We start from the raw sequence: 144,179 nt of genomic DNA, 5'->3' as shown, positions 1-144,179 counted from the left end.
ACGCATCACTTAAGGTTTACTGTATCGGTCTGCCCTTCTTATTGACAATGAAACATAGAAATTGCATCGGAATTAAATACAAAAGGCACAATGCCGCCTTAAGTACAAGAAAACTGACTCTTCTTACTGTCTATGTTTTGAACCATTCCTGTGACACTAGTTATAGATTCCGATGCTTCACTTCAGGTTTACTGTATCCTTCTGACCTTCATATTGACGATGAAACACAGAGATTGCATCGGAATTAATACAAAAGGTACAATGGCGACTTAAGTACAAGAAAACTGACACTTCTTACTGTCTATATTTTGAACCATTCATGTGACACTCGTTATAGATTCCGATGCTTTACTTCAGGTTTACTGTTTCCCTCTGACCTTCTTATTGCCGATGAAACACAGAAATTGCTACGGAATTAAGTACAAAAGGCACAATGCCGACTTAAGTGCAAGATAACTGACTCTTCTTACTGTCTGTGGTTTAAACCATTGATGTTACACTTGTTATAGATTCCGATGCTTCACTTTAGGTTTACTGTATCCCTCTGACCTTCTTATTGACGATGAAACACAGAAATTGCATCGGAATTAAATATAAAATTCACAATGCCGACATAAGTACAAGAAAACTAACTCTTCTAACTGTCTATGTTTGAACCATTCCTGTTATACTAGTTAAAGATTCCGATGCTTCACTTCAGGTTCACTGTATCCCTCTGACCTTCTTATTGACGATGAAACACAGATATTGCATCGGAATTAAATACAAAAGGCACTATTCCGACTTAAGTACAAGAAAACAGACTCTTCTTACTGTCTATGATTTGAACCATTCCTGTGACACTAGTTATAGATTCCAATGCTTCACTTAAGGTTTACTGTATCCCTCTGACCTTCTAATTGACGATGAAACATAGAAATTGCATCGGAATTAAATAGAAAAGGCACAACGCCGACTTAAGTACAAGAAAACTAACTCTTCTAACTGTCTATGTTTGAACCATTCCAGTTATACTAGTTAATGATTCCGATGCTTCACTTCAGGTTTACTGTATCCCTCTAACCTTCTAATTGACGATGAAACATAGAAATTGCATCGGAATTAAATAGAAAAGGCGCAATGCCGACTTAAGTACAAGAAAACCAACTCTTCTAACTGTCTATGTTTGAACCATTCCTGTTACGCTAGTTATAGATTCCGATGCTTCTCTTCAGGTTTACTGTATCCCTCTGACCTTCTTATTGACGATGAAACACAGATATTGCATCGGAATTAAATACAAAAGGCACTATGCCGACTTAAGTACAAGAAAACTGACTCTTCTTACTGTCTATGTTTGAACCATTCCTGTGACACTAGTTATGGATTCCGATGCTTCACTTCAGGTTTACTGTATCCCTCTGACCTTATTGACGATGAAACACAGAAATTGCATCGGAATTAAATAGAAAAGGCACAATGCCGACTTAAGTACAAGAAAACTGACTCTCCTTACAGTCTATGTTTTGAACCATTCGTGTGACACTAGTTATAGATTCCGATGCTAAACTTCAGGTTTACTGTATCCCACTGACCTTCCTATTGACGATGAAACACAGATATTGTATCGGAATTAATTACAAAAGGCACAATGCCGACTTAAGTACAAGAAAAGTGACTCTTCTCACTGTCTATGTTTTGAACCATTCATGTGACACTAGTTATAGATTCCGATGCTTCACTTAAGGTTTACTGTATCCCTCTGACCTTCTTATTGACGATGAAACACAGATATTGCATCGGAATTAAATACAAAAGGCACAATGCTGACTTAAGTACAAGAAAACTGACTCATGTTACTGTCTATGTTTTGAACCATTCCTGTGACACTAGTTATAGATTCAGATGCTTCACTTCAGTTTTACTGTATCCTTCTGAAGATCTTATTGACGGTGAAACACAGAAATTGCATCGGAATTAAATACAAAAGGCACAATGCCGACTTAAGTACAAGAAAACTGACTCTTCTTACTGTATATGTTTTGAACCATTCCTGTGACACTAGTTATAGATTGTGATGCTTCACTTCAGGTTTACTGTATCCCTCTGACCTTCTTCTTGATGATGAAACACAGAAATTGAATCGGAGTTAAATACAAAGGCACAATGCCGACTTGAGTACAAGATAACTGACTCTTCTTACTGTCTGTGGTTTGAACCATTCCTATTACACTAGTTATAGATTCCGATGCTTCACTTCAGGTTTACTGTATCCCTCTGAGCTTCGTATTGACGATGAAACACAGAAATTGCATCGGAATTAAATATAAAAGACACAAGGCCAACTTAAGTACAAGGTAACTGATTCTTCTTACTGTCTATGCTTTTGATCCATTCCTGTGACACTAGTTATAGATTCCGATGCTTCACTTAAGGTTTACTGTATCCCTCTGACCTTCTTATTGACGATGAAACACAGATATTGCATCGGAATTAAATACAAAAGGCACAATGCCGACTTAAGTACAAGAAAACTGACACTTGTTACTGTCTATGTTTTGAACCATTCCTGTGACACTAGTTATAGATTCCGATTGTTCACTTCAGTTTTACTGTATAATTCTGAAGTTCGTATTGGCGATGAAACACAGAAATTGCATCGGAATTAAATACAAAAGGCACAATGCCGACTTAAGTACAAGAAAACTGACTCTTCTTACTGTATATGTTTTGATCCATTCCTGTGACACTAGTTATAGATTGTGATGCTTCACTTCAGGTTTACTGTATCCCTCTGACCTTCTTATTGACGATGAAACACAGAAATTGAATCGGAGTTAAATACAAAGGCACAATGCCGACTTAAGTACAAGAAAACTGACTCATCTTATTGTCAATGTTTTGAACCACTCCTGTGACACTAGTTATCGATTCCGACGCTTCACTTAAGGTTTACTGTATCCCTCTGGCCTTCTTATTGACGACGAAACACAGATATTGCATCGGAATTAAATACAAAATGCAAAATGCCGACTTAAGTAGAAGAAAACTGACTCTTGTTACTGTCTATGTTTTGAACCATTCCTGTGACACTAGTTATAGATACCGATGCTTCACTTCTGGTTTACTGTAACCCTCTGACCTTCTTATTGACGATGAAACACAGAAATTGCATCGGAATTAGTACAAAAGGTACAATGCCGACTTAAGTACAAGAAAACTGAATCTTCTTTCTGTCTATATTTTGAACCATTCATGTGACACTCGTTATAGATTCCGAAGCTTTACTTCAGGTTTACTGTATCACTCTGACCTTCTTATTCACGTAGAAACACAGAAATTGCTTCGGAATTAAGTACAAAAGGCACAATGCCGACTTAAGTAAAGGAAAACTAACTCTTCTAACTGTCTATGTTTGAACCATACCTGTTATACTAGTTAATGATTCCGATGCTTCACTTCAGGTTCACTGTATCCCTCTGACCTTCTTATTGACGATGAAACACAGAAATTGCAACGGAATTAAATATAAAAGGCACAATGCCGACTTAAGTACAAGAAAACTGACTCTTCTTACTGTCTATGTTTTGAACCATTCCTGTGACACTAGTTATTGATTCCGATGCTTCACTTCAGGTTTACTGTATCCTTCTGACCTTCTAATTGACGATGAAACATAGAAATTGCAACGGAATTAAATAGAAAAGGCACAATGCCGACTTAAGTACAAGAAAACCAACTCTTCTAACTGTCTATGTTTGAACCATTCCTGTTACGCTAGTTATAGATTCTGATGCTTCTCTTCAGGTTTACTGTATCCCTCTGACCTTCTTGTTGACGATGAAACACAGATATTGCATCGGAATTAAATACAAAAGGCACTATGCCGACTTAAGTACAAGAAAACTGACTCTTCTTACTGTCTATGTTTCAACCATTCCTGTGACACTAGTTATGGATTCCGATGCTTCACTTCAGGTTTACTGTATCCCTCTGACCTTATTGACGATGAAAACCAGAAATTGCACCGGAATTAAATACAAAAGGCACAATGCCGACTTAAGTACAAGAAAACTCACTCTTCTTACAGTCTATGTTTTGAACCATTCGTGTGACACTAGTTATAGATTCCGATGCTTCACTTCAGGTTTACTGTATCCCACTGACCTTCCTATTGACTATGAAACACAGATATTGTATCGGAATTAATTACAAAAGGCACAATGCTGACTTAAGTACAAGAAAAGTTACTCTTCTCACTGTCTATGTTTTGAACCATTCATGTGACACTAGTTATAGATTGTGATGCTTCACTTCAGTTTTACTGTATCCTTCTGAAGTTCTTATTGACGATGAAACACAGAAATTGCATCGGAATTAAATACAAAAGGCACAATGCCGACTTAAGTACAAGAAAACTGACTCTTCTTACTGTATATGTTTTGAACCATTCCTGTGACACTAGTTATAGATTGTGATGCTTCACTTCAGGTTTACTGTATCCCTCTGACCTTCTTATTGACGATGAAACACAGAAATTGAATCGGAGTTAAATACAAAGGCACAATGCCGACTTAAGTACATGATAACTGACTCTTCTTACTGTCTGTGGTTTGAACCATTCCTATTACACTAGTTATAGATTCCGATGCTTCACTTCAGGTTTACTGTATCCCTCTGAGCTTCTTATTGACGATGAAACACAGAAATTGCATCGGAATTAAATATAAAAGACACAATGCCGACTTAAGTACAAGGTAACTGACTCTTCTTACTGTCTATGCTTTGAACCATTCCTGTGACACTAGTTATAGATTCCGATGCTTCACTTTGGTTTACTGTAACCCTCTGACCTTTTTATTGACGATGAAACACAGAAATTGCATCGGAATTAGTACAAAAGGTACAATGCCGACTTAAGTACAAGATAACTGACTCTTCTTACTGTCTGTGGTTTGAACCATTCCTATTACACTAGTTATAGATTCCGATGCTTCACTTCAGGTTTACTGTATCCCTCTGAGCTTCTTATTGACGATGAAACACAGAAATTTCATCGGAATTAAATATAAAAGACACAATGCCGATTTAAGTACAAGGTAACTGACTCATCTTACTGTCTATGTTTTGAACCATTCCTCTGACACTAGTTATTGATTCCGATGCTTCACTTCAGGTTTACTGTATCCCTCTGACCTTCTAATTGACGATGAAACATAGAAATTGCATCGGAATTAAATAGAAAAGGCACAATGCCGACTTAAGTACAAGAAAACTAACTCTATAACTGTCAATGTTTGAACCATTCCTGTTATACTAGTTATAGATTTCGATGCTTCACTTAAGGTTAACTGTATCCCTCTGACCTTCTTATTGGCGATGAAACACAGATATTGCATCGGAATTAAATACAAAAGGCACTATGCCGACTTAAGTACAAGGAAACTGACTCTTCTTACTGTCTATGTTTTGAACCATTCCTGTGACACTAGTTATAGATTCCGATGCTTCACTTCAGTTTTACTGTATCCTTCTGAAGTTCTTATTGGCGATGCACACAGAAATTGCATCGGAATTAAATACAAAAGGCACAATGCCGACTTAAGTACAAGAAAACTGACTCTTCTTACTGTATATGTTTTGAACCATTCCTGTGACACTAGTTATAGATTGTGATGCTTCACTTCAGAATTACTGTATCCCTCTGACCTTCTTATTGACGATGAAACACAGAAATTGAATCGGAGTTAAATACAAAGGCACAATGCCGACTTAAGTACAAGAAAACTGACTCTTCTTACTGTCAATGTTTTGAACCACTCCTGTGACACTAGTTATAGATTCCGATGCTTCACTTAAGGTTTACTGTATCCCTCTGGCCTTCTTATTGACGGTGAAACACAGATATTGCATCGGAATTAAATACAAAAGGCACAATGCCGACTTAAGTACAAGATAACTGACCCTTCTTACTGTCTATGTTTTGAACCATTCCTGTGACAATAGTTATAGATACCGATGATTCACCTCACGTTTACTGCTTCCCTCTGACCTTCTTATTGACGATGAAACACAGAAATTGCATCGGAATTAATACAGAAGGTACAATGCTGACTTAAGTACAAGAAAACTGAATCTCCTTACCCTCTATATTTTGAACCATTCATGTGACACTCGTTATACATACCGATGCTTTACTTCAGGTTTACCGTATCACTCCGACCTTCTTATTGACGATGAAACACAGAAATTGCTTCGGAATTAAGTACAAAAGGCACAATTCCGACTTAAGTACAAGATAACTGACTCTTCTTACTGTCTGTGGTTTGAACCATTCCTATTAAACTAGTTATAGATTCCGATGCTTCACTTCAGGTTTACTGTATCCCTCTGGCCTTCTTATTGACGATGAAACACAGATATTGCATCGGAATTAAATACAAAAGGCACAATGCCGACTTATGTACAAGAAAACTGACTCTTGTTACTGTCTATGTTTTGAACCATTCCTGTGACACTAGTTATAGATTTCGATGCTTCACTTCAGTTTTACTGTATCCTTCTGAAGTTCTTACTGACGATGAAACACAGAAATTGCATCGGAATTATATACAAAAGGCACAATGCCGACTTATGTACAAGAAAACTGACTCTCCTTACTGTCTAAGTTTGAACCATTCCTGTGACACTAGTTATAGATTCCTATGCTTCCCTTCAGGTTTACTGTATCCCTCTGACCTTCTTATTGACGATGAAACACAGTAATTGCATCGGAATTAAATACAAAAGGCACAGTGCCGATTTAAGTACAAGAAAACCGACTCTTCTTACTGTCTATGTTTGAACCATTCCTGTGACACTAGTTATGGATTCCGAAGCTTCACTTCAGGTTTACTGTATCCCTCTGACCTTCTTATTGACGATGAAACACAGAAATTGCATCGGAATTAAATACAAAAGCACAATGCCGACTTAAGTACAAGAAAACTGACTCTTCCTACTGTCTATGTTTTGAACCATTCCTGTGACACTAGTTATAGATTTTGATGCTTTACTTCAGGTTTACTGTATCCCTCTGACCTTCTCATTGACGATGAAACACAGAAATTGAATCGGAGTTAAATACAAAGGCACAATGCAGACTTAAGTACAAGAAAACTGACTCTTCTTACTGTCAATGTTTTGAACCACTCCTGTGACTCTAGTTATCGATTCCGATGCTTCACTTCAGGTTTACTGTATCCCTCTGTCCTTCTTATTGACATGAAACACAGAAATTGCATCGGAATTAAATACAAAAGGCACAATGCCGACTTAAGTACAAGATAACTGACTCTTCTTACTGTCTATGTTTTGAACCATTCCTGTGACACTAGTTATAAATACCGATGCTTCACTTCAGGTTTACTGTATCCCTCTGACCTTCTTATTGACGATGCAACACAGAAATTGCATCGGAATTAAATACAAAAGTCACAATGCCGACTTAAGTACAAGAAAACTGACTCTTGTTACTGTCTATGTTTTGAACCAATCCTGTGACACTAGTTCTAGATTCCGATGCTTCAGTTCAGTTTTACTGTATCCTTCTGAAGTTCTTATTGACGACGAAACACAGAAATTGCATCGGAATTAAATACAAAAGGCACAATGCCGACTTAAGTACAAGAAAACTGACTCTTCTTACTGTCTATGTTTGAACCATTCCTGTGACACTAGTTATGGATTCCGATGCTTCACTTCAGGTTTACTGTATCCCTCTGACCATCTTATTGACGATGAAACACCGAAATTGAATCGGAGTTAAGTACAAAGGCACAATGCCGACTTAAGTACAAGAAAACTGACTCTTCTGACTGTCTATATTTTGAACCATTCGTGTGACACTCGTTATTGATTCCGATGCTTCTCTTCAGGTTTACTGTATCCCTCTGACCTTCTAATTGACGATGAATCATAGAAATTGCATCGGAATTAAATAGAAAAGGCACAATGCCGACTTAAGTACAAGAAAACTAACTCTTCTAACTGTCTATGTTTGAACCATTCCTGTTCCACTGGTTATAGATTCCGATGCTTCACTTAAGGTTTACTGTATCCCTCTGACCTTCTTATTGACGATGTAACACAGATATTGCATCGGAATTAAATACAAAATGCACTATGCCGACTTAAGTACAAGAAAACTGACTCTTCTTACAGTCTATGGTTTGAACCATTCCTGAGACACTACTTATAGATTCCGATGCTTCACGTCAGGTTATTGTATCCCTCTCACCTTCTTATCGACGATGAAACACAGATATTGCATCAGAATGAAATACAAAAGTCACAATGCCGACTTAAGGACAAGAAAACTGACTCATGTTACTGTCTATGTTTGAACCATTCCTGTGACACTAATTATAGATTCCGATGCTTCACTTCAGTTTTACTGTATCCTTCTGAAGTTCTTATTGACGATGAAACACAGAAATTGCATCGGAGTTAAATACAAAGGCACAATGCCGACTTAAGTACTAAAAACTGACACTTCTTACAGTCTATGTTTTGAACCATTCGTGTGACACTAGTTATAGATTCCGATGCTTCACTTCAGGTTTACTGTACACCTCTGACCTTCTTATTGACGATGAAACATAGAAATTGCATCGGAATTAAATACAAAAGGAACAATGCCGACTTAAGTACAAGAAAATTGACTCTTCTTACTGTCTATGATTTGAACCATTCCTGTGACACTAGTTATGGATTCCGACGTTTCACTTCAGGTTTACTGTATCCCTCTGACCTTCCTATTGACGATGAAGCACAGAAATTGCATCGGAATCAAATACAAAAGGCCCAATGCCGACTTATGTACTAGAAAACTGACTCTTCTTACTGTCTTCGTCTGAACCATTCATGTGAAACTAGTGATAGATTTCCGTTGCTTCACTTCAGGTTTACTGTATTCCTCTGACCTTCTTATTGACGATGAAACACAGAAATTGCATCGGAATTAAATACAAAAGTCACAATGCCGACTTAAGTACAAGAAAACTGACTCTTCTTACTGTCTATGATTGAACCATTCCTGTGACACTAGTTATAGATTCCGATGCTTCACTTCAGGTTTACTGTATCCCTCTGACCTTCTTATTGACGATGAAATACAGAAATTGCATCGGAATTAAATACAAAAGACACAATGCCGACTTAAGTACAAGAAAACTGACTCTTCTTACTGTCTATGTTTTGAACCATTCCTGTGACACTAGTTATAGATTCCGATGCTTCACTTCAGGTTTACTATATCCCTCTGACCTTCTTAAGGACGATGAAACACAGAAATTGCATCGGAATTAAATACAAAAGGCACAATGCCGAATTAAGTACAAGAAAACAGACTCTTCTTACTGTATATGTTTTGAACCATTCCTGTGACACTAGTTATAGATTGTGATGCTTCACTTCAGGTTTACTGTATCCCTCTGACCTTCTTCTTGATGATGAAACACAGAAATTGAATCGGAGTTAAATACAAAGGCACAATGCCGACTTGAGTACAAGATAACTGACTCTTCTTACTGTCTGTGGTTTGAACCATTCCTATTACACTAGTTATAGATTCCGATGCTTCACTTCAGGTTTACTGTATCCCTCTGAGCTTCTTATTGACGATGAAACACAGAAATTGCATCGGAATTAAATATAAAAGACACAAGGCCAACTTAAGTACAAGGTAACTGATTCTTCTTACTGTCTATGCTTTTGATCCATTCCTGTGCACTAGTTATAGATTCCGATGCTTCACTTAAGGTTTACTGTATCCCTCTGACCTTCTTATTGACGATGAAACACAGATATTGCATCGGAATTAAATACAAAAGGCACAATGCCGACTTAAGTACAAGAAAACTGACACTTGTTACTGTCTATGTTTTGAACCATTCCTGTGACACTAGTTATAGATTCCGATTGTTCACTTCAGTTTTACTGTATAATTCTGAAGTTCGTATTGGCGATGAAACACAGAAATTGCATCGGAATTAAATACAAAAGGCACAATGCCGACTTAAGTACAAGAAAACTGACTCTTCTTACTGTATATGTTTTGATCCATTCCTGTGACACTAGTTATAGATTGTGATGCTTCACTTCAGGTTTACTGTATCCCTCTGACCTTCTTATTGACGATGAAACACAGAAATTGAATCGGAGTTAAATACAAAGGCACAATGCCGACTTAAGTACAAGAAAACTGACTCATCTTATTGTCAATGTTTTGAACCACTCCTGTGACACTAGTTATCGATTCCGACGCTTCACTTAAGGTTTACTGTATCCCTCTGGCCTTCTTATTGACGACGAAACACAGATATTGCATCGGAATTAAATACAAAATGCAAAATGCCGACTTAAGTAGAAGAAAACTGACTCTTGTTACTGTCTATGTTTTGAACCATTCCTGTGACACTAGTTATAGATACCGATGCTTCACTTCTGGTTTACTGTAACCCTCTGACCTTCTTATTGACGATGAAACACAGAAATTGCATCGGAATTAGTACAAAAGGTACAATGCCGACTTAAGTACAAGAAAACTGAATCTTCTTTCTGTCTATATTTTGAACCATTCATGTGACACTCGTTATAGATTCCGAAGCTTTACTTCAGGTTTACTGTATCACTGTGACCTTCTTATTCACGTAGAAACACAGAAATTGCTTCGGAATTAAGTACAAAAGGCACAATGCCGACTTAAGTAAAGGAAAACTAACTCTTCTAACTGTCTATGTTTGAACCATACCTGTTATACTAGTTAATGATTCCGATGCTTCACTTCGGGTTCACTGTATCCCTCTGACCTTCTTATTGACGATGAAACACATAAATTGCAACGGAATTAAATATAAAAGGCACAATGCCGACTTAAGTACAAGAAAACTGACTCTTCTTACTGTCTATGTTTTGAACCATTCCTGTGACACTAGTTATTGATTCCGATGCTTCACTTCAGGTTTACTGTATCCTTCTGACCTTCTAATTGACGATGAAACATAGAAATTGCATCGGAATTAAATAGAAAAGGCACAATGCCGACTTAAGTACAAGAAAACCAACTCTTCTAACTGTCTATGTTTGAACCATTCCTGTTACGCTAGTTATAGATTCTGATGCTTCTCTTCAGGTTTACTGTATCCCTCTGACCTTCTTGTTGACGATGAAACACAGATATTGCATCGGAATTAAATACAAAAGGCACTATGCCGACTTAAGTACAAGAAAACTGACTCTTCTTACTGTCTATGTTTCAACCACTCCTGTGACACTAGTTATGGATTCCGATGCTTCACTTCAGGTTTACTGTATCCCTCTGACCTTATTGACGATGAAACACAGAAATTGCACCGGAATTAAATACAAAAGGCACAATGCCGACTTAAGTACAAGAAAACTCACTCTTCTTACAGTCTATGTTTTGAACCATTCGTGTGACACTAGTTATAGATTCCGATGCTTCACTTCAGGTTTACTGTATCCCACTGACCTTCCTATTGACTATGAAACACAGATATTGTATCGGAATTAATTACAAAAGGCACAATGCTGACTTAAGTACAAGAAAAGTTACTCTTCTCACTGTCTATGTTTTGAACCATTCATGTGACACTAGTTATAGATTGTGATGCTTCACTTCAGTTTTACTGTATCCTTCTGAAGTTCTTATTGACGATGAAACACAGAAATTGCATCGGAATTAAATACAAAAGGCACAATGCCGACTTAAGTACAAGAAAACTGACTCTTCTTACTGTATATGTTTTGAACCATTCCTGTGACACTAGTTATAGATTGTGATGCTTCACTTCAGGTTTACTGTATCCCTCTGACCTTCTTATTGACGATGAAACACAGAAATTGAATCGGAGTTAAATACAAAGGCACAATGCCGACTTAAGTACATGATAACTGACTCTTCTTACTGTCTGTGGTTTGAACCATTCCTATTACACTAGTTATAGATTCCGATGCTTCACTTCAGGTTTACTGTATCCCTCTGAGCTTCTTATTGACGATGAAACACAGAAATTGCATCGGAATTAAATATAAAAGACACAATGCCGACTTAAGTACAAGGTAACTGACTCTTCTTACTGTCTATGCTTTGAACCATTCCTGTGACACTAGTTATAGATTCCGATGCTTCACTTAAGGTTTACTGTAACCCTCTGACCTTTTTATTGACGATGAAACACAGAAATTGCATCGGAATTAGTACAAAAGGTACAATGCCGACTTAAGTACAAGATAACTGACTCTTCTTACTGTCTGTGGTTTGAACCATTCCTATTACACTAGTTATAGATTCCGATGCTTCACTTCAGGTTTACTGTATCCCTCTGAGCTTCTTATTGACGATGAAACACAGAAATTTCATCGGAATTAAATATAAAAGACACAATGCCGATTTAAGTACAAGGTAACTGACTCATCTTACTGTCTATGTTTTGAACCATTCCTCTGACACTAGTTATTGATTCCGATGCTTCACTTCGGTTTACTGTATCCCTCTGACCTTCTAATTGACGATGAAACATAGAAATTGCATCGGAATTAAATAGAAAAGGCACAATGCCGACTTAAGTACAAGAAAACTAACTCTATAACTGTCAATGTTTGAACCATTCCTGTTATACTAGTTATAGATTTCGATGCTTCACTTAAGGTTAACTGTATCCCTCTGACCTTCTTATTGGCGATGAAACACAGATATTGCATCGGAATTAAATACAAAAGGCACTATGCCGACTTAAGTACAAGGAAACTGACTCTTCTTACTGTCTATGTTTTGAACCATTCCTGTGACACTAGTTATAGATTCCGATGCTTCACTTCAGTTTTACTGTATCCTTCTGAAGTTCTTATTGGCGATGCACACAGAAATTGCATCGGAATTAAATACAAAAGGCACAATGCCGACTTAAGTACAAGAAAACTGACTCTTCTTACTGTATATGTTTTGAACCATTCCTGTGACACTAGTTATAGATTGTGATGCTTCACTTCAGAATTACTGTATCCCTCTGACCTTCTTATTGACGATGAAACACAGAAATTGAATCGGAGTTAAATACAAAGGCACAATGCCGACTTAAGTACAAGAAAACTGACTCTTCTTACTGTCAATGTTTTGAACCACTCCTGTGACACTAGTTATAGATTCCGATGCTTCACTTAAGGTTTACTGTATCCCTCTGGCCTTCTTATTGACGGTGAAACACAGATATTGCATCGGAATTAAATACAAAAGGCACAATGCCGACTTAAGTACAAGATAACTGACCCTTCTTACTGTCTATGTTTTGAACCATTCCTGTGACAATAGTTATAGATACCGATGATTCACCTCACGTTTACTGCTTCCCTCTGACCTTCTTATTGACGATGAAACACAGAAATTGCATCGGAATTAATACAGAAGGTACAATGCTGACTTAAGTACAAGAAAACTGAATCTCCTTACCCTCTATATTTTGAACCATTCATGTGACACTCGTTATACATACCGATGCTTTACTTCAGGTTTACCGTATCACTCCGACCTTCTTATTGACGATGAAACACAGAAATTGCTTCGGAATTAAGTACAAAAGGCACAATTCCGACTTAAGTACAAGATAACTGACTCTTCTTACTGTCTGTGGTTTGAACCATTCCTATTAAACTAGTTATAGATTCCGATGCTTCACTTCAGGTTTACTGTATCCCTCTGGCCTTCTTATTGACGATGAAACACAGATATTGCATCGGAATTAAATACAAAAGGCACAATGCCGACTTATGTACGAGAAAACTGACTCTTGTTACTGTCTATGTTTTGAACCATTCCTGTGACACTAGTTATAGATTTCGATGCTTCACTTCAGTTTTACTGTATCCTTCTGAAGTTCTTACTGACGATGAAACACAGAAATTGCATCGGAATTATGTACAAAAGGCACAATGCCGACTTATGTACAAGAAAACTGACTCTCCTTACTGTCTAAGTTTGAACCATTCCTGTGACACTAGTTATAGATTCCTATGCTTCCCTTCAGGTTTACTGTATCCCTCTGACCTTCTTATTGACGATGAAACACAGTAATTGCATCGGAATTAAATACAAAAGGCACAGTGCCGATTTAAGTACAAGAAAACCGACTCTTCTTACTGTCTATGTTTGAACCATTCCTGTGACACTAGTTATGGATTCCGAAGCTTCACTTCAGGTTTACTGTATCCCTCTGACCTTCTTATTGACGATGAAACACAGAAATTGCATCGGAATTAAATACAAAAGCACAATGCCGACTTAAGTACAAGAAAACTGACTCTTCCTACTGTCTATGTTTTGAACCATTCCTGTGACACTAGTTATAGATTTTGATGCTTTACTTCAGGTTTACTGTATCCCTCTGACCTTCTTATTGACGATGAAACACAGAAATTGAATCGGAGTTAAATACAAAGGCACAATGCAGACTTAAGTACAAGAAAACTGACTCTTCTTACTGTCAATGTTTTGAACCACTCCTGTGACTCTAGTTATCGATTCCGATGCTTCACTTCAGGTTTACTGTATCCCTCTGTCCTTCTTATTGACATGAAACACAGAAATTGCATCGGAATTAAATACAAAAGGCACAATGCCGACTTAAGTACAAGATAACTGACTCTTCTTACTGTCTATGTTTTGAACCATTCCTGTGACACTAGTTATAAATACCGATGCTTCACTTCAGGTTTACTGTATCCCTCTGACCTTCTTATTGACGATGCAACACAGAAATTGCATCGGAATTAAATACAAAAGTCACAATGCCGACTTAAGTACAAGAAAACTGACTCTTGTTACTGTCTATGTTTTGAACCAATCCTGTGACACTAGTTCTAGATTCCGATGCTTCAGTTCAGTTTTACTGTATCCTTCTGAAGTTCTTATTGACGACGAAACACAGAAATTGCATCGGAATTAAATACAAAAGGCACAATGCCGACTTAAGTACAAGAAAACTGACTCTTCTTACTGTCTATGTTTGAACCATTCCTGTGACACTAGTTATGGATTCCGATGCTTCACTTCAGGTTTACTGTATCCCTCTGACCATCTTATTTACGATGAAACACCGAAATTGAATCGGAGTTAAGTACAAAGGCACAATGCCGACTTAAGTACAAGAAAACTGACTCTTCTGACTGTCTATATTTTGAACCATTCGTGTGACACTCGTTATTGATTCCGATGCTTCTCTTCAGGTTTACTGTATCCCTCTGACCTTCTAATTGACGATGAATCATAGAAATTGCATCGGAATTAAATAGAAAAGGCACAATGCCGACTTAAGTACAAGAAAACTAACTCTTCTAACTGTCTATGTTTGAACCATTCCTGTTCCACTGGTTATAGATTCCGATGCTTCACTTAAGGTTTACTGTATCCCTCTGACCTTCTTATTGACGATGTAACACAGATATTGCATCGGAATTAAATACAAAATGCACTATGCCGACTTAAGTACAAGAAAACTGACTCTTCTTACAGTCTATGGTTTGAACCATTCCTGAGACACTACTTATAGATTCCGATGCTTCACGTCAGGTTATTGTATCCCTCTCACCTTCTTATCGACGATGAAACACAGATATTGCATCAGAATGAAATACAAAAGTCACAATGCCGACTTAAGGACAAGAAAACTGACTCATGTTACTGTCTATGTTTTGAACCATTCCTGTGACACTAATTATAGATTCCGATGCTTCACTTCAGTTTTACTGTATCCTTCTGAAGTTCTTATTGGCGATGAAACACAGAAATTGCATCGGAGTTAAATACAAAGGCACAATGCCGACTTAAGTACTAAAAACTGACACTTCTTACAGTCTATGTTTTGAACCATTCGTGTGACACTAGTTATAGATTCCGATGCTTCACTTCAGGTTTACTGTACACCTCTGACCTTCTTATTGACGATGAAACATAGAAATTGCATCGGAATTAAATACAAAAGGAACAATGCCGACTTAAGTACAAGAAAATTGACTCTTCTTACTGTCTATGATTTGAACCATTCCTGTGACACTAGTTATAGATTCCGACGTTTCACTTCAGGTTTACTGTATCCCTCTGACCTTCCTATTGACGATGGAGCACAGAAATTGCATCGGAATCAAATACAAAAGGCCCAATGCCGACTTATGTACTAGAAAACTGACTCTTCTTACTGTCTTCGTCTGAACCATTCATGTGAAACTAGTGATAGATTCCGTTGCTTCACTTCAGGTTTACTGTATTCCTCTGACCTTCTTATTGACGATGAAACACAGAAATTGCATCGGAATTAAATACAAAAGTCACAATGCCGACTTAAGTACAAGAAAACTGACTCTTCTTACTGTCTATGATTGAACCATTCCTGTGACACTAGTTATAGATTCCGATGCTTCACTTCAGGTTTACTGTATCCCTCTGACCTTCTTATTGACGATGAAATACAGAAATTGCATCGGAATTAAATACAAAAGACACAATGCCGACTTAAGTACAAGAAAACTGACTCTTCTTACTGTCTATGTTTTGAACCATTCCTGTGACACTAGTTATAGATTCCGATGCTTCACTTCAGGTTTACTATCTCCCTCTGACCTTCTTAAGGACGATGAAACACAGAAATTGCATCGGAATTAAATACAAAAGGCACAATGCCGAATTAAGTACAAGAAAACAGACTCTTCTTACTGTATATGTTTTGAACCATTCCTGTGACACTAGTTATAGATTGTGATGCTTCACTTCAGGTTTACTGTATCCCTCTGACCTTCTTCTTGATGATGAAACACAGAAATTGAATCGGAGTTAAATACAAAGGCACAATGCCGACTTGAGTACAAGATAACTGACTCTTCTTACTGTCTGTGGTTTGAACCATTCCTATTACACTAGTTATAGATTCCGATGCTTCACTTCAGGTTTACTGTATCCCTCTGAGCTTCTTATTGACGATGAAACACAGAAATTGCATCGGAATTAAATATAAAAGACACAAGGCCAACTTAAGTACAAGAAAACTGACTCTTCTTACTGTATATGTTTTGATCCATTCCTGTGACACTAGTTATAGATTGTGATGCTTCACTTCAGGTTTACTGTATCCCTCTGACCTTCTTATTGACGATGAAACACAGAAATTCAATCGGAGTTAAATACAAAGGCACAATGCCGACTTAAGTACAAGAAAACTGACTCATCTTATTGTCAATGTTTTGAACCACTCCTGTGACACTAGTTATCGATTCCGACGCTTCACTTACGGTTTACTGTATCCCTCTGGCCTTCTTATTGACGACGAAACACAGATATTGCATCGGAATTAAATACAAAATGCAAAATGCCGACTTAAGTAGAAGAAAACTGACTCTTGTTACTGTCTATGTTTTGAACCATTCCTGTGACACTAGTTATAGATACCGATGCTTCACTTCTGGTTTACTGTAACCCTCTGACCTTCTTATTGACGATGAAACACAGAAATTGCATCGGAATTAGTACAAAAGGTACAATGCCGACTTAAGTACAAGAAAACTGAATCTTCTTTCTGTCTATATTTTGAACCATTCATGTGACACTCGTTATAGATTCCGAAGCTTTACTTCAGGTTTACTGTATCACTCTGACCTTCTTATTCACGTAGAAACACAGAAATTGCTTCGGAATTAAGTACAAAAGGCACAATGCCGACTTAAGTAAAGGAAAACTAACTCTTCTAACTGTCTATGTTTGAACCATACCTGTTATACTAGTTAATGATTCCGATGCTTCACTTCAGGTTCACTGTATCCCTCTGACCTTCTTATTGACGATGAAACACAGAAATTGCAACGGAATTAAATATAAAAGGCACAATGCCGACTTAAGTACAAGAAAACTGACTCTTCTTACTGTCTATGTTTTGAACCATTCCTGTGACACTAGTTATTGATTCTGATGCTTCACTTCAGGTTTACTGTATCCTTCTGACCTTCTAATTGACGATGAAACATAGAAATTGCATCGGAATTAAATAGAAAAGGCACAATGCCGACTTAAGTACAAGAAAACCAACTCTTCTAACTGTCTATGTTTGAACCATTCCTGTTACGCTAGTTATAGATTCTGATGCTTCTCTTCAGGTTTACTGTATCCCTCTGACCTTCTTGTTGACGATGAAACACAGATATTGCATCGGAATTAAATACAAAAGGCACTATGCCGACTTAAGTACAAGAAAACTGACTCTTCTTACTGTCTATGTTTCAACCATTCCTGTGACACTAGTTATGGATTCCGATGCTTCACTTCAGGTTTACTGTATCCCTCTGACCTTATTGACGATGAAACACAGAAATTGCACCGGAATTAAATACAAAAGGCACAATGCCGACTTAAGTACAAGAAAACTCACTCTTCTTACAGTCTATGTTTTGAACCATTCGTGTGACACTAGTTATAGATTCCGATGCTTCACTTCAGGTTTACTGTATCCCACTGACCTTCCTATTGACTATGAAACACAGATATTGTATCGGAATTAATTACAAAAGGCACAATGCTGACTTAAGTACAAGAAAAGTTACTCTTCTCACTGTCTATGTTTTGAACCATTCATGTGACACTAGTTATAGATTGTGATGCTTCACTTCAGTTTTACTGTATCCTTCTGAAGTTCTTATTGACGATGAAACACAGAAATTGCATCGGAATTAAATACAAAAGGCACAATGCCGACTTAAGTACAAGAAAACTGACTCTTCTTACTGTATATGTTTTGAACCATTCCTGTGACACTAGTTATAGATTGTGATGCTTCACTTCAGGTTTACTGTATCCCTCTGACCTTCTTATTGACGATGAAACACAGAAATTGAATCGGAGTTAAATACAAAGGCACAATGCCGACTTAAGTACATGATAACTGACTCTTCTTACTGTCTGTGGTTTGAACCATTCCTATTACACTAGTTATAGATTCCGATGCTTCACTTCAGGTTTACTGTATCCCTCTGAGCTTCTTATTGACGATGAAACACAGAAATTGCATCGGAATTAAATATAAAAGACACAATGCCGACTTAAGTACAAGGTAACTGACTCTTCTTACTGTCTATGCTTTGAACCATTCCTGTGACACTAGTTATAGATTCCGATGCTTCACTTAAGGTTTACTGTAACCCTCTGACCTTTTTATTGACGATGAAACACAGAAATTGCATCGGAATTAGTACAAAAGGTACAATGCCGACTTAAGTACAAGATAACTGACTCTTCTTACTGTCTGTGGTTTGAACCATTCCTATTACACTAGTTATAGATTCCGATGCTTCACTTCAGGTTTACTGTATCCCTCTGAGCTTCTTATTGACGATGAAACACAGAAATTTCATCGGAATTAAATATAAAAGACACAATGCCGATTTAAGTACAAGGTAACTGACTCATCTTACTGTCTATGTTTTGAACCATTCCTCTGACACTAGTTATTGATTCCGATGCTTCACTTCAGGTTTACTGTATCCCTCTGACCTTCTAATTGACGATGAAACATAGAAATTGCATCGGAATTAAATAGAAAAGGCACAATGCCGACTTAAGTACAAGAAAACTAACTCTATAACTGTCAATGTTTGAACCATTCCTGTTATACTAGTTATAGATTTCGATGCTTCACTTAAGGTTAACTGTATCCCTCTGACCTTCTTATTGGCGATGAAACACAGATATTGCATCGGAATTAAATACAAAAGGCACTATGCCGACTTAAGTACAAGGAAACTGACTCTTCTTACTGTCTATGTTTTGAACCATTCCTGTGACACTAGTTATAGATTCCGATGCTTCACTTCAGTTTTACTGTATCCTTCTGAAGTTCTTATTGGCGATGCACACAGAAATTGCATCGGAATTAAATACAAAAGGCACAATGCCGATTTAAGTACAAGGTAACTGACTCATCTTACTGTCAATGTTTTGAACCACTCCTGTGACACTAGTTATAGATTCCGATGCTTCACTTAAGGTTTACTGTATCCCTCTGGCCTTCTTATTGACGGTGAAACACAGATATTGCATCGGAATTAAATACAAAAGGCACAATGCCGACTTAAGTACAAGATAACTGACCCTTCTTACTGTCTATGTTTTGAACCATTCCTGTGACAATAGTTATAGATACCGATGATTCACCTCACGTTTACTGCTTCCCTCTGACCTTCTTATTGACGATGAAACACAGAAATTGCATCGGAATTAATACAGAAGGTACAATGCTGACTTAAGTACAAGAAAACTGAATCTCCTTACCCTCTATATTTTGAACCATTCATGTGACACTCGTTATACATACCGATGCTTTACTTCAGGTTTACCGTATCACTCCGACCTTCTTATTGACGATGAAACACAGAAATTGCTTCGGAATTAAGTACAAAAGGCACAATTCCGACTTAAGTACAAGATAACTGACTCTTCTTACTGTCTGTGGTTTGAACCATTCCTATTAAACTAGTTATAGATTCCGATGCTTCACTTCAGGTTTACTGTATCCCTCTGGCCTTCTTATTGACGATGAAACACAGATATTGCATCGGAATTAAATACAAAAGGCACAATGCCGACTTATGTACAAGAAAACTGACTCTTGTTACTGTCTATGTTTTGAACCATTCCTGTGACACTAGTTATAGATTTCGATGCTTCACTTCAGTTTTACTGTATCCTTCTGAAGTTCTTACTGACGATGAAACACAGAAATTGCATCGGAATTATATACAAAAGGCACAATGCCGACTTATGTACAAGAAAACTGACTCTCCTTACTGTCTAAGTTTGAACCATTCCTGTGACACTAGTTATAGATTCCTATGCTTCCCTTCAGGTTTACTGTATCCCTCTGACCTTCTTATTGACGATGAAACACAGTAATTGCATCGGAATTAAATACAAAAGGCACAGTGCCGATTTAAGTACAAGAAAACCGACTCTTCTTACTGTCTACGTTTGAACCATTCCTGTGACACTAGTTATGGATTCCGAAGCTTCACTTCAGGTTTACTGTATCCCTCTGACCTTCTTATTGACGATGAAACACAGAAATTGCATCGGAATTAAATACAAAAGCACAATGCCGACTTAAGTACAAGAAAACTGACTCTTCCTACTGTCTATGTTTTGAACCATTCCTGTGACACTAGTTATAGATTTTGATGCTTTACTTCAGGTTTACTGTATCCCTCTGACCTTCTTATTGACGATGAAACACAGAAATTGAATCGGAGTTAAATACAAAGGCACAATGCAGACTTAAGTACAAGAAAACTGACTCTTCTTACTGTCAATGTTTTGAACCACTCCTGTGACTCTAGTTAAGGATTCCGATGCTTCACTTCAGGTTTACTGTATCCCTCTGTCCTTCTTATTGACATGAAACACAGAAATTGCATCGGAATTAAATACAAAAGGCACAATGCCGACTTAAGTACAAGATAACTGACTCTTCTTACTGTCTATGTTTTGAACCATTCCTGTGACACTAGTTATAAATACCGATGCTTCACTTCAGGTTTACTGTATCCCTCTGACCTTCTTATTGACGATGCAACACAGAAATTGCATCGGAATTAAATACAAAAGTCACAATGCCGACTTAAGTACAAGAAAACTGACTCTTGTTACTGTCTATGTTTTGAACCAATCCTGTGACACTAGTTCTAGATTCCGATGCTTCAGTTCAGTTTTACTGTATCCTTCTGAAGTTCTTATTGACGACGAAACACAGAAATTGCATCGGAATTAAATACAAAAGGCACAATGCCGACTTAAGTACAAGAAAACTGACTCTTCTTACTGTCTATGTTTGAACCATTCCTGTGACACTAGTTATGGATTCCGATGCTTCACTTCAGGTTTACTGTATCCCTCTGACCATCTTATTGACGATGAAACACCGAAATTGAATCGGAGTTAAATACAAAGGCACAATGCCGACTTAAGTACAAGAAAACTGACTCTTCTGACTGTCTATATTTTGAACCATTCGTGTGACACTCGTTATTGATTCCGATGCTTCTCTTCAGGTTTACTGTATCCCTCTGACCTTCTAATTGACGATGAATCATAGAAATTGCATCGGAATTAAATAGAAAAGGCACAATGCCGACTTAAGTACAAGAAAACTAACTCTTCTAACTGTCTATGTTTGAACCATTCCTGTTCCACTTGTTATAGATTCCGATGCTTCACTTAAGGTTTACTGTATCCCTCTGACCTTCTTATTGACGATGTAACACAGATATTGCATCGGAATTAAATACAAAATGCACTATGCCGACTTAAGTACAAGAAAACTGACTCTTCTTACAGTCTATGGTTTGAACCATTCCTGAGACACTACTTATAGATTCCGATGCTTCACGTCAGGTTATTGTATCCCTCTCACCTTCTTATCGACGATGAAACACAGATATTGCATCAGAATGAAATACAAAAGTCACAATGCCGACTTAAGGACAAGAAAACTGACTCATGTTACTGTCTATGTTTTGAACCATTCCTGTGACACTAATTATAGATTCCGATGCTTCACTTCAGTTTTACTGTATCCTTCTGAAGTTCTTATTGGCGATGAAACACAGAAATTGCATCGGAGTTAAATACAAAGGCACAATGCCGACTTAAGTACTAAAAACTGACACTTCTTACAGTCTATGTTTTGAACCATTCGTGTGACACTAGTTATAGATTCCGATGCTTCACTTCAGGTTTACTGTACACCTCTGACCTTCTTATTGACGATGAAACATAGAAATTGCATCGGAATTAAATACAAAAGGAACAATGCCGACTTAAGTACAAGAAAATTGACTCTTCTTACTGTCTATGATTTGAACCATTCCTGTGACACTAGTTATGGATTCCGACGTTTCACTTCAGGTTTACTGTATCCCTCTGACCTTCCTATTGACGATGAAGCACAGAAATTGCATCGGAATCAAATACAAAAGGCCCAATGCCGACTTATGTACTAGAAAACTGACTCTTCTTACTGTCTTCGTCTGAACCATTCATGTGAAACTAGTGATAGATTCCGTTGCTTCACTTCAGGTTTACTGTATTCCTCTGACCTTCTTATTGACGATGAAACACAGAAATTGCATCGGAATTAAATACAAAAGTCACAATGCCGACTTAAGTACAAGAAAACTGACTCTTCTTACTGTCTATGATTGAACCATTCCTGTGACACTAGTTATAGATTCCGATGCTTCACTTCAGGTTTACTGTATCCCTCTGACCTTCTTATTGACGATGAAATACAGAAATTGCATCGGAATTAAATACAAAAGACACAATGCCGACTTAAGTACAAGAAAACTGACTCTTCTTACTGTCTATGTTTTGAACCATTCCTGTGACACTAGTTATAGATTCCGATGCTTCACTTCAGGTTTACTATATCCCTCTGACCTTCTTCAGGACGATGAAACACAGAAATTGCATCGGAATTAAATACAAAAGGCACAATGCCGAATTAAGTACAAGAAAACAGACTCTTCTTACTGGCTATGTTTTGACCCATTCATGTGACACTAGTTATAGCTTCCGAAGCTTCACTTCAGGTTTACTGTATCCATCTGACCTTGTTATTGACGATGAAACTCAGAAATTGCAGCGGAATTAAATACAAAAGGCCCAATGCTGACTTATGTACAAGAAAATTGACTCTTCTTACTGTCTATGTCTGAACCATTCGTGTGACACTAGTTATAGATTCCGATGCCTCACTTCAGGTTTACTGTATCCCTCTGACCTTCTTATTGACGATGAAACACAGAAATTGCATCGGAATTAAATACAAAAGTCACAATGCCGACTTAAGTACAAGAAAACTGATTCTTCTTACTGTCTATGATTGAACCATTCTTGTGACACTAGTTATATATTCCGATGCTTCACTTCAGGTTTACTGTATCCTTCTGACCTTCTTAATGACGATGAAACACAGAAATTGCATTGGAGTTAAATACAAAAGGCACAATGCCGACTTAAGTACATGAAAACTGACTCTTCTTACTGTCAATGTTTTGAACCATTCCTGTGACACTAGTTATAGATTCCGATGCTTCATTTCATTTTTAATGTATCCCTCTGACTGTCACATTGACGATGAAACATAGAAATTGCATCGGAATTAAATACAAAGGGAACAATGCCGACTTAAGTACAAGAAAACTGACTCTTCTTACTGTCTATGTTTTGAACCATACCTGTGACACTAGTTATGGATTCCGATGTTTCACTTCAGGTTTACTGTATCCCTCTGACCTTCTTATATACGATGAAGCACAGAAATTGCATCGGAATTAAATACAAAAGGCACAATGCCGACTTAAGTACAAGAAAACTGATTTTTCTTACTGTCTATGTTTTGAACCATTCCTGTGACACTAGATATAGATTCCGATGCTTCACTTCAGGTTTACTGTATCCCTCTGACCTTCTTATTGACGATAAAACGCAGAAATCGCATCGGAATTAGATACAAAAAGCACAATGCCGACTTAAGAACAAGAAAACTAACTCTTCTTACTGTCTACGTTTTGAACCATTCCTGTGACACTAGTTATAGATTCCGATGCTTCACTTCAGGTTTACTGTATCCCTCTGTCTGTCTTATTGACGATGATACACAGAAATTGTATCGGAATTAAATACAAAAGGCTCAATGCCTACTTAAGTACAAAAAAACTGACTCTTCTTACTGTCTATGTTTTGAGACATTCCTGTGACACTTGTTATAGATTCCGATGCTTCACTTCTTGTTTACTGTAAACCTCTGACCTTCTTATTGACGATGAAACACAGAAATTGCATCGGAATTAAATACAAAAGGCACAATGCCGACTTAAGTACAAGAAAACAGACTCTTCTTACCGTCTATGTTTTGAACCATTCATGTGACACTACTTATAGCTTCCGATGCTTCACTTCATGTTTACTGTATCCATCTGACCTTCTTATTGACGATGAAACACAGAAATTGCATCGAAATTAAATACAAAAGGCACAATGCCGACTTATGTACAAGAAAACTGACTCTTCTTACTGTCTATGTCTGAACCATTCATGTGACGCTAGTTACAGATTCCGATGCTTCACTTGAGGTTTACTGTATCCCTCTGACCTTCTTATTGACGATGAAACACAGAAATTGCATCGGAATTAAATATAAAATTCACAATGCCGAAATAAGTACAAGAAAACAGACTCTTCTTACAGGCTATGTTTTGACCCATTCATGTGACACTAGATATAGCTTGCGATGCTTCACTTCAGGTTTACTGTATCCCTCTGACCTTCTTATTGACGATGAAATGCAGAAATCGCATCGGAATTAAATACAAAAAGCACAATGCCGACTTAAGTACAAGAAAACTAACTCTTCTTACTGTTTACGTTTTGAAACATTCCTGTGACACTAGTTATAGATTCCGATGCTTCACTTCCGGTTTACTGTATCCCTCTGTCCTTCTTATTGACGATGAAACACAGAAATTGCATCGGAATTAAATACAAAAGGCTCAATGCCTACTTAAGTTCAAAAAAACTGACTCTTCTTACTGTCTATGTTTTGAGACATTCCTGTGACACTAGTTATAGATTCCGATGCTTCACCTCTTGTTTACTGTAACCCTCTGACCTTCTTATTGACGATGAAACACAGAAATTGCATCGGAATTAAATACAAAAGGCACAATGCCGACTTAAGTACAAGAAAACAGACTCTTCTTACCGTCTATGTTTTGAAGCATTCATGTGACACTAGTTATAGCTTCCGATGCTTCACTTCATGTTTACTGTATCCATCTGACCTTCTTATTGACGATGAAACTCAGAAATTGCTTCGGAATTAAATACAAAAGGCACAATGCCGACTTATGTACAAGAAAACTGACTCTTCTTACTGTCTATGTCTGAACCATTCATGTGACACTAGTTACAGATTCCGATGCTTCACTTCAGGTTTACTGTATCCCTCTGACCTTCTTATTGACGATGAAACTCAGAAATTGCATCGGAATCAAATACAAAAGGCCCAATGCCGACTTATGTACAAGAAAACTGACTCTTCTTACTGTCTATGTCTGAACCATTCATGTGACAATAGTGATAGATTCCGATGCTTCACTTCAGGTTTACTGTATCCCTCTGACATTCTTATTGACGATGAAAAACAGAAATTGCATCGGAATTAAATACAAAAGGCACAATGCCGACTTAAGTACAAGAAAACTGACTCTTCTTACAGTCTATGCTTTGAACCATTCCTGTGACACTAGTTATAGATTCCGATGCTTCACTTCAGGTTTACTGTATCCCTCTGACCTTCTTATTGACGATGAAACACAGAAATTGCATCGGAATTAGATACAAAAGGCACAATGCCGAATTAAGTACAAGAAAACAGACTCTTCTTACTGGCTATGTTTAGACCCATTCATGTGACACTAGTTATAGCCTCCGATGTTTCACTTCAGATTTACTGTATCCATCTGACCTTCTTATTGACGATGAACCTCAGGAATTGCATCGGAATTAAATACAAAAGGCCCAATGCTGACTTATGTACAAGAAAACTGACTCTTCTTACTGTCTATGTCTGAACCATTCATGTGACACTAGTTATAGATTCCGATGCTTCACTTCAGGTTTACTGTATCCCTCTGACCTTCTTATTGACGATGAAACACAGAAATTGCATCGGAATTAAATACAAAAGTCACAATGCCGACTTAAGTACAAGAAAACTAATTCTTCTTACTATCTGTGATTGAACCATTCCTGTGACACTAGTTATAGATTCCGATGCTTCACTTCAGGTTTACTGTATCCCTCTGACATTCTTATTGACGATGAAATACAGAAATTGCATCGGAATTAAATGCAAAAGGCACAATGGGGACTTAAGAACAAGAAAACTGACTCTTCTTACTGTCTATGTTTTGACCCACTCCTGTGACACTAGTTATAGATTCCGATACTTCACCTCAGGATTACTCTATCCCTCTGACCTTCTTATTGACGATGAGACACAGAAATTGCATCGGAATTAAATACAAAAGTCACAATGCCGACTTAAGTACAAGAAAACTGACTCTTCTTACTGTCTATGATTGAATCATTCCTGTGACACTAGTTATAGATTCCGATGCTTCTCTTCAGGTTTACTGTATCCATCTGACCTTCTTATTGACGATGAAACTCAGAAATTGCATCGGAATTAAATACAAAAGGCACTATGCCGACTTAAGTACAAGAAAACTGACACTTCTTACAGTCTATGATTTGAACCATTCGTGTGACACTAGTTATAGATTCCGATGCTTCACTTCAGGTTTACTGTATCCGTCTGACCTTCTTATTGACGATGTAACACAGATATTGCATCGGAATTAAATACAAAAGGAACAATGCCGACTTAAGTACAAGAAAACTGACTCTTCTTACTGTCTATGTTTTGATCCATTCCTGTGACACTAGTTATAGATTCCGATGCTTCACTTCAGGTTTACTGTACACCTCTGACTTTCTTATTGACGATGAAACATAGAAATTGCATCGGAATTAAATAGAAAAGGAACAATGCCGACTTAAGTACAAGAATACTGACTCTTCTTACTGTCTATGTTCTGAACCATTGCTGTGACACTAGTTATAGATTCCGATGCTTCACTTCAGGATTACTGTATCCCTCTGACCTTCTTATTGAAGATGAAACACAGATATTGCATCGGAATTAAATACAAAAGGCACAATGCCGACTTAAGCATAAGAAAACTGACTCTTCTAACTATCTATGGTTTGAACCATTCCTGTGACACTAGTTATAGTTTCCGATGTTTCACTACAGGTTTACTGTATCCCTCTGACCTTCTTATTGACGATGAAGCGCAGAAATTGCATCGGAATTAAATACAAAACGCACAATGCCAACTTAAGTACAAGAAAACTGACTCTTCTTACTGTCTATGTTTTGAACCATTCCTGTGACACTAGATATAGATTCCAATGCTTCACTTCAGGTTTACTGTATCCCTCTGACCTTCTTATTGACGATAAAACGCAGAAATCGCATCGGAAATAAATACAAAAAGCACAATGCCGACTTAAGTACAAGAAAACTAACTCATCTTACTGTCTATGTTTTGAACCATTCCTGTGACACTAGTTATAGATTCCGATGCTTCACATCAGGTTTACTGTATCCCTCTGTCCTTCTTGTTGACGATGAAACACAGAAATTGCATCGAAATTAAATACAAAACGCTCAAAGCCAACTTAAGTATAAGAAAACTGACTCTTCTTACTGTCTATGTTTGAACCATTCATGTGACACTAGTTATAGATTCCGATGCTTCACTTCAGGTTTACTGTATCCCTCTGACCTTCTTATTGTTGATGAAACACAGATATTGCATCGGAATAAATACAAAAGGCACAATGCCTACTTAAGTACAAAAAAACTGACTCTTCTTACTGTCTATGTTTTGAGACATTCCTGTGACACTAGTTATAGATTCCGATGCTTCACTTCAGGTTTACTGTATCCCTCTGACGTTCTTATTGACGATGAAACACAGAAATTGCATCGGAATTAAATACAAAAGGCACAATGCCGACTTAAGTACAAGAAAACAGACCCTTCTTACTGGCTATGTTTTGACCCATTCATGTGACACTAGTTATAGCTTCCGATGCTTCACTTCAGGTTTACTGTATCCATCTGACCTTCTTATTGACGATGAAACTCAGAAATTGCTTCGGAATTAAATACAAAAGGCACAATGCCGACTTAAGTACAAGAAAACTGACTCTTCTTACTGTCCATGTTTTGAACCATTCCTGTGACACTAGTTATATATTCCGATGCTTCACTTCAGGTTTACTGTATCCTTCTGACCTTCTTAATGACGATGAAACACAGAAATTGCATTGGAGTTAAATACAAAAGGCACAATGCCGACTTAAGTACATGAAAACTGACTCTTCTTACTGTCAATGTTTTGAACCATTCCTGTGACACTAGTTATAGATTCCGATGCTTCATTTCATTTTTAATGTATCCCTCTGACTGTCACATTGACGATGAAACATAGAAATTGCATCGGAATTAAATACAAAGGGAACAATGCCGACTTAAGTACAAGAAAACTGACTCTTCTTACTGTCTATGTTTTGAACCATACCTGTGACACTAGTTATGGATTCCGATGTTTCACTTCAGGTTTACTGTATCCCTCTGACCTTCTTATATACGATGAAGCACAGAAATTGCATCGGAATTAAATACAAAAGGCACAATGCCGACTTAAGTACAAGAAAACTGATTTTTCTTACTGTCTATGTTTTGAACCATTCCTGTGACACTAGATATAGATTCCGATGCTTCACTTCAGGTTTACTGTATCCCTCTGACCTTGTTATTGGCGATGAAATACAGAAATTGCATCGGAATTAAATACAAAAGGCACAATGCCGACTTAAGTAAAAGAAAACTGACTCTTCTTACTGTCTATGTTTTGAACCATTCCTGTGAAACTAGTTATAGATTCCGATGCTTCACTTCAGATTTCCTGTATCCCTCTGACCTTATTATTGACGATGAAGCACAGAAATTGCATCAGAGTTAAATACAAAAGCCACAATGCCGACTTAAGTACAAGAAAACTGACTCTTCTTACTGTCTATGCTTTGAACCATTCCTGTGACACTAGTTATAGATTCGATGCTTCACTTCAGGTTTACTGTATCCCTCTGACCTTCTTATTGACGATGAAACACAGATATTTCATCATAATTAAATACAAAAGGCCCAATGCCGACTTAAGTACAACAAAACTGACTCTTCCTACTGTCTACGTTTTGAACCATTACTGTGACACTAGTTATAGATTCCGATACTTCACCTCAGGTTTACTGTATCCCTCTGACCTTCTTATTGACGAAGAATCACAGAAATTGCATCGGAATTAAATACAAAAGTCACAATGCCGACTTAAGTACAAGAAAACTGACTCTTCTTACTGTTTATGATTGAATCATTCTTGTGACACTAGTTATAGATTCCGATGCTTCTCTTCAGGGTTACTGTATCCCTCTGACCTTCTTATTCACGATGAAACACAGAAATTGCATCGGAGATAAATTCAAAAGGCACAATGCCGACTTAAGTACTAAAAACTGACTCTTTCTACTGCCTATGTTTTGAACCATTCCTGTGACACTAGTTATAGATTCCGATGCTTCACTTCAGGTTTACTGTATCCTTCTGACCTTCTTATTGACGATGAAACACAGAAATTGCATCGGAGTGAAATACAAAAGGCACAATGCCGACTTAAGTACAAGAAAACTGACGCTTCTTACTGTCTATGTTTTGAACCATTCCTGTGACACTAGTTATAGATTCCGATGCTTCACTTCATTTTTACTGTATCCCTCTGACTTTCTTATTGACGATGAAACACAGACATTGCATCGGAATTAAATAGAAAAGGCACAATGCCGACTTAAGTACAAGAAAACTGACTCTTCTTACTGTCTATGTTTTGAACCATTCCTGCGACACTAGTTATAGCTTCCGATGCTTCACTTCAGGTTTACTGTATCCATCTGACCTTCTTATTGACGATGAAACTCAGAAATTGCATCGGAATTAAATACAAATGGCACAATGCTGACTTATGTACAAGAAAACTGACTCTTCTTACTGTCTATGTCTGAACCATTCATGTGACACTAGTTATAGATTCCGATGCCTCACTTCAGGTTTACTGTATCCCTCTGACCTTCTTATTGACGATGAAACACAGAAATTGCATCGGAGTTAAATACAAAAGCACAATGCCGACTTAAGTACAAGAAAACTAACTCTTCTTACTGGCTATGTTTTGATCCATTCCTGTGACACTAGTTATAGATTCCGATGCTTCTCTTCAGGTTTACTGTATCCCTCTGACCTTCTTATTGACGTTGTAACACAGAAATTGCATCGGAGATAAATACAACAGGCACAATGCCGACTTAAATACAAGAAGACTGACTCTTCCTACTGCCTATGTTTTAACCTTTCCTGTGACACTAGTTGTAGATTCCGATGCTTCACTTCAGGTTTACTTTATCCTTCTGACCTTCTTATTGACGATGAAACACAGAATTTGCATCGGAGTTAAATACAAAAGGCACATTGCCGACTTAAGTACAAGAAAACTGACTCTTATTACTGTCTATGATTTGAACCATTCCTGTGACACTAGTTATAGATTCCGATGCTTCACTTCATTTTTACTGTATCCCTCTGACTTTCTTATTGACGTTGAAACACAGAAATTGCATCGGAATTAAATAGAAAAGGCACAATGCCGACTTAAGTACAAGGAAACTGACTCTTCTTTCTGTCTAAGTTTTGAACCATTCCTGTGACACTAGTTATAGATTCCGATACTTCACCTCAGGTTTACTGTATCCCTCTGACCTTCTTATTGTCGATTAAACACAGAAACTGCATCGGAATTAAATACAAAAGTCACACTGCCGACTTAAGTACAAGAAAACTGACTCTTCTTACTGTCTATGATTGAACCATTCCTGTGACACTAGTTATAGATTCCGATGCTTCACTTCAGGCTTACTGTATCCCTCTGACCTTGTTATTGGCGATGAAATACAGAAATTGCATCGGAATTAAATAGAAAAGGCACAAAGCCGACTTAAGTACAAGAAAACTGACTCTTCTTACTGTCTATGTTTTGAACCATTCCTGTGACACTAGTTATAGATTCCGATGCTTCACTTCAGGTTTACTGTATCCATCTGACCTTCTTATTGACAATGAAACTCCGAAATTGCATCGGAATTAAATACAAAAGGCACAATGCCGACTTATGTACAAGAAAAGTGACTCTTCTTACTGTCTATGTCTGAATGATTCATGTGACACTAGTTATAGATTCCGATGCTTCACTTCAGGTTTACTGTATCCCTCTGACCTTCTTATTGTCGATTAAACACAGAAACTGCATCGGAATTAAATACAAAAGTCACACTGCCGACTTAAGTACAAGAAAACTGACTCTTCTTACTGTCTATGATTGAACCATTCCTGTGACACTAGTTATAGATTCCGATGCTTCACTTCAGGCTTACTGTATCCCTCTGACCTTGTTATTGGCGATGAAATACAGAAATTGCATCGGAATTAAATACAAAAGGCACAATGCCGACTTAAGTAAAAGAAAACTGACTCTTCTTACTGTCTATGTTTTGAACCATTCCTGTGAAACTAGTTATAGATTCCGATGCTTCACTTCAGATTTCCTGTATCACTCTGACCTTATTATTGACGATGAAGCACAGAAATTGCATCAGAGTTAAATACAAAAGCCACAATGCCGACTTAAGTACAAGAAAACTGACTCTTCTTACTGTCTATGCTTTGAACCATTCCTGTGACACTAGTTATAGATTCGATGCTTCACTTCAGGTTTACTGTATCCCTCTGACCTTCTTATTGACGATGAAACACAGATATTTCATCATAATTAAATACAAAAGGCCCAATGCCGACTTAAGTACAACAAAACTGACTCTTCCTACTGTCTACGTTTTGAACCATTACTGTGACACTAGTTATAGATTCCGATACTTCACCTCAGGTTTACTGTATCCCTCTGACCTTCTTATTGACGAAGAATCACAGAAATTGCATCGGAATTAAATACAAAAGTCACAATGCCGACTTAAGTACAAGAAAACTGACTCTTCTTACTGTTTATGATTGAATCATTCTTGTGACACTAGTTATAGATTCCGATGCTTCTCTTCAGGGTTACTGTATCCCTCTGACCTTCTTATTCACGATGAAACACAGAAATTGCATCGGAGATAAATTCAAAAGGCACAATGCCGACTTAAGTACTAAAAACTGACTCTTTCTACTGCCTATGTTTTGAACCATTCCTGTGACACTAGTTATAGATTCCGATGCTTCACTTCAGGTTTACTGTATCCTTCTGACCTTCTTATTGACGATGAAACACAGAAATTGCATCGGAGTGAAATACAAAAGGCACAATGCCGACTTAAGTACAAGAAAACTGACGCTTCTTACTGTCTATGTTTTGAACCATTCCTGTGACACTAGTTATAGATTCCGATGCTTCACTTCATTTTTACTGTATCCCTCTGACTTTCTTATTGACGATGAAACACAGACATTGCATCGGAATTAAATAGAAAAGGCACAATGCCGACTTAAGTACAAGAAAACTGACTCTTCTTACTGTCTATGTTTTGAACCATTCCTGCGACACTAGTTATAGCTTCCGATGCTTCACTTCAGGTTTACTGTATCCATCTGACCTTCTTATTGACGATGAAACTCAGAAATTGCATCGGAATTAAATACAAATGGCACAATGCTGACTTATGTACAAGAAAACTGACTCTTCTTACTGTCTATGTCTGAACCATTCATGTGACACTAGTTATAGATTCCGATGCCTCACTTCAGGTTTACTGTATCCCTCTGACCTTCTTATTGACGATGAAACACAGAAATTGCATCGGAGTTAAATACAAAAGCACAATGCCGACTTAAGTACAAGAAAACTAACTCTTCTTACTGGCTATGTTTTGATCCATTCCTGTGACACTAGTTATAGATTCCGATGCTTCTCTTCAGGTTTACTGTATCCCTCTGACCTTCTTATTGACGTTGTAACACAGAAATTGCATCGGAGATAAATACAACAGGCACAATGCCGACTTAAATACAAGAAGACTGACTCTTCCTACTGCCTATGTTTTAACCTTTCCTGTGACACTAGTTGTAGATTCCGATGCTTCACTTCAGGTTTACTTTATCCTTCTGACCTTCTTATTGACGATGAAACACAGAATTTGCATCGGAGTTAAATACAAAAGGCACATTGCCGACTTAAGTACAAGAAAACTGACTCTTATTACTGTCTATGATTTGAACCATTCCTGTGACACTAGTTATAGATTCCGATGCTTCACTTCATTTTTACTGTATCCCTCTGACTTTCTTATTGACGTTGAAACACAGAAATTGCATCGGAATTAAATAGAAAAGGCACAATGCCGACTTAAGTACAAGGAAACTGACTCTTCTTTCTGTCTAAGTTTTGAACCATTCCTGTGACACTAGTTATAGATTCCGATACTTCACCTCAGGTTTACTGTATCCCTCTGACCTTCTTATTGACGATGAAACACAGATATTTCATCGGAATTAAGTATAAAAGGCACAATTCCGACTTAAGTACAAGAAAACTGACTCTTCCTACTGTCTATGATTTGAACCATTCCTGTGACACTAGTTACAGATTCCGATGCTTCACTTCAGGTTTACTGTATCCCTCTGACCGTCTTATTGACGATCAAACACAGAAATTGCATCGGAATTAAATAGAAAAGGCACAAAGCCGACTTAAGTACAAGAAAACTGACTCCTCTTACTGTCTATGTTTTGAACCATTCATGTGACACTTGTTATAGCTTCCGATGCTTCACTTCAGGTTTACTGTATCCATCGGACCTTCTTATTGACGATGAAACTCAGAAATTGCATCGGAATTAAATACAAAAGGCACAACGCCGACTTATGTACAAGAAAACTGACTCTTCTTACTGTCTATGCTTTGAACCATTCCTGTGACACTAGTCATAGATTCCGATGCCTCACTTCAGGTTTACTGTATCCCTCTGACCTTCTTATTGACGATGAAACACAGAAATTGCATCGGAGTTAAATACAAAAGGCACAATGCCGACTTAAGTACAAGAAAACTGACTCTTGTTACTGTCTATGTTTTGATCCATTCCTGTGATACTAGTTATAGATTCCGATGCTTCACTTCATTTTTACTGTATCCCTCTGACTTTCTTATTGACGTTGAAACACAAAAATTGCATCGGAATTAAATAGAAAAGGCACATTGCCGACTTAAGTACAAGAAAACTGACTCTTCCTACCGTGTATGTTTTGAACCATTCCTGTGACACTAGTTATAAATTCCGATGCTTCACTTCAGGTTTACTGTATCCCTCTGACCTTCTTATTGACGATGAAACACAGAAATTGCATCGGAATTAAATGCAAAAGGCACAATGCCGTCTGAAGTACAAGAAAACTGACTCTTCTTACTGTCTATGTTTTGAACCATTCCTGTGACACTAGTTATGGATTCCGATGCTTTACATCAGGTTTACTGTATCCCTCTGACCTTCTTATTGACGATGAAACACAGAAATTGCATCGGAAATAAATAGAAAAGGCACAACGCCGACTTAAGTACAAAAAAACTGACTCTTCTTACTGCCTATGCTTTGAACCATTCCTGTGACACTAGTCATAGATTCCGATGCTTCACTTCATTTTTACTGTATCCCTCTGACTTTCTTATTGACGATTAAACACCGAAATTGCATCGGAAATAAATAGAAAAGGCACAACGCCGACTTAAGTACAACAAAACTGACTCTTCTTACTGTCTATGCTTTGAACCATTCCGGTGACACTAGTTATAGATTTCGATACTTCACCTCAGGTTTACTGTATCCCTCTGACCTTCTTATTGAGGATGAAACACAGAAATTGCATCGGAATTAAATACAAAAGTCACAAAGCCGACTTAAGTACAAGAAAACTGACTCTTCCTACTGTCTATGATTGAATCATTCCTGTGACACGAGTTATAGATTCCGATGCTTCACTTCATTTTTACTGTATCCCTCTGACTTTCTTATTGACGATGGAACACAGAAATTGCATCGGAATTAAATAGAAAAGCACAATGCCGACTTAAGTACAAGAAAACTGACTCTTCTTACCGTCTATGCTTTGAACCATTCCTGTGACACTAGTTATAGATTCGATGCTTCACTTCAGGTTTATTGTATCCCTCTGACCTTCTTATTGACGATGAAACACAGAAATTTCATCGGAATTAAATACAAAAGGCACAATGCCGACTTAAGTACAAGAAAACTGACACTTCTTACTGTCTATGTTTTGAACCATTCCTGTGACACTAGTTATAGATTCCGATGTTTCCCTTCTGGTTTACTGTATCCCTCTGAACTTCTTATTGACGATGAAACACAGATATTTCATTGGAATTAAATACAAAAGGCACAATGCCGACTTATGTACAAGAAAACTGACTCTTCCTACTGTCTATGTTTTGAACCATTCCTGTGACACTAGTTATTGATTCCGATGCTTCACTTCAGGTTTACTGTATCCCTCTGACCTTCTTATTGACGATGAAACACAGAAATTGCTTTGGAATTAAATAGAAAAGGCACAATGCCGACTTAAGTACAAGAAAACTGACACTTCTTACTGTCTATGTTTTGAACCATTCCTGTGACACTAGTTATAGATTCCGATACTTCACCTCAGGTTTACTGTATCCCTCTGACCTTCTTATTGACGTTGAAACACAGAAATTGCATCGGAATTAAATACAAAAGTCACAATGCCGACTTAAGTACAAGAAAACTTACTCTTCTTACTGTCTACGATTGAACCATTCCTGTGACACTAGTTATAGATTCCGATGCTTCTCTTTAGGTTTACCGTATCCCTCTGACCTTCTTATTGACGATGAAACACAGAAATTGCATCGGAATTAAATAGAAAAGGCACAATGCTTACTTAAGTACAAGAAAACTGACTCTTCTTACTGTCTATGATTGAACCATTCCTGTGACACTAGTTATAGATTCTGATGCTTCACTTCAGGTTTACTGTATCCCTCTGACCTTCTTTTTGACGATGAAATACAGAAATTGCATTGGAATTAAATACAAAAGGCACAATGCCGACTTAAGTACAAGAAAACTGACTCTTCTTACTGTCTATGTTTTGAACCATTCCTGTGACACTAGTTATAGATTCCGATGCTTTACTTCATTTTTACTGTATCCCTCTGACTTTCTTATTGACGATGAAACACAGAAATTGCATCGGAAATAAATAGAAAAGGCACAACCCCGACGTAAGTACAAGAAAACTGACTCTTCTTACTGTCTACGCTTTGAACCATTCCTGTGACACTAGTTATAGATTCTGTGGTGTCACCGCCAGACACCACACTTGCTAGGTGGTAGCTTAAATCGGCCGCGGTCCATGTAGTACATGTCGGACCCGCGTGTCGCCACTGTGATCGCAGACCTAGCGCCACCACCAAGGCAGGTCTCGTGATACGAGAGTGGACTCGCCCCAGTTGTACGCGAACCTAGCTATCGCCCAGTTGTACGAAGCCTTTCTCTCTCATTAGCCGAGAGACAGAATAGCCATCAGCTAAGTTAATGGCAACGAACTAGCAAGGCGCCATTTGTATCAGTGCCTATAGCTTACAAGTATTCAAGAGAGATGTATTCCAAGGCCTCAATAAAAGATAAGTAATAAGCATCTACATACTTTTCTTCTTATTCATTTATAAGTTCTCATGTTCCAGACTTCACGCCCGTCTGCTTTAGCCTTGCGTGCACTATCGGCTACAGCGTTAGTCTAGCTTTCATTTTCAGCCATCAACGTCACGGTGTCGGCCCAGCTACCGACACTACATTTATTGGCGACGAGGGAAAAGTGAACTTTTTCTGATTGCTTACATTTAATTGTGTCATGGCTTCGCCACATTCTCCAGATGTACTGTCCGAATTTTATCGCTTGCAGAATCAGCAGACGCAGGCGTTACTGGATGCCCTTGGACAGCTCATCCAGGGTCAACGTACCATTCAAACCGATGCGGCCGCCGCCGCTTCTTCGCTACCGCTGCCACTGAACGCTGTTGCACCTCCCTTTCGACCGTACGTGGCAGCCGATGAGACGTGGCAAGAGTGGTCTCGCCAGTTCAACTTCCACCTTGCTGCCTACAGAATTCAAGGTAATGAGCGGCAGCCGTTTTTGCTTTCTTGTGTCGGTGTGTCCACATACCGTGTGATAGTGAAATTGTTTCCCCGACGAGACGTAGCAACTTTGTCCTACGAGGAAATTTTGTCTGCATTAGATGCCTATTTCAAAGAAACAGTTAATGTGGTTGCAAAACGGTATACGTTTTTTCGTACAAAACGTACGGCCGGTCAAACTAATAGGGAGTGGGTAGCAACATTGCAAGGACTTACTAGGGACTGTGCCTTTGAATGTGACTGTGGTCTTTCTTATTCAGATACAATGGTGCGTGATGCAATTGCACAGAACGTTTCTGATGTTCGCATACGGGAGCAAATTTTGAAACTAGTTAATCCCTCCCTTCAACAAGTGATAGACATATTGGATAGACAGGACACACTTGACTGTGCTCAGGAATCTTTTGAAACTTCGCCAGCTGTGTGTAACATTAACCGGCCCGCCGGGCGCGCTCGCGCAACGCGGCCCGGTCAACTGCCCTCGCGGCCGTCCGCACAGCTGACGCCGCGCGCTAAGCCAGGTGTGCCGCGCCAGCCCGCAAATGCAGTGAAATCATGCCCGCGGTGTGCTACTAGACATTCGCGTGAACATTGCCCGTCACGCCAAGCTATTTGCTTTTTCTGCAATAAGAAAGGACATGTTCAAAGTGTTTGCCAGAAAAAGCTCAGATCAGACAATCACAATCATTCCAGGCCCTTTGCTTCGCGCCGGAATCGAACCAAGGACACTCAGGCTCGTGGACCTTCGCCTATGGACATTCATGTCGTTAATTCCACTTCGTCCAGTGACACTTTCTCTAACAGTGACAAAAATCGTCCCACAAAAACTGTGCGTCGACGTCGCCGGAAATCACGTCAATTAGCAAGTGATTCTGTACCAGTGTCTGTTCCAATTGCACAAAACAGTCGCTCTTGTCGTCAGCAGGACAATAAACTTTTTGTTGACTTAGACTTTGAAGGCAAAGTGATACCATTCCAGCTCGATACCGGAGCTGCAGTTTCATTGCTCAATCACGACACATACAAACAACTGGGCGCACCTCCGTTGCGTGCCGCAAATGTTAAGCTCACTACATATTCCGGACAGAAAATTCCTGTGTTAGGACAGTGCAGCCTTCTTGCAACATTCAAGGGACAAACAAAACTTGTGTCATTTTACGTTCTTCGTTCTTCTTCTGCAGTGAACTTATTTGGTCTAGATTTATTTAAGTTGTTTAACATGTCTATTGTAAATCAGGTCCTATCAGTGAATCAGACTGTGCCTACAGACAGTGTTTCTCGGCTGTGTGACGAATTTGCAGACATTTTTGCACCGGGCTTAGGTTGCGCTAAAAACTATGAAGCACATTTAGAACTGAAGGTAAACGCGCAACCGAAATTTTTCAGGGCGCGCAATGTTCCCCACGCATTGCGTGATGAGGTCGCAAGAACGTTACACGACCTCGAATCACAGGGAGTAATTGAACGTGTGCAAGCTTCTCTCTGGGCCTCACCCTTAGTAATTTTGCCAAAACCTTCCGGAAAATTGAGACTTTGCGTGGACTTCAAGGCCACAGTGAATCCACAGCTAGTGACTGCTACTTTTCCTTTGCCCCGCCCGGAAGATCTTTTTGCTAAACTGTGCCCGGGAAAATATTTTTCAAAGTTGGACCTAGCCGATGCGTACTTGCAAATACCGGTGGACGACGAATCCCAGCGCGTATTGGTGGTTAACACGCATCTTGGATTGTACCGCTTCAAAAGACTGCCATTCGGGTGTGCATCCGCCCCTGCCTTGTTTCAGCAATATTTACAAACTGTTTGTGCGTCGGTCCCTACTGCAGCAAACTATCTGGACGATATAGTGATCTCCGGACAAACAGAAGAAGACCATCTTGCGAATTTACGAACATTATTTCAGGTCTTGCGGCAAAATGGTCTTCGCTTGAGGAAGGACAAATGTGTGTTTTTTGCTCGTGACTTACCATACCTGGGACATGTCATTAATGCCCAAGGCATACATCCAAGTCCAGAGCACCTCCGTGCCATACACGATTTGCCTTCCCCTCAAAATCTGAAACAGCTACAGAGTGTGTTGGGTAAAATTAACTATTATCATAAATATGTGCGCAATGCCTCTTCCATTTCAGCTCCGCTTCATCGCTTACGCCGTAAAGGTGTTCCGTTCGTCTGGACGACGGAATGTGAACGCGCCTTTCGCCAGTTGAAATCGGCGTTGCTTTCTAATACTTGCCTTACGCCATTCGATCCCCAGAAACCCCTTTTGTTGATGGTAGATGCATCGGATTTCGGGATCGGTGCTGTGCTTGCGCACAAAGTTGGCTCCCATGATCGCCCTATTGCCTTTGCGTCCAAATTGCTCTCGTCTGCGCAAAGAAATTATTCACAGATAGAGAAAGAAGCTTTGGCTCTCGTGTTTGGTGTTACTAAGTTCCATGATTTCTTGTATGGTCGTCACTTTACCATCATCACAGACCACAAACCTTTGACATCGCTTTTTCATCCGACCAAGCCTGTACCTCCACGTACAGCGCAGAAATTCATTCGCTGGTCTATTTTCCTCTCGCAGTACCGCTACGATATCTTGTATCGGTCCACTGCTAAGCACGGAAACGCCGATGCGTTGTCCCGTTTGCCTGTTGCTGAGGATAAAGCATTCGATTCTTCCGAACTTGCTTGCATGTTCATTGATTCGGCAACCGATGAAGTGGTCGAATCGTTTCCGATTGATTTTCGTCGTGTCGCTACAGCCACAGCTGCTGACCCTGTCCTTGCTACTGTTTTACGTTTTGTTGCTACGCAATGGCCTTTGTCAAAGTCTCGGATCGAGGATCCGTTGGTTCGCCGATTTTTTGCTCACAAGGAGAGACTTTTTGTTCGACGTGGTGTTTTGTTGTTGCGTTCTGATAATGATCAGTCCAGAGTCGTGGTCCCACGTTCGTTACAGTCCTCTGTTTTACGGCTTCTTCACCAAGGACATTGGGGTATAGTGCGGACGAAACAACTTGCTCGTCAGCACTGTACTTGGTTCGGAATCGATGCTGCGATTACGAATATGTGTTCTTCGTGCCCGGCGTGTGCCGAACACCAGTCCGCACCGCCGCGGAAAGTCTTTGCGTGGCCAAAAGCCACTTCCCCTTGGCAACGCTTGCACATTGATTTTGCTGGTCCATTCTGGAATGCTCGATGGTTGGTTCTGGTCGACGCCTTCAGTAATTTTCCTTTTGTTGTCCGGATGTCTTCCACGACGTCCTTCGCCACCATCCAAGCGTTGTCTGCTATCTTTTGCATTGAAGGTCTTCCGCAGACTATTGTTTCCGACAATGGCCCACAATTCATGTCCGCAGAATTTCAGTCATTCTGCCGGGCCAATGGTATTCAACATCTGACATCCGCGCCGTTTTCGCCTCAGTCCAACGGTGCCGCTGAACGATTGGTCCGGACTTTCAAGTCACAGATGTTGAAATTGAAAGAGTCGCATTCTCGGGAGGACGCATTGTTGCTCTTTTTGTCTTCGTATCGCTCTCAGCCCCGAGATGGTCGCTCGCCGGCTGAGTTGCTCCACGGTCGTCCTCATCGCACCTTGATGTCTTTGCTGCATCCGCCGCATCAGGTTCCTGTGCAGCGGCAGACTCCTGCTTTTGCTCCAGGCGGCGTTGTATTTTATCGCAACTATCGAGGTTCACGGCGTTGGCTCGCTGGGCGCATTCTTCGCTGCCTCGGCCGCGCGATGTATTTGGTTTTGGGGGCCTCTGGTGAGGTGCGTCGGCATCTCAATCAGCTGCGCCTCTGTCGTCGCTCGGGTTCTGCCGCTCCCCGTCTGCTTTCAGCGACGGTGCCGTCCGGTCAGCGCCCTGGGGACCCATCTACTGGCTCGCCTCATCCCCAGGTGTTACCGACGATGCCTTCCATTTTGCCCCATGGCGACGCGCCGCCGCCGCCGCAGCAGCAGCAGCAGCAGCCGCCGCCGCCGCCGCCGCTGGTTCTCCCGCCGGCGCCGCCAGCATTAGACGCTTCGCTGCAGCCGCCAAGCGCCTCCCAGGGTCACGCGCCGCCGGTCGCTTCCCGTGACCAGCTGTCCTCCGCCATGGAACTCCCGCCCGCTCCGGACCACATGACGTCATCGCGCGTCGGCTACCCCGCCGCCATGGACATCGACCCTTCGGTCCCTCCTGTCTTATTACGGGCGCATACACCGCATGTTGACGTGCACCCTGGACTAGTTTTGCAGGCGTTTCCTAGCTCCCCTCGGACCGGATGGCCGGGTGCGGGTGGCACAGCCTCGCCTGTTGTTAGGCTCCCCACCTCATCGCATACGTCAACATGTGGTCCTCCCCACGGCGGGCGGAAGCCTTATCTCACGACCGTTCGCCGATTTGCGGGGGAGGAATGTGGTGTCACCGCCAGACACCACACTTGCTAGGTGGTAGCTTAAATCGGCCGCGGTCCATGTAGTACATGTCGGACCCGCGTGTCGCCACTGTGATCGCAGACCTAGCGCCACCACCAAGGCAGGTCTCGTGATACGAGAGTGGACTCGCCCCAGTTGTACGCGAACCTAGCTATCGCCCAGTTGTACGAAGCCTTTCTCTCTCATTAGCCGAGAGACAGAATAGCCATCAGCTAAGTTAATGGCAACGAACTAGCAAGGCGCCATTTGTATCAGTGCCTATAGCTTACAAGTATTCAAGAGAGATGTATTCCAAGGCCTCAATAAAAGATAAGTAATAAGCATCTACATACTTTTCTTCTTATTCATTTATAAGTTCTCATGTTCCAGACTTCACGCCCGTCTGCTTTAGCCTTGCGTGCACTATCGGCTACAGCGTTAGTCTAGCTTTCATTTTCAGCCATCAACGTCACGGTGTCGGCCCAGCTACCGACACTACAGATTCGATGCCTCACTTCATGTTTACGGTATCCCTCTGACCTTCTTATTGACGATGAATCACAGATATTTCATCGGAATTAAATACAAAAGGCACAATGGCGACTTAAGTACAAGAAAACTGACTCTTCCTAACGTGTATGTTTTGAACCATTCCTGTGACACTAGTTATAGATTCCGATGCTTCACTTCAGGTTTACTGTATCCCTCTGACCTTCTTATTGACGATGAAACACAGAAATTGCATCGGATTTAAATGCAAAAGGCACAATGCCGACTTAAGTACAAGAAAACTGACCCCTCTTACTGTCTATGTTTTGAACCATTTCTGTGACACTAGTTATAGATTCCGATACTTCACCTCAGGATTACTGTATCCCTCTGACCTTCTTATTGACGATAAAACACAGAAATAGCATCGGAATTATATACAAAAGTTACAATGCCGACTTAAGTACAAGAAAACTGACTCTTCTTACTGTCTATGATTGAATCATTCCTGTGGCACTAGTTATAGATTCCGATGCTTCTCTTCAGGTTTACTGTATCCCTCTGACCTTCTTATTGACGATGAAACACAGAAATTGCATCGGAGTTAAATACAAAAGGCACAATGCCGACTTAAGTACAAGAAAACTGACTCTTCTTACTGCCTATGTTTTGATCCATTCCTGTGATACTAGTTATAGATTCCGATGCTTTACTTCATTTTTACTGTATCCATCTGACTTTCTTATTGACGATTAAACACCGAAATTGCATCGGAAATAAATAGAAAAGGCACAACGCCGACTTAAGTACAACAAAACTGACTCTTCTTACTGTCTATGCTTTGAACCATTCCTGTGACACTAGTTATAGATTCCGATACTTCACCTCAGGTTTACTGTATCCCTCTGACCTTCTTATTGACGATGAAACACAGAAATTTGCATCCAAATTAAATACAAAAGTCACAAAGCATACTTAAGTACAAGAAAACCGACTCTTCTTACTGTCTATGATTGAATCATTCCTGTGACACGAGTTATAGATTCCGATGCTTCACTTCATTTTTACTGTATCCCTCTGACTTTCTTATTTACGTTGAAACACAGAAATTGCATCGGAATTAAATAGAAAAGGCACATTGCCGACTTAAGTACAAGAAAACTGACTCTACCTACCGTGTATGTTTTAAACCATTCCTGTGACACTAGTTATAGATTCCGATGCTTCACTTCAGGTTTACTGTATCCCTCTGACCTTCTTATTGTCGATGAAACACAGAAATTGCCTCGGAATTAAATGCAAAAGGCACAATGCCGCCTTAAGTACAAGAAAACTGACTCTTCTTACTGTCTATGTTTTGAACCATTCCTGTGACACTAGTTATAGATTCCGATGCTTCACTTCAGGTTTACTGTATCCCTCTGACCTTCTTATTGACGATGAAACACAGAAATTGCATCGGAAATAAATAGAAAAGGCTCAACGCCGACTTAAGTACAAGAAAACTGACTCTTCTTACTGTCTATGCTTTGAACCATTCCTGTGACACTAGTCATAGATTCCGATGCTTCACTTCATTTTTACTGTATCCCTCTGACTTTGTTATTGACGTTGAAACACAGAAATTGCATCGGAATTAAATAGAAAAGGCACAAAGCCGACTTAAGTACAAGAAAACTGACTCTCCATACTGCCTATGTTTTGAACCTTTCATGTGACACTAGTTATAGATTCCGATGCTTCACTTCAGGTTTACTGTATCCTTCTGACCTTCTTATTGTCGATGAAACACAGAATTTGCACCGGAGTTAAATACAAAAGGCACATTGCCGACTTAAGTACAAGAAAACTGACTCTTATTACCGTCTATGCTTTGAACCATTCCTGTGACACTAGTTATAGATTCGATGCTTCACTTCAGGTTTATTGTATCCCTTTGACCTTCTTATTGACGATGAAACACAGAAAATTTATCGGAATTAAATACAAAAGGCACAATGCCGACTTAAGTACAAGAAAACTGACACTTGTTACTGTCTATGTTTTGAACCATTCCTGTGACACTAGTTATAGATTCCGATGATTCACTTCTGGTTTACTGTATCCCTCTGAACTTCTTATTGACGATGAAACACAGATATTTCATTGGAATTAAATACAAAAGGCACAATGCCGACTTAAGTAAAAGAAAACTGACTCTTCCTACTGTCTATGTTTTGAACCATTCCTGTGACACTAGTTATAGATTCCGATACTTCACCTCAGGTTTACTGTATCCCTCTGACCTTCTTATCGACGTTGAAACACAGAAATTGCATCGGAATTAAATACAAAAGTCACAATGCCGACTTAAGTACAAGAAAACTGACTCTTCTTACTGTCTACGATTGAATCATTCCTGTGACACTAGTTATAGATTCCGATGCTTCTCTTCAGGTTTACCGTATCCCTCTGACCTTCTTATTGACGATGAAACACAGAAATTGCATCGGAATTAAATGGTAAAGGCACAATGCTTACTTAAGTACAAAAAAATTGACTCTTCTTACTGTCTATGTTTTGAGACATTCCTGTGACACTAGTTATAGATTCCGATGCTTCGCTTTTTGATTACTGTATCACTCTGACCTTCTTATTGACGATGAAACACAGAAATTGCATCGGAATTAAATACAAAAGGAACAATGCCGACTTAAGTACAAGAAAACAGACTCTTCTTACTGTCTATGTCTGAACCATTCATGTGACACTAGTTATAGATTCCGATGCTTCACTTCAGGTTTACTGTATCCCTCTGACCTTCTTATTGACGATGAAACACAGAAATTGCATCGGAATTAAATACAAAAGTCACAATGCCGACTTAAGTACAAGAAAACTGACTCTTCTTACTGTCTATGATTGAACCATTCCTGTGACACTAGTTATAGATACCGATGCTTCACTTCAGGTTTACTGTATCCCTCTGACCTTCTTATTGACGAAGAAACACAGAAATTGCATCGGAGTTAAATACAAAAAGCACAAGGCCGACTTAAGTACAAGAAAACTGACTCTTCTTACTGTCTATGTTTTGATCCATTCCTGTGATACTAGTTTTAGATTCCGATGCTTTACTTCATTTTTACTGTATCCCTCTGACTTTCTTATTGACGATTAAACACCGAAATTGCATCGGAAATAAATAGAAAAGGCACAACGCCGACTTAAGTACAACAAAACTGACTCTTCTTACTGTCTATGCTTTGAACCATTCCTGTGACACTAGTTATAGATTCCGATTCTTCACCTCAGGTTTACTGTATGACTCTGACCTTCTTATTGACGATGAAACACAGAAATTGCATCGGAATTAAATACAAAAGTCACAAAGCCGACTTAAGTACAAGAAAACTGACTCTTCTTACTGTCTATGATTGAATGATTCCTGTGACACGAGTTATAGATTCCGATGCTTCTCTTCATTTTTACTGTATCCCTCTGACTTTCTTATTGACGTTGAAACACAGAAATTGCATCGGAATTAAATAGAAAAGGCACATTGCCGACTTGAGTACAGGAAAACTGACTCTTCCTACCGTGTATGTTTTGAACCATTCCTGTGACACTAGTTATAGATACCGATGCTTCACTTCAGGTTTACTGTATCCCTCTGACCTTCTTATTGACGATGAAACCCAGAAATTGCATCGGAATTAAATACAAAAGTCACAAAGCTGACTTAAGTACAAGTAAACTGACTCTTCTTACCGTCTATGCTTTGAACCATTCCTGTGACACTAGTTATAGATTCGATGCTTCACTTCAGGTTTATTGTATCCCTCTGACCTTCTTATTGACGATGATACACAGAAATTTCATCGGAATTAAATACAAAAGGCACAATGCCGACTTAAGTACAAGAAAACTGACTCTTCTTACTGTCTATGTTTTGAACCATTCCTGTGACACTAGTTATAGATTCCGATGCTTCACTTCAGGTTTACTGTATCCCTCTGACCTTCTTATTGACGATGAAACACAGGAATTGCTTCGGAATTAAATAGAAAAAGCGCAATGCCGACTTAAGTACAAGAAAACTGACACTTCTTACTGGCTAAGTTTTGAACCATTCCTGTGACACTAGTTATAGATTCCGATGCTTTACTTCACGTTTACTGTATCCCTCTGACCTTCTTATTGACGATGACACACAGAAATTGCATCGGAATTAAATACAAAAGTCACAATGCCGACTTAAGTACAAGAAAACTGACTCTTCTTACTGTCTACGATTGAACCATTCCTGTGACACTAGTTATAGATTCCGATGCTTCTCTTCAGGTTTACCGTATCCCTCTGACCTTCTTATTGACGATGAAACACAGAAATTGCATCGGAATTAAATAGAAAAGGCACAATGCTTACTTAAGTACAAGAAAACTGACTCTTCTTACTGTCTATGATTGAACCATTTCTGTGACACTAGTTATAGATTCTGATGCTTCACTTCAGGTTTACTGTATCCCTCTGACCTTCTTTTTGACGATGACATACAGAACTTGAATTGGAATTAAATACAAAAGGCACAATGCCGACTTAAGTACAAGAAAACTGACTCTTCTTACTGTCTACGCTTTGAACCATTACTGTGACACTAGTTATAGATTTGATGCTTCACTTCATGTTTACGGTATCCCTCTGACCTTCTTATTGACGATGAATCACAGATATTTCATCGGAATTAAATACAAAAGGCACAATGGCGACTTAAGTACAAGAAAACTGACTCTTACTACCGTGTATGTTTTGAACCATTCCTGTGACACTAGTTATAGATTCCGATGCTTCACTTCAGGTTTACTGTATCCCTCTGACCTTCTTATTGACGATGAAACACAGAAATTGCATCGGATTTAAATGCAAAAGTCACAATGCCGACTTAAGTACAAGAAAACTGACTCCTCTTACTGTCTATGTTTTGAACCATTTCTGTGACACTAGTTATAGATTCCGATACTTCACCTCAGGATTACTGTATCCCTCTGACCTTCTTATTGACGATGAAACACAGAAATTGCATGGGAGATAAATACAAAAAGCACAATGCCGACTTAAGTACAAGAAAACTGACTCTTCTTACTGTCTATGTTTTGAACCATTCCTGTGACACTAGTTATAGATTCCGATGCTTTACTTCACGTTTACTGTATCCCTCTGACCTTCTTATTGACGATGACACACAGAAATTGCATCGGAATTAAATACAAAAGTCACAATGCCGACTTAAGTACAAGAAAACTGACACTTCTTACTGTCTATGTTTTGAACCATTTCTGTGACACTAGTTATAGATTCCGATACTTCACCTCAGGATTACTGTATCCCTTTGACTTTATTATTGACGATGAAACACAGAAATTGCATCGGAAATAAATAGAAGAGGCACAACCCCGACTTAAATACAAGAAAACTGACTCTTCTTACTGTCTACGTTTTGAACCATTCCTGTGACACTAGTTATAGATTCGATGCTTCACTTCAGGTTTACGGTATCCCTCTGACCTTCTTAATGACGATGAATCACAGATATTTCATCGGAATTAAATACAAAAGGCACAATGGCGACTTAAGTGCAAGAAAACTGACTCTTCCTACCGTGTATGTTTTGAACCATTCCTGTGACTCTAGTTATAGATTCCGATGCTTCACTTCAGGTTTACTGTATCCCTCTGACCTTCTTATTGACGATGAAACACAGAAATTGCATCGGAATTAAATGCAAAAGGCACAATGCCGACTTAAGTACAAGAAAACTGACTCCTCTTACTGTCTATGTTTTGAACCATTTCTGTGACACTAGTTATAGATTCCGATACTTCACCTCAGGATTACTGTATCCCTCTGACCTTCTTATTGACGATGAAACACAGAAATTGCATCGGAATTATATACAAAAGTTACAATGCCGACTTAAGTACAAGAAAACTGACTCTTCTTACTGTCTATGTTTTGAACCATTCCTGTGACACTAGTTATAGATTCCGATGCTTCACTTCAGGTTTACTGTATCCCTCTGACCTTCTTATTGACGATGAAACACAGAAATTGCATCGGAAATAAATAGAAAAGGCACAACGCCAACTTAAGTACAAGAAAACTGACTCTTCAAACTGTCTATGCTTTGAACCATTCCTGTGACACTAGTCATAGATTCCGATGCTTCTCTTCATTTTTACTGTATCCCTCTGACTTTGTTATTGACGTTGAAACACAGAAATTGCATCGGAATTAAATAGAAAAGGCACAAAGCCGACTTAAGTACAGGAAAACTGACTCTCCCTACTGCCTATGTTTTGAACCTTTCATGTGACACTAGTTATAGATTCCGATGCTTCACTTCAGATTTACTGTATCCTTCTGACCTTCTTATTGTCGATGAAACACAGAATTGGCATCGGAGTTAAATACAAAAGGCACATTGCCGACTTAAGTACAAGAAAACTGACTCTTATTACTGTCTACGTTTTGAACCATTCCTGTGACACTAGTTATAGATTCCGATGCTTCACTTCATTTTTACTGTATACCTCTGACTTTCTTATTGACGATGAAACACAGAAATTGCATCGGAACTAAATAGAAGAGGCACAATGCCGACATAAGTACAAGAAAACTGACTCTTCTTACCGTCTATGCTTTGAACCATTCCTGTGACACTAGTTATAGATTCGATGCTTCACTTCAGGTTTATTGTATCCCTTTGACCTTCTTATTGACGATGAAACACAGAAATTTCATCGGAATTAAATACAAAAGGCACAATGCCGACTTAAGTACAAGAAAACTGACACTTGTTACTGTCTATGTTTTGAACCATTCCTGTGACACTAGTTATAGATTCCGATGATTCACTTCTGGTTTACTGTATCCCTCTGAACTTCTTATTGACGATGAAACACAGATATTTCATTGGAATTAAATACAAAAGGCACAATGCCGACTTAAGTACAAGAAAACTGACTCTTCCTACTGTCTATGTTTTGAACCATTCCTGTGACACTAGTTATAGATTCCGATGCTTCACTTCAGGTTTACTGTATCCCTCTGACCTTCTTATTGACGATGAAACACAGTAATTGCTTCGGAATTAAATAGAAAAGGCACAAAGCCGACTTAAGTACAAGAAAACTGACTCTTCATACTGTCTATGTTTTGAACCATTCCAGTGACACTAGTTATAGATTCCGATACTTCACCTCAGGTTTACTGTATCCCTCTGACTTTCTTATTGACGTTGAAACACAGAAATTGCATCGGAATTAAATACAAAAGTCACAATGCCGTCTTAAGTACAAGAAAACTGACTCTTCTTACTGTCTGCGATTGAATCATTCCTGTGACACTAGTTATAGATTCCGATGCTTCTCTTCAGGTTTACCGTATCCCTCTGACCTTCTTATTGACGATGAAACACAGAAATTGCATCGGAATTAAATGGAAAAGGCACAATGCTTACTTCAGTACAAAAAAATTGACTCTTCTTACTGTCTATGTTTTGAGACATTCCTGTGACACTAGTTATAGATTCCGATGCTTCGCTTTTTGATTACTGTATCCCTCTGACCTTCTTATTGACGATGAAACACAGAAATTGCATCGGAATTAAATACAAAAGGCAAAATGCCGACTTAAGTACAAGAAAACAGACTCTTCTTACTGTCTATGTCTGAACCATTCATGTGACAATAGTTATAGATTCCGATGCTTCACTTCAGGTTTACTGTATCCCTCTGACCTTCTTATTGACGATGAAACACAGAAATTGCATCGGAATTAAATACAAAAGTCACAATGCCGACTTAAGTACAAGAAAACTGACTCTTCTTACTGTCTATGATTGAACCATTCCTGTGGCACTAGTTATAGATACTGATGCTTCACTTCAGGATTACTGTATCTCTCTGACCTTCTTATTGACGGTGAAACACAGAAACTGCATCGGAGATTAATACAAAAGGCACACCGCCGACTTAAGTACAAGAAAACTGACTCTTCTTACTGCCTATGTTTTGAACCATTCCTGTGACACTAGTTATAGATTCCGATGCTTCACTTCAGGTTTACTGTATCCCTCTGACCTTCTTATTGACGAAGAAACACAGAAATTGCATCGGAGTTAAATACAAAAGGCACAAGGCCGACTTAAGTACAAGAAAACTGACTCTTCTTACTGTCTTTGTTTTGATCCATTCCTGTGATACTAGTTTTAGATTCCGATGCTTTACTTCATTTTTACTGTATCCCTCTGACTTTCTTATTGAAGATTAAACACCGAAATTGCATCGGAAATAAATAGAAAAGGCACAACGCCGACTTAAGTACAACAAAACTGACTCTTCTTACTGTCTATGCTTTGAACCATTCCTGTGACACTAGTTATAGATTCCGATTCTTCACCTCAGGTTTACTGTATCCCTCTGACCTTCTTATTGACGATGAAACACAGAAATTTGCTTCGGAATTAAATACAAAAGTCACAAAGCCGACTTAAGTACAAGAAAACTGACTCTTCTTACTGTCTATGATTGAATCATTCCTGTGACACGAGTTATAGATTCCGATGCTTCACTTCATTTATACTGTATTCCTCTGACTTTCTTATTGACGTTGAAACACAGAAATTGCATCGGAATTAAATAGAAAAGGCACATTGCCGACTTAAGTACAAGAAAACTGACTCTTCCTACCGTGTATGTTTTGAACCATTCCTGTGACACTAGTTATAGATACCGATGCTTCACTTCAGGTTTACTGTACCCCTCTGACCTTCTTATTGACGATGAAACACAGAAATTGCATCGGAATTAGTACAAAAGGTACAATGCCGACTTAAGTACAACAAAACTGAATCTTCTTACTGTCTATATTTTGAACCATTCATGTGACACTCGTTATAGATTCCGATGCTTTACTTCAGGTTTACTGTATCCCCCTGACCTTCTTATTGACGATGAAACACAGAAATTGCATCGGAAATAAATAGAAAAGGCACAATGCCGACTTAAGTACAAGAAAACTGACTCTTCCTACTGTCTATGCTTTGAACCATTCCTGTGACACTAGTCGTAGATTCCGATGCTTCACTTCATTTTTACTGTATCCCTCTGACCTTCTTATTGACGTTGAAACACAGAAATTGTATCGGAATTAAATACAAAAGTCACAATGCCGACTTAAGTACATGAAAACAGACTCTTCTTACTGTCTATGTTTTGAACCATTCATGTGACACTTGTTATAGCTTCCGATGCTTCACTTCAGGTTTACTGTATCCATCTGACCTTCTTATTGACGATGAAACTCAGAAATTGTATCGGAATTAAATACAAAAGCCCAATGCCGACTTATGTACAAGAAAACTGACTCTTCTTACTGTCTATGTCTGAACCATTCATGTGACACTAGTTATAGATTCCGATGTTTCACTTCAGGTTTACTGTATCCCTCTGACCTTCCTATTGACGATGAAACACAGAAATTGCATCGGAATTAAATACAAAAGTCACAGTGCCGACTTAAGTACAAGAAAACTGACTCTTCTTACTGTCTATGATTGAACCATTCCTGTGACACTAGTTATAGATTCTGATGCTTCACTTCAGGTTTACTGTATCCCTCTGACCTTCTTTTTGACGATGAAATACAGAAATTGCATCGGAATTAAATACAAAAGGCACAATGCCGACTTAAGTACAAGAAAACTGACTCTTCTATTTGTCTATGTTTTGAACCATTCCTGTGGCACTTGTTATAGATTCCGATGCTTCACTTCAGGTTTACTGTATCCCTCTGACCTTCTTATTGACGATGAAACACAGAAATTGCATGGGAGATAAATACAAAAAGCACAATGCCGACTTAAGTACAAGAAAACTGACTCTTCTTACTGTCTATGTTTTGAACCATTCCTGTGACACTAGTTATAGATTCCGATGCTTTACTTCACGTTTACTGTATCCCTCTGACCTTCTTATTGACGATGAAACACAGAAATTGCATCGGAATTAAATACAAAAGTCACAATGCCGACTTAAGTACAAGAAAACTGACACTTCTTACTGTCTATGTTTTGAACCATTTCTGTGACACTAGTTATAGATTCCGATACTTCACCTCAGGATTACTGTATCCCTCTGACTTTATTATTGACGATGAAACACAGAAATTGCATCGGAAATAAATAGAAGAGGCACAACCCCGACTTAAATACAAGAAAACTGACTCTTCTTACTGTCTACGTTTTGAACCATTCCTGTGACACTAGTTATAGATTCGATGCTTCACTTCAGGTTTACGGTATCCCTCTGACCTTCTTATTGACGATGAATCACAGATATTTCATCGGAATTAAATACAAAAGGCACAATGGCGACTTAAGTGCAAGAAAACTGACTCTTCCTACCGTGTATGTTTTGAACCATTCCTGTGACACTAGTTATAGATTCCGATGCTTCACTTCAGGTTTACTGTATCCCTCTGACCTTCTTATTGACGATGAAACACAGAAATTGCATCGGAATTAAATGCAAAAGGCACAATGCCGACTTAAGTACAAGAAAACTGACTCCTCTTACTGTCTATGTTTTGAACCATTTCTGTGACACTAGTTATAGATTCCGATACTTCACCTCAGGATTACTGTATCCCTCTGACCTTCTTATTGACGATGAAACACAGAAATTGCATCGGAATTATATACAAAAGTTACAATGCCGACTTAAGTACAAGAAAACTGACTCTTCTTACTGTCTATGTTTTGAACCATTCCTGTGACACTAGTTATAGATTCCGATGCTTCACTTCAGGTTTACTGTATCCCTCTGACCTTCTTATTGACGATGAAACACAGAAATTGCATCGGAAATAAATAGAAAAGGCACAACGCCGACTTAAGTACAAGAAAACTGACTCTTCTTACTGTCTATGCTTTGAACCATTCCTGTGACACTAGTCATAGATTCCGATGCTTCTCTTCATTTTTACTGTATCCCTCTGACTTTGTTATTGACGTTGAAACACAGAAATTGCATCGGAATTAAATAGAAAAGGCACAAAGCCGACTTAAGTACAGGAAAACTGAATCTCCCTACTGCCTATGTTTTGAACCTTTCATGTGACACTAGTTATAGATTCCGATGCTTCACTTCAGGTTTACTGTATCCCTCTGACCTTCTTATTGACGATGAAACACAGTAATTGCTTCGGAATTAAATAGAAAAGGCACAAAGCCGACTTAAGTACAAGAAAACTGACTCTTCATACTGTCTATGTTTTGAACCATTCCAGTGACACTAGTTATAGATTCCGATACTTCACCTCAGGTTTACTGCATCCCTCTGACCTTCTTATTGACGTTGAAACACAGAAATTGCATCGGAATTAAATACAACAGTCTCAATGCCGACTTAAGTACAAGAAAACTGACTCTTCTTACTGTCTACGATTGAATCATTCCTGTGACACTAGTTATAGATTCCGATGCTTCTCTTCAGGTTTACCGTATCCCTCTGACCTTCTTATTGTCGATGAAACACAGAAATTGCATCGGAATTAAATGGAAAAGGCACAATGCTTACTTCAGTACAAAAAAATTGACTCTTCTTATTGTCTATGTTTTGAGACATTCCTGTGACACTAGTTATAGATTCCGATGCTTCGCTTTTTGATTACTGTATTCCTCTGACCTTCTTATTGACGATGAAACACAGAAATTGCATCGGAATTAAATACAAAAGGCACAATGCCGACTTAAGTACAAGAAAACAGACTCTTCTTACTGTCTATGTCTGAACCATTCATGTGACAATAGTTATAGATTCCGATGCTTCACTTCAGGTTTACTGTATCCCTCTGACCTTCTTATTGACGATGAAACACAGAAATTGCATCGGAATTAAATACAAAAGTCACAATGCCGACTTAAGTACAAGAAAACTGACTCTTCTTACTGTCTATGATTGAACCATTCCTGTGGCACTAGTTATAGATACTGATGCTTCACTTCAGGTTTACTGTATCTCTCTGACCTTCTAATTGACGGTGAAACACAGAAACTGCATCGGAGATTAATACAAAAGGCACAACGCCGACTTAAGTACAAGAAAACTGACTCATCTTACTGCCTATGTTTTGAACCATTCCTGTGACACTAGTTATAGATTCCGATGCTTCACTTCAGGTTTACTGTATCCCTCTGACCTTCTTATTGACGAAGAAACACAGAAATTGCATCGGAGTTAAATACAAAAGGCACAAGGCCGACTTAAGTACAAGAAAACTGACTCTTCTTACTGTCTATGTTTTGATCCATTCCTGTGATACTAGTTTTAGATTCCGATGCTTTACTTCATTTTTACTGTATCCCTCTGACTTTCTTATTGACGATTAAACACCGAAATTGCATCGGAAATAAATAGAAAATGCACAGTGCCGACTTAAGTACAACAAAACTGACTCTTCTTACTGTCTATGCTTTGAACCATTCCTGTGACACTAGTTATAGATTCCGATTCTTCACCTCAGGTTTACTGTATCCCTCTGACCTTCTTATTGACGATGAAACACAGAAATTTGCTTCGGAATTAAATACAAAAGTCACAAAGCCGACTTAAGTACAAGAAAACTGACTCTTCTTACTGTCTATGATTGAATCATTCCTGTGACACGAGTTATAGATTCCGATGCTTCACTTCATTTTTACTGTATTCCTCTGACTTTCTTATTGACGTTGAAACACAGAAATTGCATCGGAATTAAATAGAAAAGGCACATTGCCGACTTAAGTACAAGAAAACTGACTCTTCCTACCGTGTATGTTTTGAACCATTCCTGTGACACTAGTTATAGATACCGATGCTTCACTTCAGGTTTACTGTACCCCTCTGACCTTCTTATTGACGATGAAACACAGAAATTGCATCGGAATTAGTACAAAAGGTACAATGCCGACTTAAGTACAAGAAAACTGAATCTTCTTACTGTCTATATTTTGAACCATTCATGTGACACTCGTTATAGATTCCGATGCTTTACTTCAGGTTTACTGTATCCCCCTGAACTTCTTATTGACGATGAAACACAGAAATTGCATCGGAAATAAATAGAAAAGGCACAATGCCGACTTAAGTGCAAGAAAACTGACTCTTCCTACCGTGTATGTTTTGAACCATTCCTGTGACACTAGTTATAGATTCCGATGCTTCACTTCAGGTTTACTGTATCCCTCTGACCTTCTTATTGACGATGAAACACAGAAATTGCATCGGAATTAAATGCAAAAGGCACAATGCCGACTTAAGTACAAGAAAACTGACTCCTCTTACTGTCTATGTTTTGAACCATTTCTGTGACACTAGTTATAGATTCCGATACTTCACTTCAGGTTTACTGTATCCTTCTGACCTTCTTATTGACGATGAAACACAGAAATTGCATTGGAGGTAAATACAAAAGGCACAATGCCGACTTAAGTACAAGAAAACTGACTCTTCTTACTGTCTATGTTTCGAACCTTTCCTGTGACACTAGTTATAGATTCCGATGCATCACTTAATTTTTACTGTATCCCTCTGACTTTCTTATTGAAGATGAAACACAGAAATTGCATCGGAATTAAATAGAAAAGGCACAATGCCGACGTAAGTACAAGAAAACTGACTCTTTTTACTGTCTATGCTTTGAACCATTCCTGTGACACTAGTTATAGCTTCCGATGCTTCACTTCAGGTTTACTGTATCCATCCGACCTTCTTTTTGACGATGAAACTCATAAATTGCATCGGAATAAAATACAAAAGGCACAATGCCGACTTATGTACAAGAAAAGAGACTCTTCTTAATGTCTATGACTGAACCATTCATGTGACACTAGTAATAGATTCCGATGCTTCACTTCAGGTTTACTGTATCCCTCTGACCTTCTTATTGACGATGAAACACAGAAATTGCATCGGAATTAAATACAAAAGTCACAATGCCGACTTAAGTACAAGAAAACTGACTCCTCTTACTGTCTATGATTGAACCATTCCTGTGACACTAGTTATAGATTCCGATGCTTCACTTCAGATTTACTGTATCCCTCTGACCTTCTTATTGACGATGAAAGACAGAAATCGCATCGGAATTAAATACAAAGGGCACAATGCCGACTTAAGTATAAGAAAACTGACTCTTCTTACTGTCTATGTTCTGAACCATTTCTGTGACACTAGTTATAGATTGTGATACTTCTCCTCAGGATTACTGTATCCCTCTGACCTTCTTATTGACGATGAAACACAGAAATTGCATCGGAGTTAATTACAAAAGGCACAATGCCGACTTAAGTACAAGAAAACTGACTCTTCTTACTGTCTATGTTTTGAACCATTCCTGTGACACTAGTTATAGATTCCGATGTTTTACTTCTGGTTTACTGTATCCCTCTGAACTTCTTATTGACGATGAAACACTGATATTTCATTGGAATTAAATACAAAAGGCACAATGCCGACTTAAGTACAAGAAAACTGACTCTTCTTACTGTCTATGTTTAGATCCATTCCTGTGATACTAGTTATAGATTCCGATGCTTTACTTCATTTTTACTGTATCCCTCTGAACTTCTTATTGACGATGAAACACTGATATTTCATTGGAATTAAATACAAAAGGCACAATGCCGACTTAAGTACAAGAAAACTGACTCTTCTTACTGTCTATGTTTTGATCCATTCCTGTGATACTAGTTATAGATTCCGATGCTTTACTTCATTTTTACTGTATCCCTCTGACTTTCTTATTGACGATTAAACACCGAAATTGCATCGGAAATAAATAGAAAAGGCACAACGCCAACTTAAGTACAACAAAACTGACTCTTCTTACTGTCTATGTTTGAATCATTCCTGTGACACTAGTTATAGATTTCGATACTTCACCTCAGGTTTACTGTTTCCCTCTGACCTTCTTATTGACGATGAAACACAGAAATTGCATCGGAATTAAATACAAAAGTCACAAAGCCGACTTAAGTACAAGAAAACTGACTCTTCTTACTGTCTATGATTGAATCATTCCTGTGACACGAGTTATAGATTCCGATGCTTCATTTCATTTTTACTGTATCCCTCTGACTTTCTTATTGACGATGAAACACAGAAATTGCATCGGAATTAAATAGAAAAGCACAATGCCGACTTAAGTACAAGAAAACTGACTCTTTTTAGCGTCTATGCTTTGAACCATTCCTGTGACACTAGTTATAGATTCCGATGCTTCACTTCAGGTTTACTGTATCCTTCTGACCTTCTTATTGACGATGAAACACAGAAATTGCATTGGAGTTAAATACAAAAGGCACAATGCCGACTTAAGTACAAGAAAACTGACTCTTCTTACTGTCTATGTTTCGAACCATTCCTGTGACACTAGTTATAGATTCCGATGCTTCACTTAATTTTTACTGTATCCCTCTGACTTTCTTATTGACGATGAAACACAGAAATTGCATCGGAATTAAATAGAAAAGGCACAATGCCGACTTATGTACAAGAAAAGTGACTCTTCTTAATGTCTATGCTTTGAACCATTCCTGTGACACTAGTTATAGCTTCCGATGCTTCAATTCAGGTTTACTGTATCCATCCGACGTTCTTATTGACGATGAAACTCATAAATTGCATCGGAATAAAATACAAAAGGCACAATGCCGACTTATGTACAAGAAAAGTGACTCTTCTTAATGTCTATGACTGAACCATTCATGTGACACTACTAATAGATTCCGATGCTTCACTTCAGGTTTACTCTATCCCTCTGACCTTCTTATTGACGATGAAACACAGAAATTGCATCGGAATTAAATACAAAAGTCACAATGCCGACTTAAGTACAAGAAAACTGACTCTTCTTACTGTCTATGATTGAACCATTCCTGTGACACTAGTTATAGATTCCGATGCTTCACCTCAGGATTACTGTGTCCCTCTGACCTTCTTATTGACGATGAAACACAGAAATTGCATCGGAGTTAATTACAAAAGGCACAATGCCGACTTAAGTACAAGAAAACTGACTCTTCTTACTGTGTATGTTTTGATCCATTCCTGTGATACTAGTTATAGATTCCGATGCTTTACTTCATTTTTACTGTATCCCTCTGACATTCTTATTGACGATTAAACACCGAAATTGCATCGGAAATAAATAGAAAAGGCACAACGCCGACTTAAGTACAACAAAACTGACTCTTCTTACTGTCTATGCTTTGAATCATTCCTGTGACACTAGTTATAGATTCCGATACTTCACCTCAGGTTTACTGTTTCCCTCTGACCTTCTTATTGACGATGAAACACAGAAATTGCATCGGAATTAAATACAAAAGTCACAAAGCCGACTTAAGTACAAGAAAACTGACTCTTCTTACTGTCTATGATTGAATCATTCCTGTGACACGAGTTATAGATTCCGATGCTTCATTTCATTTTTACTCTATCCCTCTGACTTTCTTATTGACGATGAAACACAGAAATTGCATCGGAATTAAATAGAAAAGCACAATGCCGACTTAAGTACAAGAAAACTGACTCTTTTTACCGTCTATGCTTTGAACCATTCCTGTGACACTAGTTATAGATTCGATGCTTCACTTCAGGTTTATTGTATCCCTCTGACCTTCTTATTGACGATGAAACACAGAAATTTCATCGGAATTAAATACAAAAGGCACAATACCGACTTAAGTACAAGAAAACTGACACTTCTTACTGTCTATGTTTTGAACCATTCCTGTGACACTAGTTATAGATTCCGATGTTTCACTTCTGGTTTACTGTATCCCTCTGAACTTCTTATTGACGATGAAACACAGATATTTCATTGGAATTAAATACAAAAGGCACAAAGCCGACTTAAGTACAAGAAAACTGACTCTTCCTACTGTCTATGTTTTGAACCATTCCTGTGACACTAGTTATAGATTCCGATGCTTCACTTCAGTTTTTACTGTATCCCTCTGACCTTCTTATTGACGATAAAACACAGAAATAGCATCGGAATTAAATACAAAATTCACATTGCCGACTTAAGTACAAGAAAACTGACTCTTCTTACTGTCTACGATTGAACCATTCCTGTGACACTAGTTATAGATTCCGATGCTTCTCTTCAGGTTTACCGTATCCCTCTGACCTTCTTATTGACGATGAAACACAGAAATTGCATCGGAATTAAATAGAAAAGGCACAATGCTTACTTAAGTACAAGAAATCTGACTCTTCTTACTGACTATGATTGAACCATTCCTGTGACACTAGTTATAGATTCTGATGCTTCACTTCAGGTTTACTGTCTCCCTCTGACTTTCTTATTGACGATGAAACACAGAAATTGCATCGGAAATAAATAGAAAAGGCACAACCCAGACTTAAGTACAAGAAAACTGACTCTTCCTACTGTCTACGCTTTGAACCATTCCTGTGACACTAGTTATAGATTCGATGCTTCACTTCATGTTTACGGTATCCCTCTCACCTTCTTATTGACGATGAATCACAGATATTTCATCGGAATTAAATACAAAAGGCACAATGGCGACTTAAGTACAAGAAAACTGACTCTTCCTACCGTGTATGATTTGAACCATTCCTGTGACACTAGTTATAGATTCCGATGCTTCACTTCAGGTTTACTGTATCCCTCTGAACTTTTTATTGACGATGAAACACAGAAATTGCATCGGATTTAAATGCAAAAGGCACAATGCCGACTTAAGTACAAGAAAACTGACTCCTGTTACTGTCTGTGTTTTGAACCATTTCTGTGACACTAGTTATAGATTCCGATATTTCACCTCAGGATTACTGTATCCCTCTGACCTTCTTATTGACGATAAAACACAGAAATAGCATCGGAATTATATACAAAGTTACAATGCCGACTTAAGTACAAGAAAACTGACTCTTCTTACTGTCTATGTTTTGATCCATTCCTGTGATACTAGTTATAGATTCCGATGCTTTACTTCATTTTTACTGTATCCCTCTGACTTTCTTATTGACGTTTAAACACCGAAATTGCATCGGAAATAAATAGAAAAGGCACAACGCCGACTTAAGTACAACAAAACTGACTCTTCTTACTGTCTATGATTTGAACCATTCCTGTGACACTAGTTATAGATTCCGATACTTCACCTCATGTTTACTGTATCCCTCTGACCTTCTTATTGACGATGAAACACAGAAATTGCATCGGAATTAAATACAAAAGTCACAAAGCCGACTTAAGTACAAGAAAACCGACTCTTCTTACTGTCTATGATTGAATCATTCCTGTGACACGAGTTATAGATTCCGATGCTTCACTTCATTTTTACTGTATCCCTTTGACTTTCTTATTGACGTTGAAACACAGAAATTGCATCGGAATTAAATAGAAAAGGCACATTGCCGACTTAAGTACAAGAAAACTGACTCTTCCTACCGTGTATGTTTTGAACCATTCCTGTGACACTAGTTATAGATTCCGATGCTTCACTTCAGGTTTACTGTATCCTTCTGACCTTCTTATTGTCGATGAAACACAGAATTTGCATCGGAGTTAAATACAAAAGGCACATTGCCGAATTAAGTACAAGAAAACTGACTCTTATTACTGTCTACGTTTTGAACCATTCCTGTGACACTAGTTATAGATTCCGATGCTTCACTTCATTTTTACTGTATCCCTCTGACTTTCCTATTGACGATGAAACACAGAAATTGCATCGGAACTAAATAGAAAAGGCACAATGCCGACTTAAGTACAAGAAAACTGACTCTTCTTACCGTCTATGCTTTGAACCATTCCAGTGACACTAGTTATACAGGGTGGTCCCGAATTCATGGTACAAACTTTAATGGTAGGTACAGGACATTGTAACAAGGATTTATTGTATAGGAATGTATAGTCGCAGGTGACGCGGTGAGGCGTAAACCGGGGAAAGAGAAATGGAGTGATCGGTTGGTGTCACTGCCGGTAGAGGGCAGTAGATGAACATGATGTATCGCAGTAGGGACAAGCGCCATTCACAATTGTGCTGCCGTAGACGATGGGTGACTTTACGTATGCAGAAAAAGCAGACATGCATTACATGTACGGCCGTGCAAATGGTAACGCCAGAGCTGCGTTACGAATGTATCGCGCGGAGTATCCTAATCGACGAATGCCGGATCATAGAATTTTTCAACGGTTACATCGTCAACTTTGTGAAACAGGTACGTTCGACGTCAACAGACATGACGCTGGTCGATTAAGAGCTGTACGCACTCCAAGACTGGAAGAACGCATCTTGAACATAGTGGCTGATAGACCCGAGTCAAGCACAAGAACTGTTGCGCGTGACGTACATGTGAGTCATCAGACTGTATGCAGAGTGTTAAATGAAAATCGCTTACACCCCTTCCATTTTCAAAAAGTACAAGCATTGAATCCGGCAGATTATCCTCTTCGCGTGAACTTCTGCCAGTGGTTGTTGCAGCAATGTGCGTTGCAGCCGGATTTCGTAGGTCATGTGCTATTTACAGATGAAGCGACATTTTCACGAGAGGGTGTCTTTAATGCGCACAATTCCCATGTGTGAGCAACAGATAATCCACATGCAACGCGTCCACATGCGTATCAACAACGTTTCGGTATTAATGTGTGGGCTGGTATTGTGAACGACTTTTTGATTGGGCCATACTTACTACCCACGCGACTCTGTGGCGAAAGCTATCTTATTTTTCTGCAAGAAGTGTTACCAGAACTGCTGCAAGATGTTCCGCTCGCCATTCGTAACCGCATGTGGTTTCAGCACGATGGAGCGCCAGCACACTTCAGCACTGCTGTACGGAATTACCTGAATGCCACGTTTGGTGCTAGATGGATTGGGCGTGGTGGACCAGTCCCTTGGCCACCCCGATCTCCTGATTTCTCTTGCCTCGATTACTTTTTATGGGGACATCTTAAGAGTCTTGTTTATGAGACTCCAGTTGACTCAGATGAGGATCTCGTTGCTCGCATATCTGTAGCTGCTGCAGGTGTGCGTGAAATACCAGGCATCTTTGAACGTGTACGCCAATCGTTGCACCGACGCTGTCAAGCATGTATCGCTCATGGTGGACGCAATTTTGAACATTTACTGTAAACATGACACTTGTCAACAACGATTTCAATAAAATCTTTCGTTTTCCTTTCGGCCGCTATTTCCCCTGTTTACGCCTCACCGCGTCACCTGGGACTATACATTCCTATACAATATATCCTTGTTACAATGTCCTGCACCTACCATTAAAGTTTGTACCATGAATTCGGGACCACCCTGTAGATTCGATGCTTCACTTCAGGTTCATTGTATCCCTTTGACCTTCTTATTGACGATGAAACACAGAAATTTCATCGGAATTAAATACAAAAGGCACAATGCCGACTTAAGTACAAGAAAACCGACTTTTCTTACTGTCTATGATTGAATCATTCCTGTGACACGAGTTATAGATTCCGATGCTTCACTTCATTTTTACTGTATCCCTTTGACTTTCTTATTGACGTTGAAACACAGAAATTGCATCGGAATTAAACAGAAAAGGCACATTGCCGACTTAAGTACAAGAAAACTGACTCTTCCTACCGTGTATGTTTTGAACCATTCCTGTGACACTAGTTATAGATTCCGATGCTTCACTTCAGGTTTACTGTATCCCTCTGACCTTCTTATTGTCGATGAAACACAGAAATTGCCTCGGAATTAAATGCAAAAGGCACAATGCCGACTTAAGCACAAGAAAACTGACTCTTCTTACTGTCTATGTTTTGAACCATTCCTGTGACACTAGTTATAGATTCCGATGCTTCACTTCAGGTTTACTGTATCCCTCTGACCTTCTTATTGACGATGAAACACAGAAATTGCATCGGAAATAAATAGAAAAGGCACAACGCCGACTTAAGTACAAGAAAACTGACTCTTCTTACTGTCTATGCTTTGAACCATTCCTGTGACACTAGTCATAGATTCCGATGCTTCACTTCATTTTTACTGTATCCCTCTGACTTTGTTAATGACGTTGAAACACAGAAATTGCATCGGAATTAAATAGAAAAGGCACAAAGCCGACTTAAGTACAAGAAAACTGACTCTCCCTACTGCCTATGTTTTGAACCTTTCATGTGACACTAGTTATAGATTCCGATGCTTCACTTCAGGTTTACTGTATCCTTCTGACCTTCTTATTGTCGATGAAACACAGAATTTGCATCGGAGTTAAATACAAAAGGCACATTGCCGACTTAAGTACAAGAAAACTGACTCTTATTACTGTCTACGTTTTGAACCATTCCTGTGACACTAGTTATAGGATCCGATGCTTCACTTCATTTTTACTGTATCCCTCTGACTTTCCTATTGACGATGAAACACAGAAATTGCATCGGAACTAAATAGAAAAGGCACAATGCCGACTTAAGTACAAGAAAACTGACTCTTCTTACCGTCTATGCTTTGAACCATTCCTGTGACAATAGTTATAGATTCGATGCTTCACTTCAGGTTCATTGTATCCCTTTGACCTTCTTATTGACGATGAAACACAGAAATTTCATCGGAATTAAATACAAAAGGCACAATGCCGACTTAAGTACAAGAAAACTGACACTTGTTACTGTCTATGTTTTGAACCATTCCTGTGACACTAGTTATAGATTCCAATGATTCACTTGTGGTTTACTGTATCCCTCTGAACTTCTTATTGACGATGAAACACAGATATTTCATTGGAATTAAATACAAAAGGCACAATGCCGACTTAAGTACAAGAAAACTGACTCTTCCTACTGTCTATGTTTTGAACCATTCCTGTGACACTAGTTATAGATTCCGATGCTTCACTTCAGGTTTACTGTATCCCTCTGACCTTCTTATTGACGATGAAACACAGTAATTGCTTCGGAATTAAATAGAAAAGGCACAAAGCCGACTTAAGTACAAGAAAACTGACTCTTCTTACTGTCTATGTTTTGAACCATTCCAGTGACACTAGTTATAGATTCCGATACTTCACCTCAGGTTTACTGTATCCCTCTGACCTTCTTATTGACGTTGAAACACAGAAATTGCATCGGAATTAAATACAAAAGTCACAATGCCGACTTAAGTACAAGAAAACTGACTCTTCTTACTGTCTACGATTGAATCATTCCTGTGACACTAGTTATAGATTCCGATGCTTCTCTTCAGGTTTACCGTATCCCTCTGACCTTCTTATTGACGATGAAACACAGAAATTGCATCGGAATTAAATGGAAAAGGCACAATGCTTACTTAAGTACAAAAAAATTGAATCTTCTTACTGTCTGTGTTTTGAGACATTCCTGTGACACTAGTTATAGATTCCGATGCTTCGCTTTTTGATTACTGTATCCCTCTGACCTTCTTATTGACGATGAAACACAGAAATTGCATCGGAATTAAATACAAAAGGCACAATGCCGACTTAAGTACAAGAAAACAGGCTCTTCTTACTGTCTATGTCTGAACCATTCATGTGACACTAGTTATAGATTCCGATGCTTCACTTCAGGTTTACTGTATCCCTCTGACCTTCTTATTGACGATGAAAAACAGAAATTGCATTGGAATTAAATACAAAAGTCACAATGCCGACTTAAGTACAAGAAAACTGACTCTTCTTGCTGTCTGTGATTGAACCATTCCTGTGACACTAGTTATAGATACTGATGCTTCACTTCAGGTTTACTGTATCTCTCTGACCTTCTTATTGACGGTGAAACACAGAAACTGCATCGGAGATTAATACAAAAGGCACAATGCCGACTTAAGTACAAGAAAACTGACTCTTCTTACTGCCTATGTATTGAACCATTCCTGTGACACTAGTTATAGATTCCGATGCTTCACTTCAGGTTTACTGTATCCCTCTGACCTTCTTATTGACGAAGAAACACAGAAATTGCATCGGAGTTAAATACAAAAGGCACAAGGCCGACTTAAGTACAAGAAAACTGACTCTTCTTACTGTCTATGTTTTGATCCATTCCTGTGATACTAGTTTTAGATTCCGATGCTTTACTTCATTTTTACTGTATCCCTCTGACTTTCTTATTGACGATTAAACACCGAAATTGCATCGGAAATAAATAGAAAAGGCACAACGCCGACTTAAGTACAACAAAACTGACTCTTCTTACTGTCTATGTTATGAACCATTCCTGTGACACTAGTTATAGATTCCGATTCTTCACCTCAGGTTTACTGTATCCCTCTGACCTTCTTATTGACGATGAAACACAGAAATTGCATCGGAATTAAATACAAAAGTCACAAAGCCGACTTAAGTACAAGAAAACTGACTCTTCTTACTGTCTATGATTGAATCATTCCTGTGACACGAGTTATAGATTCCGATGCTTCACTTCATTTTTACTGTATCCCTCAGACTTTCTTATTGACGTTGAAACACAGAAATTGCATCGGAATTAAATAGAAAAGGCACATTGCCGACTTAAGTACAAGAAAACTGACTCTTCCTACCGTGTATGTTTTGAACCATTCCTGTGACACTAGTTATAGATACCGATGCTTCACTTCAGGTTTACTGTACCCCTCTGACCTTCTTATTGACGATGAAACACAGAAATTGCATCGGAATTAGTACAAAAGGTACAATGCCGACTTAAGTACAAGAAAACTGAATCTTCTTACTGTCCATATTTTGAACCATTCATGTGACACTCGTTATAGATTCCGATGCTTTACTTCAGGTTTACTGTATCCCCCTGACCTTCTTATTGACGATGAAACTCAGAAATTGCATCGGAAATAAATAGAAAAGGCACAACGCCTATTTAAGTACAAGAAAACTGACTCTTCCTACTGTCTATGTTTTGAACCATTCCTGTGACACTAGTCATACATTCCGAAGCTTCACTTCATTTTTACTGTATCCCTCTGACTTTCTTATTGACGTTGAAACAGAGAAATTGCATCGGAATTAAATAGAAAAGGCACAATGCCGACTTAAGTACAAGAAAACTGACTCTTCCTACTGTCTATGTTTTGAACCATTCCTGTGACACTAGTTATAGATTCCGATGCTTCACTTCAGGTTTACTGTATCCCTCTGACCTTCTTATTGACGATGAAAGAAAGAAATTGCTCCGGAATTAAATAGAAAAGGCACAAAGCTGACTTAAGTACAAGAAAACTGACTTTTCTTACTGTCTATGTTTTGAACCATTCCTGTGACACTAGTTATAGATTCCGATACTTAACCTCAGGTTTACTGTATCCCTCTGACCTTCTTATTGACGTTGAAACACAGAAATTGCATCGGAATTAAATACAAAAGTCACAATGCCGACTTAAGTACATGAAAACAGACTCTTCTTACTGTCTATGTCTTGAACCATTCATGTGACACTTGTTATAGCTTCCGATGCTTCACTTCAGGTTTACTGTATCCATCTGACCTTCTTATTGACGATGAAACTCAGAAATTGTATCGGAATTAAATACAAAAGCCCAATGCCGACTTATGTACAAGAAAACTGACTCTTCTTACTGTCTATGTCTGAACCATTCATGTGACACTAGTTATAGATTCCGATGCTTCACTGCAGGTTTACTGTATCCCTCTGACCTTCTTATTGACGATGAAACACATAAATTGCATCGGAATTAAATACAAAAGTCACAGTGCCGACTTAAGTACAAGAAAACTGACTCTTCTTACTGTCTATGATTGAACCATTCCTGTGACACTAGTTATAGATTCTGATGCTTCACTTCAGGTTTACTGTATCCCTCTGACCTTCTTTTTGACGATAAAATACAGAAATTGCATCGGAATTAAATACAAAAGGCACAATGCCGACTTAAGTACAAGAAAACTGACTCTTCTTATTGTCTATGTTTTGAACCATTCCTGTGGCATTAGTTATAGATTCCGATGCTTCACTTCAGGTTTACTGTATCCCTCTGACCTTCTTATTGACGATGAAACACAGAAATTGCATGGGAGATAAATACAAAAAGCACAATGCCGACTTAAGTACAAGAAAACTGACTCTTCTTACTGTCTATGTTTTGAACCATTCCTGTGACACTAGTTATAGATTCCGATGCTTTACTTCAGGTTTACTGTATCCCTCTGACCTTCTTATTGACGATGAAACACAGAAATTGCATCGGAATTAAATACAAAAGTCACAATGCCGACTTAAGTACAAGAAAACTGACACTTCTTACTGTCTATGTTTTGAACCATTTCTGTGACACTAGTTATAGATTCCGATACTTCACCTCAGGATTACTGTATCCCTCTGACTTTATTAATGACGATGAAACACCAAAATTGCATCGGAAATAAATAGAAGAGGCACAACCCCGACTTAAATACAAGAAATCTGACTCTTCTTACTGTCTACGTTTTGAACCATTCCTGTGACACTAGTTATAGATTCGATGCTTCACTTCAGGTTTACGGTATCCCTCTGACTTTCTTATTGACGATGAATCACAGATATTTCATCGGAATTAAATACAAAAGGCACAATGGCGACTTAAGTACAAGAAAACTGACTCTTCCTACCGTGTATGTTTTGAACCATTCCTGTGACACTAGTTATAGATTCCGATGCTTCACTTCAGGTTTACTGTATCCCTCTGACCTTCTTATTGACGATGAAACACAGAAATTGCATCGGAATTATATACAAAAGTTACAATGCCGACTTAAGTACAAGAAAACTGACTCTTCTTACTGTCTATGTTTGAATCATTCCTGTGACACTAGTTATAGATTCCGATGCTTCTCTTCAGGTTTACTGTATCCCTCTGACCTTCTTATTGGCGATTAAACACAGAAATTGCATCGGAGATAAACACAAAATACACAATGCCGTCTTAAGTACAAGAAAACTGACTCGTCCTGCTGCCTATGTTTTGAACCATTCCTGTGACACTAGTTATAGATTCCGATGCTTCACTTCAGGTTTACTGTATCCCTCTGACCTTCTTTTTGACGATGAAATACAGAAATTGCATCGGAATTAAATACAAAAGGCACAATGCCGACTTAAGTACAAGAAAACTGACTCTTCTTACTGTCTATGTTTCGAACCATTCCTGTGACACTAGTTATAGATTCCGATGCTTCACTTAAATTTTACTGTATCCCTCAGATTTTCTTATTGACGATGAAACACAGAAATTGCATCGGAATAAAATACAAAAGGCACAATGCCGACTTAAGTACAAGAAAACGGACTCTTCTTACTGCCTATGTTTTGAACCATTCCTGTGACACTAGTTATAGATTCCGATGCTTCACTTCAGGTTTACTGTATCCCTCTGACCTTCTTATTGACGATGAAACACAGAAATTGCATCGGAGTTAAATACAAAAGGCACAATGCCGACTTAAGTACAAGAAAACTGACTCTTCTTACTGTCTATGTTTTGAACCATTCCTGTGACACTAGTTATAGATTCCGATGCTTCACTTCATTTTTACTGTATCCCTCTGACTTTCTTATTGACGATGAAACACAGAAATTGCATCGGAATTAAATAGAAAAGGCACAATGCCGACTTAAGTACAAGAAAACTGACTCTTCTTACTGTCTACGCTTTGAACCAGTCCTGCGACACTAGGTACAGATTCGATGCTTCACTTCAGGTTTACTGTATCCCTCTGACCTTCTTATTGACGATGAAACACAGAAATTTCATCGGAATCAAACACAAAAGGCACAATGCCGACTTAAGTAAAAGAAAACTGACTCTTCTTACTGTCTATGGTTTGAACCATTCCTGTGACACTAGTTATAGATTCTGATGCTTCACTTCAGGTTTACTGTATCCGTCTGACCTTCTTATTGACGATGAAACACAGAAATTGCATCGAAATTAAATAGAAAACGCACAATGCCGACTTAAGTACAAGAAAACTGTCTCATCTTACTGTAAATGTTTTGAACCATTCCTCTGACACTAGTTATAGATTCCGATACTTCACCTCAGGTTTACAGTATCCCTCTGGCCTTCTTATTGACGATGAAACCCTGAAACTGCAACGGAATTAAATACAAAAGGCACAATGTAGACATAAGTACAAGAAAACTGACTCTTCCTACTGTCTATGTTTTTGAACCATTCCAGAGACACTAGTTATAGATTCCGATGCTTCACTTCAGGTTTACTGTATCCCTCTGACCATCTTATTGACGATGAAACACAGAAATTGCATCGGATTTAATACAAAAGGCACAATGGCGACTTAAGTACAAGAAATCTGACTCTTCTTACTGTCTATGTTTTGAACCGTTCCTGTGACACTAGTTATAGATTCCGATGCTTCACTTCAGCTTTACTGTATCCCTCTGACCATCTTATTGACGATGAAACACAGAAATTGCATCGGAATTAAATACAAAAGGCACAATGCCGACTTAAGTACAAGAAAACTGACTCTTCTTACTGTCTATGTTTTGAACCGTTCCTGTGACACTAGTTATAGATTCCGATGCTTCACTTCAGCTTTACTGTATCCCTCTGACCATCTTATTGACGATGAAACACAGAAATTGCATCGGATTTAATACAAAAGGCACAATGGCGACTTAAGTACAAGAAATCTGACTCTTCTTACTGTCTATGTTTTGAACCGTTCCTGTGACACTAGTTATAGATTCCGATGCTTCACTTCAGCTTTACTGTATCCCTTTGACCTTCTTATTGACGATGAAAAACAGAAATTGCATCGGAATTAAATACAATAGGCATAATGCCGACTTATGTACAAGAAAACTGAATCTTCTTACTGTTTATGTTTGAACCATTCAAGTGACACTAGTTATAGAGTCCGATGCTTCAATTCAGGTTTACTGTATCCCTCTGACCTTCTTATTGACGATGAAACACAGAAATTGCATCGGAATTAAATACGAAAGGCATAATGCCGACTAATGTACAAGAAAACTGACTCTTCTTACTGTTTATGTTTGAACCATTCATGTGACACTAGTTATAGATTCCGATGCTTCACTTCAGGTTTACTGTATCCCTCTGACCTTCTTATTGACGATGAAACACAGAAATTGCATCGGAATTAAACACAAAAGGCACAATGCCGACTTAAGTACAAGAAAACTGACACTTCTTACTGTCTATGTTTTGATCCATTCCTGCGACACCAGTTATAGATTCCGATGCTTCACTTCAGGTTTACGGTATCCCTCTGACCTTGTTATTGACGATGAAACACAAAAATTGTATCGGAATTAAATACAAAAGGCACAACGCCGACTTAAGTACAAGAATACCGACTCTTCTTAATGTCTATGTTTTGAACCATTAATGTCACACTAGTTATAGATTCCGATGCTTCACTTCAGGTTTACTGTATCCCTCTGACCATCTTATTGACGATGAAACACAGAAATTGCATCGGAATTAAATACAAGAGCCACAATGCCGACTTAAGTACAAGAAAACTGACTCTTCTTACTGTCTATGTTTGAACCATTCATGTGACACTAGTCATAGTTTCCGATTCTTTACTCCAGGTTTACTGTATCCCTCTGACCTTCTTATTGACGATGAATCACAGAAATTGCTTCGGAATTAAATACAAAAGGCACAATGCCGACTTAAATACAAGAAAACCACTCATCTTACTGTCTATGTTTTGAACCATTCTTGTGACACTAGTTATAGATTCCGATGCTTCACTTCAGGTTTACTGTATCCCTCTGACATTCTTATTGACGATGAAACACAGTAATTGCATCGGAATTAAATACAAAAGGCACAATGCCGACTTAAGAACAAGAAAACTGACTCTTCTTACTGTCTATGTTTTGAACCATTCCTGTGACACTAGTTATAGATTCCGATGCTTCACTTCAGGTTTACTGTATCCCTCTGACCTTCTTATTGACGATGAAAGACAGAAATTGCATCGGCATTAAATAGAATAGGCACAATGCCGACATAAGTACACGAAAACTGACTCTTCTTACTGTCTATGCTTTGAACCATTCGTCTGACACTAGTTATAGATTCCGATGCTTCACTTCAGGTTTACTGTATCCATCTGACCTTCTTATTGACGATGCAACACAGATATTGCATCGGCATTAAATAGAAAAGGCACAATACCGACTTAAGTACAAGAAAACTGACTCTTCTTACTTTCTATGATTTGGACCACTCCTGTCACACTAGTTATAGATTCCGATGCTTCACTTCAGGTTTACTGTATCCCTTGGACCCTCTTATTGACGACGAAACACAGAATTCGCATCGGAATTAAACACAAAAGGCACAATGCCGACTTAAGTACAAGAACACTGACTCTTCTTACAGTCTATGTTTTGAACCATCCCTGTGACACTAGTTATAGATTCCGATGCTTCACTTCAGGTTTACTGTATCCCTCTGACCTTCTTATTGACGATGAAACTCAGAAATCGCATCGGAATTAAATACAAAAGGCACAATGCCGACTTAAGTACAAGAAAACTAACTCTTCTTACTGTCTATGTTTTGAACCGTTCCTGTGACACTAGTTATAGATTCCGATGCTTCACTTCAGCTTTACTGTATCCCGCTGACCATCTTATTGACGATGAAACACAGAAATTGCATCGGATTTAATAAAAAAGGCACAATGGCGTCTTAAGTACAAGAAATCTGACTCTTCTTACTGTCTATGTTTTGAACCGTTCCTGTGACACTAGCTATAGATTCCGATGCTTCACTTCAGCTTTACTGTATCCCTTTGACCTTCTTATTGACGATGAAACACAGAAATTGCATCGGAATTAAATACAAGAGGCACAATGCCGATTCAAGTACAAGAATCCTGGCTCTTCATACTGTCTATGTCTTGAACCTCTCCTGTGAGACCGGTTTTAGATTCCGATGCTTCACTTCAGGTTTACTGTATCCCATGGACCTTCTTATTGGCGACGAAACACAGAAATTGCATCGAAATTATATACAAAAGGCACAATGCCGACTTAAGTACAAGAAATCTGACTCTTCTTACTGTCTATGTTTTGAACCGTTCCTGTGACACTAGTTATAGCTTCCGATGCTTCACTTCAGCTTTACTGTATCCCTCTGACCATCTTATTGACGATGAAACACAGAAATTGCATCGGAATTAAATACAAAAGGCACAATGCCGACTTAAGTACAAGAAAACTAACTCTTCTTACTGTCTATGTTTTGAACCGTTCCTGTGACACTAGTTATAGATTCCGATGCTTCACTTCAGCTTTACTGTATCCCGCTGACCATCTTATTGACGATGAAACACAGAAATTGCATCGGATTTAATACAAAAGGCACAATGGCGTCTTAAGTACAAGAAATCTGACTCTTCTTACTGTCTATGTTTTGAACCGTTCCTGTGACACTAGCTATAGATTCCGACGCTTCACTTCAGCTTTACTGTATCCCTTTGACCTTCTTATTGACGATGAAACACAGAAATTGCATCGGAATTAAATACAATAGTCACAATGCCGACTTATGTACAAGAAAACTGACTCTTCTTACTGTTTATGTTTGAACCATTCATGTGACACTAGTTATAGAGTCCGATGCTTCAATTCAGGTTTACTGTATCCCTCTGACCTTCTTATTGACGATGAAACACAGAAATTGCATCGGAATTAAATACATAAGGCACAATGCCGACTTATGTACAAGAAAAGTGACTCTTCTTACTGTTTATGTTTGAACCATTCATGTGACACTAGTTATAGATTCGGATGCTTCACTTTAGGTTTACTGTATCCCTCTGACCTTCTTATTGACGATGAAGCACAGAAATGGCATCGGAATTCAATACAAAATGCACAATGCCGACTTAAGTACAAGAAAACTGACTCTTCTTACTGTCTATGTTTTGAACCATTCCTGTGACACTAGTTATAGATTCCGATGCTTCACTTCAGGTTTACTGTATCCCTCAGACCATCTTATTGACGATGAAACACAGAAATTGCATCGTAATTAAATACAAAAGGCACAATGACGACTTAAGTACAAGAAAACTGACGCTTCTTACTGTCTAAGTTTTGAACCATTCATGTGACACTAATTATAGAGTCCGATGCTTCACTTCAGGTTTACTGTATCCCTCTGACGTTCTTATTGACGATGAAACACAGAAATTGCATCGGAATTGAATACAAAAGGCACAATGCCGACTTATGTACAAGAAAACTGACTCTTCTTACTGTTTATGTTTGAACCATTCATGTGACACTAGGTATAGAGTCCGATGCTTCAATTCAGGTTTACTGTATACCTCTGACCTTCTTATTGACGATGAAACACAGAAATTGCATCGGAATTACATACAAAAGGCACAATGCCGACTTATGTACAAGAAAACCGACCCTTCTTACTATTTATGTTTGAACCATTCATGTGACACTAGTTATAGATTCCGATGCTTCTCTTCAGGTTTACTGTATCCCTCTGACCTTCTTATTGACGATGAAACACAGAAATTGCATCGGAATTAAATACAAAAAGCACAATGCTGACTTAAGTACAAGAAAACTGACACTTCTTACTGTCTATGTTTTGAACCATTCCTGTGACACCAGTTATAGATTCCGATGCTTCACTTCAGGTTTACGGTATCCCTCTGACCTTGTTATTGACGATGAAACACAGAAATTGCTTCGGAATTAAATACAAAAGGCCCAATGCCGACTTAAATACAAGAAAACTACTCATCTTACTGTCTATGTTTTGTACCATTCTTGTGACACTAGTTATAGATTCCGATGCTTCACTTCAGGTTTACTGTATCCCTCTGACCTTCTTATTGACGATGAAACACAGAAATTGCATCGGAATTAAATACGAAAGGCACAATGCCGACTTATGTACAAGAAAACTGACTCTTCTTACTGTTTATGTTTGAACCATTCATGTGACACTAGTTATAGATGCCGATGCTTCACTTCAGGTTTACTGTATCCCTCAGACCTTCTTTTTGACGATGAAACAGAGAAATTGCATCGGAGTTAAATACAAAAGGCACAATGCCGACTTAAGTACAAGAAAACTGACTCTTCTTACTGTCTATGTTTGAACCATTCCTGTGACACTAGTTACAGATTCCGATGCTTCACTTCAGGTTTACTGAATCCCTCAGACCTTCTTATTGACGATGAAACACAGAAATTGCATCGTAATTAAATACAAAAGGCACAATGCCAACTTAAGTACAAGAAAACTGACGCTTCTTACTGTCTAAGTTTTGAACCATTCATGTGACACTAATTATAGAGTCCGATGCTTCACTTCAGGTTTACTGTATCCCTCTGACGATCTTATTGACGTTGAAACACAGAAATTGCATCGGAGTTGAATACAAAAGGCACAATGCCGACTTATGTACAAGAAAACTGACTCTTCTTACTGTTTATGTTTGAACCATTCATGTGACACTAGTTATAGAGTCTGATGCTTCAATTCAGGTTTACTGTATACCTCTGACCTTCTTATTGACGATGAAACACAGAAATTGCATCGGATTTACATACAAAAGGCACAATGCCGACTTATGTACAAGAAAACCGACTCTACTTACTGTTTATGTTTGAACCATTCATGTGACACTAGTTATAGATTCCGATGCTTCACTTCAAGTTTACTGTATCCCTCTGACCTTCTTATTGACGATGAAACACAGAAATTGCATCGGAATTAAATACAAAAGGCACAATGCCGACTTAAGTACAAGAAAACTGACACTTCTTACTGTCTATGTTATGAACCATTCCTGTGACACCAGTTATAGATTCCGATGCTTCACTTCAGGTTTACGGTATCCCACTGACCTTGTTATTGACGATGAAACACAGAAATTGTATCGTAATTAAATACAAAAGGCACAACGCCGACTTAAGTACAAGAAAACTGACTCTTCTTAATGTCTATGCTTTGAGCCATTAATGTCACACTAGTTATAGATTCCGATGCTTCACTTCAGGTTTACTGTATCCCTCTGACCATCTTATTGACGATGAAACACAGAAATTGCATCGGAATTAAATCCAAGAGGCACAATGCCGACTTAAGTACAAGAAAACTGACTCTTCTTACTGTCTATGTTTGAACCATTCATGTGACACTAGTCGTAGTTTCCGATGCTTTACTCCAGGTTTACTGTATCCCTCTGACCTTCTTATTGACGATGAATCACAGAAATTGCTTCGGAATTAAATACAAAAGGCACAATGCCGACTTAAATACAAGAAAACTACTCATCTTACTGTCTATGTTTTGAACCATTCTTGTGACACTAGTTATAGATTCCGATGCTTCACTTCAGGTTTACTGTATCCCTCTGACATTCTTATTGACGATGAAACACAGAAATTGCATCGGAATTAAATACAAAAGGCACAATGCCGACTTAAGAACACGAAAACTGACTCTTCTTACTGTCTATGTTTTGAACCATTAGTGTGACACTAGTGATAGATTCCGATGCTTCACTTCAGGTTTACTGTATCCCTCTGACCTTCTTATTGACGATGCAACACAGATATTGCATCGGCATTAAATAGAAAAGGCACAATGCCGACATAAGTACACGAAAACTGACTCTTCTTACTGTCTATGCTTTGAACCATTCGTGTGACACTAGTTATAGATTCCGATGCTTCACTTCAGGTTTACTGTATCCCTCTGACCTTCTTATTGACGATGAAACACAGAAATTGCTTTGGAATTAAATACAAAAGGCACAATGCCGACTTAAGTACAAGAAAACTGATACTTCTTACTGTCTATATTTTGAACCATTCCTGTGACACTAGTTATAGATTCCGATGCTTCACTTCAGGTTTACTGTATCCCTCTGACCTTCTTATTGACGATGCAACACAGATATTGCATCGGCATTAAATAGAAAAGGCACAATACCGACCTAAGTACAAGAAAACTGACTCTTCTTACTTTCTATGATTTGAACCATTCCTGTCACACTAGTTATAGATTCCGATGCTTCACTTCAGGTTTACTGTATCCCTTGGACCCTCTTGTTGACGACAAAACACAGAATTCGCATCGGAATTAAACACAAAAGGCACAATGCCGACTTAAGTACAAGAACACTGACTCTTCTTACTGTCTATGTTTTGAACCATCCCTGTGACACTAGTTTTAGATTCCGTGTTTCTCTTCAGGTTTACTCTATCCCTCTGACTTCCGTATTGACGATGAAACACAGAAATTGCATCGGAATTAAATACAAGAGGCACAATGCCGATTCAAGTACAAGAATCCTGGCTCTTCATACTGTCTATGTTTGAACCATTCATGTGACACTAGTCATAGTTTCCGATGCTTTACTCCAGGTTTACTGTATCCCTCTGACCTTCTTATTGACGACGAAACACAGAAATTGCATCGAAATTATATACCAAAGGCACAATGCCGACTTAAGTACAAGAAAATTGACTCATCTTACTATCTATGTTTTGAACCACTCCTGTGACACTAGTTATAAATTCCGATGCTTCACTTCAGGTTTACTGTACCCTCTAACCTTCTTATTGAAGATGAGAAACAGAAATTGCATCGGAATTAAATACAAAAGGGACAATGCCAACCTTAGTACCAGAAAACTGACTCTTCTTACTGTCTATGTTTAGAACCATTCATGTGACACTAGTTACAGATTCCGATGCTTCACTTCAGGTTCACTGTATCCCTTGGACCTTCTTATTGACGACGAAACACAGAATTCGCATCGGAATTAAACACAAAAAGCTCAATGCCGACTTAAGTACAAGAACACTGACTCTTCTTACTGTCTATGATTTGAACCATTCCTGTGACACTAGTTATAGATTCCGATGTTTCACTTCAGGTTTACTGTATCCCTCTGACCTTCTTTTTGACGATGAAACACAGAAATTGCATCGGAATTAAATACAAAAGGCACAATGCCGACTCAAGTACAAGAAGACTGGCTCTTTTTACTGTCTATGTTTTGAACCATTCCTGTGACACTAGTTATAGATTCCGATGCTTCACTTCAGGTTTACTGTATCCCTCCGACCTCCTTATTGAAGATGAAATTCTGAAATGGGATCGGAATTAAATACAAAGGCACAATGACGACTTAAGTACAAGAAAACTGACTCTTCTTACTGTCTGTGTTTTGAACCATTCCTGTGACACTAGTTATGGATTCCGATGCTTCACTTCATGTTTACTGTATCAGTCTGACCTTCCTACTGACGATGAAACACAGAAATTGCATCGGAATTAAATACAAAAGGCACAATGCCGTCTTAAGTTCATGAAAACTGACTCTTCTTACTGTCTATATTTTGAACCATTCCTGTGACACTAGTTATAGATTCCGATGCTTCACTTAAGGTTTACTGCATCCCTCTGACCTTCTTATTGACGATGAAACACAGGAATTTCATCGGAATTAAATACAAAAGACACACTGCCCACTTAGGTACAAGAAAACTGACTCTTCTCACTGTCTATGGTTTGAACCATTCCTGTGACACTAGATATATATTCCGATGCTTCACTTCATGCTTACTGTATCCCTCTGACCATCTTACTGACGATGAAACATAGAAATTGCATCGGAATTAAATACAAAAGGCTCAATGCCGACTTAAGTACAAAAAGACTGACTCTTCTTACTGTCTAGGATTTGATCCATTCCTGTGACACAAGTTATAGATTCCGATTCCTCACTTCAGGTTCACTGAATCCCGCTGACATTCTTATTGACGATGAAACACAGAAATTGCATAGGAATTAAATACAAAAGGCACAATGCCGACTTAAGGAGAAGGAAACTGACTCATCTTACTCTCTAGGTTTTGAACCATTCCTGTGACGCTAGTTATAGATTCCGATGCTTCACTTCAGGTTTACTGTATCCCTCTGACATTCTTATTGACGATGATACACAGAAATTGCCCTTAATTAAATACAAAAGGCACAATGCCGACTTATGTACAAAAAAACTGACTCTTCTTACTGTCTATGTTTTGAACCATTCCTGTGACACTAGTTATAGATTCCGATGCTTCACTTCAGGTTTACTGTATCGCTCTGACCTTATATTGACGATAAATACAGAAATTGCATCGGAATTAAATACAAAAGGCTCAATGCCGACTTAAGTACAAGAAGATGTCTCATCTTACTCTCTATGATTTGAACCATTCCTGTGACTCTACTTATAGATTCCGATGCTTCACTTCAGCTTTACTGTATCTCTCTGACCTTCTTATTGACGATGAAACACAGAAATTGCATCGGAATTAAATACAAAAGGCACAATTCCGACTCAAGTACAAGAAGACTGGCTCTTCCTACTGTCTATGCTTTGAACCATTCCTGTGACACTAGTTATGGATTCGGATGCTCGACTTCTGGTTTACTGTTTCCCTCTGACCTTCTTATTGACGATGAAACACAGAAATTGCATCGGAATTAAATACAAAGGGCACAATGCCGACTCAAGTACAAGAACACTGACTCTTCTTACTGTCTATGTTCTGAATGTTTCTTGTGACACTAGTTATAGATACAGATGCTTCACTTCAGGTTTACTGTATCCCTCTGACCTTCTTTTTGACGCTGAAACACAGAAATAGCATCGGAATTAAATACAAATGGTACAATGCCGACTCACGTACAAGAAGACTGGCTCTTCTTACTGTCTATGTTTTGAACCATTCCTGTGACACTAGTTATAGATTCCGATGTTTCACTTCATGTTTACTGTATGAGTCAGACCTTCTTATTAACGATGAAACACAGAAATGGCATCGGAATTAAATACAAAAGGCACAATGCCGACTTAGGTACAAGGAAACTGACTCTTCAAACTGTCTATGTTTTGAACCATTCCTGTGACACTAGTTATAGATTCCGATGCTTCACTTCAGGTTTACTGTCTCCCTCGGACCTTCTTATTGACGACGAAACACAGAAATTGCATCGGAATTAGATTCAAAACGCACAATGCCGACTTAAGTAGAAGGAAACTGACTCATCTTACTGTCTATGTTTTGAACCTTTCCTGTGACACTAGTTATAGATTCCGATGCTTCACCTCAGGTTTACTGTATCCCTCTGACCTTATATTGACGATGAAACACAGAAATTGCATCGGAATTAAATACAAAAGGCTCAATGCCGACTTAAGTACAAGAACACTGTCTCATCTTACTCCCTATGTTTTGAACCATTCCTGTGACACTAGTGATAGATTCCGATGCTTCACGTCAGGTTGACTGTATCCCTTGGACCTTCTTATTGACGACGAATCACAGAATTTGCATCGGAATTAAATACAAAAGGCACAATGCCGACTTAAGTACAAGAAAACTGACTCTTCTTACTATCTATGTTTGAACCACTCCTGTGACACTAGATATAGATTCCGATGCTTCACTTCAGGTTTACTGTAGCCCTCTGACCTTCTTACTGACGATGAAACACAGGAATTGCATCGGAATTAAATACAAAAGGCACAATGCCGACTTAAGCACAAGAAAACAGACTCTTCTTACTGTCTATGTTTTGAACCATTCCTATGACACTAGTTATAGATTCCGACGCTTCACTTCATGTTTACTGTATCGCTCTGACCTTCTTATTGACGATGAAACACAGAAATTGCATCGGAATGAAATACAAAACACACAATGCCGACTCAAGTGCAAGAAGACTGGCTCTTCTTACATTCTATGTTTTGAACCATTCCTGTGACACTAGTTATAGATTCCGATGCTTCACTTCAGGTTTACTGTATCCCTCCGACCGCCATATTGGCGATGAAACTCAGAAATTGCATCGGAATTAAATACAAAAGGCACAATGCCGACTTATGTATAAGAAAACTTACTTTTCTTACTGTCTTTGTTTTGAACCATTCCTGTGACACTAGTTGTAGATTCCGATGCTTCACTTCAAGCTTACTGTATCCCTCTGACCATTTTATTGACGATGAAACACAAAAATTGCATCGGAATTAAATACAAAAGGCACAATGCCGACTTAGGTACAAGAAAACTGACTCTTCAAACTGTCTATGCTTTGAACCATTCCTGTGACACTAGTTATAGATTCCGATGCTTCACTTCAGGTTTACTGTCTCCCTCTGACCTTCTTATTGACGATGAAACACAGGAATTGCATCGGAATTAAATACAAAAGGGGCAATGATAACCTAAGTACATGAAAACAGACCCTTCTTCCTGTCTATGTTTTGAACCATTCATGTGACACTAGTTATAGGTTCCGATGCTTCACTTCAGGTTTACTGTATCCCTTGGACCTTCTTATTGACGACGAATCACAGAATTTGCATCGGAATTAAATACAAAAGGCTCAATGCCGACTTAAGTAAAAGAAAACTGACTCTTCTTACTATCTATGTTTGAATCATTCCTGTGACACTAGATATAGATTCCGATTCTTCACTTCATGTTTACTGTATCCCTCTGACCTTCTTATTGACGATGAAACACAGATATTGCATCGGAATTAAATACATAAGACACAATGCCGACTCAAGTGCAAGAAGACTGGCTGTTCTTACTGTCTATGTTTTGAACCATTCCTGTGACACTAGTTATAGATTCCGATGCTTCACTTCAGGTTTACTGTCTCCCTCTGACCTTCTTATTGACGATGAAACACAGGAATTGCATCGGAATTAAATACAAAAGGGGCAATGATAACCTAAGTACATGAAAACAGACCCTTCTTCCTGTCTATGTTTTGAACCATTCATGTGACACTAGTTATAGGTTCCGATGCTTCACTTCAGGTTTACTGTATCCCTTGGACCTTCTTATTGACGACGAATCACAGAATTTGCATCGGAATTAAATACAAAAGGCACAATGCCGACTTAAGTAAAAGAAAACTGACTCTTCTTACTATCTATGTTTGAATCATTCCTGTGACACTAGATATAGATTCCGATTCTTCACTTCATGTTTACTGTATCCCTCTGACCTTCTTATTGACGATGAAACACAGATATTGCATCGGAATTAAATACATAAGACACAATGCCGACTCAAGTGCAAGAAGACTGGCTGTTCTTACTGTCTATGTTTTGAACCATTCCTGTGACACTAGTTATAGATTCCGATGCTTCACTTCAGGTTTACTATATCCCTCTGACCTTCGTATTTACGATGAAACACAGAAATTGCATCAGAATTAATTACAAAAGGCACAATGGCTACTTAAGTACAAATTTACTGACTGTTCTTACTGTCTATGTTTGAACCATTCCTGTGACACTAGTTATAGATTCCGATGCTTCACCTCAGGTTTACTGTGTCCCTCTGACCTTCTTATTGACGATGAAACACAGATATTGCATCGGAATTAAATACAAAAATCACAATGCCGTCTTAAGTACAAGAAAACTGACTCTTCTTACTGTCTATGATTTGAACCATTCCTATGACACTAGTTATAGATTCCGATGCTTCATTTCAGGTTTACTGTATCCCGTGGACCTTCTTATTGACGACGAAACAAGGAATTGCAACGGAATTAAATAGAAAAGGCACAATGCTGACTAAAGTACAAGAAAACTGACTCTTCTTACTGTATATGTTTTAACCATTCCTGTGACACTAGTTATAGATTCCGATGCTTCACTACAGGCTTACTGTATCCCTCTGACCTTCTTATTGACGACGAAACACAGAAATTGCATCGGAATTAGATACAAAATTCACAATGCCGACTTAAGTAGAAGGAAACAGACTCATCTCACTGTCTATGTTTTGAACCATTCCTGTGACACTAGTTATAGATTCCGATGCTTCACTTCGGGGTTACTGTTTCCCCCTCTGACCTTCTTATTGACGATGAAACACAGAAATTGCATCGGAATTAAATACAAAAAGCACAATTCCGACTTATGTACAAGAAAACTGACTCTTCAAACTGTCTATGTTTTTAACCATTCCTGTGACACTAGTTATAGATTCCGATGCTTCACTTCAGGTTTACTGTCTCCCTCTGACCTTCTTATTGACGACGAAAGACAGAAATTGCATCGGAATTAGATTCAAAAGGCACAATGCCGACTTAAGTACTAGAAGACTGTCTCATCTTACTCCCTATGTTTTCAACCATTCCTGTGACACTAGTGATAGATTCCGATGCTTCACGTCAGGTTGACTGTACCCCTTGGACCTTCTTATTGACGTCGAATCACAGAATTTGCATCGGAATTAAATACAAAAGGCACAATGCCGACTTAAGTACAAGAAAACTGACTCTTCTTACTATCTATGTTTGAAGCACTCCTGTGACAGTAGATATAGATTCCGATGCTTCGCTTCAGGTTGACTGTAGCCCTCTGACCTTCTTACTGACGATGAAACACAGGAATTGCATCGGAATTAAATACAAAAGGCACAATGCCGACTTAAGCACAAGAAAACAGACTCTTCTTACTGTCTATGTTTTGAACCATTCCTATGACACTAGTTATAGATTCCGATGCTTCACTTCATGTTTACTGTATCCCTCTGACCTTCTTATTGACGATGAAACACAGAAATTGCATCGGAATTAAATACAAAAGACACAATGCCGACTCAAGTGCAAGAAGACTGGCTCTTCTTACTTTCTATGTTTAGAACCATTCCTGTGACACTAGTTATAGATTCCGATGCTTCACTTCAGGTTTACTGTATCCCTCTGACCTTCTTATTGACGATGAAACACAGAAATTGCATCGGAATTAAATACAAAAAGCACAATTCCGACTTATGTACAAGAAAACTGACTCTTCTTACTGTCTATGTTTTGAACCATTCCTGTGACACTAGTTATAGATTCCGATGCTTCACCTCAGGTTTACTGTATCCCTCTGACCTTATATTGACGATGAAACACAGAAATTGCATCGGAATTAAATACAAAGAACACAATGCCGTCATAAGTACAGGAAAACTGACTCTTCTTACTGTCTATGTTTTGAATTATTCTTGTGACACTAGTTATAGATTCCGATGTGTCACTTCTGGTTTGCTTTATCCCTCTGACCTTGTTATTGACGATGAAACACAGAAATTGCATCGGAATTAAATACAAAAGGCACAATGCCGACTTAAGTATAAGAAAACTTACTTTTCTTACTATCTTTGTTCTGAACCATTCCAGTGACACTAGTTATAGATTCCGATGCTTCACTTCAAGCATACTGTATCCCTCCGACCTTCTTATTGACGATGAAACACAGAAATTGCATCGGAATTAAATACAAAAGCACAATGCCGACTGAAGTACAAGAAAACTGACTGTTCTTACTGTCTATGTTTTGAACCATTCATGTGACACTAGTTATGGATTCCGATGCTTCACTTCAGGTTTACTGTATCCCTTGGACCTTCTTATTGACGACGAAACACAGAATTTGCATCGGAATTAAATACAACAGGCACAATGCCGACTTAAGTACAAGAAAACAGACTCTTCTTACCGTCTATGCTTTGAACCTTTCCTGTGACACTAGATACAGATTCCGATGCTTCACTTCAGGTTTCCTGTATCCCTCTGACCTTCTTATTGACGATGAAACACAGGAATTGCATCGGAATTAAATACAAAAGGCACAATGCCCACTTAGGTACAAGAAAACTGACTCTTCAAACTGTCTATGTTTTGAACCATTCCTGTGACACTAGTTATAGATTCCGATGCTTCACTTCAGGTTTACTGTATCCCTCTGACCTTCTTATTGACGATGAAACACAGGAATTGCATCGGAATTAAATACAAAATGGGCAATGATAACCTAAGTACATGAAAACAGACCCTTCTTCCTGTCTATGTTTTGAACCATTCATGTGACACTAGTTATAGGTTCCGATGCTTCACTTCAGGTTTACTGTATCCCTTGGACCTTCTTATTGACGACGAATCACAGAATTTGTATCGAAATTAAATACAAAAGGCACAATGCCGACTTAAGTAAAAGAAAACTGACTCTTCTTACTATCTATGTTTGAACCATTCCTGTGACACTAGATATAGATTCCGATTCTTCACTTCATAATTACTGTATCCCTCTGACCTTCTTATTGACGATGAAACACAGAAATTGCATCGGAATTAAATACATAAGACACAATGCCGACTCAAGTGCAAGAAGACTGGCTGTTCTTACTGTCTATGTTTTGAACCATTCCTGTGACACTAGTTATAGATTCCGATGCTTCACTTCAGGTTTACTGTATCCGTCTGACCTTCGTATTTACGATGAAACACAGAAATTGCATCAGAATTAATTACAAAAGGCACAATGGATACTTAAGTACAAAATTACTGACCGTTCTTACTGTCTATGTTTTGAACCATTCCTGTGACACTAGTTATGGATTCCGATGCTTCACCTCAGGTTTACTGTGTCCCTCTGACCTTCTTATTGACGATGAAACACAGATATTGCATCGGAATTAAATACAAAAATCACAATGCCGTCTTAAGTACAAGAAAACTGACTCTTCTTACTGTCTATGATTTGAACCATTCCTATGACACTAGTTATAGATTCCGTTGCTTCATTTCAGGTTTACTGTATCCCGTGGACCTTCTTATTGACGACGAAACACAGAAATTGCATCGGAATTAAATAGAAAAGGCACAATGCTGACTAAAGTACAAGAAAACTGACTCTTCTTACTGTATATGTTTTAACCATTCCTGTGACACTAGTTATAGATTCCGATGCTTCACTACAGGTTTACTGTATCCCTCTGACCTTCTTATTGACGACGAAACACAGAAATTGCATCGGAATTAGATACAAAAGGCACAATGCCGACATAAGTAGAAGGAAACTGACTCATCTTACTGTCTATGTTTTGAACCATTCCTGTGACACTAGTTATAGATTCCGATGCTTCACTTCGGGTATACTGTATCCCTCTGACCTTCTTATTGACGATGAAACACAGAAATTGCATCGGAATTAAATACAAAAAGCACAATTCCGACTTATGTACAAGAAAACTGACTCTTCTTACTGTCTATGTTTTGAACCATTCCTGTGACACTAGTTATAGATTCCGATGCTTCACCTCAGGTTTACTGTATCCCTCTGACCTTATATTGACGATGAAACACAGAAATTGCATCGGAATTAAATACAAAGAACACAATGCCGTCATAAGTACAAGAAAACTTACTCTTCTTACTGTCTATGTTTTGAATTATTCTTGTGACACTAGTTATAGATTCCGATGCGTCACTTCAGGTTTGCTTTATCCTTCTGACCTTGTTATTGACGATGAAACACAGAAATTGCATCGGAATTAAATCCAAAAGGCACAATGCCGACTTAAGTATAAGAAAACTTACTTTTCTTACTGTCTTTGCTCTGAACCATTCCAGTGACACTAGTTACAGATTCCGATGCTTCACTTCAAGCATACTGTATCCCTCTGACCTTCTTATTGACGATGAAACACAGAAATTGCATCGGAATTAAATACAAAAGGCACAATGCCGACTGAAGTACAAGAAAACTGACTGTTCTTACTGTCTATGTTTTGAACCATTCATGTGACACTAGTTATGGATTCCGATGCTTCACTTCAGGTTTACTGTATCCCTTGGACCTTCTTATTGACGACGAAACACAGAATTTGCATCGGAATTAAATACAACAGGCACAATGCCGAATTAAGTACAAGAAAACAGACTCTTCTTACCGTCTATGCTTTGAACCATTCCTGTGACACTAGATACAGATTCCGATGCTTCACTTCAGGTTTCCTGTATCCCTCTGACCTTCTTATTGACGATGAAACACAGGAATTGCATCGGAATTAAATACAAAAGGCACAATGCCGACTTAAGTACAAGGAAACAGACTTTTCTTACTGTCTATGCTTTGAATCATTCCTGAGACACTAGTTATAGATTCCGATGCTTCACTTCAGGTTTACTGTATCCCTCTGACCTTCTTATTGACGATGAAACACAGAAATTGCATCGGAATTAAATACAAAATGCACAATGCCGTCTCAAGTACAAGAAGGCTGGCTCTTCAAACTGTCTATGTTTGAACCTTTCCTGTGAGACCGGTTTTAGATTCCGATGCTTCACTTCAGGTTTACTGTATACCATGGACCTTCTTATTGACGTCGAAACACAGAAATTGCGTTGGAATTAAATACAAAAGGCACAATGCCGACTTAAGTACAAGAAGACTACCTCTTCTTACTGTCTATGTTTTGAACCATTCCTGTGACACTAGTTATGGATCCCGATGCTTCACTTCATGTTTACTGTATCCCTCTGACCTTCTTGTTGACGAAGAAACACAGAAATTGCATCGGATATTAATTACAAAAGGCACAATGACTACTTAAGTACAAGTTAACTGACTGTTCTTACTGTCTATGCTTTGAACCATTCCTGTGACACTAGTTATAGATTCGGATGCTTCACTTCAGGTTTACTGTATCCCTCAAACCTTCTTATTGACGATGAAACACAGATATTTCATCGGAATTAAATACAAAAGACACAGTGCCCACTTAAGTACAAGAAGACTGACTCTTCTTACTGTCTATGTTTTGAACCATTCCTGTGACACTAGTTAGAGATTCCGATGCTTCACTTCAGGTTTACTGTATCCCTCTGACCTTGTTATTGACGATGAAACACAGATATTGCATCGGAATTAAATACAAAAGGCACAAAGCCGACTCAAATACAAAAAGACTGGCTCTTCTTACTGTCTACGTTATCAACTTTTCCTGTGAGACCGGCTTCAGATTCCGATGCTTCACTCCAGGTTTACTGTATCCTTCTGACCTTCTTATTGACGATGAAACACAGAAATTGCATCGGAATTAAATACAAAGGGCACAATGCCGTCATAAGTACAGGAAAACTGACTCTTCTTACTGTCTATGTATTGAATTATCCTTGTGACACTAGTTATAGATTCCGATGCTTCACTTCAGGTTTACTTTATCCCTCTGACCTTCTTATTGACGATGAAACACAGAAGTTGAATCGGAATTAAATGCAAAAGGCACAATACCGACTTAAGTAAAAGAAAACTTACTTTTCTTACTGTCTTTGTTTTGAACCATTCCTGTGACACTAGTTATAGAATCCGATGCTTCACTTCAAACTTACTGTATCCCTCTCACCTTCTTATTGACGATGTAACACAGAAATTGCATCGGAATTAAATACAAAAGGCACAATGCCGACTCAAGTACAAGTAGACTGGCTCTGCTTACTGTCTATGATTTGAACCTTTCCTGTGAGACCGGTTTTAGATTCCGATGCATCACTTCAGGTTTACTGTATCCGGTGGACCTTCTGATTGACGACGAAACGCAGAAATTGCATCGGAATTGAAACCAAAATGCACAGTGCCGACTTAAGTACAAGAAATCTGACACTTCTTACTGTCTTTGTATTGAACCATTCCTGTGACACTAGTTATAGATTCCGATGCTTCACTTCAGTTTTGCTGTATCCCTCTGACGTTCTTATTGACGATGAAACACAGAAATTGCATCGGAATTAAATACAAAAATCACAATGCCGATCTAAGTACAAGAAGTCTGGCTCTTCTTACTGTCTATGTTTTGAACCTTTCCTGTGAGCCCGGTTTTAGATTCCGATGCTTCAATGCACGTTTACTGTATTCCTTGGAACTTCTTAGTGACGACGAACTTAGAAATTGCATCTGAATTAAACAGAAAATGCACAACGCCGACTTAAGTACAAGAAAACTGTCTCTTTTTCCTGTCTATGATTTGAACCATACCTGTGACACTAGTTATAGATTCCGATGCTTCACTTCAGGTTTACTGTATCCAGCTGACCTTCTTATTGACGATGAAACACAGAAATTGCATCGGAATTAAATACAAAAGGCACAATGCCGACTTAACTACAAGAAAACTGAATCTTCCAACTGTCTATGTTTTGAACCATTCCTGTGACACTAGTTATAGATTTCGATGCTTCACTTCAGTTTTACTGTATCCCTCTGACCGTCGTATTGATGATGAAACACAGAAATTGCATCGGAATTAAATACAAAAGCCACAATGCCGACCCAAGTACAAGAAGACTGGCTCTTCTTATTGTCTACGTTTTGAATCTTTCCTGTGAGACCGGTTGTAGATTCCGATGCTTCGGTTCAGGTTTACTGTATACCTTGGACGTTCTTATTAACGACGAATCACAGAAATTGCATCGGAATTAATTAGAAAAGGCACAATGACGACTGCAGTACAAGAAAACTGACTCTTCTTTATATCAATGCTTTGACCCATTCCTGTGACACTAGTTATTGATTCCGATGCATCAAATCAGGTTTACTGAATCCCTCTGACCTTCTTATTGACGATGAAACACAGAAAATGCATCACAATTAAATACAAAAGGCACAATGCCGACTGACTCTTCTTTCTGTCTATGGTTGAACCATTCCTGTGACCCTAATTATAGATTCCGATGCTTCACTTCAGGTTTACTATATCCCTCTGACATCCTTATTGACTATGAAACACAGAAATTGCATCGGAATTAAATACAAAAGGCACAATGCGGACTGAAGTAAAAGAAAACTGACTCTTGTTACTGTCTACGTTTGAACCATTCCTGTGACAGTAGTTATAGATTCCGATGCTTCACTTCAGGTTTACTGTATCCATCTGACCTCCTTATTGACGATTAAACACAGAAATTGCATCGGAATTAAATACAAAAGGCACAATACCGACCTAAGTACAACAAATCTGACTCTTTTTACTGTCTATGTTTTGATCCATTCCTGTGTCACTATCTACAAATTGTGAGTCTTCACTTCAGTAGTTTACTGTATCCCTCTGACCTTGGTATTGACGATGAAACACAGAAATTGCATCGGAATTAAATACAAAAGTTACAATGCCGACTCAAGTACAAGAAGACGGGCTCTTCTTACTGTCCATGTTTTGAACCTTTCCTGTGGACGGGTTTTAGATTCCGATGCTTCACTTGAGGTTTACTCTATCCCTTGGACCTTCTTATTGACGCCGAAACACAGAAATTGCATCGGAATGAAATACAAAAGGCACAATACCGACCTAAGTACAACAAATCTGACTCTTCTTACTGTCTATGTTTTGATCCATTCCTGTGTCACTATCTACAGATTGTGATTCTTCACTTCAGTAGTTTACTGTATCCCTCTGACCTTGGTATTGACGATGAAACACAGAAATTTCATCGGAATTAAATACAAAAGTCACAATGCCAACTCAAGTACAAGAAGACTGGCTCTTCTTACTGTCTATGTTTTGAACCATTCCTATGACACTAGTTATAGATTCCGATGCTTTACTTCGGGTTTACTGTATCCCTCTGACATCCTTATTGACGATGAAACACAGAAATTGCATCGGAATTAAATACAAAAGGCACAATGCGGACTTAAGTAAAAGAAAACTGACTCTTGTTACTGTCTATGTTTGAACCATTCCTGTGACAGTAGTTATAGATTCCGATGCTTCACTTCAGGTTTACTGTATCCAGCTCACGTTCTTATTGACGATGAAACACAGAAATTGCATCGGAATTAAATACAAGAGGCACAATGCCGATCTATGTACAAGAAGACTGACTCTTCTTACTGTCTATGTTTTGAACCATTCCTGTGACATAAGTTATAGTTTCCGATGCTTCAATTCAGTTTTACTGAATCCCTCTGTCCTTCTTATTGACGATGAAACACAGAAATTGCATCGGAATAAAATACAAAAGACACAATGCCAACTGAAGTACAAGAAGACTGACTCTTCCTACAGTCTATGTTTTGAACCATTCCTGTGTCACTATCTACAGATTGTGATTCTTCACTTCAGTAGTTTACTGTATCCCTCTGACCTTGGTATTGACGATGAAACACAGAAATTGCATTGGAATTAAATACAAAAGGGACAATGCCGACTCAATTACAAGAAGACTGGCTCTTCTTACTGTCTATGATTTGAACCTTTCCTGTTAGACCGGTTTTAGATTCCGATGCATCACTTGAGGTTTACTGTATCCGGTGGACCTTCTGATTGACGACGAAACGCAGAAATTGCATCGGAATTGAAATCAAAAGCACAATGCCGACTTCATTACAAGAAATCTGACACTTCATGCTGTCTATGTTTTGAACCATTCCTGTGACACTATTTATAGATTCCGATGCTTCACTTCAGGTTTACTGTATCCCTTGGACATTCCCATTGACGACGAATCACAGAAATTGCATCGGAGTTAAATACAAACGTCACAATGCCGACGTAGGTATAAGAAAACTGACTCTTCTTACTGTCTATGATTGAACCATTCCTGTGACACTAGTTATAGATTCCGATGCTTCACTTCAGGTTTACTGTATCCATCTGGCCTCTTTATTTACGATGAAACACAGAAATTGCATCGGAATTAAATACAAAGGGCACAATGCCGACTTAAGTACAAGAAAACTGACTCTTCTTATTGTCAATGTTTTGAACCTTTCCTGTGGGACCGGATTTGGATTCCGATGCTTCACTTCAGGTTTACCGTATCCCTTGGACCTTCTTATTAACGCCGAAAGACAGAAATTGCGTCGGAATTAAATAGAATAGGCACAATGCCGACTTAAGTACAAGAAAACTGACTCTTCTTACTGTCTATGAACTCAACCATTCCTGTGACACTAGTTATAGATTCCGATGCTTCACTTCAGGTTTACTATATCCCTCTGACCTTCTTATAAACGATGAAATACAGAAATTGCATCGGAACTATATACAAAAGGCACAATGCCGACTTTAGTACAAGAAGACAAACTCCTCTTACTGTCTATGTTTTGAACCATTCCTGTGACACTAGTTATAGTTTCCGATGCTTCACTTCAGTTTTACTGTATCCCTCTGACCTTCTTATTGACGATGAAACACAGAAATTGCATCGGAAAAAAATACAAAAGACACAATGCCAACTGAAGTACAAGAAGACTGACTCTTCCTACAGTCTATGTTTTGAACCATTCCTGTGACACTAGTTTTAGATTCCCATGCTTCACTTCAGGTTTACTGTATCCAGCTGACCTTCTTATTGACGATGAAACACAGAAATAGCATCGGAATTACATACAAAAGGCACATTGCCGACTTAAGTTCATGAAGACAGACTCTTCCTACTGTCTATGATTTGAACCATTCCTGTGACACTAGTTTTAGATTCCGATGCTTCACTTGAGGTTCACTGTATCCCTCTGACCTCCTTATTGACGATGAAACACAGAAATTGCATCTTAACTAAATACAAAAGCCACAATGCAGACTTAAGTACAAGAAGACTGACTCTTCTTACTGTCTATGATTTGAACCATTCCTGTGAAACTAGTTATAGATTCCGATGCTTCACATCAAGTTTTCCGTTTCTCTCTAACCTTCTTATAGACGATAAAACACAGAAATTGCATCGGAATTAATTACAAAAGGCACAATGCCGACTCAAGTACAAGAAATCTGGCTCTTCTTACTGTCTATGATTTGAACCTTTCCTGTGAGCCCGGTTTGAGATTCCCATGCTTCAATTCAGGTTTACTGTATTCCTGGGAACTTCTTAGTGACGACGAACATAGAAATTGCATCTGAATTAAACAGAAAATGTACAACGCCGACTTAAGTACAAGAAAACTGTCTCTTTTTCCTGTCTATGATTTGAACCATTCCTGTGACACTAGTTATAGATTCCGATGCTTCACTTCAGGTTTACTGTATCCAGCTGACCTTCTTATTGACGATGAAACACAGAAATTGCATCGGAATTAAATACAAAAGGCACAATGCCGACTTAACTACAACAAGACTGAATCTTCCAACTGTCTATGTTTTGAACCATTCCTGTGACACTAGTTATAGATTTCGATGCTTCACTTCAGTTTTACTGTATCCCTCTGACCGTCGTATTGACGATGAAACACAGAAATTGCATCGGAATTAAATACAAAAGCACAATGCCGACTCAAGTACAAGAAGACTTGCTCTTCTTCCTATCTATGTTTGAACCATTCCTGTGACACTAGTTATGGATTCCGATGCTTCTCTTCAGGTTTACTGTATCCAGCTGACCTTCTTATTGACGATGAAACACAGAAATTGCATCGGAATTAAATACAAAAACACAATGCCGACTTAAGTACAAGAAAACTGACTCTTCTCACTGTCTATGATATGAACCATTCCTGTGACACTAGTTATAGATTCCGATGCTTCACTTCAGGTTTACTGTATCCCTCTGACCTTCTTACTGACGATGAAACACAGAAAATTCATCAGAATTAAATACAAAAGGCACAATACCGACTCAAGTACAAGAAGACTGGCTCATCTTACTGTCTATGTTTTGAACCTCTCCTGTGAGACCGGTTTCAGATTTCGATGCTTCACTGCAGGTTTACTGTATACCTTGGACCTTCTTATTGACGACGAAACACAGAAATTGCATGCGAATTAAATACAAAAGGCACAATGCGGACTTAAGTAAAAGAAAACTGACTCTTCTTACTGTCTATGTTTGAACCATTCCCTTGACAGTAGTTATAGATTCCGTTGCTTCACTTCAGGTTTACTGTATCCATCTGACCTCCTTATTGACGATGAAACACAGAAATTGCATCGGAATTAAATACAAAAGGCACAATACCGACCTAAGTACAACAAAACTGACTCTTCTTACTGTGTATGATTTGATCCATTCCTGTGACACTATCTACAGATTGTGAATCTTCACTTCAGGTGTACTGTATCCCTCTGACCTTGGTATTGACGATGAAACACAGAAATTGCATCGGAATTAAATACAATAGTCACAATGCCGACTCAAGTACAAGAAGACTGGCTCTTCTTATTGTCAATGCTTTGAACCTTACCTGTGAGACCGGATTTAGATTCCGATGCTTCACTTCAGGTTTACTCTATCCCTTGGACCTTCTTATTGACGCCGAAACACAGAAATTGCATCGTAATTAAATAGAAGAGGCGCAATGCCGACTTAAGTACAAGAAAACTGACTCTTCTTACTGTCTATGCTTTGAACCATTCCTGTGACACTAGTTATAGAATCCGATGCTTCACTTCAGGTTAACTGTATCCCTCTGACCTTCTTATTGACGATCAAACACAGAAAATTGATCGGAATTAAATACAAAAGGCACAATGCCAACTCAAGTACAAGAAGACTGGCTCTTCTTACTGTCTATGATTTGAACCATTCCTATGACACTAGTTATAAATTCCGATGCTTCACTTCAGGTTTACTGTATCCAGCTGACCTTCTTATTGACGATGAAACACAGAAATTGCATCGGAATTACATACAAAAGGCACAATGCCGACCTATGTACGAGAAGACTGACTCTTCTTACTGTCTAGGTTTTGAACCATTCCTGTGACATAAGTTATAGATTCCGATGCTTCACTTCAGTTTTACTGTATCCCTCTGACCTTCTTATTGACGATGAAACACAGAAATTGCATCGGAATAAAATACAAAAGACACAATGCCGACTGAAGTACAAGAAGACTGACTCTTCTTACTGTCTATGATTTGAACCATTCCTGTGAAACTAGTTATAGATTTCGTTGCTTCACTTTAGGTTCACTGTATCCCTCTGACCTTCTTATTGACGATCAAACACAGAAATTTCATCGGAATAAAATACAAAAAGCACAATGCCGACTCAAGTACAAGAAGACAGGTTCTTCTTACTGCCTGTGTTTTAAACAATTCCTGTGACACTAGTGATAGATTCCGATGCTTCACTTCAGGTTTACTGTATCCAGCTGACCTTCTTATTGACGATGAAACACAGAAATAGCATCGGAATTACATACAAAAGGCAAAATGCCGACTTAAGTACAAGAAGACTGACTCTTCTTACTGTCTATGTTTTGAACCATTCCTGTGACACTAGTTATAGATTCCGATGCTTCACTTCAGTTTTACTGTATCCCTCTGACCTTCTTATTGACGATGAAACACAGAAATTGCATCGGAATTAAATACAAAAGGCACATTGCCGACTTAAGTTCAAGAAGACTGACTCTTCCTACTGTCTATGATTTGAACCATTCCTGTGACACTAGTTGTAGATTCCGATGCTTCACTTGAGGTTCACTGTATCCCTCTGACCTCCTTATTGACGATGAAACACAGAAATTGCATCTTAACTAAATACAAAAGCCACAATGCAGACTTAAGTACAAGAAGACTGACTCTTCTTACTGTCTATGATTTGAACCATTCCTGTGAAACTAGTTATAGATTCCGATGCTTCACTTTAGGTTTACTGTATCCCTCTGACCTTCTTATTGACGATCAAACACAGAAATTTCTTCGGAATAATATACAAAAATCACAATGCCGACTCCAGTACAAGAAGACAGGTTCTTCTTACAGGCTGTGTTTTGAACAATCCCTGTGACACTAGTGATAGATTCCGAAGCTTGACTTCAGGTTTTCCGTATCCAGCTGACCTTATTATTGACGATGAAACACAGAAATTGCATCGGAATTAAATACAAAAGGCACAATGCCGACTCAAGTACAAGAAGTTTGGCTCTTCTTATTATCAATGTTTTGAACCTTTCCTGTGAGACCGGATTTAGATTCCGATGCTTCACTTTAGGTTTACCGTATCCCTTGGACCTTCTTATTGACGCCGAAACACAGAAATGTCATCGGAATTAAAAAGAATAGGCACAATGCCGACTTAAGTACAAGAAAACTCTTCTTACTGTCTATGAATTCAACCATTGCTGTGACACTAGTTATGGATTCTGATGCTCCACTTCAGGTTTACTGTATCCCTCTGACCTTCTTATTGACGATGAAACACAGAAATTGCATCGGAATTACATAGAAAAGGCCCAATGCCGACGTAAGTACAAGAAAACAGACCCTCCTTACTGTCTATGTTCTGAACCGTTCCTGTGACACTAGTTATAGATCCCGATGCTTCACATCAAGTTTTCTGTTTCTCTCTAACCTTCTTATTGACGATAAAACACAGAAATTGCATCGGAATTAAATAAAAAAGGCACAATGCCGACTCAAGTACAAGAAGACTGGCTCCTCTTACTGTCTATGTTTTTAACCATTCCTGTGACACTAGTTATAGATTCCGATGCTTCACTTCAGGTTAACTGTATCCCTCGGACCTTCTTAGTGACGATGAAACACAGAAATTTCATCTTAATCAAATACAAAAGGCACAATGCTGATATAAGTACAAGAAGACTGACTCTTCTTACTGTCTATGGTTTGAACCATTCCTGTGACACTAGTTATAGATTCAGATGCTGCACTTCAGGTATACTGTATCCAGCTGACCTTCTTATTGACGATGAAACACAGAAATAGCATCTTAACTAAATACAAAAGGCACAATGCAGACTTAAGTACAAGAAGACTGACTCTTCTTACTGTCAATGATTTGAACCATTCCTGTGACACTAGTTATAGATTCCGATGCTTCATTTTAGGTTTACTGTATCCCTCTGACCTTCTTATTGACGATCAAACACAGAAATTTCATCGGCATAAAATACAAAAAGCACAATGCCGACTGAAGCACAAGAAGACAGGTTCTTCTTACTGCCTGTGTTTTGAACCATTCCTGTGACACTAGTTATAGATTCAGATGCTGCACTTCAGGTATACTGTATCCAGCTGACCTTCTTATTGATGATGAAGCACAGAAATTCCATCGGAGTTAAACACATAAGGCACAATGCCGACTTTAGTACAAGAAGACTGACTCTTCTTACTGTCTATGTTTTGAACCATTCCTGTGACACTAGTTACAGTTTCCGAAGCTTCACTTCAGTTTTACTGTATCCTTCTGACCTTCTTATTGACGATGAAACACAGAAATTGCATCGGAATAAAATACAAAAGACACAATGCCGACTGAAGTACAAGAAGACTGACTCTTCCTACAGGCTATCTTTTGAACCATTCCTGTGACACTAGTTTTAGAGTCCGATGCTTCACTTCAGGTTTACTGTATCCAGCTGACCTTCTTATTGACGATGAAACACATAAATAGCATCGGAATTACATACAAAAGGCAAAATGCCGACTTAGGTACAAGAAGACTGACTCTTCTTACTGTCTATGTTTTGAACCATTCCTGTGACACTAGTTATAGATTCCGATGTTTCACTTCAGTTTCACTGTATCCCTCTGACCTTCTTATTGACGATGAAACACAGAAATTGCATCGTAATTAAATACAAAAGGCACAATGCCGACTTAAGTTCAAGAAGACTGACTCTTCCTACTGTCTATGATTTGAACCATTCCTGTGACACTAGTTTTAGATTCCGATGCTTCACTTGAGGTTCACTGTATCCCTCTGACCTCCTTATTGACGATGAAACACAGAAATTGCATCTTAACTAAATACAAAAGGCACAATGCAGACTTAAATTCAAGAAGACTGACTCTTCTTACTGTCTATGATTTGAACCACTCCTGTGACACTAGTTATAGATTCCGATGCTTCACTTTAGGTTTACTGTATCCCTCTGACCTTCTTATTGACGATCAAACACAGAAATTTCATCGGCATAAAATACAAAAATCACTATGCCGACTCAAGTACAAGAAGACAGGTTCTTCTTACTGCCTGTGTTTTGAACCATTCCTGTGACACTAGTGATAGATTCCGATGCTTCACTTCAGGTTTACTGTATCCAGCTGACCTTATTATTGACGATGAAACACAGAAATTGCATCTTAACTAAATACAAAAGCCACAATGCAGACTTAAGTACAAGAAGACTGACTCTTCTTACTGTCTATGATTTGAACCATTCCTGTGAAACTAGTTATAGATTCCGATGCTTCACTTTAGGTTTACTGTATCCCTCTGTCCTTCTTATTGACGATCAAACACAGAAATTTCTTCGGAATAATATACAAAAATCACAATGCCGACTCCAGTACAAGAAGACAGTTTCTTCTTACAGGCTGTGTTTTGAACAATCCCTGTGACACTAGTGATAGATTCCGAAGCTTGACTTCAGGTTTACCGTATCCAGCTGACCTTATTATTGACGATGAAACACAGAAATTGCATCGGAATTAAATACAAAAGGCACAATGCCGACTCAAGTACAAGAAGTTTGGCTCTTCTTATTATCAATGTTTTGAACCTTTCCTGTGAGACCGGATTTAGATTCCGATGCTTCACTTCAGGTTTACCGTATCCCTTGGACCTTCTTATTGACGCCGAAACACAGAAATGTCATCGGAATTAAAAAGAATAGGCACAATGCCGACTTAAGTACAAGAAAACTCTTCTTACTGTCTATGAATTCAACCATTCCTGTGACACTAGTTATGGATTCCGATGCTTCACTTCAGGTTGACTGCATCCCTCTGACCTTCTTATTGACGATGAAACACAGAAATTGCATCGGAATTACATAGAAAAGGCCCAATGCCGACGTAAGTACAAGAAAACAGACTCTTCTTACTGTCTATGTTCTGAACCGTTCCTGTGACACTAGTTATAGATTCCGATGCTTCACATCAAGTTTTCTGTTTCTCTCTAACCTTCGTATTGACGATAAAACACAGAAATTGCATCGGAATTAAATAAAAAAGGCACAATGCCGACTCAAGTACAAGAAGACTGGCTCCTCTTACTGTCTATGTTTTTAACCATTCCTGTGACACTAGTTATAGATTCCGATGCTTCACTTCAGGTTAACTGTATCCCTCGGACCTTCTTAGTGACGATGAAACACAGAAATTTCATCTTAATCAAATACAAAAGGCACAATGCTGACATAAGTACAAGAAGACTGACTCTTCTTACTGTCTATGGTTTGAACCATTCCTGTGACACTAGTTATAGATTCAGATGCTGCACTTCAGGTATACTGTATCCAGCTGACCTTCTTATTGATGATGAAGAACAGAAATTCCATCGGAGTTAAATAAAAAATCACAATGCCGACTTTAGTACAAGAAGACTGACTCTTCTTACTGTCTATGATTTGAACCATTCCTGTGACACTAGTTATAGTTTCCGATGCTTCACTTCAGTTTTACTGTATCCTTCTGACCTTCTTATTGACGATGAAACACAGAAATTGCATCGGAATAAAATACAAAAGACACAATGCCGACTGAGGTACAAGAAGACTGACTCTTCCTACAGTCTATGTTTTGAACCATTCCTGTGACACTAGTTTTAGATTCCGATGCTTCACTTCAGGTTTACTGTATCCAGCTGACCTTCTTATTGACGATGAAACACATAAATAGCATCGGAATTACATACAAAAGGCTAAATGCCGTCTTAGGTACAAGAAGACTGACTCTTCTTACTGTCTATGTTTTGAACCATCCTGTGACACTAGATATAGATTCCCATGCTTCACTTCAGTTTTACTGTATCCCTCTGAGCTTCTTATTGACGATGAAACACAGAAATTGCATCGGAATTAAATACAAAAGGCACAATGCCGACTTAAGTCACAGAAGACTGACTCTTCCTACTGTCTATGATTTGAACCATTCCTGTGACACTAGTTATAGATTCCGATGCTTCACTTCAGGTTAACTGTATCCCTCGGACCTTCTTAGTGACGATGAAACACAGAAATTTCATCTTAATCAAATACAAAAGGCACAATGCTGACATAAGTACAAGAAGACTGACTCTTCTTACTGTCTATGGTTTGAACCATTCCTGTGACACTAGTTATAGATTCAGATGCTGCACTTCAGGTATACTGTATCCAGCTGACCTTCTTATTGACGATGAAACACAGAAATAGCATCTTAACTAAATACAAAAGGCACAACGCAGACTTAAGTACAAGAAGACTGACTCTTCTTACTGTCAATGATTTGAACCATTCCTGTGACACTAGTTATAGATTCCGATGCTTCATTTTAGGTTTACTGTATCCCTCTGACCTTCTTATTGACGATCAAACACAGAAATTTCATCGGCATTATATACAAAAAGCACAATGCCGACTGAAGCACAAGAAGACAGGTTCTTCTTACTGCCTGTGTTTTGAACCATTCCTGTGACACTAGTTATAGATTCAGATGCTGCACTTCAGGTATACTGTATCCAGCTGACCTTCTTATTGATGATGAAGCACAGAAATTCCATCGGAGTTAAACACAAAAGGCACAATGCCGACTTTAGTACAAGAAGACTGACTCTTCTTACTGTCTATGTTTTGAACCATTCCTGTGACACTAGTTACAGTTTCCGAAGCTTCACTTCAGTTTTACTGTATCCTTCTGACCTTCTTATTGAAGATGAAACACAGAAATTGCATCGGAATAAAATACAAAAGACACAATGCCGACTGAAGTACAAGAAGACTGACTCTTCCTACAGGCTATCTTTTGAACCATTCCTGTGACACTAGTTTTAGAGTCCGATGCTTCACTTCAGGTTTACTGTATCCAGCTGACCTTCTTATTGACGATGAAACACATAAATAGCATCGGAATTACATACAAAAGGCAAAATGCCGACTTAGGTACAAGAAGACTGACTCTTCTTACTGTCTATGTTTTGAACCATTCCTGTGACACTAGTTATAGATTCCGATGTTTCACTTCAGTTTTACTGTATCCCTCTGACCTTCTTATTGACGATGAAACACCGAAATTGCATCGGAATTAAATACAAAAGGCACAATGCCGACTTAAGTTCAAGAAGACTGACTCTTCCTACTGTCTATGATTTGAACCATTCCTGTGACACTAGTTTTAGATTCCGATGCTTCACTTGAGGTTCACTGTATCCCTCTGACCTCCTTATTGACGATGAAACACAGAAATTGCATCTTAACTAAATACAAAAGGCACAATGCAGACTTAAATTCAAGAAGACTGACTCTTCTTACTGTCTATGATTTGAACCACTCCTGTGACACTAGTTATAGATTCCGATGCTTCACTTTAGGTTTACTGTATCCCTCTGACCTTCTTATTGACGATCAAACACAGAAATTTCATCGGCATAAAATACAAAAATCACAATGCCGACTCAAGTACAAGAAGACAGGTTCTTCTTACTGCCTGTGTTTTGAACCATTCCTGTGACACTAGTGATAGATTCCGATGCTTCACTTCAGGTTTACTGTATCCAGCTGACCTTATTATTGACGATGAAACACAGAAATTGCATCTTAACTAAATACAAAAGCCACAATGCAGACTTAACTACAAGAAGACTGACTCTTCTTACTGTCTATGATTTGAACCATTCCTGTGAAACTAGTTATAGATGCCTATGCTTCACTTTAGGTTTACTGTATCCCTCTGTCCTTCTTATTGACGATCAAACACAGAAATTTCTTCGGAATAATATACAAAAATCACAATGCCGACTCCAGTACAAGAAGACAGTTTCTTCTTACAGGCTGTGTTTTGAACAATCCCTGTGACACTAGTGATAGATTCCGAAGCTTGACTTCAGGTTTACCGTATCCAGCTGACCTTATTATTGACGATGAAACACAGAAATTGCATCGGAATTAAATACAAAAGGCACAATGCCGACTCAAGTACAAGAAGTTTGGCTCTTCTTATTATCAATGTTTTGAACCTTTCCTGTGAGACCGGATTTAGATTCCGATGCTTCACTTCAGGTTTACCGTATCCCTTGGACCTTCTTATTGACGCCGAAACACAGAAATGTCATCGGAATTAAAAAGAATAGGCACAATGCCGACTTAAGTACAAGAAAACTCTTCTTACTGTCTATGAATTCAACCATTCCTGTGACACTAGTTATGGATTCCGATGCTTCACTTCAGGTTGACTGCATCCCTCTGACCTTCTTATTGACGATGAAACACAGAAATTGCATCGGAATTACATAGAAAAGGCCCAATGCCGACGTAAGTACAAGAAAACAGACTCTTCTTACTGTCTATGTTCTGAACCGTTCCTGTGACACTAGTTATAGATTCCGATGCTTCACATCAAGTTTTCTGTTTCTCTCTAACCTTCTTATTGACGATAAAACACAGAAATTGCATCGGAATTAAATAAAAAAGGCACAATGCCGACTCAAGTACAAGAAGACTGGCTCCTCTTACTGTCTATGTTTTTAACCATTCCTGTGACACTAGTTATAGATTCCGATGCTTCACTTCAGGTTAACTGTATCCCTCGGACCTTCTTAGTGACGATGAAACACAGAAATTTCATCTTAATCAAATACAAAAGGCACAATGCTGACATAAGTACAAGAAGACTGACTCTTCTTACTGTCTATGGTTTGAACCATTCCTGTGACACTAGTTATAGATTCAGATGCTGCACTTCAGGTATACTGTATCCAGCTGACCTTCTTATTGATGATGAAGAACAGAAATTCCATCGGAGTTAAATAAAAAATCACAATGCCGACTTTAGTACAAGAAGACTGACTCTTCTTACTGTCTATGATTTGAACCATTCCTGTGACACTAGTTATAGTTTCCGATGCTTCACTTCAGTTTTACTGTATCCTTCTGACCTTCTTATTGACGATGAAACACAGAAATTGCATCGGAATAAAATACAAAAGACACAATGCCGACTGAGGTACAAGAAGACTGACTCTTCCTACAGTCTATGTTTTGAACCATTCCTGTGACACTAGTTTTAGATTCCGATGCTTCACTTCAGGTTTACTGTATCCAGCTGACCTTCTTATTGACGATGAAACACATAAATAGCATCGGAATTACATACAAAAGGCTAAATGCCGTCTTAGGTACAAGAAGACTGACTCTTCTTACTGTCTATGTTTTGAACCATCCTGTGACACTAGATATAGATTCCCATGCTTCACTTCAGTTTTACTGTATCCCTCTGACCTTCTTATTGACGATGAAACACAGAAATTGCATCAGAATTAAATACAAAAGGCACAATGCCGACTTAAGTCACAGAAGACTGACTCTTCCTACTGTCTATGATTTGAACCATTCCTGTGACACTAGTTTTAGATTCCGATGCTTCACTTGAGGTTCACTGTATCCCCCTGACCTCCTTATTGACGATGAAACACAGAAATAGCATCTTAACTAAATACAAAAGGCACAATGCAGACTTAAGTACAAGAAGACTGACTCTTCTTACTGTCAATGATTTGAACCATTCCTGTGGCACTAGTTATAGATTCCGATGCTTCACTTTAGGTTTACTGTATCCCTCTGACCTTCTTATTGACGATCAAACACAGAAATTTCATCGGCATAAAATACAAAAAGCACAATGCCGACTGAAGTACAAGAAGACAGGTTCTTCTTACTGCCTGTGTTTTGAACCATTCCTGTGACACTAGTTATAGATTCAGATGCTGCACTTCAGGTATACTGTATCCAGCTGACCTTCTTATTGATGATGAAGCACAGAAATTCCATCGGAGTTAAACACAAAAGGCACAATGCCGACTTTAGTAAAAGAAGACTGACTCTTCTTACTGTCTATGTTTTGAACCATTCCTGTGACACTAGTTACAGTTTCCGAAGCTTCACTTCAGTTTTACTGTATCCTTCTGACCTTCTTATTGACGATGAAACACAGAAATTGCATCGGAATAAAATACAAAAGACACAATGCCGACTGAAGTACAAGAAGACTGACTCTTCCTACAGTCTATGTTTTGAACCATTCCTGTGACACTAGTTTTAGAGTCCGATGCTTCACTTCAGGTTTACTGTATCCAGCTGACCTTCTTATTGACGATGAAACACATAAATAGCATCGGAATTACATACAAAAGGCAAAATGCCGACTTAGGTACAAGAAGACTGACTCTTCTTACTGTCTATGTTTTGAACCATTCCTGTGACACTAGTTATAGATTCCGATGTTTCACTTCAGTTTTACTGTATCCCTCTGACCTTCTTATTGACGATGAAACACAGAAATTGCATCGGAATTAAATACAAAAGGCACAATGCAGACTTAAGTTCAAGAAGACTGACTCTTCTTACTGTCTATGATTTGAACCACTCCTGTGACACTAGTTATAGATTCCGATGCTTCACTTTAGGTTTACTGTATCCCTCTGACCTTCTTATTGACGATCAAACACAGAAATTTCATCGGCATAAAATACAAAAATCACAATGCCGACTCAAGTACAAGAAGACAGGTTCTTCTTACTGCCTGTGCGTTGAACCATTCCTGTGACACTAGTGATAGATTCCGAGCTTCACTTCAGGTTTACTGTATCCAGCTGACCTTATTATTGACGATGAAACACAGAAATTGCATCGAAATTAAATACAATAGGCACAATGCCGACTTAAGTAAGAGAAAACTGACACTTCTTACTGTCTATGTTTTGAACCATTCCTGTGACACTAGTTATAGATTCCGATGCTTCACTTCAGTTTTACTGTATCCCTCTGACCTTCTTATTAACGATGTAACACAGATATTGCATCGGAATAACATACAAAAGGCACAATGCCGACTTAAGTACAAGAGGACTGACTCTTCCTACTGTCTATGTTTTGAACCATTCCTGTGACACTAGTTATTGATTCCGATTCTTCATTTCATGGTTACTGTATCCCTCTGACCGTCTTATTGACGATGAAACACAGATATTGCATCGGAATTGAACACAGAAGGCACAAAGCCGACTCAAGTACAAGAAGTCTGGCTCTTCTTACTGTCTATGTTTTGAACCATTCCTGTGACACTAGTTATAGATTCCGATGCTTCACTTCAGTTTTACTGTATCCCTCTGACCTTCTTATTAACGATGTAACACAGATATTGCATCAGAATTACATACAAAAGGCACAATGCCGACTTAAGTACAAGAGGACTGACTCTTCCTACTGTCTATGTTTTGAACCATTCCTGTGACACTAGTTATTGATTCCGATTCTTCATTTCATGGTTACTGTATCCCTCTGACCGTCTTATTGACGATGAAACACAGATATTGCATCGGAATTGAACACAAAAGGCACAATGCCGACTCAAGTACAAGAAGTCTGGCTCTTCTTACAGTCTATGTTTTGAACCATTCCTGTGACACTAGTTATAGATTCCGATACTTCACTTCAGGTTTACTGTATCCCTCTGACCTCCTTATTGACGATGAAACACGGAATTTGCATCGGAATTAAATACAAAAGGCACAATGCCGACTTAAGTACAAGAAAACAGAATCTTCCAACAGTCTATGTTTTGAACCATTCCTGTGACACTAGTTATAGATTTCGATGCTTCACTTCAGTTTTACTGTATCCCTCTGACCGTCGTATTGACGATGAAACACAGAAATTGCATCGGAATTAAACACAAAAGGCACAATGCCGACTCAAGTACAAGAAGACTGGCTCTTCTTCCTGTCTATGTTTTGAACCATTCCTGTGACACTAGTTATGGATTCCGATGCTTCTCTTCAGGTTTCCTGTATCCAGCTGACCTTCTAATTGACGATGCAACACAGAAATTGCATCGGAATTAAATTCAAAAGGCACAATGCCGACGTAAGTACAAGAAGTCTGATTCTTCTTACTGTCTATGTTTTGAACCATTCCTGTGACACTAGTTATAGATTCCGATGCTTCACTTCAGTTTTACTGTATCCCTCTGAAGTTCTTATTGACGACGAAACACAGAATTTGCATCGGAATTAAATACAAAAGGCACAATGCCGACTCAAGTACAAGAAGACTGACTCTTCTTACTGTCAATGTTTGGAACCATTCCTGTGACACTAGTTATAGATTTCGATGCTTCACTTCAGGTTTCTGTATCCCTCTGACCTTCTTATTGACGATGAAACACGGAAAATGCATCAGAATTAAATACAAAAGGCACAATGCCGACTTAAGTACAAGAAAACTGACTCTTCTCACTGTCTATGATATGAACCATTCCTGTAACTCTAGTTATAGATTCCGATGCTTCACTTCACGTTAACTGTATCCCTCTGACCTTCTTATTGACGATGGAACACAGAAATTTCATCTGAATTAAATACAAAAGGCACAATACCGACTCAAGTACAAGAAGACGGGCTCTTCTTACTGTCTATGTTTTGAACATTTCCTGTAGGTGGGTTATAGATTCCGATGCTTCACTTCAGGTTTACTGTATCCCTTGGACCTTCTTATTGACGCCGAAACACAGAAATTGCATCGGAATTAAATAGAAGAGGCGCAATGCCGAATTAAGTACAAGAAAACTGACTCTTCTTACTGTATATGTTTTGAACCATTCCTGTGACACTAGTTAGAGAATCCGATGCTTCACTTCAGGTTAACTGTATCCCTCTGACCTTCTTATTGACGATCAAACACAGATAATTGATCGGAATTAAATACAAAAGGCACAATGCCAACTCAAGTACAAGAAGACCGGCTCTTCTTACTGCCTATGCTTTGAACCATTCCTATGACACTAGTTATAGATTCCGATGCTTCACTTCAGGTTTACTGTATCCAGCTGACCTTCTTATTGACGATGAAACACAGAAATTGCATCGGAATTAAATACAAAAGGCACAATGCCGACCTATGTACAAGAGGACTGACTTTTCTTACTGTCTATGTTTTGAACCATTCCTGTGACACAAGTTATAGATTCCGATGCTTCACTTCAGTTTTACTGTATCCCTCTGTCCTTCCTATTGACGATGAGACACAGAAATTGCATCGGAATTAAATACAAAAGGGACAATGCCGACTTAAGAAGAAGAAGAATGACTCTTCCCACTGTCTATGTTTTGAACCATTCCTGTGACACTAGTTTTAGATTCCGATGCTTCACTTCAGGTATACTGTATCCCTGTGACCTCCATATTGACGATGAAACACAGAAATTGCAGCTTAATTAAATACAAATGGCACAATGCCGATTTAAGTACAAGAAGACTGACTCTTCTTACTCTCTATGTTTTGAGCCATTCCTGTGACACTAGTTATAGATTCCGATGCTTCACTTCAGGTTTACTGTATCCCTCTGACTTTCTCATTGACGATCAAACACAGATAATTGATCGGAATTAAATACTAAAGGCACAATGCCAACTCAAGTACAAGAAGACTGGCTCTTCTTACTGCCTATGCTTTGAACCATTCCTATGACACTAGTTATAGATTCCGATGCTTCACTTCAGGTTTACTGTATCCAGCTGACCTTCTTATTGACGATGAAACACAGAAATTGCATCTGAATTAAATGCAAAAGGCACAATGCCGACTCAAGTACAAGAGGACTGGCTCTTCTTACTGTCTATGATTTGAACCTTTCCTGTTAGACCCGTTTTAGATTCCGATGCTTCACCTCAGTTTTACTGTATCCCTTGGAGCTTCTTATTGACGCCGAAACACAGAAATTGCATCGGAATTAAATAGAAAAGGCGCAATGCCGTCTTAAGTACAAGAAAACTGACTCTTCATACTGTCTATGTTTTGAACCATTCCTGTGAAACTAGTTATAGGTTCCGATGCTTCACTTCAGGTTTACTGTATCCAGCTGAATGTCTTATTGACGATGAAACACAGAAATTAAATCGGAATTAAATACAAAAGGCACAATGCCGACTCAAGTACAAGAAGACGGGCTCTTCTTATTGTCTATGTTTTGAACCTTTCCTGTGGACTGGTTTTAGATTCCGATGCTTCACTTCAGGTCTACTGTATCCCTTGCACCTTCTTATTGACGCCGAAACACAGAAATTGCATCGGAATTAAATAGAAGAGGCACAATGCCGACTTAAGTACAAGAAAACTGACTCTTCTTACTGTCTATGTTTTGAACCATTCCTGTGACACTAGTTATTGAATCCGATGCTTCACTTCAGGTTTACTGTATCCCTCTGACCTTCTTATTGACGATGACACACAGAAATTGCATTGGAGTTAAATACAAAGGGCACAATGCCGACTGAAATACAAGAAGACTGGCTCTTCTTACTGTCTATGTTTTGAACCTTTCCTATGACACTAGTTATAGATTCCGATGCTTCACTTCAGGTTTACTGTATCCACCTGACCTTCTTATTGACGATGAAACACAGATATTGCATCGGAATTAAATACAAAAGGCACAATGCCGACCTATGTACAAGAAGACTGACCCTCCTTACTGTCTATGTTTTGAACCATTCCTGTGACACAAGTTATAGATTCCGATGCTTCACTTCAGTTTTACTGTATCCCTCTGACCTTCTTATTAACGATGAGACGCAGAAATTACTTCGGAATTAAATACAAAAGGGACAATGCCGATTTAAGTAGAAGAAGAATGACTCTTCCTACTGTCTATGTTTTGAACCATTCCTGTGACACTAGTTTTAGATTCCGATGCTTCACTTCAGGTATACTGTATCCCTCTGACCTCCTTATTGACGATGAAACACAGAAATTGCAGCTTAATTAAATACAAATGGCACAATGCCGACTTAAGTACAAGAAGACTGACTCTTCTTACTGTCTATACTTTGAACCATTCCTGTGACACTAGTTATGGATTCCGATGCTTCACTTCAGGTTTACTGTATCCCTCTGACTTTCTCATTGACGATCAAACACAGAAATTTCATCGGAATTAAATACAAAAGGCACAATGCCGACTCAAGTACAAGAAGACTGGCTCCTCTTACTGGCAATGCTTTGAACCATTCCCGTGACACTAGTTATAGATTTCGATGCTTCACTTCAGGTTTACTGTATCCAGCTGACCTTCTTATTGACGGCGAAACACAGATATTGCATCGGAATTAAATACAAAATGCACAATGCCGACTCAAATAGAAGAAGACTGACTCTTCTCACTGTCTATGTTTTGAACCATTCTTGTGACACTGGTTATAGTTTCCGATGCTTCACTTTAGTTTTATTGTATCCCTGTGACCGTCTTATTGACGATGAAACACAGATATTGCATCGGAATTAAATACAAAAATCAGAATGCCGACTCAAGTACAAGAAGTGTGGCTCTTCTTACTGTCTATGTTTTGAACCTTTCCTGTGAGCCCGGTTTTAGATTCCGATGCCTCACTTCAGGTTTACTGTATTCCTTGTACCTTCTTATTGACGACGAAACATAGAAATTGTATCGGAATTAAATAGAAAAGTCACAATGCCGATTTAAGTACAAGAAAAAAGCCTCTTGTTAATATCTATGTTTTGAACCATTCCTGTGACACTAGTTATAGATTCCCATGCTTCACTTCTGGTTAACTGTATCCCTCTAACCTTCTCATTGACGATCAAACACAAAAATTTCATCGGAATGAAATTCAAAAGGCACAATGCCGACTCTAGTACAAGAAAACTGGCTCTTCTTATTGTCAATGCCTTGAACCATTCTCGTGACACTAGTTATTGATTCCGATGCTTCACATCAGGTTTACTGTATCCGTCTGACCGTCGTATTGTCGATGAAACACAGAAAATGCATCGGAATTAAATACAAAAGGCACAATGCCGACTTAAGTACAAGAAAACTGACTCTTCTTACTGTCTATGTTTGAACCACTCCTGTGACACTAGTTATAGTTTACGATGCTTTACTTCAGGTTTACTGTATCCCTCTGCCCTCGTTATTGACGATGAAACACAGAAATTGCAATGGATTCAATACAAAAGGCACAATGCCGATTTAAGTACAAGAAAACTGACTCTTCTTACTGTCTATGTTTTGAACCATTCCTGTGACACTAGTTATAGATTCCGATGCTTCACTTCAGGTTTACTGTATCCCTCTGAACTTTTTATTGACAATGAAAAACAGATATTTGATCTGAATTATATACAAAAGGCACAATGCCGACTCAAGTACAAGAAGACTGGCTCTTCTTCCTGTCTATGTTTTGAACCATTCCTGTGACACTACTTATCGATTCCGTTGCTTCACTTCAGTTTTACTGTATCCCTCTGACCTTCTTATTGACGACGAAACACAGAAATTGCATCGGAAGTAAATACAAAAGGCACAATGCAGGCTCAAGTAAATGAAGACTGACTCTTCTTACGGTCAATGTTTTGAACCATTCCTGTGACACTAGTTATAGATTTCGATGCTTCACATTAGGTTTACTGTATCCGTCTGACCGTCGTATTGTTGATGAAACAAAGAAATTGCATCCGAATTAAATACAAAAGGCACAATGCCGGCCCAAGTACAGGGAGACTGGCTCTTCTTACTGTCAATGTTTTGAACCTTTCCTGCGAGGCCGGTTTTAGATTCCGATGCTTCACTTCAGGTTTACTGTATCCTTTGGACCTTCTTATTGACGCGGAAACACAGAAATTGCATCGGAATTAAATTGAAAAGGCACAATGCCGACTTAAGTACAAGAAAACTGACTCTTCTTACTGTCTATGTTATGAACCATTCCTGTGACACTATTTATAGATTCCGATGATTAACTTCAGGTTCACAGTATCCCTGTGACCTTCTTATTGACGATGACACACAGAAATTGCATCGGAGTTAAATACAAAAGGCACAATGCCGACTTAAGTACAAGAAAACTGACTCTTCTTACTGTCTAAGTTTTGAACAAGTCCTGTGACACTAGTTATGGATTCCGATGATTCACTTCAGGTTTACTGTATCCCTCTGACCGTCTTATTGACGATGAAACACAGAAATTGCATCGACATTAAATACAAAAGGCACAATGCCGACTCAAGTACAAGAAGACTGACTCTTCTTACTGCCTATGTTTGAACCATTCCTGTGACACTAGATATAGATTCCGATGCTTCACTTCAGGTTTACTGTATCCCTCTGACCGTCGTATTGACGATGAAACACAGAAATTCCATTGGAATTAAATACAAAAGGCACAATGCCGACTCAAGTACAAGAAGAATGACTCTTCCTACTGTCTATGATTTGAACCATTCCTGTGACACTAGTTAGAGACTCCGATGCTTCACTTCAGGTTTACTGTATCCCCCTGACCTTCTTATTGACGATGAAACACAGAAATTGCATGGGAATTAAATACAAAAGGCACAATGCCGACCTAAGTACAAGAAAACTGACCCTTCTTACTGTTTATGTTTTGAACCATTCCTGTGACACTAGTTATAGATTCCGATACTTCACTTCAGGTTTACTGTATCCCTCTGACCTTCGTATTGACGATGAAACCTCAGAAATTGCATCGGAATACAATACAAAAGGCACAATGCCGACTTAAGTACAAGAAGACTGGCTCTTCTTACTGTCTATGTTTTAAACCTTTCCTGTGAGACCGGTTTTAGATTCCGATGCTTCACTTCAGGTTTACTGTATCCATTGGACCTTGTTATTGACGTCGAAACACATAAAATTGCATCGGAATTAAATAGAAGAGGCACAATGCCGACTTATGTACTAGAAAACAGACTCTTCTTAATATCTATGATTTGAACCATTCCTGTGACACTAGTTATAGATTCCGATGCTTCACTTCAGGTTTACTGTATCCCTCTTACCATCTTATTGACGACGAAACACAGAAATTGCCTCGGAATTAAATACAAAAGGCACAATGCGGGCTCAGGTAAAAGAAGTCTGGCTCTTCTAACTGTATATGTTTTGAACCTTTCTGTGAGACCGGTTTTAGATTCCGATGCTTCACATCAGTTTTACTGTATCCCTTGGACCATCTGATTGACGACGATACACAGATATTTCATCGGAATTAAATAGAAAAGCAATATGCCGACTTAAGTACAAGAAAAAAGACTCTTTATAACATCTATGTTTTGAACCATTCCTGTGACTCTAGTTATAGATTCCGATGCTTCACTTCAGGTTTACTGTATCCAGCGTACCTTCTTATTGACGATGAAACACAGAAATTGCATCGGAATTAAATACAAAAGGCACAATGCCGACTCAAGTACAAGAAGATTGACTCTTCTTACTGTCCATGTTTTGAACCATTCCTGTGACACTAGTTAGAGATTCCGATGCTTCACTTCAGGTTTACTGTATCCCTCTGACCGTCGTATTGACGAAGAAACACAGAAATTGCATTGGAATAAAATACAAAAGGCACAATGCCGACTCAAGTACAAGAAGAATGACTCTTCCTACTGTCTATGATTTGAACCACTCCTGTGACACTAGTTAGAGATTCCGATGCTTCACTTCAGGTCTACTGTATCCCCCTGACCTTCGTATTGACGATGAAACACAGAAATTGCATGGGAATTAAATACAAAAGGCACAATGCCGACCTAAGTACAAGAAAACTGACTCTTCTTACTGTTTATGTTTTGAACCATTCCTGTGACACTAGTTATAGATTCCGATGCTTCCCTTCAGGTTTACTGTATCCCTGTGACCTCCTTATTGTTGATGAAACACTGAAATTGAATCGAAATCAAATACAAAAGGCACAATGCCGACTTAAGTACAAGAAAACTGACCCTTCTTACTGTCTATGTTTGAACCATTCCTGTGACACTAGTTATAGATTCCGATACTTCACTTCAGGTTTACTGTATCCCTCTGACCTTCTTATTGGCGATGAAACACGTAAATTGCATGGCAATTAAATACAAAACGCACAATGCCGACTCAAGTACAAGAAGAATGACTCTTCCTACTGTCTATGTTTTGAACCATTCCTGTGACACTAGTTATAGATTCCGATGCTTCACTTCAGGTTTTCTGTATCCCTGTGACCTTCTCATTGTTGATGAAGCACTGAAATTGCATCGGAATTAAATACAAAATTCACAATGCCGACTTAAGTAGAAGAAAACTGACCCTTCTTACTGTCTATGGTTTGAACCATTCCTGTGACACTAGTTATAGATTCCGATACTTCACTTCAGGTTTACCGTATCCCTCTGACCTTCTTATTGGCCATGAAACACGTAAATTGCATCGGAATTAAATACAAGAGGCACAATGCCGACTTAAGTACAAGAGGATTGACTCTCCTTACTGTCTATGCTTTGAACCATTCCTGTGACACTAGTTATAGATTCCGATGCTTCACTTCAGGTTTACTGTATCCCTCTGACCTTCGTATTGACGATGAAAAACAGAAATTGCATCGGAATAAAATACAAAAGGCACAATGCCGACTTAAGTACAAGAAGACTGGCTCTTCTTACTGTCTATGTTTTGAACCTTTCCTGTGAGACCCGTTTTAGATTCCGATGCTTCACTTCAGGTTTACTGTATCCATTGGACCTTGTTATTGACGTCGTAACACATAAAATTGCATCGGAATTAAATAGAAGGGCACAATGCCGACTTTTGTACTAGAGAACAGACTCTTCTTAATATCTATGATTTGAACCATTCCTGTGACACTAGTTATAGATTCCGATGCTTCACTTCAGGTTTACTGTATCCCTCTGACCTTCTTATTGACGACGAAACACAGAAATTGCATCGGAATTAAATACAAAAGGCACAATGCTGACTCAAGTACAGGAAGACTGGCTCTTCTTACTGTCTATGTTTTGAACCATTTCTGTGACACTAGTTATAGATTCCGATGCTTGACCTCATTTTTACTGTATCCCTCTGACCTACTTATTGACGAAGAAATACAGATATTGCTCGGAATGAAATACATAAGGCACAATGCCGACTTAAGTACAAGAAGACTGACCCTTCTTACTGTCTATGATTTGAACCACACCTGTGACACTAGTTATAGATTCCGATGCTTCCTTCGGGTTTACTGTATCCCTCTGAACTTGTTATTGACGATGAAACACAGGAATTGCATCTTAATTAAATACAATATGCACAATGCCGACTTCAGTACAACAACAATGACTTTTCTTACTGTCTATGGTTTGAACCATTCCTGTGACACTAGTTTAAGATTCCGATGCTTCACTTCAGGTTTACTGTATCCCTCTAACCTTCTTATTGACGAAGAAACACAGATATTGCATCGGAATTAAATTCAAAAGGCACAATGCCGGCTCATGTACAAGAAAACTGGCTCTTCTTACTGTCTATGATTTGAACCTTTCCTCTGAGACCGGTTTTAGATTACGATGCTTCACTTCATGTTTACTGTATCCCTTGGACCTTCTTATTGACGCCGAAACACAGAAATTGCATCGGAATTAAATACAAAAGGCACAATGTCGACTTAAGTACAAGAAAACTGACTCTTCTTACTGATTATATTTTGAACCATTCCTGAACACTAGTTATAGATTCCGATGCTTTACTTCAGGTTTACTGTATCCCTCTGACCTTCGTATTGACGATGAAACACAGAAATTGCATCGGAATTAAATAAAAAAGGCACAATGCCGACTCAAGTACAAGAAGACTGACTCTACTTGAACAATTCCTGTGACACTAGTTATTGATTCCGATGCTTCACTTCAGGTTTACTGTATCCCTCTGACCGTCGTATTGACGATGAAACACCGAAATTGCATTGGAATTAAATACAAAAGGCACAATGCCGACACAAGTACAAGAAGAATGACTCATCCTACTGTCTCTGTTTTGAACCATTCCTGTGACACTAGTTATAGATTCCGATGCTTCACTTCTGGTTTACTGTATCCCTCTGACCTTCTTATTGACGATGAAACACAGAAAATGCATCGGACTCAAGTACAAGAAGACTGACTCTTCTTGAACCATTCCTGTGACACTAGTTATTGATTCCGATGCTTCACTTCAGGTTTACTGTATCCCTCTGACCGTCGTATTGACGATGAAACACAGAAATTGCATTGGAATTAAATACAAAAGGCACAATGCCGACTCAAGTACAAGAAGAATGACTCTTCCTACTGTCTATGATTTGAACCATTCCTGTGACACTAGTTACAGATTCCGATGCTTCACTTCAGGTTTACTGTATCCCTCTAACCTTCTCATTGACGATCAAACACAAAAATTTCATCGGAATGAAATAGAAAAGGCACAATGCCGACTCTAGTACAAGAAAACGGGCTATTCTTATTGTCAATGTTTGAACCATTCTCGCGACACTAGTTACAGAGTCCGATGCTTCACATCAGGTTTACTGTATCCCTCTGACCGTCGTATTGTTGATGAAACACAGAAATTGCATCGGAATTAAATTCAAAGAGGAAAATGCCGACCCAAGTACAGGAAGACTAGCTCTTCTTACTGTCTATATTTTGAACCTTTCCTGTGAGACCGGTTTTAGATTCCGATGCTTCACTTTATGTTTACTGTATCCCTCTGCCCTCCTTATTGAGGATGAAACACAGAAATTGCATCGGATTTAATACAAAAGGCACAATGCCGACTTAAGTACAAGAAAACTGACTCTTCATACTGTCTATGTTTTAAACCATTCCTGTGAAACTAGTTACAGGTTCCGATGCTTCACTTCAGGTTTACTGTATCCAGCTGGATGTCTTATTGACGATGAAACACAGAAATTGCATCGGAATTAAATTGAAAAGGCACAGTGCCGACTTAAGTTCAAGAAAACTGATTCATCTTACTGTCTATGTTTTGAACCATTCCTGTGACACTATTTATAGATTCCGATGATTCACTTCAGGTATACTGTGTCCCTGTGACCTTCTTATTGACGATGAAACTCAGAAACTGCATCGGAATTAAATACAAAAGGAACAATGCCGACTTAAGTACAAGAAAACTGACTCTTCTTACTGTCTAAGTTTTGAACCAGTCCTGTGACACTAGTTATATATTCCGATGCTTCACTTCAGGTTTACTGCATCCCTCTGACCGTCTTATTGACGATGAAACACAGAAATTGCATCGGGATTACATACAAAAGGCACAATTTCGACTCAAGTACAATTAGTCTGGCTCTTCTTACTGTCTATGTTTTGAACCTTTCCTGTGAGACCGGTTTCAGATACCGATGCTTCAGTTCAGGTTAACAGTATCCCTTGGACCATCTGATTGACGACGATACACAGAAATTTCATCGGAATTAAATAGAAAAAGCACATTGCCGACTTAAGTAAAAGAAAAAAGACTCTTTATAACATCTATGTTTTGAACCATTCCTGTGACTCTAGTTATAGATTCCGATGCTTCACTTCAGGTTTACTGTATCCAGCTTACCTTCTTATTGACGATGAAACACAGAAATTACATCGGAATTAAATACAAAAGGCACAATGCCGACTCAAGTACAAGAAGATTGACTCTTCTTACTATCCATGTTTTGAACCATTCCTGTGACACTAGTTAGAGATTCCGATGCTTCACTTCAGGTTTACTGTATCCCTCTGACCGTCGTATTGACGATGAAACACAGAAATTGCATTGGAATTAAATACAAAAGGCACAATGCCGACTCAAGTACAAGAAGAATGACTCTTCCTACTGTCTATGATTTGAACCATTCCTGTGACACTAGTTAGAGATTCCGATGCTTCACTTCAGGTTTACTGTATCCCCCTGACCTTCTTATTGACGATGAAACACAGAAATTGCATGGGAATTAAATACAAAAGGCACAATGCCGACCTAAGTACAAGAAAACTGACTCTTCTTACTGTTTATGTTTTGAACCATTCTTGTGACACTAGTTATAGATTCTGATGCTTCCCTTCAGGTTTACTGTATCCCTGTGACCTTCTTATTGTTGATGAAACACTGAAATTGAATCGGAATCAAATACAAAAGGCACAATGCCGACTTAAGTACAAGAAAACTGACCCTTCTTACTGTCTATGTTTTGAACCATTCCTGTGACACTAGTTATAGATTCCGATACTTCATTTCAGGTTTACTGTATCCCTCTGACCTTCCTATTGGCGATGAAACACGTAAATTGCATCACAATTAAATACAAGAGGCACAATGCCGTCTGAAGTACAAGTGGACTGACACTCCTTACTGTCTATGCTTTGAACCATTCCTGTGACACTAGTTATAGATTCCGATGCTTCACTTCAGGTTACTGTATCCCTCTGACCTTCTTATTGACGATGAAAAACAGAAATTGCATCGGAATTAAAATTTAAAAGGCACAATGCCGACTCAAGTACAAGAAGACTGGCTCTTCTTAAAGTCTATGTTTTGAACCATTTCTGTGACACTAGTTATAGATTCCGATGCTTCACTTCAAGTTTACTGTATCCCTCTGACCTTCTTATTGACGAAGAAATACAGATATTGCATCGGAATTAAATACAAAAGGCACAATGCCGACTTAAGTACAAGAAGACTGACCCATCTTACTGTCTATGTTTTGAACCAATACTGTGACACTATTTATAGATTCCGATGCTTCACTTCAGGTTTACTGTATCCCTCTGACCTTCGTATTGACGATGAAACACTGAAATTGCATCTGAATAAAATACAAAAGCCACAATGCCGACTTAAGTACAAGAAGACTGGCTCTTCTTACTGTCTATGTTTTGAACCTTTCCTGTGAGACCGGTTTTAGATTCCGATGCTTCACTTCAGGTTTACTGTATCCATTGGACCTTATTAGTGATGACGAAACACATAAAATTGCGTCGGAATTAAATAGAAGAGGCACAATGCCGACTTATGTATTAGAAAACAGACTCTTCTTAACATCTATGTTTCGAACCATTTCTGTGACACTAGTTATAGATTCCGATGCTTCACTTCAGGTTTACTGTATCACTCTGACCTTCTAATTGACGACGAAACACAGAAATTGCATCGGAATTAAATACAAAAGCCACAATGCCGACTCAAGTACAGGAAGACTGGCTCTTCTTACTGTCTATGTTTTGAACCATTTCTGTGACACTAGTTATAGATTCCGATGCTTGACCTCAATTTCACTGTAACCCTCTGACCTTCTTATTGACGAAGAAATACAGATATTGTTCGGAATGAAATACATATGGCACAATGCCGACTTAAGTACAAGAAGTCTGACCCTTCTTACTGTCTATGATTTGAACCACTCCTGTGACGCTAGTTATAGATTCCGATGCTTCACTTCAGGTTTACTGTATCCCTCTGAACTTGTTATTGACGATGAAACAGAGAAATTGCATCTTAATTAAATACAATAGGCACAATGCCGACTTCAGTACAAGAACAATGACTTTTCTTACTGTCTATTGTTTGAACCATTCCTGTGAAACTAGTTATAGATTCCGATGCTTCACTTCAGGTTTACTGTATCCCTCTGACCTTCTTATTGACGAAGAAACACAGATATTGCATCGGAACTAAATACAAAAGTCACAATGCCGACTTCAGTACAAGAAGACTGATCCTTCTTACTGTCTATGTTTTGAACCATTCCTGTGACACTAGTTATAGATTCCGATGCTTCACTTCAGGTTTTCTGTATCCCTCTGACCGTCGGATTGACGATGAAACACAGAAATTGCATCGGAATTAAATACAAAAGGCACAATGCCGACTTAAGTACAAGAAGTCTGACTCTTCTTACTGTCTATGTTTTGAAATTTTCCTGTGACACTAGATATAGATTCCGATGCTTCACTTCAGGTTTGCTGTATCCCTCTGACCTAGTTATTGACGATGAAACACAGAAATTGCATCGGAATTAAATACAAAAGGCACAATGCCGACTTAAGTACAGGAAAACTGACTCTTCTTACTGTCTTTGTTTTGAACCATTCCTGTGACACTAATTATAGATTCCGATGCTTCACTTCAGGTTTACTGTATCCCTATGACCTTCTTATTGACGATGAAACACAGAAATTGCATCGGAATTATATACAAAAGGCACAATGCCGACTAAAGTACAAGAAGACTGACTCTTCTTGAACCACTCCTGTGACACTAGTTATTGATTCCGATGCTTCACTTCAGGTTTACTGCTTCCCTCTGACCGTCGTATTGACGATGAAACACAGAAATTGCATTGGAATTAAATACAAAAGGCACACTGCCGACTCAAGTACAAGAAGAATGACTCTTCCTACTGTCTATGTTTTGAACCATTCCTGTGACACTAGTTATAGATTCCGATGCTTCACTTCAGGTTTACTGTATCCCTCTGACCTTCTTATTGACGATGAAACACAGAAATTGCATCGGAATTAAATACAAAAGGCACAATGCGGACTCAAGTACAAGAAGACTCACTCCCCTTGAACCATTCCTGTGACACTAGTTATAGATTCCGATGCTTCACTTCAGGTTTACTGTATCCAGCTGACCTTCTTATTGACGATGAGACACAGAAATTGCATCGGAATTAAATACAAAAGGCACAATGCCGACTCATGTACAAGAAGACTGGCTCTTCTTACTGTCTATGTTTTGAACCTTTCCTCTGAGACCGGTTTTAGATTCCGATGCTTCACTTCAGGTTTACTGTATCCCTGTGACCTTCTTATTGACGATGAAACACAGAAATTGCATCGGAATTAAATACAAAAGGCACAATGCCGACTCAAGTACAAGAAGACTGGCTATACTTGCTGTCCATGCATTGAACCATCCCTGTGACACTAGTTATGGGTTCCGATGCATCACTTCAGGTTTACTGTATCCCTCTGACCCTCTTATTGACGATGAAACACAGAAAATGCATCGGAATCAAATACAAAAAGGCACAATGCCGACTTAAGTACAAGAAGACTGACTCTTCTTACTGTCTATGTTTGAACCATTCCTGTGACACTAGTTATAGATTCCGATGCTTCATTTCAGGTTTACTGTTTCACTCTGACCTTCTTGTTGACGATAAAAGACAGATATTGCATCGGAATTACATACAAAAGGCACAATGCCGACTTAAGTACAAGAAAACTGACTCTTCTTACTGCCTATTTAATGAACCATTCCTACGACACTATTTATAGATTCCGATGCTTCACTTCAGGTTTACTGTATCCCTATGACCTTCTTATTGTCGATGAAACACAGAAATTGCATCGGAATTAAATACAAAAGGCACAATTCCGACTTAAGTACAAGAAAACTGACCCTTCTTACTGTCTATGTTTTGAACCTTTCCTGTGAGACCGGTTTTAGATTCCGATGCTTCACTTCAGGTTTACTGTATCCATTGGACCTTGTTATTGACGACGAAACACAGAAATTGCATCGGAATTAAATAGAAGAGGCACAATGCCGACTTATGTACTAGAAAACAGACTCTTCTTGATATCTATGTTTTGAACCATTCCTGTGAGACTAGTTATGGATTCCAATGCTTCACTTATGTTTTACTGTATCCCTCTGACCCTCTTATTGACGATGAAACACGTAAATTGCATCGGAATTAAATACAAAAGGCACAATGCCGACTTAAGTACAAGAAGACTGACTCTTCTTACTGTCTATGTTTTGAACTATTCCTGTGACACTAGTTGTAGATTCCGATGTTTCACTTCAGGTTTACTGTATCCCTCTGACCTTCTTATTGACGACGAAACACAGGAATTGCATCAGAATTAAATACAAAAGGCACAATGCCGACTCAAGTACAGGAAGACTGGCTCTTCTTACTGTCTATGTTTCGAACCATTTCTGTGACACTAGTTATAGATTCCGATGCTTGACCTCAGGTTTTACTGTATCGCTTTGACCTTCTTATTGACGAAGAAATACAGATATTGCTCGGAATGAAATACATAAGGCACAATGCCGACTTAAGTACAAGAAGACTGACCCTTCTTACTGTCTATGTTTTGAATCACTCCTGTGACACTAGTTATAGATTCCGATACTTCACTTCAGGTTTACTGTATCCCTCTGACCTTCGTATTGACGATGAAACACAGAAATTGCATCGGAATTAAATACAAAAGGCACAATGCCGACTCAAGTACAAGAAGACTAGCTATACTTCTTGTCTATGTTTTGAACCATTCCTGTGACACTAGTTATAGATTAAGATGCTTCACTTCAGGTTTACTGTATCCAGCTGACCTTCGTATTGACGATGAGACACAGAAATTGCATCGGAATCAAATACAAAAGGCACAATGCCGACTCATGTACAAGAAGACTGGATCTTCTTACTGTCTGTGTTTTGAACCTTTCCTCTGAGACCGGTTTTAGATTCCGATGCTTCATTTCAGGTTTACTGTATCCCTTGGACCATCTTATTGACGCCGAAACACAGAAATTGCATCAGATTTAAATAGAAAAGGCACAATGCCGACTTAAGTACAAGAAAATTGACTCTTCTTACTGTCTATGTTTGAACCATTCCTGTGACACAAGTTATATATTCCGATGCTTCACTTCAGGTTTACTGTATCACTCTGACCTTCTTATTGACGATGAAACACAGATATTGCATCGGAATTACATACAAAAGGCACAATGCCGACTTAAGTACAAGAAAACTGACTCTTCTTACTGTCTATTTTTTGAACCATTCCTGTGACACTAGTTACAGATTACGATGCTTCACTTCAGGTTTACTGTATCCCTGTGACCTTCTTATTGACGATGAAACACAGAAATTGCATCGGAATTAATTACAAAAGGCACAATGTCGACTTAAGTACAAGAAAACTGACTCTTCTTACTGACTATATTTTGAACCATTCCTGAACACTAGTTATAGATCCCGATGCTTCACTTCAGGTTTACTGTATCCCTCTGACCATCTTATGGACGATGAAACACGTAAATTGCATCGGAATTAAATACAAAAGGCACAATGCCGACATAAGTACAAGAAGACTGGCTCTTCTTACTGTCTATGTTTTGAACCTTTCCTGTGAGACCGGTTTTAGATTCCGATGCTTCACTTCAGGTTTACTGTATCCATTGGACCTTGTTATTGACGACGAAACACAGAAGTTGCATCGGAATTAAATAGAAGAGGCACAATGCCGACTTACGTACAAGAAAACAGACTCTTCTTAATAACTATGGTTTGAACCATTCCTGTGACACTAGTTATAGATTCCGAAGCATCACTTCAGGTTTACTGTATCCCTATGACCCTCTTATTGACGATGAAACACAGAAAATGCATCGGAATTAAACACAAAAGGCACAATGCCGACTTATGTACTAGAAGCCTGACTCTTCCTACCGTCTATGTTTTGAACCAATCCTGTGACACTAGTTATAGATTCGGATTCTTCACTCCAAGTTTACTGTATCCCTCTGACCGTCGTATTGACGATGAAACACAGATATTGCATCGGAATTAAATACAAAAGGCACAATGCCGACTCAAGTACAAGAAGCCTGGCTCTTCTTACTGTCTATGTTTTGAACCTTTCCTCTGAGTCCGGTTTTAGATTCCGATGCTTCACTTCAGATTTACTGTATCCCTTGGACCTTCTTATGGACGCCGAACCACAGAAATTGCATCGGAATTAAATAGAAAAGGCACAATGCCGTCCTAAGTACAAGCAAATTGACTCTTCTTACTGTCTATGTTTTGAACCAATCCTGTGACACTAGTTATAGATTCCGATGCTTCACTTCAGGTACACTGTCTCCCTCTGACCTTCTTATTGACGATGAAACACAGAAATTGCATCGCAATTACATACAAGAGGCACAATGCCGACTTTAGTACAAGAAAACTGAGCCTTCTTACTCTCAATGTTTTGAACCATTCCTGTGACACTAGTTATAGATTCCGATGCTTCACTTCAGGTTTACTGTATCCCTCTGACCTTCTTATTGACAATGAAACACAGAAATTGCATCGGAATTAAATACAAAAGGCACAATGCCGACCTAAGTACAAGAAAACTGACTCTTCCTACTGTTTATGTTTTCAACTATTCCTGTGACACTAGTTTTAGATTCCGATGCTTCACTTCAGGATTACTGTATCCCTGTGACATTCTTATTGACGATCAAAAAGAAAATTGTTCGGAATTAAATACAAAAGGCACAATGCCGACTTAAGTACAAGAAAACTGACTCTTCTTACTGTCTATGTTTTGAACCATTCCTGTGACACTTGTTATGGATTCCGATGCTTCACTTCAGGTTTACTGTATCAATCTGACCTTCGTATTGACGATGAAACACAGAAATTGCATCGGAATTAAATAGAAAAGTCACAATGCCGACTTAAGTACAAGAAAATTGACTCTTGTTACTGTCTATGTTTGAACCATTCCTGTGACACTAGTTATAGATTCCGATGCTTCACTTCAGGTTTACTGATTCACTCTGACCTTCTTATTGACGATGAAAGACAGAAATTGCATCGGAATTAAATACAAAAGGCACAATGTCGACTTAAGTACAAGAAAATTGACTCTTCTTACTGTCTATGTTTGAACCATTCCTGAGCACTAGTTATAGATTCCGATGCTTCAGTTCAGGTTTACTGTATCCCTTGAACCATCTTATTGACGACGATACACAGAAATAGCATCGGAATTAAATAGAAAAAGCACAATGCCGACTTAAGTACAAAAAAAAGACTCTTCTTTTCATCTATGTTTTGAACCATTCCTGTGACACTAGTTATAGATTCCGATGCCTCACTTCAGGTTTACTGTATCCCTCTGACCTTCGTATTGACGATGAAACACTGAAATTGCATCTGAATAAAATACAAAAGCCACAATGCCGACTTAAGTACAAGAAGACTGGCTCTTCTTACTGTCTATGTTTTGAACCTTTCCTGTGAGACTGGTTTTAGATTCCGATGCTTCTCTTCAGGTTTACTGTATCCATTGGACCTTATTAGTGACGACGAAACACATAAAATTGCGTCGGAATTAAATAGAAGAGGCACAATGCCGGCTTATGTATTAGAAAACAGACTCTTCTTAATATCTATGTTTCGAACCATTTCTGTGACACTAGTTATAGATTCCGATGCTTCACTTCAGGTTTACTGTATCACTCTGACCTTCTTATTGACGACGAAACACAGAAATTGCATCGGAATTAAATACAAAAGCCACAATGCCGACTCAAGTACAGGAAGACTGGCTCTTCTTACTCTCTATGTTTTGAACCATTTCTGTGACACTAGTTATCGATTCCGATGCTTGACCTTAGGTTTACTGTATCCCTCTGACCTTCTTATTGACGAAGAAATACAGATATTGCTCGGAATGAAATACATAAGGCACAATGCCGACTTAAGTACAAGAAGACTGACCCTTCTTACTGTCTATGATTTGAACCACTCCTGTGACGCTAGTTATAGATTCCGATGCTTCACTTCAGGTTTACTGTATCCCTCTGAACTTGTTATTGACGATGAAACACAGAAATTGCATCTTAATTAAATACAATAGGCACAATGCCGACTTCAGTACTAGAACAACGACTTTTCTTACTGTCTATTGTTTGAACCATTCCTGTGAAACTAGTTATAGATTCCGATGCTTCACTTCAGGTTTACTGTATCCCTCTGACCTTCTTATTGACGAAGAAACACAGATATTGCATCGGAACTAAATACAAAAGTCACAATGCCGACTTCAGTACAAGAAGACTGACCCTTCTTACTGTCTATGTTTTGAACCATTCCTGTGACACTAGTAATAGATTCCGATGCTTCACTTCAGGTTTTCTGTATCCCTCTGACCGTCGGATTGACGATGAAACACAGAAATTGCATCGGAATTAAATACAAAAGGCACAATGCCGACTTAAGTACAAGATGTCTGACTCTTCTTACTGTCTATGTTTTGAAATATTCCTGTGACACTAGATATAGATTCCGATGCTTCCCTTCAGGTTTACTGTATCCCTCTGACCTTGTTATTGACGATGAAACACAGAAATTGCATCGGAATTAAATACAAAAGGCACAATGCCGACATAAGTACAGGAAAACTGACTCATCTTACTGTCTTTGTTTTGAACCATTCCTGTGACACTAGTTATAGATTCCGATGCTTCACTTCAGGTTTACTGTATCCCTATGACCATCTTATTGACGATGAAACACAGAAATTGCATCGGAATTATATACAAAAGGCACAATGTCGACTTAAGTACAAGAAAACTGACTCTTCTTACTGACTATATTTTGAACCATACCTGAACACTAGTTATAGATTCCGATGCTTCACTTCAGGTTTACTGTATCCCTCTGACCTTCGTAATGACGATGAAACACAGAAATTGCATCGGAATTAAATACAAAAGGCACAATGCCGACTCAAGTACAAGAAGACTGACTCTTCTTGAACCATTCCTGTGACACTAGTTATTGATTCCGATGCTTCACTTCAGGTTTACTGCTTCCCTCTGACCGTCGTATTGACAATGAAACACAGAAATTGCATTGGAATTAAATACAAAAGGCACAATGCCGACTCAAGTACAAGAAGAATGACTCTTCCTACTGTCTATGTTTTGAACCATTCCTGTGACACTAGTTATAGATTCCGATGCTTCACTTCAGGTTTACTGTATCCCTCTGACCTTCTTATTGACGATGAAACACAGAAATTGCATCGGAATTAAATACAAAAGGCACAATGCCGACTCAAGTACAAGAAGACTGACTCCTCTTGAACCATTCCTGTGACACTAGTTATAGATTCCGATGCTTCACTTCAGGTTTACTGTATCCAGCTGACCTTCTTATTGACGATGAGACACAGAAATTGCATCGGAATTAAATACAAAAGGCACAATGCCGACTCATGTACAAGAAGACTCGCTCTTCTTACTGTCTATGTTTTGAACCTTTCCTCTGAGACCGGTTTTAGATTCCGATGCTTCACTTCAGGTTTACTGTATCCCTCTGACCTTCGTATTGACGATGAAACACAGAAATTGCATCGGAATTAAATACAAAAGGCACAATGCCGACTCAAGTACAAGAAGACTGGCTATACTTTCTGTCCATGCTTTGAACCATCCCTGTGACACTAGTTATGGGTTCCGATGCATCACTTCAGGTTTACTGTATCCCTCTGACCCTCTTATTGACGATGAAACACAGAAAATGCATCGGAATCAAATACAAAAGGCACAATGCCGACTTAAGTACAAGAAGTCTGGCTCATCTAACTGTCTATGTTTTGAACCTTTCCTGTGAGACCGGTTTTAGATTCCGATGCTTCACTTCAGGTTTACTGTATCCATTGGACCTTGTTATTGACGACGAAACACAGAAATTGCATCCGAATTAAATAGAAGAGGCACAATGCCGACTTATGTACTAGAAAACAGACTCTTCTTGATATCTATGTTTTGAACCATTCCTGTGAGACTAGTTATAGATTCCAATGCTTCACTTAAGTTTTACTGTATCCCTCTGACCCTCTTATTGACGATGAAACACGTAAATTGCATCGGAATTAAATACAAAAGGCACAATGCCGACTTAAGTACAAGAAGACTGACTCTTCTTACTGTCTATGTTTTGAACCATTCCTGTGACACTAGTTATAGATTCCGATGTTTCACTTCAGGTTTACTGTATCCCTCTGACCTTCTTATTGACGACGAAACACAGGAATTGCATCGGAATTAAATACAAAAGGCACAATGCCGACTCAAGTACAGGAAGACTGGCTCTTCTTACTGTCTATGTTTCGAACCATTTCTGTGACACTAGTTATAGATTCCGATGCTTGACCTCAGGTTTTACTGTATCGCTTTGACCTTCTTATTGACGAAGAAATACAGATATTGCTCGGAATGAAATACATAAGGCACAATGCCGCCTTAAGTACAAGAAGACTGACCCTTCTTACTGTCTATGTTTTAAATCACTCCTGTGACACTAGTTATAGATTCCGATACTTCACTTCAGGTTTACTGTATCCCTCTGACCTTCGTATTGACGATGAAACACAGAAATTGCATCGGAATTAAATACAAAAGGCACATTGCCGACTCAAGTACAAGAAGACTGGCTATACTTCTAGTCTATGTTTGAACCATTCCTGTGACACTAGTTATAGATTAAGATGCTTCACTTCAGGTTTACTGTATCCAGCTTACCTTCTTATTGACGATGAGACACAGAAATTGCATCGGAATCAAATACAAAAGGCACAATGCCGACTCATGTACAAGAAGACTGGATCTTCTTACTGTCTGTGTTTTGAACCTTTCCTCTGAGACCGGTTTAGATTCCGATGCTTCACTTCAGGTTTACTGAATCCCTTGGACCTTCTTATTGACGCCGAAACACAGAAATTGCATCAGAATTAAATAGAAAAGGCACAATGCCGACTTAAGTACAAGAAAATTGGCTCTTCTTACTGTCTATGTTTGAACCATTCCTGTGACACAAGTTATATATTCCGATGCTTCACTTCAGGTTTACTGTATCCCTCTGACCTTCTTATTGACGATGAAACACTAAAATTGCATCTGAATAAAATACAAAAGCCACAATGCCGACTTAAGTACAAGGAGACTGGCTCTTCTTACTGTCTATTTTTTGAACCATTCCTGTGACACTAGTTATAGATTCCGATGCTTCAGTTCAGGTTTACTGTATCCCTTGAACCATCTTATTGACGACGATACACAGAAATAGCATCGGAATTAAATAGAAAAAGCACAATGCCGACTTAAGTACAAGAAAAAAGACTCTTCTTATCATCTATGTTTTGAACCATTCCTGTGACACTAGTTATAGATTCCGATCTTCACTTCAGGTTTACTGTATCCCTCTGACCTTCGTATTGACGATGAAACACTAAAATTGCATCTGAATAAAATACAAAAGCCACAATGCCGACTTAAGTACAAGGAGACTGGCTCTTCTTACTGTCTATGTTTTGAACCTTTCCTGTGAGACCGGTTTTAGATTCCGATGCTTCACTTCAGGTTTACTGTATCCATTGGACCTTATTAGTGACGACGAAACACATAAAATTGCGTCGGAATTAAATAGAAGAGGCACAATGCCGACTTATGTATTAGAAAACAGACTCTTCTTAATATCTATGTTTCGAACCATTTCTGTGACACTAGTTATAGATTCCGATGCTTCACTTCAGGTTTAATGTATCACTCTGACCTTCTTATTGACGACGAAACACAGAAAATGCATCGGAATTAAATACAAAAGCCACAATGCCGACTCAAGTACAGGAAGACTGGCCCTTCTTACTGTCTATGTTTTGAACCATTTCTGTGACACTAGTTATAGATTCCGATGCTTGACCTCAGGTTTACTGTATCCCTCTGACCTTCTTATTGACGAACAAATACAGATATTGCTCGGAATGAAATACATAAGGCACAATGCCGACTTAAGTACAAGAAGACTGACCCTTCTTAATGTCTATGATTTGAACCACTCCTGTGACGCTAGTTATAGATTCCGATGCTTCACTTCAGGTTTACTGTATCCCTCTGAACTTGTTATTGACGATGAAACACAGAAATTGCATCTTAATTAAATACAATAGGCACAATGCCGACTTCAGTACAAGAACAACGACTTTTCTTACTGTCTATTGTTTGAACCATTCCTGTGAAACTAGTTATAGATTCCGATGCTTCACTTCAGGTTTACTGTATCCCTCTGACCTTCTTATTGACGAAGAAACACAGATATTGCATCGGAATTAAATACAAAAGGCACAATGCCGACTTAAGTACAAGAAGTCTGACTCTTCTTACTGTCTATGTTTTGAAATATTCCTGTGACACTAGATATAGATTCCGATGCTTCACTTCAGGTTTACTGTATCCCTCTGACCTTGTTATTGACGATGAAACACAGAAATTGCATCGGAATTAAATACAAAATGCACAATGCCGACTTAAGTACAGGAAAACTGACTCTTCTTACTGTCTTTGTTTTGAACCATTCCTGTGACACTAGTTATAGATTCCGATGCTTCACTTCAGGTTTACTGTATCCCTATGACCTTCTTATTGACGATGAAACACAGAAATTGCATCGGAATTATATACAAAAGGCACAATGTCGACTTAAGTACAAGAAAACTGACTCTTCTTACTGACTATATTTTGAACCATACCTGAACACTAGTTATAGATTCCGATGCTTCACTTCAGGTTTACTGTATCCCTCTGACCTTCGTATTGACGATGAAACACAGAAATTGCATCGGAATTAAATACAAAAGGCACAATGCCGACTCAAGTACAAGAAGACTGACTCTTCTTGAACCATTCCTGTGACACTAGTTATTGATTCCGATGCTTCACTTCAGGTTTACTGCTTCCCCTGACCGTCGTATTGACGATGAAACACAGAAATTGCATTGGAATTAAATACAAAAGGCACAATGCCGACTCAAGTACAAGAATAATGACTCTTCCTACTGTCTATGTTTTGAACCATTCCTGTGACACTAGTTATAGATTCAGATGCTTCACTTCAGGTTTACTGTATCCCTCTGACCCTCTTATTGACGATGAAACACAGAAAATGCATCGGAAATAAATACAAAAGCCCAATGCCGACTCAAGTACAAGAAGACTGACTCCTCTTGAACCATTCCTGTGAGACTAGTTATAGATTCCGATGCTTCACTTCAGGTTTACTGTATCCAGCTGACCTTCTTATTGACGATGAAACACAGAAATTGCATCGGAATTAAATACAAAAGGCACAATGCCGACTCATGTACAAGAAGACTGGCTCTTCTTACTGTCTATGTTTTGAACCTTTCCTCTGAGACCGGTTTTAGATTCCGATGCTTCACTTCAGGTTTACTGTATCCCTCTGACCTTCTTATTGACGATGAAACACAGAAATTGCATCGGAATTAAATTCAAAAGGCACAATGCCGAATCAAGTACAAGAAGACTAGCTATACTTTCTGTCCATGCTTTGAACCATCCCTGTGACACTAGTAATGGGTTCCGATGCATCACTTCAGGTTTACTGTATCCCTCTGACCCTCTTACTGACGATGAAACACAGAAAATGCATCGGAATCAAATACAAAAGGCACAATGCCGACTTAAGTACAAGAAGACTGACTCTTCTTACTGTCTATGTTTGAACCATTCCTGTGACACTAGTTATAGATTCCGATGCTTCACTTCAGGTTTACTGTATCCCTCTGACCTTCTTATTGGCGATGAAACACGTAAATTGCTTCGGAATTAAATACAAGAGGCACAATGCCGACTTAAGTACAAGAAGTCTGGCTCATCTTACTGTCTATGTTTTGAACCTTTCCTGTGAGACCGGTTTTAGATTCCGATGCTTCACTTCAGGTTTACTGTATCCATTGGACCTTGTTATTGACGACGAAACACAGAAATTGCATCGGAATTAAATAGAAGAGGCACAATGCCGACTTATGTACTAGAAAACAGACTCTTCTTGATGTCTATGTTTTGAACCATTTCTGTGAGACTAGTTATAGATTCCAATGCTTCACTTAAGTTTTACTGTATCCCTCTGACCTTCTTATTGACGATGAAACACAGAAAATGCATCGGAAATAAATACAAAAGCCCAATGCCGACTCAAGTACAAGAAGACTGACTCCTCTTGAACCATTCCTGTGACACTAGTTATAGATTCCGATGCTTCACTTCAGGTTTACTGTATCCAGCTGACCTTCTTATTGACGATGAAACACGTAAATTGCATCGGAATTAAATACAAAAGGCACAATGCCGACTTAAATACAAGAAGACTGACTCTTCTTACTGTCTATGCTTTGAACCATTCCTGTGACACTAGTTATAGATTCCGCTGTTTCACTTCAGGTTTACTGTATCCCTCTGACCTTCTTATTGACGACGAAACACAGGAATTGCATCGGAATTAAATACAAAAGGCACAATGCCGACTCAAGTACAGGAAGACTGGCTCTTCTTACTGTCTATGTTTCGAACCATTTCTGTGACACTAGTTATAGATTCCGATGCTTGACCTCAGGTTTTACTGTATCGCTTTGACCTTCTTATTGACGAAGAAAGACAGATATTGCTCGGAATGAAGTACATAAGGCACAATGCCGACTTAAGTACAAGAAGACTGACCCTTCTTACTGTCTATGTTTTGAACCTTTCCTGTGAGACCGGTTTTAGATTCCGATGCTTCACTTCAGGTTTACTGTATCCATTGGACCTTGTTATTGACGACGAAACACAGAAATTGCATCGGAATTAAATAGAAGAGGCACATTGCCGACTTATGTACTAGAAAACAGACTCTTCTTGATATCTATGTTTTGAACCATTCCTGTGAGACTAGTTATAGATTCCAATGCTTCACTTAAGTTTTACTGTATCCCTCTGACCCTCTTATTGACGATGAAACACGTAAATTGCATGGGAATTAAATACAAAAGGCACAATGCCGACTTAAGTACAAGAAGACTGACTCTTCTTACTGTCTATGTTTTGGACCATTCCTGTGACACTAGTTATAGATTCCGATGTTTCACTTCAGGTTTACTGTATCCCTCTGACCTTCGTATTGACGATGAAACACACAAATTGCATCGGAATTAAATACAAAAGGCACAATGCCGACTCAAGTACAAGAAGACTGGCTATACTTCTTGTCTATGTTTTGAACCATTCCTGTGACACTAGTTATAGATGAAGATGCTTCACTTCAGGTTTACTGTATCCAGCTGACCTTCTTATTGACGATGAGACACAGAAATTGCATCGGAATCAAATACAAAAGGCACAATGCCGACTCATGTACAAGAAGACTGGATCTTCTTATTGTCTGTGTTTTGAACCTTTCCTCTGAGACCGGTTTTAGATTCCGATGCTTCACTTCAGGTTTACTGTATCCCTTGGACCTTCTTATTGACGCCGAAACACAGAAATTGCATCAGAATTATATAGAAAAGGCACAATGCCGACTTAAGTACAAGAAAATTGACTCTTCTTACTGTCTATGTTTGAACCATTCCTGTGACACAAGTTATATATTCCGATGCTTCACTTCAGGTTTACTGTATCACTCTGACCTTCTTATTGACGATGAAACACAGATATTGCATCGGAATAACATACAAAAGGCACAATGCCGACTTAAGTACAAGAAAACTGACTCTTCTTACTGTCTATTTTTTGAACCATTCCTGTGACACTAGTTACAGATTACGATGCTTCACTTCAGGTTTACTGTATCCCTGTGACCTTCTTATTGACGATGAAACACAGAAATTGCATCGGAATTAATTACAAAAGGCACAATGTCGACTTAAGTACAAGAAAACTGACTCTTCTTACTGACTATGTTTTGAACCATTCCTGAACACTAGTTATAGATCCCGATGCTTCACTTCAGGTTTACTGTATCCCTCTGACCATCTTATGGACGATGAAACACGTAAATTGCATCGGAATTAAATACAAAAGGCACAATGCCGACATAAGTACAAGAAGACTGGCTCTTCTTACTGTCTATGTTTTGAACCTTTCCTGTGAGACCGGTTTTAGATTCCGATGCTTCACTTCAGGTTTACTGTATCCATTGGACCTTGTTATTGACGACGAAACACAGAAATTGCATCGGAATTAAATAGAAGAGGCACAATGCCGACTTACGTACAAGAAAACAGACTCTTCTTAATATCTATGTTTTGAACCATTCCTGTGACACTAGTTATAGATTCCGAAGCATCACTTCAGGTTTACTGTATCCCTCTGACCCTCTTATTGACGATGAAACACAGAAAATGCATCGGAATTAAACACAAAATGCACAATGCCGACTTATGTACTAGAAGCCTGACTCTTCCTGCTGTCTATGTTTTGAACCAATCCTGTGACACTAGTTTTAGATTCGGATGCTTCACTCCAAGTTTACTGTATCCCTCTGACCGTCGTATTGACGATGAAACACAGAAATTGCATCGGAATTAAATAGAAAAGGCACAATGCCGTCTTAAGTACAAGCACATTGACTCTTCTTACTGTCTATGTTTTGAACCATTCCTGTGACACCAGTTATAGATTCCGATGCTTCACTTCAGGTACACTGTCTCCCTCTGACCTTCTTATTGACGATGAAACACAGAAATTGCATCGGAATTACATACAAGAGGCACAATGCCGACTTTAGTACAAGAAAACTGACCCTTCTTACTGTCAATGTTTTGAACCATTCCTGTGACACTAGTTATAGATTCCGATGTTTCAATTCAGGTTTACTGTATCCCTCTGACCTTCTTATTGACAATGAAACACAGAAATTGCATCGGAATTAAATACAAGAGGCACAATGCCGACCTAAGTACAAGAAAATTGACTCTTCCTACTGTTCATGTTTTGAACTATTCCTGTGACACTAGTTTTAGATTCCGATGCTTCACTTCAGGTTTACTGTATCCCTCTGACATTCTTATTGGCGATCAAAAACAGAAAATTGATCGGAATTAAATACAAAAGGCACAATGCCAACTTAAGTACAAGAAAACTGACTCTTCTTACTGTCTATGTTTTGAACCATTCCTGTGACACTAGTTATAGATTCCGATGCTTCACTTCAGGTTTACTGTATCAATCTGACCTTCGTATTGACGATGAAACACAGAAATTGCATCGGAATTAAATCGAAAAGTCACAATGCCGACTTAAGTACAAGAAAATTGACTCTTCTTACTGTCTATGTTTGAACCATTCCTGTGTCACTAGTTACAGATTCCGATGCTTCACTTCAGGTTTACTGATTCACTCTTACCTTCTTATTGACGATGAAAGACAGAAATTGCATCGGAATTAAATACAAAAGGCACAATGTCGACTTAAGTACAAGAAAATTGACTCTTCTTACTGTCTATGTTTGAACCATTCCTGAGCACTAGTTATAGATTCCGATGCTTCAGTTCAGGTTTACTGTATCCCTTGAACCATCTTATTGACGACGATACACAGAAATAGCATCGGAATTAAATAGAAAAAGCACAATGCCGACTTAAGTACAAGAAAAAAGACTCTTCTTATCATCTATGTTTTGAACCATTCCTGTGACACTAGTTATAGATTCCGATGCTTCACTTCAGGTTTACTGTATCCAACTTACCTTCTTATTGACGATGAAACACAGAAATTGCATCGGAATGAAATACAAAAGGCACAATGCCGACTCAAGTACAAGAAGACTGGCTCTTCTTACTGTCTATGTTTTGAACCCTTCCTGTGAGACCGGTTTTAGATTCCGATGCTTCACTTCAGGTTTACTGTATCCATTGGACCTTGTTATTGACGACGAAACACAGAAATTGCATCGGAATTAAATAGAAGAGGCACAATGCCGACTTATGTACTAGAAAACAGACTCTTCTTGATATCTATGTTTTGAACCATTCCTGTGACAATAGTTATAGATTCCAATGCTTCACTTCAGTTTTACTGTATCCCTCTGACCCTCTTATTGACGATGAAACACGTAAATTGCATCGGAATTAAATACAAAAGGCACAGTGCCGACCTTAGTACAAGAAGACTGACTCTTCTTACAGTCTATGTTTTGAACCATTCCTGTGACACTAGTTATAGATTCCGATGCTTCACTTCAGGTTTACTATATCCCTCTGACCTTCTTATTGACGACGAAACACAGGAATTGCATCGGAATTAAATACAAAAGGCACAATGCCTACTCAAGTACAGGGAGACTGGCTCTTCTTACTGTCTATGTCTCGAACCATTTCTGTGACACTAGTTATAGATTCCGATGCTTGACCTCAGGTTTACTGTATCCCTTTGACCTTCTTATTGACGAAGAAATACATATATTGCTCGTAATGAAATACATAAGGCACAATGCCGACTTAAGTACAAGAAGACTGACCCTTCTTACTGTCTATGTTCTGAACCACTCCTGTGACACTAGTTATAGATTCCGATGCTTCACTTCAGGTTTACTGTATCCCTCTGACTTTCGTATTGACGATGTAACACAGAAATTGCATCGGAATTAAATACAAAAGGCATAATGCCGACTTAAGTACAAGAAGGCTGACTCTTCTTACTGTCTATGTTTTGAACCATTCCTGTGACACTAGTTATAGATTAAGATGCTTCACTTCAGGTTTACTGTAACCCTCTGAACTTATTATTGACGATGAAACACAGAAATTTCATCTTAATTAAATACAATAGGCACAATGCCGACTTCAGTACAAGAACAATGACTTTTCTTTCTGTCTATGGTTTGAACCATTCCTGTGACACTAGTTATAGATAACGATGCTTCACTTCAGGTTTACTATATCCCTCTGACCTTCGTATTGACGATGAAACACAGAAATTGCATCGGGATTAAATACAAAAGTCACAATGCCGACTTAAGTACAAGAAGACTGACTCTTCTTACTGTCTATGTTTTGAAATATTCCTGTGACACTAGTTATAGATTCCGATGCTTCACTTCAGGTGAACCATGGACCTTGCCGTTGGTGGGGAGGCTTGCGTGCCTCAGCGATAGAGATAGCCGTACCGTAGGTGCAACCACAACGGAGGGGTATCTGTTGAGAGGCCAGACAAACGTGTGGTTCCTGAACAGGGGCAGCAGCCTTTTCAGTAGTTGCAAGGGCAACAGTCTGGATGATTGACTGATCTGGCCTTGTAACAATAACCAAAACGGCCCTGCTGTGCTGGTACTGCGAACGGCTGAAAGCAAGGGGAAACTACAGCCGTAATTTTTCCCGAGGGCATGCAGCTTTACTGTATGATTACATGATGATGGCGTCCTCTTGGGTAAAATATTCCGGAGGTAAAATAGTCCCCCATTCGGATCTCCGGGCGGGGCTACTCAAGAGGATGTCGTTATCAGCAGAAAGAAAACTGGCGTTCTACGGATCGGAGCGTGGAATGTCAGATCCCTTAATCGGGCAGGTAGGTTAGAAAATTTAAAAAGGGAAATGGATAGGTTGACGTTAGATATAGTGGGAATTAGTGAAGTTCGGTGGCAGGAGGAACAAGACTTCTGGTCAGGTGACTACAGGGTTATAAACACAAAATCAAATAGGGGTAATGCAGGAGTAGGTTTAATAATGAATAGGAAAATAGGAATGCGGGTAAGCTACTACAAACAGCATAGTGAACGCATTATTGTGGCCAAGATAGATACGAAGCCCACGTCTACTACAGTAGTACAAGTTTATATGCCAACTAGCTCTGCAGATGACGAAGAAATTGAAGAAATGTATGATGAAATAAAAGAAATTATTCGGATTGTGAAGGGAGACGAAAATTTAATAGTCATGGGTGACTGGAATTCGAGTGTAGGAAAAGGGAGAGAAGGAAACATAGTAGGTGAATATGGATTGGGGGACAGAAATGAAAGAGGAAGCCGCCTGGTAGAATTTTGCACAGAGCACAACATAATCATAACTAACACTTGGTTTAAGAATCATGAAAGAAGGTTGTATACATGGAAGAACCCTGGAGATACTAAAAGGTATCAGATAGATTATATAATGGTAAGACAGAGATTTAGGAACCAGGTTTTAAATTGTAAGACATTTCCAGGGGCAGATGTGGACTCTGACCACAATCTATTGGTTATGACCTGTAGATTAAAACTGAGGAAACTGCAAAAAGGTGGGAATTTAAGGAGATGGAACCTGGATAAACTAAAAGAACCAGAGGTTGTACAGAGATTCAGGGAGAGCATAAGGGAGCAATTGACAGGAATGGGGGAAATAAATACAGTAGAAGAAGAATGGGTAGCTTTGAGGGATGAAGTAGTGAAAGCAGCAGAGGATCAAGTTGGTAAAAAGACGAGGGCTAGTAGAAATCCTTGGGTAACAGAAGAAATATTGAATTTAATTGACGAAAGGAGAAAATATAAAAATGCAGTAAGTGAAACAGGCAAAAAGGAATACAAACGTCTCAAAAATGAGATCGACAGGGAGTGCAAAATGGCTAAGCAGGGATGGCTAGAGGACAAATGTAAGGATGTAGAGGCCTATCTCACTAGGGGTAAGATAGATACCGCCTACAGGAAAATTAAAGAGACCTTTGGAGATAAGAGAATGACTTGTATGAATATCAAGAGCTCAGATGGAAACCCAGTTCAAAGCAAAGAAGGGAAAGCAGAAAGGTGGAAGGAGTATATAGAGGGTTTATACAAGGGCGATGTACTTGAGGACAATATTATGGAAATCGAAGAGGATGTAGATGAAGATGAAATGGGAGATATGATACTGCGTGAAGAGTTTGACAGAGCACTGAAAGACCTGAGTCGAAACAAGGCCCCCGGAGTAGACAATATTCCATTGGAACTACTGACGGCCGTGGGAGAACCAGTCCTGACAAAACTCTACCATCTGGTGAGCAAGATGTATGAAACAGGCGAAATACCCTCAGACTTCAAGAAGAATATAATAATTCCAATCCCAAAGAAAGCAGGTGTTGACAGATGTGAAAATTACCGAACTATCAGTTTAATAAGTCACAGCTGCAAAATACTAACACGAATTCTTTACAGACGAATGGAAAAACTAGTAGAAGCCAACCTCGGGGAAGATCAGTTTGGATTCCGTAGAAACACTGGAACACGTGAGGCAATACTGACCTTACGACTTATCTTAGAAGAAAGATTATGGAAAGGCAAACCTACGTTTCTAGCATTTGTAGACTTAGAGAAAGCTTTTGACAATGTTGACTGGAATACTCTCTTTCAAATTCTAAAGGTGGCAGGGGTAAAATACAGGGAGCGAAAGGCTATTTACAATTTGTACAGAAACCAGATGGCAGTTATAAGAGTCGAGGGACATGAAAGGGAAGCAGTGGTTGGGAAGGGATTAAGACAGGGTAGTAGCCTCTCCCCGATGTTGTTCAATCTGTATATTGAGCAAGCAGTAAAGGAAACAAAAGAAAAATTCGGAGTAGGTATTAAAATTCATGGAGAAGAAATAAAAACTTTGAGGTTCGCCGATGACATTGTAATTCTGTCAGAGACAGCAAAGGACTTGGAAGAGCAGCTGAAGGGAATGGACAGTGTCTTGAAAGGAGGATATAAGATGAACATCAACAAAAGCAAAACAAGGATAATGGAATGTAGTCTAATTAAGTCGGGTGATGCTGAGGGAATTAGATTAGGAAATGAGGCACTTAAAGTAGTAAAGGAGTTTTGCTATTTGGGGAGCAAAATAACTGATGATGGTCGAAGTAGAGAGGATATAAAATGTAGGCTGGCAATGGCAAGGAAAGCGTTTTTGAAGAAGAGAAATTTGTTAACATCCAGTATTGATTTAAGTGTCAGGAAGTCGTTTCTGAAAGTATTTGTATGGAGTGTAGCCATGTATGGAAGTGAAACATGGACGTTAAATAGTTTGGACAAGAAGAGAATAGAAGCTTTCGAAATGTGGTGCTACAGAAGAATGCTGAAGATTAGATGGGTACATCACATAACTAATGAGGAAGTATTGAATAGGATTGGGGAGAAGAGAAGTTTGTGGCACAATTAGACCAGAAGAAGGGATCGGTTGGTAGGACATGTTCTGAGGCATCAAGGGATCACCAATTTAGTATTGGAGTGCAGCGTGGAGGGTAAAAATCGTAGAGGGAGACCAAGAGATGAATACACTAAGCAGATTCAGAAGGATGTAGGTTGCAGTAGGTACTGGGAAATGAAAAAGGTTGCACAGGATAGAGTAGCATGGAGAGCTGCATCAAACCAGTCTCAGGACTGAAGACCACAACAACAACACTTCAGGTTTACTGTATCCCTCTGACCTTCTTATTGACGATGAAACACAGAAATAGCATCGGAAATAAATACAAAAGGCACAATGCCGACTCAAGTACAAGAAGACTGGCTATACTTATTGTCTATCTTTTGAACCATTCCTGTGACACTAGTTATAGATTCCGATGCTTCACTTCAGGTTTACTGTATCCCTCTGACATTCTTATTGACGAAGAAACACAGGTATTGCATCGGAATCAAATACAAAAGGCACAATGCCGACTTAAATACAAGAAGACTGACCCTTCTTACTGTCTATGTTTTGAACCATTCCTGTGACACTAGTTATAGATTAAGATGCTTCACTTCAGGTTTACTGTATTCCTCTGAACTTATTATTGACGATGAAACACAGAAATTGCATCTTAATTAAATACAATAGGCACAATGCCGACTTCAGTACAAGAACAATGACTTTTCTTACTGTCTATGGTTTGAACCATTCCTGTGACACTAGTTATAGATTCCGATGCTTCAATTTAGGTTTACTGTATCCCTCTGACCTTCTTATTGACGAAGAAACACAGATATTGCATCGGAATTAAATACAAAAGGCACAATGCCGACTTAAGTACAAGAAGACTGACCCTTCTTACTGTCTATGTTTTGAACCATTCCTGTGACACTAGTTATAGATTCCGATGCTTCACTTCAGGTTTACTGTATCCCTCGGACCTTCGTATTGACGATGAAACACAGAAATTGCATCGGGATTAAATACAAAAGGCACAATGCCGACTTAAGTACAAGAAGTCTGACTCTTCTTACTGTCTATGTTTTGAAATATTCCTGTGACACTAGTTATAGATTCCGATGCTTCACTTCAGGTTTACTGTATCCCTCTGACCTTTTTATTGACGGTGAAAGACAGAAATTGCAACGGAATTAAATACAAAAGGCACAATGCCGACTTAAGTACAAAAAAACTGACTCTTCTTACTGTCTTTGATTTGAACCACTCCTGTGACACTAGTTATAGATTCCGATGCTTCACTTCAGGTTTACTGTATCCCTCTGAACTTGTTATTGACGATGAAACACAGAATTGCATCGGAATTTAATTCTAAAGGCACAATGCCGACTCAAGTACAAGAAGACTGGCTATACTTCCTGTCCATGTTTTGAATCATTCCTGTGACACTAGTTATAGATTCCGATGCTTCACTTCAGATTTACTACATCCAGCTGACCTTCTTATTGACGATGAGACACAGAAATTGCATCGGAATTAAAAACAAAAGGCACAATGCCGACCTATGTACAAGAGGACTGGCTCTTCTTACTGTCTATGTTTTGAACCTTTCCTCTGAGACCGGTTTTAGATTCCGATGCTTCACTTCAGGTTTACTGTATACCTTGGACCTTCTTATTGACGCCGAAACACAGAAATTGCATCGGAATTAAATAGAAAAGTCACAATGACGACTTAAGTACAAGAAAATTGACTCTTCTTACTGTCTACGTTTGAACCATTCCTGTGACACTAGTTGTAGATTCCGATGCTTCACTTCAGGTTTACTGTATCCCTCTGACCTTCTTATTGACGATGAAACACCGATATTGCATCGGAATTACATACAAAAGGCACAATGCCGACTTAAGTACAAGATAACTGACTCTTCCTAGTGTCTATGTTTTGAACCATTCCTGTGACACTAGTTATAGATTCCGAAGCATCACTTCAGGTTTACTGTATCCCTCTGACCCTCATATTGACGATGAAACACAGAAAATGCATCGGAATCAAATACAAAAGGCACAATGCCGACTTAAGTACAAGAAGACTGACTCTCCCTACTGTCTATGTTTTGAACCAATCCTGTGACACTAGTTATAGATTCGGATGCTTCACTTCAGGGTTACCGTATCCCTCTGACCGTCATATTGACGATGAAACACAGATATTGCATAGGAATTAAATACAAAAGGCACAATGCCGACTCAAGTACATGAAGAGTGGCCATATTTCCTGTCTATGTTTTGATCCATTCCTGTGGCACTAGTTATAGATTCCGATGCTTCACTTCGGGTTTACTGTATCCAGCTGACCATCTTATTGACGACGAAACACAGAAATTGCATCGGAATTAAATACAAAAGGCACAATGCCGATTCAAGTACAGGAAGACTGGCTCTTCTTACTGTCTATGTTTTGTACTATTTCTGTGATACTAGTTCTAGATTCCGATGCTTGACTTCAGGTTTACTGTATGCCTCTGACCTTCTTATTGACGAAGAAATACAGATATTGCTTCGGAATGAAGTACATAAGGCACAATGCCGACATAAGTACAAGAAGACTGACCCTTCTTACTGTCTATGTTTTGAACCACTCCTGTGGCACTAGTTATAGATTCCGATGATTCACTTCAGGTTTACTGTATCCCTCTGACCTTCGTATTGACGATGAAACACAGAAATTGCATTGGAATAAAATACAAAAGGCACAATGCCGACATAAGTACAAGAAGACTGGCTCTTCTTACTCTCTATGTTTTGAACCTTCCCTGTGAGACCGGTTTTAGATTCCGATGCTTCACTTCAGGATTACTGTATCCATTGGACCTTGTTATTGACGACGAAACACAGAAATTGCATCGGAATTAAATGGAAGAGGCACAATGCCGACTTACGTACAAGAAAACAGACTCTTCTTAATCTCTATGTTTTGAACTATTCCTGTGATACTAGTTATAGATTCCGATGCTTCACTTCAGGTTTACTTTATCCCTCTGACCTTCTTATTGTCGAAGAAACACAGATATTGCATCGGAATCAAATACAAAAGGCACAATGCCGACTTAAGTACAAGAAAAATGACCCTTCTTACTGTCTATGCTTTGAACCATTCCTGTGACACTAGTTATAGATTAAGATGCTTCACTTCAGGTTTACTGTATCCCTCTGAACTCATTATTGACGATGAAACACAGAAATTGCATCTTAATTAAATACAATTGGCACAATGACGATTTCAGTACAAGAACAATGAGTTTTCTTACTGTCTATGGTTTGAACCATTCCTTTGACACTAGTTATAGATTCCGATGCTTCACTTCAGGTTTGCTGTATCCCTCTGACCTTCTTATTGACGAAGAAACACAAATATTGCATCGGAATTAAATACAAAAGGCACAATGCCGACTTAAGTACAAGAAGACTGTCACTTCTTACTGTCTATGTTTTGAACCATTCCTGTGACACTAGTTATAGATTCCGATGCTTCACTTCAGGTTTACTGTATCCCTCTGACCTTCGTATTGACGATGAAACAAAGAATATGCATCGGAATTGAATACAAAAGTCACAATGCCGACTTATGTACAAGAAGACTGACTCTTCCAACTGTCTATGTTTTGAACCATTCCTGTGACACTAGTTATAGATTCCGATGCTTCACCTCAGGTTTACTGTATACCTTTGACCTTCTTGTTGACGATGAAACACAGATATTGCATGTTAATTAAATACAAAAGGCACAATGCCGACTTAGGTACAAGAAGACTGACTCTTTTTACTGTCAATGTTTTGAACCATTCCTGTGACACTAGTTATATATTAAGATGCTTCACTTCAGGTTTCCTGTATCCCTCTGAACTTATTATTGACGATGAAACACAGAAATTGCATCTTAATTAAAAACAATAGGCACAATGCCGACTTCAGTACAAGAACAATGACTTTTCTTACTGTCTATGGTTTGAACCATTCTTGTGACACTAGTTATAGATTCCGATGCTTCACTTCAGGTTTACTGTATCACTCTGACCTTCTTATTGACGAAGAAACACAGATCTTGCATCGGAATTAAATACAAAATGCACAATGCCGACTTAAGTAAAAGAAGACTGACCCTTCTTACTGTCTATGTTTTGAACCATTCCTATGACACTAGTTATAGATTCCGATGCTTCACTTCAGGTTTAATGTATCCCTCTGACCTTCGTATTGACGATGAAACACAGAAAATGCATCGGAATTAAATACAAAAGGCACAATGCCGACTTAAGTACAAGAAGACTGACTCTTCTAACTGTCTATGTTTTGAAATATTCCTGTGGCACTAGTTATAGATTCCGATGCTTCACTTCAGGTTTACTGTATCCCTCTGACCTTTTTATTGACGATGAAGCGGAGAAATTGCAACGGAATTAAATACAAAAGGCACAATGCCGACTTAAGTACAAGAAAACTGACTCTTCTTACTGTCTTTGATTTGAACCATTCCTGTGACACTAGTTATAGATTCCGAATCTTCACTTCAGGTTTACTGTATCCCTCTGAACTTATTATTGACGGTGAAACACAGAAATTGCATCGGAATTAAATACAAAAGGCACAATGCCGACTCAAGTACAAGAAGACTGGCTATACTTCCTGTCCATGTTTTGAATCATTCCTGTGACACTAGTTATAGATTCCGATGCTTCACTTCAGATTTACTATATCCAGCTGACCTTCTTATTGACGATGAGACACAGAAATTGCATCGGAATTAAATACAAAAGGCACAATGCCGACCTATGTACAAGAAGACTGGCTCTTCTTACTGTCTATGTTTTGAACCTTTCCTCTGAGACCGGTTTTAGATTCCGATGCTTCACTTCAGGTTTACTGTATCCCTTGGACCTTCTTATTGACGCCGAAACACAGAAATTGCATCGGAATTAAATAGAAAAGGCACAATGACGACTTAAGTACAAGAAAATTGACTCTTCTTACTGTCTATGTTTGGACCATTCCTGAACACTAGTTATAGATTCCGATGCTTCAGTTCAGGTTTACTGTATCCCTTGAACCATCTTACTGACGACGATACACAGAAATAGCATCGGAATTAAATAGAAAAAGCACAATGCCGACTTAAGTACAAGAAAAAAGACTCTTCTTATCATCTAAGTTTTGAACCATTCCTGTGACACTAGTTATAGATTCCGATGCTTCACTTCAGGTTTACTGTATCCAACTTACCTTCTTATTGACGATGAAACACAGAAATTGCATCAGAATGAAATACAAAAGGCACAATGCCGACATAAGTACAAGAAGATTGACTCTTCTTACTGTCTATGTTTTGAACCATTCCTGAGACACTAGTTATAGATTCCGATGCTTCACTTCAGTTTTACTGTATCCCTCTGACCTTCTTATTGACGATGAAACACAGAAATTGCATCGGAATTAAATACAAAAGGCACAATGTCGACTTAAGTACAAGAAGACTGACTCTTCTTGAACCATTCCTGTGACACTAGTTATAGATTCCGATGCTTCACTTCAGGTTTACTGTATCCCTCTGACCGTCGTATTGACGATGAAACACAGAAATTGCATTGGAATTAAATACAAAAGGCACAATGCCGACTCAAGTACAAGAAGAATGATTCTTCTTACTGTCCATGCTTTGAACCATTCCTGTGACACTAGTTATAAATTCCGATGCTTCGTTTCAGGTTTACTGTATCCCTCTGACCTTCTTATTGACGATGAAACACAGAAATTGCATCGGAATTAAATACAAAAGGCACAATACCGACCTAAGTACAAGAAAACTGATTCTTCTTACTGTTTATGTTTTGAACCA

This window comes from Schistocerca piceifrons, chromosome 2 (assembly GCF_021461385.2).
Source record: "Schistocerca piceifrons isolate TAMUIC-IGC-003096 chromosome 2, iqSchPice1.1, whole genome shotgun sequence".
Taxonomy (NCBI): Eukaryota; Metazoa; Arthropoda; class Insecta; order Orthoptera; family Acrididae; genus Schistocerca; species Schistocerca piceifrons.
Note: the sequence above shows the minus strand (reverse complement) of the source record.